Source organism: Passer montanus, unplaced genomic scaffold (assembly GCF_014805655.1).
Source record: "Passer montanus isolate IOZ18808 unplaced genomic scaffold, ASM1480565v1 scaffold138, whole genome shotgun sequence".
NCBI lineage: Eukaryota > Metazoa > Chordata > Aves > Passeriformes > Passeridae > Passer > Passer montanus.
The window spans coordinates 850,592-994,770 of record NW_024360719.1 but is presented as its reverse complement, the minus strand read 5'-3'; the positions used below and the strand labels follow the sequence as shown (position 1 = coordinate 994,770).

The 144,179-nt window shown below is 41.7% G+C and overlaps 1 protein-coding gene across 2 annotated transcripts; it reads right to left on the bottom strand.

Annotated features, from left to right (window-relative positions):
• Positions 1-32,732: 32,732 nt before the first annotated feature.
• CDH11 (cadherin 11) lies at positions 32,733-112,883 on the bottom strand. 2 transcript variants are annotated; one of them, XM_039699704.1, is made up of 14 exons: positions 112,378-112,883; positions 73,190-73,311; positions 52,351-52,381; positions 51,986-52,263; positions 49,827-50,121; positions 48,948-49,067; positions 48,395-48,562; positions 46,014-46,201; positions 44,289-44,542; positions 42,957-43,093; positions 42,637-42,758; positions 41,498-41,615; positions 35,368-35,619; positions 32,733-34,043 (listed from the first exon to the last, which is right to left on the bottom strand). In XM_039699704.1, the coding sequence occupies exons 4-14, from the start codon at positions 52,211-52,213 to the stop codon at positions 33,547-33,549; spliced, it is 2,379 nt and encodes a 792-aa protein (XP_039555638.1). In that variant the 5' UTR covers positions 52,214-52,263; positions 52,351-52,381; positions 73,190-73,311; positions 112,378-112,883; the 3' UTR covers positions 32,733-33,546. The 2 variants fall into 2 exon arrangements, with proteins under 2 accessions (XP_039555638.1, XP_039555637.1); XM_039699703.1 differs by lacking the exon at positions 112,378-112,883 and adding an exon at positions 100,273-100,539 and having other exon boundaries at positions 51,986-52,381.
• Between the last annotated feature and the right edge of the window lie 31,296 nt (positions 112,884-144,179).

The window sequence follows — 144,179 nt, the reverse complement described above, 5'->3', positions numbered from 1 at the left end:
GTGGCTTTTCACCTGATCGTTGGGAGAAACTTCTGGGCTTCTTTCCTTTTTTGGGGGACAAAGGCTAGCTTTGCCACTCTGTCATTAGGGGGCACTCTCCTACATTCCTGCACACACCCATCAGTGACACACCCTCAGTGACACCTCTCCCTGACACACCCTGAGTGACACACCCTTCAGTGTCACACCCAGCAGTGACACACCCTCAGTGAAACCTCTCTGTGACACACCCATCAGTGACACACTCTGAGTGACACACCCATCAGTGACACACCCTCAGTGGCACACCCTCAGTGACACACCCATCAGTAACACACCCATCAGTGACACACCCTAAGTGACACACCCATAAGTGACACACCCATCAGTGACACACCCATCAGTGACTGACACCTCTCCCTGACACACCCTGAGTGACACACCCTTCAGTGTCACACCCAGCAGTGACACACCCTCAGTGAAACCTCTCTGTGACACACCCATCAGTGACACACTCTGAGTGACACACCCATCAGTGACACACCCTCAGTGGCACACCCTCAGTGACACACCCATCAGTAACACACCCATCAGTGACACACCCTAAGTGCCACACCCATAAGTGACACACCCATCAGTGACACACCCATCAGTGACACACCCTCAGTGGCACACCCTCAGTGACACACCCATCAGTAACACACCCATCAGTGACACACCCTAAGTGACACACCCATAAGTGACACACCCATCAGTGACACACCCATCAGTGACACACCCCTCAGTAATGTCCCTCCGTGACACACCCTCTGTGATGTCCCTCAGTGCCTGCTGCGTGCTCAGGGCTGGGCTTGGGTCACAGCTCATCAGGACACAGCACAGGCTGCTTGGTGACAATGTTTCCCCTGCTCAGGTCCTGGTCACCTCTTGTGCTTTCTCAGGACTTAAGGGCAGGCTGGGGCGCAGGACGAAAAGGTTTTCTGTTCTTTCACAGCACATTTTGGCAGAGTCTTGGTAAAACTGGCTGAGCTGGAGCTGCACAGTTCCCATGGCACACGGTGTCCCTGCCAGGCCAAGCTGCCCAAGCACCTACAGGTCTGTTCAGCTTTCCCCACACAACAGCACCTCCCCTATCAACAAAACACAACATCTCAGAGCACAACCAAAACAAAACAGTTCTCCACTAATGACCTCTGAACTTTGGTTTTGGCTCGGCCTTGCCAGAGATCATGGAATCGTGGAGTGGTTTGTCTTGGAAAGGATCTCAAAGACCTTCTCATTCCCCGGCCCTTCCATGGGCAGGGACACCTTCCACTATTCCAGGCTGCCCCAAGCCTTGGGCACTGTCGGGGATCCAGGGCAGCCACAGCTTCTCTGCCCACGCTCCCAGGGTGGGATATTATTCTTCATTATATCTAATCCAATATAATATTCTTCATAATATCTAATCCAAACCTATAGCTGCACTCCTTCAGCTGGGATGGAGTTACCTTGTCTTAGGAAACGACGGTGTCCTGCCAAAGCTTGGCATGCAGGAAGAAAATATTCTCCCCCTCTTTTTCTGTCTGAAAGTGTTTGAATAATGTTTCTGTCCTGGGATGGATATGTGTGGTACCTGGCTTTCTGAAAGCTACAACATATTTTGGAATTAGTTGTTTTCATTGTGGTTTTCTTCTGACTAATTTATTCTTTGGGTTTGCTGTTGGTTTTGCTTATTAAAATGAGGTTTGATAGCAATTGTGCTCATTTTAATGAGTTAATTCTTATTATAGAAGACAGGCAGGAGTTTTGGCTGTGAAGCAGAAATACTATGACCTGTCAGGTACAGAATTCCACTTCTGTAAAAACTTTTCCTTCCCTACTGCTAATTCATCACAGATAAACCTAGCTGATAATGCACTTTGATACTGTAAAAATAGACATTGTCTTCCTTCAGCTTCTGAGGAGAAAAACCTCAATAACTAACCCATCAGAAAACCTCAAAAAGTAAGCCAGGTTTGCAAGACACAGGAATATGTTTACAAGTCTGTTATCAATAATTTAAGCCTCACTTGTCAGAACAGAAGATGGATCTATATAAGCTGCTGTGCATTTTCCTTATGTATTTGCTAATCCACCGCCAGCCTGCCAAACAGATTTAAAAGATATTTCCATTTCTGAAGGAAAGTTGCCTCCAACTTTCAAGGTCCATAGATTTTGTGAGCGTGTCAGTGTTAACTTCTGCTGAACAGCACACTGACAGGGAGCCTGGAGTGTGCATTGTTTCTCGATGGCTGCAGTCGACTCTGCTGTTGTTTTCCTGATGCCTGGAAGCACCTGCGAGCAGACAGAAGTGGATCTGTGGCAGCAAGAGCTCTCCCTGTACTTTTCAATCTGACTCTGGAGAATGCTCCCAGAAAAAGTTCTCTGCAGGTTGCTTTTGAGCTCTGCATCTTTTTTGAGCAGATTCCAATGAAGTCACTTTGTTAAGGAAACTTCAAGGGATGTGTTGTGGCTGCTCTGTACACAGCAATTAGGAGTCAGAGGTGATGTGTCTGTCAGAGTCACGGGAACAGCACAGGCTCTGCTCACTCAGCTCTGCAGGATGCATGGCCATGTAGGAATGAGGGGGACATTGCAGAAGGTGTGATTTTAGGCATTATTTTCAATAAATCTGCAAATTAAATTCCTGCTCCCCGATGTGTACTGATGTCTGATCCAAGGGGACTGCATGGCTGGAAACTACCACAGCTCATTTCTGCAGTGCCCAGTGCTGTCCCCAACAGATCTATTTCTGCTTTAAAGTCAATAAAAATGGATTTCAACCCTTATTTTTCCCCTTCTATTGCTACAGGAGAGAGAAATCCTTCATATGGCAAGCTCAGAAGATGTTACCATCATCACTAATGAAGACATGGCACATTCCTGGTACATCCTCTTCTTATTCACATCTAATGCAGCATTACCTCCCTGGCAGGGTGGGCAGGCCCTGGCACAGGGTGCCCAGAGCAGCTGTGGCTGCCCCTGGATCCCTGGAAGTATCCAAGCCAGGCTGGACATTGGGGCGTGGAGCAGCTTGGGACAGTGGAAGGTGTCCCTGCCATGGCAGGGCATGAGACTGGATGGGCTTTGAGGTGCCAAACCATTCTGGGATTCTGTGATTTATGATTCTCTGTTAATTATGTAAAGAAGGAAAAAGTAGGTGGATCATAAAGCCATCCTTTGTTTCCTGCACTTGAGCCAGTAATAGTTTAGCAGAGGGAGCTCTGAGAGAGCTCCAAGGATTAAATACAAAGGCAATTTCAGCTTCTCTCTGTTTCTGTCCCTTCAAGCATGCTCTGTGTATTTCCAGGCTATAGAAACTATTCTAGTTTATCATCAAAGAGGCAAACAGACCACAAGCTCTCCCTTTTTTTTCTTTTTTTTTTTTTTTCCTCCCCTGACTGAGTATTCTGCTTGTCCCGGACAAGGCTCCCAGGTAATCCAGGACTGGGATGAGCAGTGGTTCCTTACTGAGAAGCACCTAGCCTTTGCTCCAGTATCCCAGGGACCCAAGGGTAAGAGAAGCAAGGTGTGTTGTGCTGAGGGCAGAGCAAGGGGAACACTCCTTTTTCCAGGGAGCAGCCTGTATCCCAGCCGGGCAGATCTCCTGTCATTTACAGATCTCTCTGCCCTAGCTTTGACCCTGTCTTTGAGCAGTTGCAGATGAACATTAATTGCCCAAATGACTCCAAGCTCAGAATATTAGCTGAATTGAAGCAGCCAGCCATCTGACAGAGAGATTTCCATCAATATTCCCAGTCCTTGGAGTGCAACAGAGCAGATCTACAATGTGATCCTGAGCTCACTCTGGCAGAGATGGGCCCACATCTCACGAGAAGACTGCACTCCAGCCAGGAGTTCTGTCCCAGCACAAGGATGCACATGCATATACAGCCCAGCCTTGGGGAGGGTGCAGACAGTTGTCACATTTCCCTCTCCGTGGAAGGGGAAAACACCATAATGCTCTTTGCTTGCCTTTTAGAATAGAGATAAAATTTCAAAGCAAAGGGTTTTTCCAGCCCAGGTTGGCATCTGTAATTTTAAAGGAAAGTCTTTTGCATGTCTAAATTTGATCAGTACATTACAAGGTAAAAGAGAAGCATGAATTGATGAATTGATGATTGTTCAATCATGGAATCACAGAATGACATGGCTTAGAGTGACCTTAAAGCTCACCCAATGCCACCCCTGCCATGGCAGGAACATCTTCCACTGTCCCAGGCTGCTCCCAGCCCCAGTGTCCAACCTGGCCTTGGGCACTGCCAGGGATCCAGGGGCAGCCACAGCTGCTCTGGGCACCCTGTGCCAGGGCCTGCCCACCCTGCCAGGAAACAATTCCTAATTCCCAATATCCCATCTAAACTGACTCTCTGTCAGTGGGGATCCATTCCCCTTTATCTTGTCACACAGACTCCTTCAAAAAGACCCATCTCCATCTTCCTTGTGTGTCTTTTTAACCTTAAGGCTATTGGAGATCCCTTCTTTCAAACAAATAATGATGAAGAAAGCGGTCTAAAAAGATATCAAATGATGGCTGACCATTGGAAATCAAGTGGCATGAACAAAAAAAACCCATGCACAGTCAGTCTGGTACCTACCTCAGAGCAATAACCTCAACAAAACTCTGATGCCCACCAAGACAGCAGAAAAAGCAAGCAGGGAAAGGGATTTGGTAGAATTATTTTCTCTCTTTTCCCCCATACTTTTAAATATTTACATTTGCATTGCTTTTGAATTGCTCTGTGTTACTTTGGATCCAGCTAAACTGACTCCATTTCCTTTACGAATGAGGCAATATTCCCAGACTGTTTAATGTTCCTGAGGTGGATTTCTCCAGGATGTAACACACTTACTGGTGGTCTCAACTGAGCCTTCAGCATATCTGAATCATTTAAGGGTTCACCCTCATCTAGTTAAAAATCAGTGTTTGAATATCTATCAGTATGCAAAACACTCATTTGCTACCAGAGTTAGAGCTCCTTATTATACCAGGAAGAATTTAAGTTTTAATTAGCATTTCCTCTGGTGTACTAAACCCACTGAGACTACTAGACTTCTAAAATTTAATTAACTTGACAAAAGATCCTAATTGTTTTCATGCCACTAGTCCTTAGTGGGACTAAAAATAATACCCTTCAAATTAAGTGTCTGCAACCCACCTTCCTTTTGGATGTCCTACATACATCAAATTGGTTGGCCTACATATAATTATAGTTGGTGGGAAGCCTTGCCCACTCTGGAATCAAGATTGTTTGCTCAAAAATGGGGGTTTTTATGGCAATGCACAGTGATGAAAACTTATTATTCAAAAGGCCTCACCTAATATTAACTATTTCCACCATCTTACTAAGTTTTGAAGGTTTATTGATTTATCTTGATGCACAAACTAATCAATAAGATGTAGCATTCATTTAAATCAATATAGAAGCCTGATATTGGCAAGAGAAAAGAAAGGTTAATGTATTGGTGGTGCAACTATGATAAAGGGTATATACCTATATGAAGTGTAATGTGAAATTTGGAATTAAAATAAAAATACTTCCTGCTCAGGATGCTTCTCATATTTTTATCTCTTTCCCAATTGAGCTGCTCATATCATTCCAAAGCTTTGTTCACTTTGAGACACTAATTGTGAAAAAAATGTGAGTGTGGAAAGCATTAGGACACAGCCTCAGGAGCACTGGGGACAGCTCAGTTACAGGAGTTTGCATGCAGACCAGAGGAACTGCAATCCAAGGAATGCTTTGGCTATGGGTGTCTGAAGCACATGTTTTAAGAAGGTTTTTTTTTTTTAAGGTTTTAAGGATCAAGGAAAAGTACCCAAACTCTTTTGCCAAGATAAGGATTTCTTTGCGAGCGTGCCTACATTACAGGAATCAGATCTGTTTGTCTATTACCTCCAAAATTTAAAGAATTAATCAGCTTGGAAATTAAATCAAATCCATAATTTGTTATTCTTCTGCTGAACTTTGTTGGGACAGAATGTCCCTGAAGTGCTTAAAAATCACTGTTCCTGCAGGTGTGGGTTTGGCAATGTAACCCATTATGTGGATGTTCTTTGAAGAAATTGTGGTTTTGGGAAGGCTCAAACTCCACCCTCTCCTGCAATAACACAGCTCAGGCCGAGGCTGCACCACTGTGAATGCAAGAGAATATCAAATATCTGCATTGTTACATCCTCTCGGCACTCGGAGGGAGAAACCTGTAAATCTCTGCATCCACAGCCTTCGGCTCCTTTTTCTGCTCAAACATCTGTCTGCTTTCGCACTTTCTCTCATCTGAATACTAAGGAGATTATCTTGGCTGATGAACCACCTAGACTGGTTGTTAAACACCTCTTTTCCACTTTCCTTGCCAAGTTCCTCCTTTGTTTCCTTCCCTCTCAATTGGAACCACAAGGTACTCTCCAGGCCCCAATTTCCATCCAGATTTATTGATGTGAGCTCAAGGTACCCAAGTACAATTGCATTGTACTGCAATTATTAGAATCTCCTGAATATACGTACATAAAATATTTTAATGAACAACACCATAGAGTTCACATTCATAACTTCTGCTCTCATAAATAAAGCCTTTTTGTGAGCCTTTCATTAAAAAAACACCAGATGTCTTTATGTGTTTATTGAAGACAAATATTTAAAATTAAACTCTCATTAACTTTTTTCTGCATGTATAAAAATACTGAACTCTAAAGACTTTCAGAGGCATAAGTTTGGTACGTAAAATTTAAAGAAAACCAGGTACACAGTCAATAACATGGGACTACAGGCTACCAAATATTCACTGCAGAAGCCTTTATGCATTTGGAAGAAATTAAGTCCATGTTTGTAGGGAAATATTCATCTTTGTCCTGTAGATAACATCTTATAAACAATAAAAATTTAAAGAAAACTTTGTTCCTCTTCCCATCTCTGCCTTGTATTTGATTTTTTTCCTGTGGCTATGAATCATTGGCAACTTCAGATAAAACAGAGGGATTTTTATCTCCCGGGTTGTAACGGTTGTGAGGAGCAGCTTGGAATCCTCTCACATATTTATCATCACCTCTTAAAATGCACTGACCTTTAAAAAAGCTGCTTTCAGCAGTTTCTCGTGGCCTGACCTCCTGTTCACCTTGAGCATTCAGACACATAATATCTCTAATGAAAGAGAAGGTATTTTATAAAACAATTCATTATGATCCAGTTTTCTGATCCAGCATTTTTGCACACCTTTGGAGCTTTACATTTGACTAGAACAATTTATGCATTTAGAAAATTGAAGCGTAATTGAAAATTATAATGTGCAAAAGCAGTTGTGATTAACATAATGTGGAGACAGGTAATAGGAATGAAAAAGACTCAGAAAAAAAAAATAAAGTACTTCAAGACTCTGAAGTTTTAAGTGTCTTTATCCAAATATAAGCCATCAATAACACAGTGATTTGTGAAAATGCTGAGAACACTTACAAAATCATGTCCTCATTATCTTTCACTGAGAGCACTGATAATTTCATTTGGATGTAGTCTTGCTCTGTTCTAACGTCTTTCTTTTCTTATGCAGATGTATAGTTTTTAAATGGTGTATTTTTGATATTTTATTTTAAAATTGCTTGTCCACTGTAAAGTAAAAAACTGGTACTAGATTCAGAAGGAACATTTAGAGAGAAATCCTTTAAAAAGAGAACACATGCTCAGTTTTAAATGAGTCTGAGTGTCTTAAGTACACTGCAGTTTCTCCCTTTCTATAGCAAATTAAGATTTAACTTTGTCTGGTTCAAGCAAAAGAATAATTAATTATGGACTAATTTATCAGGATTTTATTTCTTTTTTCTGCCAATAGCTGATGGAAGGATAGGTATAGTACAGTTCCCTTAAATGGAAAACTGTGATACAAAAGCAAATCGAGGTTTGGATTTGGATTGGATTTAGGAGAGATAAAAAAAATATTATTGGGATGAATTCTGGTATTCCATAAAAAAACCTTTGTACAACGTCTCTTAACTAATTTAAATATCAGTATAATGAATATTCATTTCCTGCTGCTTAAAAAAATAAAAAAAAATAAAAAAACTCTGAAGAAGGTAAAGCCTAGTAAGTATTAACATCTTTCTCTTGAAATCAGTTAAGATTTACACTTCAGGCCTGAACAACAAAAATCATACATTTTTATAAAGAAAAGCAGTTTATACTTTAATTATCAAATCCCTTTGCAATTCCACAGTGACAGTTTTCTGGGAATGAAACAGCATCAGGCTGGAAGAACATTGGTGCCATGAGGAAGGAATAGCTGCTTCATAAAGGTTTCCCAGCCCTAAGCATGAGATACAAAATTGAAAAGAAAAGTTAATATTTTGGTAGGAAAAATCCCAAACTGATGCAAAAACATCTGCTCCATTTAGAAACTAATGGAAAATATCAGTGCAATAAAAAGGAATAGTGCAATTAAAAGATAGGGAATTGCTGAGGAAATACAGTTGGTGGAAAATGTTTATCAACTTTGAACGTCTATGAGGATTGTGTAGGCATTCCTCTTCAATCACCAGAAACATAAGTAATGCCTCAGTACATGCAAATAGTGATTTTTAAAGCAGATCTCACCCAATTTAACATTAAGTCAGAGAAACCTTCACAGTCTCAATGTTAGAGGACTTTTCCTCCTGGATTTTTCAGTAAATGGAAGAGGCAGACCCTGTTAACAGGGGGAATGAGCACATTGTTCTTATTCAAGAAAAGATCCTCATGTTCTCGGAACCTAAAAAAAAAAGTAATAATAATTTGTCTTCATATCTGCCACAAACACAAAGCCATGATATTTTCTGAGTATATTGGCCAAAAATCACAGGGTTCTCTTTCAAACTTTGCAGAATTCAGGAAGTTTTGTGTGCATGCACAGTCTGGTTTTCATTACAGTAGGATATAGGACGGGAGAGAACTCATCCCACTCTTGACTGCATTACCCTTAATTCAGCCACAACTCCCCAGACTTCATGGAACAGAGGCTGCAGAGCTGGAATACAAATATGAGCTGAGGAAAACCCAATTAGAAATGGATCTGAGCATTAACCCCACAGTAGCTGTAATTAGATTGGAAGGCAGAGCCTGCAGCAGAGGGTTAAGGCTGCATTTAAGCCCCCAGTCTTGTTTCAGACTGAAAGTGCCCAGGACTGTGGTCATCCACTGGTCTGGACCCAACATTGCTCTGAGCTCCACCATGGGACCTCTCTGGAGAGAAGAACCCAGTTCCTGATTTAGGATGCAGGGTGAATATCAAAACTCTCAGCTAAAAGCTTATACAGCTCGATGTTCTCAGTACACTTGGGGTCCTAAACCCAGAACATCTTAATTCTCATGGGTTTAAGACTTGACTTGATTCAAGTCACTCTTCAGTGACAAAACTGATGTTTGTGACTTAAAACCTGACCCTGGCTGCTTCAAAGCAGGATTTGAAAATCAGCTGCAGAGGTTATTGAACTCCCCTTAATCTCATCTCTGATTGGGTTCTATAGGAAATAGCAAGCACACAGAACCCCACAATTTTCTAATAGATGTAATTCAAGGCACATACCTGAATTTATGAATCCTGTAGTAAATAGCTAAATATTTTGAGAATGATAATATTAAGTGAGAATATTTGAACTTGACAGGAAATTTTAGCTGGAATTTTCTTCTAAATTAATGTGACATCAGGTACCCTATTCAACCTTTGAATGTACTAGATAAGCATATTCATTACCATTTCTGATTGAAGAATTTGCTCAGTTAGCCATCTATTCTTTATTTGTAAGACTTAATTAGAAGTATTGATGTATGATTGACCACAAATCAGAAAATCTCTAATTTGTGCTCATACTCTTTTTTTGGTCTTGGTTTTGAAAAATTGATTGTAGTAGGAAATAGAAAAAAAAAGGACACATGCTGACCACCTAGAAATATTGATTGGAAAATGCTGAGATCTGTAGACCTCAACATGACTTGATGGACAGGAGTATTGTGAATATATGCAACCTGAATTATTATTTTAATATAGCTTATTTTCAGAGCTGGAAGAGCTCTGTCCTTGTCACCTACTGATGTGTGATCCTGTGCATGTCCCTTTGCACCTTAGATTTCCCAATACCAGCCAAAGTCCTGCATTCTCTCTCGTCTCCATTTCCCTCTGCTTCTGCCAGCTCTGGAGGATGGCTCCATTGTGGATCTCAACCAGACACAAAGAGGGGGGTCTGACTCCTGATACTGGGCTACCAGGGAGATGGGTCACAATTCTCTAGTCCCAGGCCCAGGCCCATAAAATACGATGCTCAAATTCCAGTTTTAAATGCCATACTGACTGTCTAACCATGGAACCTGACTGTGTTCACATGATGATAAATCTGGGGCTGCTCTCCTGATTGTTGTTATGTTTATCATGTTATCTATCTGCCTGTATTAAAACCAGACTTCCCTGATGGAATGTTGATGTAAAAAAAATGAGCTCACCCAAACCAGGAATAGCTTAGATAATGCTCTCCTTACTTGTCATGGTTAAGCTGGTCCTACTATTTACCTTCCTGAAAAGATGGGGATCTCTCAAGGAGCTGCTGCTGGTGCCTGATGGGCAGATCATTCTGTAGATAAGCAAGTGCTTTGGAAGCCTTCTTCCAAAACAATGTCTGAAAAGCTGGAAAGGAGAGCTCCACTGACCAGGAATTAGACCCAGTAGGCCCTGCAGGGATACTGGGGATGGAGAACTCAGAACTGCAAAATGATTTCTTGGTTATGCAGAAAGCCTGTTCAGATTTCTTTTATGGGAAGATCACAGGCTGTGGAGGGAAATGCAGTTTGAACCCGATAGAAGGGAGTGTGCTGCATTCAAAGCAACCATGCTCTGGACTTCTTAATTTATAATTAATGGCTCAGTTGTACATTGTCTTTTCACAGGTCCCAGGTGCCATCAGACCTAAGTTCAGACACTGCTGTTTTGTTTCTTGAGTTCACTTTTTGAAGTTTAATCTCAGATCAAGAAAGGGGTGGACAAGAATATTGTTAGTACCAATGGAAGCAATCAATTCATATGCTCAGTATTTTGGGTCTAAATTCATAATTGTAGGTGAAATGAGCCTTTCTGAAAAGCCGTCAGGAGCACTCATATAGGGCACAGGCTTTATGCTAGCTGGCACAGAAGAAAATTTGTATTTTCAATAGTGTTTTCTAGTTTGATTTATGTAGATCATGCAGCCAGAGACTCTGTATTTTTAGCTGACATGAAAAGACTTTCTCAATACAGTGTGGTTTAGAAAAATCTATTCAGCCAGGAAAAAAGGTTGTGATGACCCATTAAGGAAACATTCCTTAAGCCCCAGCAGTTTAATTTAAAAACATCTTGTTTCTTCAGTCTATTAATCCTAAACAATTCCTGGACATTTTTAAACTATGCAACTAATCCTGAGAATGCTCACCCATGCAAATTGTTGCTTAGAATGGGAATAAAAAATTATGCTGTCAGGTTTCATATCTGGGATAGAGAGGACTTCACATTTTAGATTATAGAAATGCCACTAATCTTCTGGGTGAATGAAACACACTTTAACCTTGCTCAAGTACTTCTTTGCTGTCATTAAGGTAAACAGAATGAATATTAATAGGAGAGTTTGGCCTGTTAAGGATGGAAGGCAGTATCTGCACCAAAATGCAGTTCAGAACACTGAAATCGGCCTACTTGGCTGAAGATCCTAAAATGCATTGACATCCCAAATGCCATAAGGAGCTGATGGGAGTTTTTAAAGGTATGAGAATAAAACTTCCTCCAGCATGTTCAACACTTGCACAGTAAAGGATGCCTGCTGATGGAAGGGAGCAGGATTGATTTGCTAATGGATGTTCGTCCATTTACATCTGTGGATCTGCCAGCCACAAGGTAGCAGACATGGTGAGAACTTTCATTTGTTGTGGGAAGATTAGGAGAGCATGAGATCATAGCCCTGGATAATATGGCCAAAGTAAATCATTCATTATTGTGATGTATATATAGTCCCTGCCCTGGGTTACCTTCAGCAATGTGAAACATGACAGGTTGTTTCTTTATTTCTAATGATTAAATAGGCAAAATGCATAAGACATGTTCTGTCTACTATTTCTCCTTTTTTGGATTTTTATCTACCATTGTTTTCAGCTTTCTGAGGGTGTTCTTTATTTAAAATAATGAAAGAATGGGGAAGAAAGGAAGGAAAAAGGAAGGAAACGGCAGAGAATGGAGACAGAACTCCTTCTCCAACCACTGCTTGAAGCTTCTGACATGCCTTGACATTGCTCTTTTCATACAGGTTTAAAATATGTATTTCAAAACTTCCCCATGCCCCTAAGCCATAAATATTTAATTCTCAGTAATACCATCAATCAGCTTAGAGGATCTATGAAAGATATTGGTGGTAAAAGCTTCTTGTGCTGTTTGATGCAGACCTCCAAAAGCACTCCAGTTACTCAGAGAGCTTCTGAGGAGCTTCTGGCATGGGGGGGGGTGTTGATTATTGCTCCCTGGGGCCCTCTGACACCTATGCCTGGATCAGAGAGATGAGAGACAGCCCAAGAGCAGCACTTTGTGCAAGACAGGCAAAGGTTGGCAGCATGCAGAAATTCCTGCAAGGAGCAGGAGGAAGGCAGCAGCGCCCTCTGGGGCAGGATAATGGGCTGCAAAGGGGAGCCAGAGAGTGAAGGAGCATTTTGTAGTACTCAGGCAAAAACAAGAGACAAGACAGGTGATGTGAAAGGGTTACAAAAAAAGCAATAACAAGAATCCACAGAGAAATTAAGTTTAAAGTGCATCAAGGTTTGGGTTTTTTATAAAGTATAATTTAATTTATCATCCATAATGGAGAGCTCATATCAGGACGGGTTTGTTTATTTATTATTTTTGCTATTAAAATACACTGTACGTTGGACAGCAGGTGAGGGAGGGGATCCTCCCTCTTTACTCTGCTATCCTGAGACTCCACCTGTGCTGGGGTGGTACCACCTGTGAACAGTTCTGGTGCCCCAACATAAAAAGAACATGAAACTGTTGGAGGGAGTCCAGAGGAGGCCATGGAGGTGCTGAGGGGACTGGAGCACCTCCCCTGTGGAGCCAGGCTGGGAGAGCTGGGGCTGCTCAGCCTGGACAGGAGAAGGTTGTGAGGAGAGCTCACAGCTCCTTCCAGGGTCTGAGGGGATGCAGGGAACCCAGAGAGGGACAATTCCTCAGGAACTGCAGTGACAGGACAGGGAATGGCTTCAAACTGAAAGAGGGGAAATTTAGGTCATATGTTTGGAAGGAATTGTTCCCTGTGAGGGTGGGCAGGCCCTGGCACAGGGTGCCCAGAGCAGCTGTGGCTGCCCCTGGATCCCTGGCAGTGCCCAAGGCCAGGTTGGACACTGGGGCTAGGAGCAGCCTGGGACAGTGGAAGGTGTCCCTGCCATGGCAGGTGGTGGAATGAGGTGAGTTTTAAGTCCCTTCCAACCCAACCCATTCTATGATTCTATAATTTGCCATTCTCAAAGGTCATTTGAACAAAGCTCATTTGAACGAAGCTCATTTCTCTATCGCAGCAGTGTCACCAATACATCCAGTACATCTAACAGTATTTAGTTAAAATAAATGTTCACACAGCAGGGATACAGGAAAATTTAGACAGGTTGGTTAGGGTAGTTTGTTCTGCAAATGTGAGCTACTTGTGATAACTGGCACAAAACATCTACTGTAACCAGGCAGTTTACGTGTCCCAGGGACATTTCTACCATGTAAAGCAGAACAGAGTGCAGGAATTTGCATTGCTCACTTATCCATTTATCCCAGTACCATGCCATGTGAAGAGTCCAGAAACACATGCTCCACAAAACTGAAAAATTGCATTTTAGAGTAACTTTATCTTTTCCACAGACTGTGCTTGGAATTCCTGGTACAGAGCAAGTAGGGCTTGTTGGTTTTTTTTCAGTCAGTTTCCAGTTGAAGTCATTGGAATACTTTTCTGGAGTAAAATGCCATCCCACAGGTTGCCTTCCTGACCAGGTAGGGAGCTTTGTTATTTACAGATGTAAGTATCTATAAAGCCCTGCATAGAAATAAAGGTGGCTTTACTTTGTTTGCAAGGCAAGGCATGAGGCAGCCTTGGGAGAATTCTGTAAACAGGGCTTGATTCACAGAACCTGGGAGTCATTGGAGGGGAAAAGTAAATTTGCTTTAATGAGCTTCGACTTAGTATTCAAAGCAGGAAATTTTGACACGTTTGGGAGTACTTTGCATTAGTGTGAATGAACCAGGAGCCCAAATCCTTGGAATGGGAATTATTTCATAATGATCGTAAGCTGACATCACTGAATGGGTTTAACTGCATCATTGTTAGTGGGAAAAGTAAGGGGGAAAGGTCCTTCAGGGCATTACAGTATAAAGTTGTGCTTGGCATGGAGTCTGGAGAGGGGAATACCTACAACATCTCCCAGATGTGGGTGGGCAATGCCTAAAATCCCAGGGGTGCTTTCTTCCATAGGAGCCTCTATTAACTGAGGGCCATGGAGGGAGAACTGCAGGAAAATGGCAAAAATGTCAGAGATCTCCTGCTTAATATCCTGGAGGTATGGCCAAGTGATAGTCACCTTCAGGAACTCAAGGAAAAATCATTCCTTTGGGTCAGGAAGAAGGATTTAGAAAGGTCCTTAAGGAGCTTTTATTGGAAGAGTCATGCGGAGTGATGTTTTGAGGCTACAAGGACACACCATCCACTTCTTACAAGTGTGTTATTCCTGAGAGATCTCACACCACCCCTGTGTGCAGTACTCGTTTCCTAAATGACAACAGCAAAACATAAACTTGGGAAGCAGCACAGTTACATATGGAGTTGGTCTTTCTGGTGAGGATTAGTTACTTCTACTTGGAGACAAGAGGCAAACGAAGTGAAGTGTTTGCTGTCTAAAGCAGCAAAAATAAAAATATTGCATTTTTTCACTGTAAGAAAAGAATTTTTAACATTTTGGTGTCAAAATATGTGCAGAGGGTAGTGCCCACTTATGCTGATGGGCATAAGTGGGTGCTAAAATTTGTGCCATGCTCACTTCTGAGAGGCAGTATTCTAATCCAAAATCACATGATTTTGAAAGAGGCATCAAAGAGATATTTTTATTGGGCAAGTGGGCATTTTGGTGCCTATAGGTATTTTTAAAAATCCCACTAAACGCCCTACAACAGTGAAGTAGCTTAAAAATGAAGGTTTGTAATTCCTCAGGGAAGAGAAGGCACCACCTTCACCCCCAGGTCTGTGGGATCTGGCCATGCCTTTCTCATGACTTGGGCCTTTAATGTCAAGGTTGTTATACCTTGACATTAAAGAAAAAGAAAAGCAACTCTGTAAGGGGACTTTGCTAGTTTAAAAATCTTAAAAGTACCATCTCACTAGGGAAGAGGTTTAGAAATAAAGGGATAAGCTAATTATTTATAATTAGGTCAGACTGAGTAGGCTGATTGCCATAATTAACACAGCCTAATGACTGGCCGAGGGGATTGTACTTGGCTGTACTGGGTGAAATCTGGTCAAAGGGATCTCGGCTGTGCTGGTGTGACAGCATCCCCATCCCCAGGCAGGCTGGGAGCAGGGAGTGCGTGGCTGAGGGAAATGGGTGCGGGTGACTGTGCTGGAGGGCTGAGCTGGGATGGCAGGGTGCTCCGGGGAGGGTTGGTGGGCTGGGACAATGCTCCGAGCGAGCAGCAAGGGGCTGGGTGAAGGTTTAGAGAGCTGTGCGCCAAAGCAAACAGCAGCACTCGACTGAAAAGAGATCGCTGGAAACCAGAGGAGTGTTCCTGCGGCTCAGAGAACCGAGGACATCCCAGACTGAGCTAACCAGGGTAAATCCTGCACAGACAGGATGAGCCAGGAACATTCCCAGTCCCACAGCCACTTGCAGGGGAGGCTCAGAGAGCTCTGTGGGATGCACAGCGAGCTGTGCTGGTGGCTGTGTGTGACATCCTACAGCACAGCCTTCCCTGCTGCAGGAGTGCTCACTTCCCTTGGCCGGCTGCTTCAATCCTCTCCACAACATTGAAAATTAGTCTGAACAACAGCCAAGTTCATTCCAGAAAGAACTGATAATACAGCAAAGAGAATAGAAAACAACCAGAGGTTGTTTGAACAGCTTCCAGGCCGCTTCAGGAGAGCATCATACACACCTTGGAAGATAGAGAGCGTGAGCAAAAACCTTGGTGTGGCCCCATGTAGCTTTCCAAATCCAAAACTGCCTCAGAACTCCAGGCTGCATCCAGGCCTTCACAAACAGTGTCAATTCATTGCTGGAATTGATGCAAAGTTTAAAAGTTTCTTAAGTAACTTTAGTCAGTTTTGCTCATGTGTATGCCATGGGAAGGGAATTGAGGTTTCTTTTCAGGGGACTGTTCCATCAGGCAAGACCTGATGACCTGAACATCTCATGCAGCAAAAGAAAACAACCATCAACGACCATCAGCTCCAAACATTGCTGACACAGTCGAAAAAGAGAGAGAAGAATGGTCTGGGAAACAGCGAGAAGAAAGAGGACCTAATTAGCATCAGAGGATCCGTATGCAATAGGAAACCAAATACAGAGAACTGTGCAACTTGGGACCAATGAACATTGAGCCAATGAATTTCTATGGGTTTTGACTGTAAAAAATATGTGAAAAATCTGGTAAAAATAATGTATCATGGAATTATTTTTTCTGCATAATGCAGGCTATGTGTGGATGAAATTATTTCTGTTGCATGTCCTGGCCAGAACAACATCCTGGCCAGAATAAAGTAATGCCTAACACTAAAAATGTTTTGATTTTCTGACTCTAAAAATGTTGTTGGAGAGTTTTCATTTTTCCTACAGTTTTGGTGACACCATCAGGCCTCATTGTAGCACAGGAACACACTTGCTCTGGTGCTTTGCTCAGCAAATAGAAGTTGCCTGAGAAGAGAAGACATAAAAATGAAGGGTACAAATAATTTCATAGATATTAGGTGACAAGACAGAGACCTTCCTGAGGTCTTGCGTAGCTCAATAAAAAGATTATTTTCCATCTTTACTGACCTCAGGTCCAAATGTTTTAAGATCTCCAGGTCTTTCATAGGTATTTGGTAGGATAAAGAGGGAAAATAAATAGTCTCAAGTCCATTGCTCTGATCTGAATAATGTTGGTGCCTCTCTGATGCCCCTTTGGAAATGTAGCTGGGTGTGGGGGTCTGTACTCAGAGTTGAAGCGGCTGTCTGAGGAAACAAAATTGCTTAGAGGATCTGCAAGACCCACACCTGTCAGATACACAACCAAAACACAGATTACTGGAGCTGTGTGACAGACTCTTGATATTGATGGCCATTTTCCCATCACATATTGCTTTCATCAAAGTATTCATGGCTCCCCAAAAAGCCAAGCACAATGCTTTAAAAAAATCAAAACATTTATTTTTGTCAGATTTTAAACATATCTCCCTGCTCCTATTTGCATAATATTTCATTTGGAAGTTTATTTCAAACTCAGATAAACTTTCTCTTTGAACTGTACAAAAGTGTTGTTAAAATACTGAAATACAAAATGAAGTGTTAAGTGCAGATCAAAGTAAAGGCTTCAAATACATACTTGTCCACCCCCCAAACTTTAAAAATATTCTTCTTACAAATCTACCTTTTTTTTCTTTTTTTTTTCCTTTTTTTTTTTAATTAATGGAAAGCAAGGCAAAAACTTAATCTGGAGGTGACATGGACAACCTCTGGATCAAACAGCCAGAAGCTCCCAGTGCCACAGCACTGTATGAGCATCTCTCACAAGAGTGACTGTTAAAAATTACCTTGGAAATGCAAATTTTGGTAACTTAGGCGCTCAGAGGGCAGTTTTCCCTCTTGCTTCTCTGATGGTCGCTCTCCCCAGGCTACACCAGTGCCTCATTTGTCAAAACTCCAGTTATCCAATGTGTTCAACATTCCCATTCCTGCAGGACTGTGGGATGCAGAGCTTTGGCATGACCCAGTACCCCAGGAACAATAATGCTGCACTGTCTTACATCCACAGAGTGTTTTAGAGAGGGGCGTTGTACCCTGCAACCCCCAGGTTATGTCAGTCTGGAAATGGCCCTTGGAGCAGGTACAGTGGAACTGGGAACGCAGAGAGAGACACTGGAACTGGTGCTGGAAGAAAAGTGCTTGTAATCAAGAATGTTCATTATATATATATATGTTTAGGCACGGTGTAATTACAACACCAGTGGGAACCCATATGTCAGCAAGCTTTCAAATGGAAAGGTTGTGCCTACAAAATGAAGCCATATATTCCCATTAATTGAAGCAGTTGATTTCCAGTTACACAATATGAGTTTTAATGGTGGGACTCACAGAAAGTCCATGAATTTTTTTCTTTTTTCTATTGCTCTGTGGTGTTAAGGTGGCATAATTTAAACTCAGCTGAATGAGACTGGTGCCAGCAGGGTTGTGAATATAAGTGACTTTCAGGATGCTTGCCTGTGAGGTGGCATCAGAATAACCTTGGAGGATTGGTCTGTCAGCACTGCCTGCACAGCAGAGCAGAGAGGATTAGCAAGAGAAATTTTGATGAGGGTATTTACTACTAATGACTGCCTTCAAAATTGCCTTTTATCTACATCTTTTCAAAGAATTTTCCATTCATTAAGCCTTATAAAACCTTTGTAAAATTGGTAGAAGATATAGAAATGCAGATATCTCTGTGCCAAAGCACACAGAAATACTTTGACAGAAAAGGGCAGCGGTACACACTGAACATTATTTAAAATAGGAATTGCACAATGTTACAATGATGCTATCACTCTGTTAATTAGAGTTGGACCAGAACAGGGGAACAGTCCTTCTCTTATGAAAAATGGTGTGGAAGGATCAGTAAATAGTCCTCGGGGCTTCTGTTTTGTGTAGTAGCTAGCAGTGAGACAGATGTATGTTATGCAGTGATATAAAAAAAAAGTTAAGAATCTGAATGGCACCTGTTCTTTTATTGTAATGAAATCTGCTTCCCAAACTGCCAAGAGATAAAAGCAGTGAGTCAGACCTACTAAAATGCTGAGCTGAAAACCCTGAGATTTAAAAAATTATAAATGTAGGGGATTTTTAAAGAGCCTTTAGAGTCAGTTTTCCTTTTCTCTGTAGCCTCGAAAGGAGAAAGAAAGAAAGAAAGAAAGAAAGAAAGAAAGAAAGAAAGAAAGAAAGAAAGAAAGAAAGAAAGAAAGAAAGAAAGAAAGAAAGAAAAAGCTGAAGACACATCCACAAAGATGTTCAGTCTGGTGGTGTTCAAGAGAGGCCAGAACCAGTTATGCAGCTGCTTCAGAATGTGAGGGCTGGGAAGAAAAATTGGTATTTGGAGACTCTGTTATGGCAGTCATGATCAACAAAGATTTAGTTAGCAGGTTTTTTTGTAAGCCTTCCTTCCTTCCTTCCTCCCTCCCTCCCTCCCTCCCTCCTTTTCTCTCTCTTTCTCTCCACACAAATTCAAACTTTAACAGGTTAGTTCTCACTGTTGATGTTTAAATTCATCTTTCCTTGGAGTACCCCAAAAATTCAGCAGTTGCTATAGGAGCAATGTTTAAGGGCTCTCAATACCATTAGTCTATCCTATAAAAACACAACCAGTTTAATAGTTGAAGGTTGCCAAAAGATACAGTAATCTGTTGGAAAACTGAAGTTCTGTGCACGTGTGTCAGAGTGAGTCAATGTACATTAAATAAAAGAAAAAGAAAAGCAAGTTTTTTACTTGGAAATGACTTGTGGAAGCAGCCTCAGAAAATCTCTGAATATTTTTAAAGGGAAAGACGTAACAGATAATGCACAGGATGACTTGCAGATCCAGCCATGCCTGCTCTGAGGGCCACAGCAATTCTGTGCATCTCTGAGTGCCAGCTCCTCCCTGTGGGGCTCAGAAGACGTGGTAAGAATGAAGGGTCATCATCACAGTGAGTAAAATGTTGGATCCAGCTTGGGCAGCTTCCAGGAAATTCGTTTATTTAGTTCATTTGCTTATTGCTTTACCACTTCTGCTCATTAGACCAGCCAGTGTGAAACTCAATTTACAAATAAATTAATTAATTGATAAATATTCGGTGATGCAGAAGAAGGCTGGATAAGGAGTGGCACATTGAGAGCTGAGGAGGAGGGTGCAAGAAGGCTCTTTGCAGCCCTCCCCTATAGCTTTTCTAATGGTTGGTAGAGGGAACCAATAGAAATTTGCTCTTTGATTCTTGAACAGTGTGAAAATCCACACTAAACTTGTGTAAAGGCCTGACTGTGTTCATAATGGTTGCAATAAGACTGCAATAAAAAAAAAATCACTGAAGCATCTTCTGGGTAAGTCAGTCTGTAAGCTTAGGAAGAAGTCAGATTTATTTTTTTGTTTGTTTCTCATGGCTGTAAAGCTGCAGAATTGTTGATTAAGGAATCACTTGGTGTGTGAGAAGCACCCTCATTCCTGAGTGCAGTTCAGTTTGGTTATCCTCATTAAAAAGTTCCCATGCTGCAGTGTTAAAATACTATTATATAGTTTATATAAATATATATAAAAATTAATACTATTAATAGTTAAACTACTATTAAAGAATAGCCTGGCCTTTGGCCATTGATTGGAATTCACAGTAGGATTTTTTTTCACCCAGTTTATTTCACAGCATTTTGGATAACTTTGACAGAAAACAAATAACCAAACAAATACAAAATTGCTTTGTTCCACAAGAAGATGGAAACTTTCAGAAAGGTTCATGGAGCACAGATCCTTGTACAGGGAGGATCTTGTGAAGTGCTTTGGGAAAAAAGGACACCATATTTAGGGTCTTTTGAAGCCTCCACTAGACACCAAAGAGCTTTGAAGTCTTTAAAATGTTTTTTCATAAGCCATTGGCACCAAGCTCAGTTAAAGCACTCAGTTAATTTTTGATCAGATATATGAAAAAACCAAATAAGAATGTGGATTTCTTTTCTGAGGCTTGTTGGTTATCAGAGTAGTGCTGGAAAAAAGGCAGCTCCATTTCTGTGCTTAATGTGCCTTAATACTGCATGACCACAAACCATTAGGTTCTTCATCTCATAGGTGATTAATTTCCAGGGAACATATGTTAAGAGAATAAAGTCTATCCCCAGATTTCCTCCCCAAAAGGTTCTCACAAGGCAATGTCAGTGTTTTGTATTTATTGACACAAAAAATGAAAAAAAGAAAAAAAACCCCAGAGAGATGAAAAATCAGAAGAATTTTTTTTTTCAGCAAAACTAGTTTTAGTCATGAGGGAAAATAAAATATTTCCCAAAGCTCTGTAAAGCAATATGGTGGTGATGAGAAAAAAAAATATTGCAGCTAACTTAATGTGAGCATGAAATGCATCATCACTGTTCCCTGACTTCTAAAACTGGGTAATGCAAGTTCATAAAATGACTATAACTTCTTAGGCAAAACCCCTATTTAATCTCCTTCCAAATAAGCAGAAATGTCATTATGTTGCCCCTGTCCTGCTCTAAGCAGACAGCTCAGTGCTCAGGCCTTTTGTGGGGGCTGATGCTGAGCCTGGGGAGGATGGGAAAATTGTCTGCCCAGACTCCTGAGAGAATTTGGCTACCAAGTGCTAACAGGTCTTCACTGACTATCTGTAAAATGAGTTTTATTCCCCTCCTCCCCATCCAGGCTTAGGCATCTTCCACACTGGGATGGGTTTTCTTAGGGCAGTGATGAATGGACATGGTTATCCAGGATCCTGCCAGCCCCCACAGGTCAGCCCCTGAGCAATACTGACATTCCATAACAAAACTATTGCCAGTGTTCTCTTCATCTGAGCTCTACTTCTTCACTGAAATTTTTCACCTGCTTTATTTCTCCAAAACTTTATGTTCTTTGAACAAAACCATGAAAAATAGTCTAAATAGTTTATATTTGACAAATTATGGATGGTTTTTTGTATGTGTGTCCATCCACGGCAGATCTTAGTGTGAGGTTTCACACCTCACACTGTCCTGTGTAAGGACAGCCCAACAGGGTTTTCAAGTTATGTCAGTGTAATTGTTTGAAAAATTATGTACAGCTAAATCTGTCTTTAAAACTCCCTATTTATTGTGTAAGCTTTCAACAGATGGACCTAAATATCAGTATTGAAGTCATCTATTTCACCTGTCTCATTAGAGAATTATATGTAAGAGCCATAAGCATATAAGGGTTATATAAAATTGCATTCACTATTTATGTATTATTGTCTCCAACACATATGTCCTTTCCATATGGGATGTTCTCACTGTACAGAACATGGTCGCTTCCAAGTATAACTCAACAGAAGCGCTCAACCTTTGATTTTAAAACTGTGATCATCCCCACTTCGACAGCCCACGTTGGGAGGAGATTCCAGATTGTGGGGGGGAAATGGCTGCCAATCTGAATGAGGAGGAATGTCGTCAGATGGCAGGGAAGTATTTGTACGAGTTGTATTAACAGAAACACTGACCTTTACACACTGCAAAACAAGCCAGATGGGCCTTGGATCACAACACCCATTTGTCGAGTAGAACTCCTGAATCATCTCAGGCAGTGTTCAAATACAGCCAGGAGAAGCCTGAACACAAAATCTCCCCTAAAATATAGCCCTGATGCGGCGAAGGCGCACCAGGTTTTGAGGTAAATGCTATTCAAACCTTCAAATCCTAGGCAGTATTTTGTTGTGTAAATTTTGGCCTATTCATTGTCTGGGATGGAAAACAGATGGGTTGCAGTTTAGCTTTGCAGCTAGAATCCAAATTCAGTTCTCTGGCTTGTTGTTAAGAGAGTTAATGCAAGTTGAATAATATGCACTGGCAGCCCCTAAAACTCTCAGTGGTTTTCTTTCTCTTTTCCTTGGCAGGGTGAGACCATTCTGCATTAAATTTGCATGTGGCCACCTTTCTCCCTAGAGTAATGCCAGTGGTTCATCTGACCATATTTCTGGTGGGTAAGGGCCCTAAACTTCAGGAACTGTGTCCTCACAGACAATCCCCATGCTCATTGCAGCTCCTGCAAGTGAACCAGAGGGACCTGCAGAAGTGAGCAATGATTTCGCATTTCCCCTGTTTATTCATTAAACTGGTGAGGGTGATATTCTGCTCCTCTATGACAACACTCATCTTTAAATGAAACAAATTAAACTTTCTTAAGGGAGAAAATACACTGTGTTGTGGATGTTTATGGCAGGGATATTAATAGAGTGCTCAGGGTGACAGAACACATTTTAAATGGAATCTAAAAGAGATCAAGGAAGAAAACACCATCTTTCAGGGAAACAACAACAGCAAAAAAACCCCCAGACTAATTGAGCTTGTAACCTTTGTTGTGATTAGTGTGAGTAGAGCAACAAAAATACATTGGGTTTTGCTTGGAGAATCTGGAGGAGAGGAAGAGCTCATGTGTCAGAACTCAGAGCTAAGAAAACATCACAAATGTTGCAGTCTTCTGAGTTTAAGTGATGATGGGATTCAACCTGACAGACTAATTTTGAAGTTTCTGAGAGAGATGGAAACTCTTTGCCCGATAAATAACTCTGAATTTGGCCAATTAGGAACAAGAGCCTTCTTCTGGCTGGACACTGCTTTCCCTGCCATTCCACTGTGGGCACAGCTTTCCTGAAGGAAGGACTGGAAAGATTTACCCTGCTTTTGGTTTTCTGACCTGCCTGACTCTGCTCAGACAGCAGTGATGTGCTGAGCCCATGGGGAGCCACGGAGCACGGGAGGGTTGGGAAGGAACACAGCAGAGAGGGGATGATAGTTTTCAGGGGTCTGTCACTCTTAAAGATCAATAGGCTCACGAGAGAAAGGGATTTTAAGAGCTGCAAAGTAACATTTGAAGTCAGCAGGGATCTGGATTCTTTCAAATGTTGCACCCTCAACAGACCTGCAGGGCCTGTTAATGGAGCTGGTCCCACTCACCAGGGTGTAGAGCAGCCCTTCCCTGTGGCACAGAAACCAACCTGCTACTCATGGTTGTGTGTCCCCTGGGCTGTGCTCTGGAGCAGGGTCTCCATCATGGCCATGCAATCAAAGTGGTGGCTGAGGTGAGCATTAAGGCCTGAGTCCCTCTCACTCCCTCACACACTCGGATTATCTCCTGTGCCTTGTTGGCTTTGATTTCTTTGATTTCTTTGACCAAAAGCACTTTGCCTGAATCTTTTCTTCTCCCGCTCTTCTGTGAGGTTTCAAGACAAGGAGTAAATCTCAGGGAGACCAGGATGGTTGAAGGTGAGTTCCTCCTACTTCCCCTGCTGTCTTGGTGTTTCCAGGCAGGCTCCCTTCCTTAGAAATGCTTCTATCCCTCTGTTTCTTGACTCTCCAGATGAAAAGATGTTTTTTCCGGCTGCAGGGTGGTGGTTTTGGTGGTGTTGTCACATCACATTCTCTTGGAGGATGCAGCTCTGCATTGGCTCACCTCCACTGCCGCAGGGCAGCCCAGGGGTCCCATCCACTGGGCAGGGAGCCCTGCATCTCTCATCCATTAGTGGCTATTCCAGCTTGCGACTCCCAGGGATATTTCATAACTGTTGCCCTCAGAGTGTGCAGCCAGCACAAACTGGGAGCAGAGGATGATGACACCTGCAGGGTGTAAGGGACATCACAGGAAAGTAAATCGCCTGGGCTGCTGGGGATTGCAACAACCCCCACAGCACCAACAAACAGAGCAGCCACTGCTCCTGGGTCTGGCTCACCTCTGGAACGTGTGGTGGGAAGGGGCCATGTCTGCAGTGAATTACTGGCATTGGCTTCCTACATTGCATGGGAAGGGTTGGTTTAGGCTCTGAGTTTTATAGTTTATAGGTACACTGGGAGTCTAATGCTCTTTTATTAGCACGACTCCATGCTGACCTCCATGCTAAAAAAAGCAGGGACTTTCATTTCATCTCGTAATCCACCAAGGGCAAATAAACAGTCAGAAATTCTACTATTTCTTTTTCCCCAACTCTCATTAAAACTGTGGTCTCTGTTATTACCATGCAGACATTTTGCACTAGTTTTTTGTTACAGTCAAGTACAGATGCCCTTTTTATTTTGAGCCAGAGTTAATAGCAAAGGGGTTTTTTGCTAAAGTTTCTGATTATCTGCTATGGTTGAGAGCACTTTGCCAGCAATAATCTCCTTGGAATATTCAGGGTTATGCACAGCTTTTAATCCTTTAAAGAGTTTGTCAGTAAATAGCTTGTGAACACTGTGATCTCACTTGAAAAGCAGCCAGCAGACTTCTGAACGTGCTTGTCCAATCCTCCCTCACCCAGCCACTGGTCCAGCATCAGGAACCTGAAGCTGCTGATGCAAAAGGCACATAATGGATTTAATTGATAGGATTTTACAATGAACCATTGGTCACAGCGCAAGCCATGTCTGTGTCCATTCTTTTGGTGGTGCTGCTGCAGCTGTATGCTCTGTAGGATATCTCTGTGTTCTGTAGGATATCTCTGTGCACTATAGGATGGCTTTGTGTCTTGTGGGAGGGTGCTGGCCTTGCTGCTCTCACTTGGAGGCAGCATAGGAAAGGGGAGGCGAGGCCAGCAAGGAAGAAAAAGAGATCCTGTTTTGATCTGTGTGCTGGAAGTGCCCAATGCCAGGCTGGGCAGGGGCTATGAGCCCTGGTCTAGTGAAATGTGTCCCTGGCCACGACATGGGCTGGAAATGAGATCAAGGCCCCTTCAACACAAGTCATTCTGTGATGCTTTGATACAGTGGCTGGACAGTCAATGCTGAACTTGCTGGGGATTTACAGTGTCTCTCAATACAACTAATTTCTGCTGGTTTTTTCTTTCTTTTTCAAAATATCAAAAAGCAACTCCTATGTCTTTATTGTTTTTTTTGTTTTTACTCTTACTACAGTTGTGTATTTCTACTTACTTGAGTGAAACAGTTCTCCTTAGGTGGCCATGAGAAAAAATTTGCCTTTTTACCTGTTCTTAGTGGGGGACTTAGGTGTTATTGGAGGAATTTTCCTCATGAAAGGAATGGTTTGTGACACCAGGCACTCCAGAGTAGTCTGTAGTGCAGTGGCGGCCTGGGTGGGCAAACAGAGTGTCCATATTGCTTCTGTTTATGAAGTTGAAACACAGTGTGACACAGCAGCCTCCAGGAGTGTGGGAGCACTTGGATTCCAGCAGTGCTAGCTCATTACACTGACTGTCCTGAGCACTACCATTTACTCACAGTAGTAAACACTGTGCTAGAGCACGTACACAGGATCCAGGCTCTACAAAATTATACAATTTTGAGAACTGAACAATCCTGAGAGGCTGTGCTTAGTGAAAAACATTTGCTGGAGCATTGTGTAAAGCCACAGAAATGGGCAGTTTTTGGATGTCAGGAGACTTTCCAAAAGTTTTTACCCAGATGAAACTCTGATAGAAATTGTTAGGGATATAGTTAGTAATTTGTGTCGATAAAATATAGACTTCTATAAAGTATATGAATCAAACTGGCTGTACAAAGGGGGGATAGGGATTTCATTCTCAGGATGGTGAAACCGTGGCAGACTAGCAAGGGAATACCATGACATTTACATATGGAGGAAACCTCGGCTGCATAGGAGATGGGCATTCATAGAAACATGTGTCCAGCGACGCCCAAAAGATGATGGCCCACAAATATACCCATCTGAGATAACCAGAGCCATCAACACCTGCCACCTGAATACAGGATTCCAGGGAATCGGGGAGAAGCATTAATCAATTCCCGGACAAAGGCTTTCTGCAGCCCGGACTGAAGAAAAGAACTAACTTAAACATGAAGAACTCTAAAAAGAGACAAAGGGACTCTGCCGCGGGTGAAATAAAGAGTATAAAACCTGTCCCCTTGGAGCAGCCAGTGTGAACAAAGGGGGATTTGGTGCGATAGAGGCCAGATCTACATCCACCCAGCCTATCTCCCGGGGGTGTTGCGCTGTCAGTTTGATTGTTGGCTGTCGGGACTGTATCACGGTCGCGAATAAATTCTTTTTGTTTTCTATTAGAATTGGACATATTTCATTTTTACCTATAACAGAAATTAAATGTCTGAAATTACTATGATTCATTAGTGAACAAAACTGCAGAACATGGGGGCCATTCGGTACCTGAGCTCAGCTAAGACTCTTAGGAAGGGTGAAGGATGGCTGGATGAGGACAGCTTTTGAAGTGTAGATTTCTGCTAAATCAATGGACAAGATCAAATTTCCAGTCATTTCCCATAGCTTCTGCCAGCCCTCACAAACAGCTATTCTTTCATTCATTCTGTGTTAGAGACATATAACAGGAGAGCAAATAATGTTCTCTGGGGTTTACACTTTAAGGCATCCAACTTTCCATTTTAGAAAGCAAAGAATGTAAACAATGGTTTTGTTTCTATGTCTGGCCAACATACAGCAGCTCTAGAATCAATAACAGAAAATGTTCCTGAAAGGCCCAGCAGACCTCAAAGAGATAATGTGAATTGTCCATTAACAGTAAGTCATTATGGAACTTATTAAGTGAAGCCTTGGGACTGTCATAGAACCTAAAGGTTGACATAAATTTTTCATACACATTGAACTTTGCTAAATGTGCTTGCATTTGATTAATGATGACTTTCTCCAGTGCGCTAATAAGGAGGAAAATGTGAGCTGGGGCTGCAGCAGGGAGAATGGGCTCCTGCAAGGAAGGGCAGTGTTGGCAGCAGGAGAACAATAGGGCTTTTAGAGATACCCCGCCAAGCAGGAAGGAGTTTATTACTCCCTGAAAAACAGCTCCTTACCACCCAGAGACAGGGCACTGAGCACAGCATGAAAGCCAATTTTGTAATTGTGGAAGTAAAAGCATCATAGGTCCAAAACGCTGGTGGAAAAATCCACCTCCCAGCCCCCTAAAGCACTCATATATCACAAAGAACCCCAACCTCAGCCCCTAAAGCCCTCCATACATCACAAAGGACAACCAAAACCCCACCCCTCATATATCACACAGAACAATACAGAAGAGCTTCATATTCAGCAAGAGAGAGGAGTGGTGTGTCTGTAACTCCTGCTGGAGACAGAACTGCAGGAAATTTGCCTTGGCAGCCAACGCAGTGAGTCACAGACTCATGGAATGATTTAGGTTGGAAAAGAGGACAACAACAAAACAAAGCCTTCACTTGCAGCTAGGTCTGGACAGCAGCATATGGATTTGTTCAGTTAAAATAAACATGTTTTTTTCCTCTTATTTGGAAGTAGAACAAAAAGGGAAAGCAATCAGCAACCTCAGTCCAAAGGAGTCACAAAGTCCAAGACTCTTTCACTAACCACCAAAAATGCATGGCATGCCCTAAAATTCAATTAAAATTGAATTCTTAAAAAAATACAGGGTAAGTTTTTTTGGGATTATTTTTAACTTTCTAGTTTTAAAGTTGCTAAAGGCCAAACTTTTGAGCTTTTATTTTCTTTTCTTTTAAAAGCGCACCCCTTTGAACAAGAGTCTGCCAAACAGCCGTAGCAAAGAGGACTCAAGACAAGTCCTCTCCTAGCTTAAATTGGTGAGCAATCAGGTATTGGTCCTGATTTTAAAAACACAAAAGGAAGAAGAAATGCAGAAAACAAGAGATGTGGCAGGCTATTCCATCTCCTGGCAGCACGGGGTAGAAGACAATAATTGTTTCCCCATCACCACCAGCTATAAATTTGCCACTCTGGAGCAGTTTTCCCCCAGCCATGAAATGCTTTACCCACAAACCTGGTTGGTGTCTCAGCTGTTGTTTGAGATGTTATGAACTACTTGATGCAGTTATGAACTACTGCAAATGCACTAAACAAGTACAGAAAACAAATGTGATGCGGCTGGGGGAAGTATCAGGTTTTGAGTTTGGCAGTTAAGAGAACTCACAAGGACTTTGAAAATCGCAGGTTCAATTCCCTGCCCCAGATAATATTTATTTATAAAGCACACACCAGCTTCCCTGGGAAGTCTGAAAGACTCTTGAGAAAGACCTTTGCCTGACCTGGGAGGAGTTCTGACAGTCACTCACAGTCCAAGCAAGTCTCTCCCTCTTTCTCTTTCTTGTTTTTTTTCCACACAGAAGCATGAAGTGGTCCACACCCTCTGCAGACCACTGCCCCAGCCATGGATCAGGAGTTGTCCCTAAGATGCACATCCCCCCAGCAGGAGAAGGAGATCTGGGGTATCAGCAGAGTCCCCTGTGTGTGCACACACATGAAGTTCCCTTGGCAGAGCTACTGCAGCTTCTGCCTCTGCTCTGCAGGACAGGGCAGGACAGCCACTGGGGATGTGGGATTTGCAGCTCATTAAGGGAGAGAGTAACAGAGATCTAGAGTTGGTGAGCAGGCAAGGCCCAAGATTTCATGCAGAAATACAAGAAAAAAGTTTTTCAAATTACTATGAATCTATGAATTTGAGTGGGCTAAAATTGTTCTGTGGCTTGGGTAATTGTAGCCAGTCCAGCTCAGTCAGGTTTGAAAGGGTCTCTCTTATCAAACACAGAGATCAGTGATAATAAATAATGGAAAACTTGGGCACTTGCACACAGGGAATGGTATAGGGTCATGGTTGATGGTTGATACCCAGTCTCAGGCTATAAGAGTGAAACAATAATAAAGCTCCAGAGACCTGCAGCTCACTCCCTGAAAAGCTCACTCAGTCCTTTTTTCTTTTTCTTTTTCTTTTTCTTTTTCTTTTTCTTTTTCTTTTTCTTTTTCTTTTTCTTTTTCTTTTTCTTTTTCTTTTTCTTTTTTTCTTTTTCTTTTTTCCCTTTGATACAGAACATGATTCTGATGGCGATTAATCAGTTTTGGTTACAGTAGCTCAGTGTTTAGAGCAAAGGCCAAAGGGAAAACTTGCACAAGTCCTGCCTGGATTTTTGCTTACTGACCCTTCTTTTACAAAAGTAATTCTGACAATGCAGCTAGATGGGGAAGACATACAAGGATTCGATGCTTTTGGGTCCCTAAGATTGTCCCTTTGTGAGCCTTATTTAAAGTCCTACTGTTCTCTTTACCTCTGAGCTTACCACCAGCAACACAGTAAACTTCAGCATTTTATTTTGCCAGACAGTCAACAACATGGAGCCAACCTGCTCCTGCAAGAACCTGCAAGATCTTTAAAAGGCTTTTCTGATCTGAGTTGTAGCAGTCTCTGAGTTGGTATCTTGCCTGCGATCACAGAAATGCTGGTGGTGAGCTTGCAAGCTTGTACCCCTTAACATGGTATTAAAGACTGCTTGACATCATGGCAGGAACACGGCAGAGGAGATCTGAGAATTCCAAAAGAAACCCTCCTCTTCCCTATCAGTGCAAGTTAGGAGAGCTCCCTTAGCAACCAGCCCTGCACTTGCTTCCCTAATTGCTTCTTGCTAGGAGGAGGAGCAGCGTTCCAAAGCACTGCAGAGACACCATGGCACCTTGGCCTCCTGCTTGCCTGTTGACACCCAGCTAGACCAGGAGATGAGCAGTTCTGCCAGCTGCAGCTCAGGATTTGCTCAGCTCACTAAAAAATCTCTCTGGTAAGGTCAGGTTGTCTGTTACTGATGGTGTTTGGAGGGGCGCTGTTGTAGCCCCTCAAATGATCCTCAGGTGAGACTTGCAAGAGGCAAAACTGGCCAAAGCACCACCTTCACTTGCCACCATCCCCTGCCTTACCTGGCTCAGCCGTGGTGATCCTCCTTGTGGTTAGGGTTTTCTCCAGACCCACTGAGGTTGTAGTTAACCTTTCCGTTGTCTTCCATGGATGTGAGGCTCTGTCCTTGGGGAAGGCAGTGCCACTGTGCTAAAGTAGCTGGAGCGGGTGAATTCCTTCCCAGGTGGCTCAGATCTTTGGGAATGCTGCAACAACCTAGGGCCCACAGCATTCTTGGGTGTCGGGACTAACCCAGAGCTGCCGTGCTGGGCTGGGTTTTGCCAAGCTCAGATTAAAGACCTGAGGCTCCTGTGAGTGCTGCGGTGAAGTTCAGCACAAAGCAATGTCCTTTTGTGGTGCCAGAACGTGCTGCTTGTCCAAGGTGCTGCTGACAGTCCGGAGTGAAGGTAATTCCCAGCATATTTCAAGGATGGCCTTGGCTGAGATTAGCAAGCCTAACTTTAAAAAACACTATCATAATTGCATGTTCACTGGGAAGGGGAAAAATAATCAAATGAAAAAGGACAAAACCAGCAGGGAAAGAAAATTTATTTCCAATAATCTACGAGAGTGCTACAATAGAGACTAAAACTCAAAGCATTTGAAACTATTAAAAATGTAGTTGACAATGTCCTTCTTAAAAATTAAACATAAAAATGTAGAAAATGCAGTTATTAATTCTAAAACTTGCTCAAAAGTGAAATAAATCCAGATAGCATCAATGAGGATGGAGTCCTACAAATTACCTTTTTGTTTTTTTACTTTATTTCAATCTGTTAATTTTCAAAGTGATACTCATTTCTTTTCTCTTTTTTTTAATGTTTATTTAAATTTATAATGGTGAAATGTGCAAATCTAGCAAAATATTCTTTGGATTATAAACAGAGAAAAATCAACAACCAAAGAAATTTAAACCAAGTTAATAATAAACTATAGAATGCATACAGCTATAATAAAGTGAAATATTACAATAAACATTGTAGAGCAAATCTGCTAATTTAGCAAACTCTGCCTTATAAAACATAGGGATATCATGGGACAAGTGAATATGTTACGGATATAGAGCTGAAACATCAGTCATCATTTTAAGGAGTTAAATTTTAATCTAACTACATATATGGGGGGTCTTCAGAAAAGCAACACACCAACAAATCAGATTTCCTCTCAGTTTGGTACCTGACTGCAAATGAAGGACAGGGTCTGTAAACGAATGTAGGAAAATGTAGATAATTTTTATTTATTGCCTCTTCCCATATTGCAGCTGCTGATCTCTGACCCCAAACATCCAACTATATTAAATTCAGCAGAGGTACAGTTGTACACAGATGCAGGAAATGTTGATGTGCAGAACATATCCAAATCCCTTCCTCCTTCTGAACTAATGCTTAAAAGCAAAAAAAAAAAAAAAGTTATAGATCCCTTTTTGGATTAGAAACATGCACTACAAAGAACAATTCTGAAAGCACTCTGTATTTCTGTAGTCACAAATTAAAATGTCTTCCTATCTGCAGATGATGCTACTCTATTGGAAATTAGAAGATTAAAAAAAAAGAAATCCCAAACAATCCCCCCACTCAAAAAAAAGAAAAAAAAAAAAAAGAAAAAAAAAGAAAAATAGGAGTTAAGTACCAGAATCTTAATTACTACTCAGGTAAAGGTAATTGTCAGGTAAAACAGTCCTTAGGGAAGTCACAGCTAAACTGGGTCAGATTTCAGTCTCTAGAACCTGCAGAAGCTCAGCACAGATACAGAAACTCACAAGGCTGGAGTAAAGTGTAAGCACCATGTACTTCTGTCCACCCACAAAGTCACTCCTGAAGCCTCGGGAATCTCTAAGATATAAGATAAATGCATATTACATGGGAAATATTGAAAAGTATTACACTTAATTTAATTCAGAAAACACAGTAGGACTATATGATGATTCTTACTGTGTTCTGGGAGCAGCCACAAGCTGTAGATAGAGAGGGTACAAAATGTTCACCAGACATTACATTTGTTTTAATCTAAAAAACATTTGTAAAATGTACTTGATTTTTAAATAATCACTTAACAAGGCAACAAACCAACTACAAACACATAATAAATAAGGTTATTAAAAGGTCACAATTGTAGTAAATTAGTCAGAACTATAAATGGGACATTAGAAACACTATGTTTTTCCTTATATGCTTAATAACCAGAACAAGAATTAAAAAAGAATCAGTTTATTTCAAAGTCTGCTTCTTATATTGAAGCACATATTAAAGCAACAGTACAATGTTCATAAAATATAAGTGTGATGCTGTAACATTTCTTACATGTCAGAATACTGATATTTGTATGTATACTAAAATAAGAATTTTTAAATTGTACAAATAGATACATTAAAAATGACATAGAAATAGGGCGCCTCCCACCGAACAAGACAGAGTTTTTATATCTGGCACGTATTAGTTTAAGATGAAAGAATAAGCAAAAAGATTTACAAGAATCAGCAGTAACAAGTTTGATGCTCAAGAGACATAATAATTGTACATTGTACTGTACATACATCATATGGGTTTAAGCTGGCTGAATATTATATATTTCAAGTTTAAAAATGCACTACCATATAGAGTGTCCATAGTTTAAGGCGAAATTACAGCTCAGAACTGTTATCTTTTCTAATTTGTGGAAGCTTCTTTGAAATAAAAGATTTAGATGTTCATAACACATAAAAGATTTCCCTTATTTGTAGGTTTGCTTTTAGCATTTTCCTTCATTTAAATATTTCGCATTTCTTAAGTGGGTTTTTTCCTTCAGTGAGGCTGGCAGCCAACTTCCAGATTTGCCTTTTGTAGGAAAAGGTACTTCACAGTATTTACCACTTTCATGTCCTTTTTTAATCAAAGGAATCCTCTCTGTCAAACTTAAATGTTTAAATGAGATTTTTCTTGATTTTTAAAAAAATACCTGCTTACATTTCCTCTGGATTCTTCAGAACTTCAGACACAGTTCTTAAGGCCAAATCTTAAACTTTATTGTTAAGAATCATCATCAAAAGTGTCTTTGGAGCCATACAAGTCTGCAAGTTTCTTAAATCGAGGTCCCCAGTTTTGTAGATAGTCGTAGTCCAAGTCAGAATCTGTTGTTGCTGACTCCAAGGAGCTGAGGGACCCAGCCACGGACCCCCTGCCCTCATAGCCATAGATCTGGATGGAGTCATAGGGAGGGGCAGTGGGGTCGTTGTCAGCCTCCTGTATCCTGGTGTTGATGAAATCATCCACGTCCACGCTGTTGGGCGCGGGCCGCAGCCCCGGCCTGGGCAGGTACTGGTACTCGGGCTTGATGTCCTTGCGGGGCATGAAGCCGTTGATGCCGTCGGGGTTCTGCAGCGTGGCGATGTCAAACGCCTCTGTGTCCTCCTCGCCTCCGCCCTCGTCATCGTATGTGATGATGTTCTCCCGCACGTCTTCCTCCTCAAACACGATCAGGGGCTCTTTCTTCTGCCTCTTCAGGGTTACAAACAGCACCACAATGACTGGGGAAAACAAAACACAGTTTAGACTGCACTGTCAAACAGCAGAGCCTTTGTAAGTAATTATTGCATACCCGAGCTCTCAGCTTTTCTGCTGGATTGTTGCAAACTTCTGCATTTTTAGTGCTCCTTGCTAGGTAAAATCAGAGATGTTTGTACACAGAACCAAACACACAGATCTGAGGCTTTCTGTCTGAGCTGCATGCCAATGCTCTTACTAATTGCTCATTACTGCAAAACTAATTCAAGGGAAGTGTTTGTGGGGCCCCAAGTGCTGCAGAACACTGTGACGCTGCCTTTGAGCAGCCCAAGCACATGAATATCTGCAACAAAACAAAGATGAATCTTTATCATCTCCTGTATGCCCTAAGCTTAACTCTAATTCCAGAGTGTCATTTCCATTAAAATTGAATTTTTTTTAAGCAACACTTCCAAAGATGTATTTGTTCTGCATTCTCACTTCAAATTTCTATAAAATAAAGTATATTAACAAAGAAACACTATAAAATATTACAGGGAAATTAGAAAATATTGTGTATTTTTTTCCCAAATAATCAGGAAACATTTTGCAGCACTTTCTTAAAAGTAGGTCTTCCTGCCACCCGAGCCACTCCTCTGGTTTCAACACAAGATAGGTTTGAGAGAAATAGCTGGCAGTGGCCATTAATCCTGGTTGACCTCAATAAGGAACTTGTTATCCAGGGAAGATCACAAAACTTAGAACTGTATGTCATTACCTCCTTTAAGCAGTGTCCCTGATTAGCTGGCATTAAGCCACAGGAAGACATTCTCCAAGCACATCTACACAAATTCTCTGTTGTTTGCTATTGAAGATATCACAGAAGCCCAGAATGATTTAGGATGGAAGAGACCATAAAGTTCTTCTAGTGCCACCCTCTGCCAAGGGCCTTCCACTGTCCTAGGCTGCTCCCAGCCCCAGTGTCCAACCTGGCCTTGGGCACTGCCAGGGATCCAGGGGCAGCCACAGCTGCTCTGGGCACCCTGTGCCAGGGCCTGCCCACCCTGCCAGGGAACAATTCCTTCCCAAGACCCCATCCAGGCCTGCCTTCTGGCACTGGGAGCCATTCCCTGTGTCCTGTCCCTCCAGCCCTTGTCAATTGTCTCTCTCCATCTTTCCTGCAGCTCCTTCAGGCCCTGCAAGATCACACTGAGCTCACCCCAAAGCCTTTCACTGCCAAGCAGGCTAGCACTCCCTATAAAAATAAAAGCTAAAAAATTCAGATTCATTTCTCCATCTTGGAGCTGAGGGCAGGATTACTTTTCTAACACAAGCCCAGAGGAGCAGCAAGGAAGGAGCATTTTTCACCTAAGAGAATGACGATGCAGGCCAGGATGGCGATGAGGGCGCCGGTGCTGAGCCCCGCGTTGAGGACGTAGGCCTCGGCATTGCAGGACAGCAGGGAGCCGCTGCCGTCGCAGCCGCACACGCGGATGGTCAGCGTGTTGGTGCTGCTCAGCGGGGGCACGCCGCCGTCACTGATGACGATGGGGAGGAGGTACAAATCCTGCTTCTGGCGACTAAACCCTTCCCGTCTGACCAGCACACTCGCTGTATTATCTGGTTGAAGAAGAGAGAGAGTCATCGTTAATTCTTCCACAGAACTGTCCTCTTAGCCAATATTGAAAAGGAAATTATCTCTCTGCAAAGGCTCTCAATTTTCTGGGGCTTTAGCGTTATTTCTACAATAAACCTGTAGAAAGAGACGCCTTTGTAACAACCCAAGAGCAATTACAGACTTGTATTTAACTCATATAGCACCACACTCAGTTTTAATTCTTTAATTAACTCAAGCAACACAGATAATCTCTGTCTGATAGCACCTTTTAGTATCTGTAACTTTCTGAAGAAATTTACAATATTTTTTCAACTACCCAAATGGCTGGACCTTCTTACTGCTGTCTGATCTGGTTTTAGTGTCTCTCCAGAATTAAAGCTTTCAATGGAGGGGTAAAACCCATATCGTCCTTCTTGGAGTCACATCTAAAAGCATGGTAGATGCTGTTCCCAAATGGGCTCTGATAATGACTCCCACTATAACAAAAGCCAATATTTGCCATGTATGAGCAAATTTGAGCCTTGCTGTTTCAGTAAGAAATGCTGAAGGTAACAGCGTTTTATCAGAATCTGGTTTTCACACAAACTTCCAAAGCCAGAATTAGAGAGCTTGATCATATATGCACAGTATGTCTGGGCACATTTTGAATCATGTGGATGTGAGAAAGAATTAAATCACGGAATCAAACATGCCCTGAGTTGGAAGGGACCCACAGGGACACATGACTCCAAGTCCTGGCAGTATTTCTGTAACTCTGTTCCCATTGTCCTCATGAGAGGTGACGTGCCATGGTGCAGGGGACAAAAAATGAGCTACCATCTCAGCACAGGACATTTTGGATGGTCCCGCATACTTCCTCGGGGTAGAGCCTTGGAAAGGGGACAGTGTGAGATGACACCCTGGGCTGAGGCAGCCCGTGCTTCCTGCTCTCAGGTGAACGCCAACAGGGGTCCCTTGTTGTGTCCCTCCTCTCTCTCTCAGCTCAGCCTAAACCAAAGTTTTTAACAGTTGTAAACATCCCAAAGTAAAGAAAGTGAAGCAATCATATTCATGGTTTTCAGACTTTTAAAAGCCAGTTTATATTGAAGATTTATTCTATACAACCATTCACGGCTTGCTATGTTTTTTATTTTTCATTGTATAACAGAAAGGTGGCGGGGAGGGGAGGGGGAAGAGCAGTTCTTTTATCTGTTGAGGGAGGGCTGTTCACTCAAAGGTACCCACTGTACTGCTGCCTCAGGCTTCTGCAGACTAATCGTTTTCCTGTTGAAGAGTCAGCATTAATTCCCAGAATTTAATAATGCAAACCATAAAACCTCTCCTAATGATCTAATCACTGTGTTTTCCATGGAAATCTGTGAATAAATTATATGCAAAGAGAAGTGTTCTTGCCTTGAATTAACCACCCTTGCAGGCAGTGCCCCTGATGTAGGACAAGGTCTGAAACTGCCCTCAAATTTTGACAATCTATGGGATGAGGAGGATGCTTGCACCACTTGACTCTCCCAGGAACTTCGCCAGAAAGGATGACTATTTAAGGCAGGAGCTGTTTGTTACACACCAAATGAATCCATCCCCCATTTCTGCTCCTGTCCTGCCAGCCCACACCCCTGGTGCCCTGAATGGCCACCTGGGCTTGGCACAACTGCTGCTTTTTAGTGTTGACTCTCACAAAAACAACAACAGGGTAGAAAGGAGCTTGTTAACTTCTCCTTTGCACAATGTCACATTTACTAAGGACAGAGACACTGATAAAGATCGGATTGCTTATTACTTGTGGCTCTTGGAGGTGTCTTTTGTCTCCCTTAGAGTCCTCCAAATCTCCATGAATGTTTACATGTACCATCTAAACTTTGATGCACAATTTTTTACAGGACCTTGGTGATATCAATGTCTACATGACAGAAGCCTTATTTTAGGACTTTAATGGGCTTGTAACAATTTGGTACAAGTAGGAATGCAACATCTAATATCTATTAACCTATCAGCTAACAAACTAATATATTGATCCAGAATAAAATATTCTCCAGAGTCTTCTAAAATGCACTAAATAATTCATTTCCTCAATGGGAGAACCAAGACCGGCTCCATTAAATAAAAAAGCACAACAGGGCAGATTATTCTTGTGGCAAAAATTATGAACATTAACAGGGGACTAAGCTACAGCTGCCTTGAGGCTGTAAAGACAATATGTAAGGAATGACAATACCATATATTAGTATATATAGTCTTTGGCTATGCATTTTTTATCTTTTCTTTTTTTTTTTGCCTTTTGTCAGCTGAAATAGCATTCCTAATTTAAAATAAGAAAAGGATGGAAAATTATTCAGCTGTTATAGAGACTGGCCTGGTCCACTGCAGTCACTTACATGAAACAAAACTGATTTTGATCCAATGGCTGATTTATCTGTATTAATGGGAAATGATTTTTTGTTTAACATAGATTTTTAAAAAGAAAAATCCAATCAACATGCCTGGCTAAAGTTTAAAAAGGACTACAATGCATCAAACCTAAAAGGTCATTTTTTAAACTTTTCCTTTTACTGTTTATGTTCACTTCTCACATTTAGAAGAAACATAATATCCATAAGAGGAAAAAAACCCCTTTTTTACCTAGATAAAAGATAACATCTAATCCTAGCTAATATTCTCATCCTTGCTTTTTTATTATTTTCAAGGCCCAGGAGTAGAACTATAATCCTGGTAAAATGGCATTTTTTAAGCCAACAGAAGTTAAATGTCAATACCAGCTTAAAACTATTACTTAACACATATGGGAGCTACTTGACTGTCAGTTCTAATGAACACAATGGGGGTTAACACAAAAAGGAAAAGAACAGTCATCTCAAGGCCATTCCCAAAATATCACATTTTTCCAGCTATTATTGCCTTGGCTATCCAATATCCAAAGATGTTGCAAGTGAAGATTCCCTGTGCTCTCCATGAAATATTCTCAATTAGAAACTAAAATTGCATTATTTCTTGGTGATACTTATACTGATCTCCGGGACCATTGATTTTTGTCCTTTTCTCTGGTGATCTTATTGATGATTTCCAATTTCTCCTGTGTGCATAGGCAAACGTAACTGAGTTTTTGGGGGCTTGTTAGCACATAGATTGTGTAAGGAGGATTCTAGATTATAGGAGCTGACTGCAGTGTGAACTTTATCACCTATATCAGGTGTGAATGCTGATTCAGCCAGAAAATGAAGCCATTTCAGGGGCCCAGCTGTCTAAAATCCTTACCTTACCAGGAGTGACAATCGTGGATAATCCATGGCAAAATCCTGTAACTTGATTGTTTTTGTGTTTCAAAATTTTCTCGTTGAAAAAGTGTAAAGCACATGTTTGAATTTAAAAAGTAGACTTTAGTCACTAATTTTTGGGAGCTCACAAGTTTAATTTCAAGCTCTGTAAAGCTCTACCTTGTGAATTTGGGACTGCAGCCGTTCCAGTAATGCCTTGCTGAGGGAGCCCAAGGAAAGGGCATCTCAGCACAGGACCCAGCAGGGTTAAAAGCAGGAAATCCATTTACTCAAAATCTGCCTCTCTGCTGTGAAGTGCCACAAGCTTCTGCTGCTGTTTTGAAGGCCTGACTTCAGTGGGAGTGGAACTGAGCAGAGCCTGGGCAGACAGTGCTGTTTGTTTATGAGTTATAATATAGGGAAACAGTGCAAAAGTAATTCTGTGTTTTATCCCAGCGTGGGCTAAGCCATTATCTCATGTTTTCTATGGGAGATGGGCTCAGCTGAAGACTTGGTAACACAGTGGGCTATTAATAGGATGTAGAATGTGATTATGCTTTTCTGGATTACTGCAATATGTGATTACTTTCAGGAGCTGGTAAAAAGAAACTCTATTAAATGATAATTATGGGACTGTATTCACTTTAAAGTTCTGTAATAGGCCCAAACACTGGAGTTTTCATTAACTGTTCTCCACAGTTAATAAAGCCATTTTTCTCTGAAAGTAGCAATTCCCTCTGAGAGTTGTGGCATGGCTTTATAGAATACTCAGACTTACAACTGAAAAAAAAACAACTTTGAATGACTATGGACATTATTTGACTTGCAAATGGTAACACACTCTCCCTACGTTTTTTTTTATATGGCAGCACACAGAATTTTAAGTTTTTAAATTTGTTCTAGTATAACTTACTTTAAAAAACTCACAAGAATATGTAAATTAATAACATAATTACACTGAGGATTGAACAAAATGAGGGAAAGAAAGGATGGAAATGAATGAATTTCCTCAGACTATTATTACCCAGAAAGAATATTATATGGGAAGATTCAATCCCTTAGTACTATCTTCTTGATATAACCTTTTGCATTATTGTCAGGTAGAAACCTTACATTAAACTGACATCATAATTTCAACTACAACACATTTTTATCTGGGTTACTTTTGTAAGTAACAAATTTGCTGCATGTGGAAATGAAGGATGAGTGGGATTGGCTGGAGTCAGGAACCATAATGGCACTCGGAGTATCTTCAGTCTGAGCTGCGCTTCCTCTGCTAGATTGTAAAAGCTAATCTATTTTCAATGTGATGTGGTGACCATAAAATGTATTTTATAGCAAAACTTGGCCTCCGGGTCTCAAGCAAAGAATACATGCTTACTTACTTCTTTCTAAAAATACACCCATGAATTTTTCAAAACTTGTGTTTTACTACTTTAAAGAGAATAAATATATGCCCTGCACTGGCTCCTTTATGAATTGCTTATGTATGTACAAGTGTCAAGCACCAGGCAACAGCATTACTTTGATCAGTCAGGAATAACAGAGATTTTGTTTGGGAACTCTGATAATAATTACCCTCCCTTCAGATGTGGAGAGAGATATAAACTGTGCCTCAACAGAACAGTTTTTACAGAAATCATGTATCTGGATTGTGTTGCCTTTTGTACTTCTGGCACTCTTGGATTCATTATTTAAGCCAGTTCAACCAAGTTTTACTTTTCAGAAAACAGTCAAGTTTCCTTCAAACATTAAAGCTTGCTAATCAAAACTAATTCCTTAAAAGCTGAAACAGTTTTTGCCCTGTGAAGGGAAATAAAAAATGAACACTGAATCAGAATATAATTAATAAATTGAATAAATATGTGTAATGGCCAAATCGGTCTTTTTTTTTCTTTCAGTTTGCCCACTTATCTGACTCCCTCAGCTTCTGGCAAGTTCAGATCACTGATCTTATTATGTTGTGATCAATTGAATTTTGACACTCACCCAGGCCTGAGGATTTTTGCTTGCAATTTTTTTACATCTTGCCATCAATCTGAATGCAAAGCTCTGCTTTATTTTGTGAATACAAAGCTGGCAAAGGGATCAGGATATTCAGATCCTGAGACAGCCAGTGCAGGTAAGTTCCACAGCACAAATCCCCGTTTCATTTCCTGCACTGGGCAGTGATTTGATTCCATTGGGAATCTAGCCCACGTCTTTTGTGATCCATAATTTACAAAAGCTGGCAGGCACAGTGGTGAACAAATACAAGCAGCGTAATAATTTATGCTGTCTCAGCTAATTTTAGGTTTGTCTAATTCAAGGAGATCTGCCAATTCCATTTACTGAATGTTTGGCAGTGGTTTTATCCCCTTCCTGGGAGATAAAATGGCAGTATATTCTTCCTGTTGGGTATTATTATGTAATTTAAAATATGCATTCAAGAAAATTCAAGTGAGTTAACAAACATCCCACTTTCCCAAGAACATCCTTGCATCTCAGCTGTATGCTTTTGCCTTCCTCCACTATATCTTGGAGAAAGACATTCTGCCAAAGTTAATGACAATGCTGTGGCATGACATTACATTGGCCATTAGTTCTACTTTGTCATTTCTTTGGATTCTGGTAGAGTGGGAATCTTCACACAAACCTCTGTTGTCTCTGAGTGTAAAATTTGGATTATGAATAATTTCAGGTGGTAAACTGAAGATAAATCTTGGTCCATTGGCCGAGTCATCCTTGTCATCAGCACTAATTGTAATAAATTGCTGTAAAAGAAAAGCACTCTGTAAACAAACAGCTTCTTCTCTGGGTAAATCACATACAGGCAGCATTCTGAGACAGCCCTTGAGTAAGAATTGTAAAATAGCAGAAACCCCCTCAAATACAAATATAAACAATTAGAAACAAGAGCCGACTCCAAACTACAACAGGCAATCTTTAATTACTATTGCATTAACCATCCCAGAATTACAGCTGTAAAAGCATACATCTTCAACATTCTTATACACAAATATGTGTTAATGATAACATAACAAATTAAATAAAATTCTGCAGAAAACTCAGCAGCTGAGAAAGTCTCTTTTAAACTGATATGCTGACTGCAAAGGCACAGATCATGTGCAGAACTGTATTTCACTATGTTTCTAATTCCTCTTCCTCACAGATTGCCAGGAATAAATCTGTTAGCTAGACTCTACAAGCACTGCACTGGGATTCTTCCCATAAGACACTGAGTATTTCTGTAATATCCAAACCAGTTTCACAACTGGGAAAGCTGCCCCTAGCTCCATTGTCCCTGTGCTGGTGGGTACTCCCAGCCAACACCAATCCCACTCCATGCACAAAGCACTGGATAACTGCTGATAGCAGTTCAGAAATAAGGCGCCTTTCTGCGTGCTCAAGGCTTTCTGGTGAAAACCTCAAAACAATTGTTCTTTTTTTCCCTCTCATTGGAGCTGACAGGACAAACCTCAGGTAATGCCCTGAGGGAAGAGCTGTGTGTGTAGGCAGGTGGGGGGAACAGGGAAGGTGGTGGAAAAAGGGAAGGTGGTAGGTATGGAGGAAGTGGTGGGAACAGGGATGTGCTGGGAACAAGGAAGGTGGTAGGAACAGGAAGGTAGTTGGAACAGGAAGATGGTGGGCACAAAGTGGTGGACAGAGGATGGTGGTGGGCATAGGGAAGATGGTGGGCACAGGGAAGATGGTGGGCACAGGGAAGGTGGGGCAGGGGGAGGTGATGGGCAGAGGGAGGTGGTGAGAACAAGGAAGGTGCTGGGGAGGCCATACCTGGTTGCTTCGGGCATTCTCACACACAAAGGCTTCATAGGCAGCTGCAAACCTGGGAGCGTTGTCATTGACGTCAACGACCTTGATTGCAACGGGAACTTTGGCTTCCTGGTGCTGTTTGTCTGCGGGAGAGGCAACACTCAGATAAGACAGAAGCAGGAAAACCCCTCAAAACAAACAAATTCCCAGCTGCATCCAAGAAAAGATCAAATATGCTGATGTATTTCTGCTGAGATTTCTTGCAGTTTATCAAACTGAGACAATTGGAGGACTACAGGATTCGTACCACTGATTCTCAAACACCTCAGTGAAATACTCACGGACTTCAACTGCAAAGACAGAGATATTATGCCAAGCCATTTCTTCCCTATCCAAAGCCTTTATTGTCTTGATATTGCCATCTTCTGCATTAATAACAAAATATCTTTCAAGGTCGGTGTGTCGATCAATTGAATATCTAAAGAAGATTGAAAGTCAGTAATTAGAGAAAAGAAGGACTTAGAAGTTTCATGCATCCAGATTTGTTCTATATAATTATTATTTCTAAATAATTGTAAGTAGTACACCTATTGTTGTCCTCAACATCATTGTCAAAAGGACGATATGTGTTTTTTTTAAAAGGAGAATCACCTGGTTGATTTCTACATTTAGAAAAACAGTACATCAGAATGTTTGTAATAAGTGAAAATACTGGTCTTTGAAGTCTCTATATCAAAGCCATAATATATTCTTTATTTTCTCCTCTTATAAAACATGATAAAAATATCTACTGAGATATTTTTTCTCTTCTGTTTCATATTAATCTTGGTGATCTTTTAAGTCTTCCAGTCTTTGGTTTACTTGGAATATTAATTGATCATACCAATTTATCAGCTATTATCCACTCTGCACATTTATACAGCTTTATACAGCTCTGACTTTCATAACTGCACATTGAAATTCTTTGAAATGTTAAGTATACACACAAAAGAGGTCTTCATAATTTAAGTTATATTGAGAACATAACAAATAACATTAAACTAATAGAAGGCTATCATAATATAATAATTCTTTACTATGAGGGTGGGGAGGCCCTGTCACAGGGTGCCTTGAGAAGTTGTGGCTGCTCCTGACAGTGTCCAAGGCCAAGATGAACGCTGGGGCTTGGAGCAGCCTGGGACAGTGGAAGGTGTCCCTGCCCATGGCAGGGGGTGGGAATGGGTGAACCTTAAGGTCCTTCCAGCCCAAACCATTAAATAAGTCTGTGATTCCAAGACCATCCTACATAACTGCAGAAAGCAGGGGGGCAGTGTGGGCTTCTCTTTAACAATTAACACTTAACAATTACCCAGCCCAATCCCCAATTTACATCTTAGACTTTGATACGTTGAGAAAAATCCATGCTGTGATAAAAGCACAAGATATTTGTGGAAAATTTAATTTGGAATAGAGTCTACCAATGATGCACTTAAGTATATTTTAATTAGACATAACTATAGTATGTATGATACAGGCTTTGAGAATCTGGCAGCTTGTGGAACAGGCACAAAAACAATGCTGGATGGTTAAACTTTCAATAATCTGGGTTTCTGTAGATCTGTCACACTGTCTTCAGAACTTGCCTAACAATTCCACAAGCTAATGCTCAAAAGGAAATAGGAAATCCAGCAAACCTTATAGCACTGTTGGCAGCATCCGGGTCTTTGGCATGTACTTTTCCAACTACAGTACCAGATGCTGCATTTTCCTGTACTTCAAAAATGTAACTTGGCTTCAAAAACACTGGTGGCTCATCAGCATCTTCCACCGCTATTTTCACTGTCACCGTGTCCTTGAAGGGCCCGTTGCTGATGAACTTGGGGTCAATGTGGACATTGGCTGCCTCCACCTTCAGGCTGTAGGACTTTTTGGTTTCATAGTCTAAGGTCTGTGAGAAACAAGAGGACAGTGCGTTCCAGAGTCAGGGAAACCAGGCTGTAAGAGCAGCAGGCAGTGCCCTAGTGTTCAATGACATCAAACAAAGGTGAGCGTCTGTCAACGAGCTTGGATTGAAATGTGTGTATTTAAAAACATAAAGACTCAAATTGAAGGAGCTACATTCTATGTATGGAGCAGCATAGGAAGGCACTCAAAATATCACCACAGAGTCCTGGTCTTGTTGTTTGCTTGCTGTATCACTGAGGAAATCATATGTACTGGAAATACAAATTTTGTCTCCATCCAGCCTTCCAGGCAGCCCAAAAGTGCAAGGGATGGGAAAGGGGCTCCCACAAGAGGCCTGGCTTTATCCACGTTGGCAGGTATTCCACATGGATGTGGTTTGAAATGCTCCTGGGTGCACCATGAGATAGCACACTGATAAGTTAAATTATTTAGGTAGGTAATATACAAAGATGGTTTGGAGTGCTTTCATTCCTGCAGTTCTTTCCAACCACAGAACTCATAACGCTTTCCAAAGGGGAGATGGAATAATGCCCCATGGGACAAGTCCTTTTGGGAGCCTGATCAAAGCCACAGCACCTCTGTATCTGCATTGGCATGAAGTGGCTGTGGGGTTGCACCTCAAAATGATCACTCAGGTGCCAACCACAATTCCCAAAGTATCTTAACACCAGTGGAATGGAGTGACAGCTCACCCACATTTCAAAACACACAAAAAATCCACCCCCACCTCTAGAACAGAGACAGAAATCAAATCAGGATAGTTTTGAGCAGAGGACACCTCTGGGTCCCTTCCTGCTGGTCTGCCCCATAGGGCAGGGCAGGGTTGACCAGTAGTTGACCAGGCCTTCTCCTTTGAGTTCTGATTATCTTCTAGAGAGATAAATAGCTCAAAGATACAAAGGGCAAAATGATAATGCTTCCATAATAATAAGATATATGTTCTTTAATTTGCAATTTAAAATTAATTTGATAACACTTTCAAAGCTCCTGCTGACGGGTTGTGTGTGAAATCCCCTCTGCTGCTTTTTCCATAGCTTGTAACTCCTTCAGAACACTATTGTGGACAATGCACAGCTGAAGAATTCAAACTATAGGGCATGAGGCTTTTCAGACTGAACATAAAGCAACAGTGAATGTCTGCTACTTATCAGCACTAGGCAAAACTTCATTAACAATGAAGCTGATGGCATCGTATTTTACCGTGACTTTTTATTATGAATTCATTTAGTTTGTGCAATTAATCCACTGTACAGTATTTATGTAACTCTTCTTGGTTATTTTCTTCCATTCCAATTCAGCTAATGGGGAAATGGAATATTAAGAGTTAATCACACCTTGAGAAATTAATTAAGTGAAATTTGCATTTACTAATATTTTAGCTTAGGTGGTAATCCATTATTACCAAATATTCTGTCAGCAACAAAAAGCACAACATAGCAGTAGGCATCACTTACCTTCTTAAGCTTCACAACCCCTTCCTGAGTCTCGTAATCTGTGGTGATTTCAAACATGTCCATGCCATCTCCATCGATGATGCTGTAAGCCACCAAGCCGTTCTCCCCAATGTCAGGATCTTTGGCCTTCACTCTCCCCACTTCCTCTCCTGGGACAGCTGCTTCCGACACTGACATCTGGTACACACCTGGGCCAGGGAGAACAGGTGTGTGCCCCAAGTCAGCAAGCTGCTCCCTACTTGTGTGTTTCCTCTTTGAACTTAAGAGTTCCAATAAACAGCAATTTTTGGCATTTTCAGCCCCCTGAAGGAATAGTGTGTTCTGTTCTGTTCTGTTCTGTTCTGAAGAGCTTTGAGCATCGAGTCAGCTGTGAAAGCTTAACCCACATGGATAATGTGTAGATCATGACTTCCTCCCTGTTACCCCTCTGCTCAGGGAGGGACTTAAAAGGACAACCAACCATCCAGTATGCAGCAATTGTTGTGGCATCAAGGTTACCATTGATAGCAGAGATGTTATTACAAAAATGGAAGGAAAACTCTCTCTCACATGACTCATGGTAAAACCTTCACCTCTGTTTCTCATTTCTGCCCATTCATTCAAAAGCCATAAATTAAATACAATTACTGGATAAATCCTGTCTACTCTGCTGGCTAAAGTATAAATCTCCTGCTTTCTATGGCTTGAATTTGGAGTGTGAATGTAGAGCAACAATGATTATTAAAATTTCACACCACAGAGAGTATGTACCAATTTCAGTGTGATTTCATGCAAAACAAGAAATGGCTTTCCCATGGCAAGCTCCAGTAGGAAAACCATCCCCAAACATCCCACAGGTGTTTCCCTGGGTATTCAGGGACTTCAGAGGACAGCAACATTGTTCCTGGATAAACATCTCTCCAACAGTTGTCCTTTAGGCACTACTGATTCCAGAACTTTACTATCCACTTCCAGAGTTCAGATAACATAACCTGATCCTAAATAGATAAATCTATGTCAGCTTTTTCTGCCGCATCATCAGCAGTAATAAATTGGGGAGGGAAAAAAGGGGGTTGATAAAATAAAATAATCTAATTTATTCCTCTTTGTAATTGCTCTTTTTTGCTCCATGGGCAGCCTAGGAACATTAGGAGACTTACACCAGGCAGAGACTTGGCTCATTACCCATAAAAACAATTGCCACATGTCATTGAAATAGGTCATTAACTTCAGTCACAAACCCAAAACTTGAGCATATAAAATGTAAGCAAAATCTAGGAATTTAAGCATATAACTCATTAAAAGCTTGAGCAATGAACATTGAAAACAAAACAAAAAAAGAAATTAAAAAAAAGGAAAATAAGAATGAAAATATCAGTCATTTGGCTGTTTATACAGACAGCTAAACTCTGGTTTTGAGTTACAAAGCATTCCCAAATCAGATTTAACCTGGGAGTGAATAATTAAGTAAAGGAACTGCTTTTGGGTATTTCTCCTAATTTAACATGTTCCTGCAAAATACTCCGTGAAGGAGCTTGGATTCACAGAAAAAAATCCATAATTTGATGAATTAACAAAATACTGTATCCTGCTGTCCCAGGTTACGATGTGGAGGGAAAAGGCTTGTTTGTAAGGTACATAAAACTTTATTTTTTATGATTTAACCCTTTTCTGTTTGAAGAGTAAATAATGCTGACACAGATTTTTGCATTCAGCTCTTGCATGAGAAGCCAGGAAACTGCAGCACTGGAAGAAGAGCTGTTAGAGGGATGGCCACGACCAGGACACGTCAGGGTCAGAAGTGCTGCTCAGAGGAGAAACATGGTGGGCTGAGACAGCTTTGAGTGACTCTGCACTGCACTCAAAAAACCCAAAACCCATGCAGAGATGAGCTGCAGAACAGATGTGTGGGCCCATTAATGTACTTCCACCCAGCTGTGAAGGCTGAGTCTGGTAATGTCAGCCCTGATTAATTTTATATGTGAAAAGTAAATTGCTCAGGTATAAAAAAATTGCTGTATTTGACCTCCATTAATACACGATAACAATTAAAAAGTGCCATTGTGCTAAATTTAGTTTGTTTTGCTATGGTAGATATGAGTCTTGAAGAATATATACATATGTCTCTCTGCTCATATGAGCTATACAGCATGGCCCAGTAGCATCAAAAATGAAGTGTACGGTCAGGAATCTTTGCAATTTAATGCCTAAAAATGTCTCACTTTGCAACACAAAGCAAATAATCCAGACACTGAAGTTCTGTATGTTACCAGCCACGACATCTATATTGACATGTGGTGCAATAATCCATCAGTTATTGCCTCTTCAAGCCTTGGGTGTGTCTGATACTTCACAAACATGGGTCCTGGTAGAAGATGGGAAAAGATTTTGTTGGTACTCACTCTGTGGGAACTTTGGTGGGTTGTCATTGACATCTGTAAGTGTAATTGTCACTTTGGTTGTCCCTGAGAGGCCTCCCATGTGTCCTCCCATGTCCTTGGCCTGTATCACCACATGGTACTCCTCCTTGGCTTCTCTGTCCATGTTGGGAAGGGCAGTTCGGATGATTCCTGCAGGCACCAGGGAAGGTGGCAAACACAGATTTAATGAAAACCTGGCTGCTGCATTTGGAGTGCATTAAACACAGCAATATTTGCAGTGATGGTGGAGGTTCTGCTTTCCCTGAGCATTGCTGTGAGGAAAGCAGCCCTAATATTCCACACAGAGGACAGGCCTGCAGAATTACAGCTGAGCACAGAAACAGCCTTTCAATCACCACAGCATACAGAACACACAGCAACAGCATCAGCTTTCTGGTGCAGAAGCTCCAGCAAATGCCAGACCAACCTGCAGCAGAGCAGGAAGTTTGCTCAGACACAGCAGCAGCTGAGCCAGTCAGTACATTCAGTTCACTCTGGTCATGAGATGCCAATCAAAGAAACTGTTTAACAATACCTGTTTGAGCCTCCACCGAGAAGTAGGGCTGACCTTCAAGGATACTGTAAACCAATTTGGCACTGTTCCCATAGGTAGGGTCATCAGCATCTGAAGCTGTTACCTGAATAACTGATGTACCTGAAAATGGAGAACAAACACAGGAGGGAGACTCAGAGGTAAACACGTCTGGGAGGACCATGCAGAGATGCTTTCAGTCACACAGCAGAGCTATTCCTAAAATTTTTTTATTTCCATGTTTGGTAAATGAAAATCAAAATTACTTGACAATTTCTATATGACAAAATACACTTGTATGATCCAAAAAGATCTGTCACCAGCTGTGATGTGGATTAATGTTCTAACCAGTGAAGATATAAAAGTCAGCAGTCACCCTGCACCGTAATGATTTTTCCCCTCGGTAGTTTAAGCCTTATATTGCTTTTGTTGTTAGACAGCCAAACAATAGAGTTTTCCTTTACATTTTTCTCAGTAAGTTTCAGACAAATCATTCCTGTAGAAATCTCTGAGACAGACACAAGCTCAAACAGGAGATGAAAATGGAATAGCTGGTGAGGCAGTAACTTCCCAGCTTTATTACACAGCTCTGCCAAAGGAACGATCTCTGTGTTTACCCCAGAGGATTCGCACTCCATAAATTCCAGGGGACTCTTCTGCTCCTTCCTAGGAGGAAAAATAGTTCTATTCTAGGAATGTCGCCCAGTTAGGAGCTGTGCAGGGTTTAATTTGGGCCGCAGATTAAATACATCAAGTGAATCACTGGCTAAACTCAAAAGTAAATTTTACTTCCCCAAATTCTTGACAATAAGAATGAAATAAAGCCAAGATGTCCTGACAGTGAAGCACCTTGCAAAGGGCAGTGTCCTTCTGAGTACTCACCTACATTTGATCTCTCGGGCACATTGGCATGGTAGTTTTCATGGAGAAACTCGGGCGGGTTGTCATTTATGTCTTGAACTTTGACAATGAATTCAGAAGGGGGTTCCAAAGGTCTGTTTGTGTTCCTGTCCACAGCCTGAGCTGTCAGGGTGTACTGAGCTCTCTCCTCCCGATCCAGTGTCTTGGTTGCATGGATGTTCCCTGATTTGTCATCAATAACAAAAATGATTCCTGCTCCTTCACCTGAGAGTATGTATTTAATGTTTCCATCTCCAGAATCAATATCTGAATGAAGCTACAAAAGGAGAAACAAACACACCTTAACAAGGGGACACACATTTCCTGAATGTGTTTATAAAAAAAAAAGAAATCCAGAATTGCTATCATTTCACAGTTTTCAACAACTGTGGCTTCCATCAGGCAATAATCCACACTCAGGGACATGCTGTGACCACAGGTACCTGGCATCCAGGGCAGTGCCAGCCTAGACATGCCTCCTGCCACATGCAGGGCTCTGCTAAACCCAAAATTTCAGATTTAAGGGAGAAAATACACAAAAGATGCTTATAGTAGGTTCTTTATTCACATGAAGTTGGTAGGAAGAGTAATTTCCACAAAGATTTTGTACACTTCAGTGAACCATGTTCTACTGGGTTTCACGTAAAATGGTGTTAAATAAAAAACGGGTTGAGTTAAATAAATGAGTCCAGCTGCACCCAGGTGTGCAAGAAGAGCAAGGGCACTCTGGCTTGTAGCCAGTACAATGTGGCCAGCAGAACCAGGGCAGTGACTGTCCCCTGTGCTGGGGACACTGCTGAGGCCACACCTCGGGGCTGTGTCCAGTTCTGGGCCTCCCCGTTCAGGAAGGGCTGGCATGTCCAGAGAAGGGAACAGAGCTGGGAGCCCCAGGAGCAGCTGAGGGAGCTGGGAAGGGGCTCAGCCTGGAGCAAAGGAGGCTCAGGGGGCCCTTGTGGCTCTGCACAGCTCCTGACAGGAGGGGACAGCCGGGGGTCAGGCTGTGCTCCCAGGAACAGGCACAGGAGCAGAGGGAACGGCCTCAGGCTGGGCCAGGGCAGCTCAGGGTGGGCTCCAGCAGGAATTTCCCCATGGAAAGGCTGCTCAGGCCTTGGCAGGGGCTGCCCAGGGAGCTTTGCAGTGCCCATCCCTGGAGGTGTCCCAGGAAGGGCTGGAGGTGGCACTGAGTGCTCTGGGCTGGGGACAGGGTGGGCATTGGGCACAGCTGGGACTCCATGGGCTGGGAGAGCTTTTCCAGCCTAAAAGATTCTGTGATTCTGTGGGATTCTGTGATTGCCAACTAGTTTTTAATTACACCCTCTCTAATATAAAAGAGGTAACAAAGGCTTACTTAATTCAAAAACTAGTGAACATTTTAGTTTGATGAATGAGGGAAACACTGAGCCAAATTACAGATTTATTGGTTTCATATTGACAGCTACAAGTTGCACCATTTTAAACCAGAATACCCAGCATGGTATTTGCTGACATTGATCCTGTTTCTCCACTCCTTTTGTGCTGGGGTTAAGTCAACACCATTCTGGTGCTTATTTAGAAACTGGCAAATATACTGGTTTATTTACCTGTTTATATTTTACTAGTGTTAGACAGCAGCAGAATTAAAAACCAGTCCAAGATGGGTATACATACACACGTGCACACAGATATTTGCCTTCCTCTATACATGGCCCTCAATATATTTAATTTTACTGATAATTTGAAGATGAGAGGATAAAAAGATACCTATTTTACTGAGCTGCCGGGTTAGATATTCAATTTTGAATTGCTGTTTTTAAAGACCTGAGGATTATATTCTTGAGACATATTTTTGCTTAAGTTGTTGGTGTGGTTTTTGCTGTTTTGCTGAGTAACAGCCTGCATACCTTCATTCAAGGACTGCTGAGGTCAAGGGAAATATTTGTATTGACTTAGGTAGTATTTTGCTTAGCCTTAGCATCTAAACTGAGCTACCAGAAAATGAAGAGGCAGCTTGTACAGCACAAAGGCAACAGCAGAAGAAGAAAAAAAGAAAAAGAAAAAAGAAAAGAAAAGCCCAAAAACCACCAAAAAACCCCACAAAACGACCTCAAAATAATAAAAATTAAGAATATTAATCAATGGCTGAAAAAGGAATTCTTTCTTACCCTTCCTACAAGCACAGGATCTGGTCCCGTGTACTCCTCTATAACAAAGAACTGGTTCCACACCCAGCCTCTTTTGGAGCGGTGCAGGACTTGTCCCTCCTTGCCCTTCTCGTGGTGCGCGTGCAGCGAGGGCCGGGCGCGGCTGAGGCGCTCCGTGGTCAGCCCGTGGCTGTAGCACAGCACCCCCAGGCAGAGCAGAGCGGCGTGTAAACAATGCTCCTCCTTCATTTTTGGTTAGTGTGTAGGCACAGGAGTATCCGAGATTCTACCCCTTCCACCTTGGAAGTCAGAAAGTCTGGCGTCACTGAGGAGTTTCAGACCAACCCTTGTGCACATAGGATGCCACCACGCATTAAACACATCACCTTAATGCTCTGCAGCTTCCCAACTCAGTTCCTGGAAGAAGGAAAAATTGAAAAAATCATCAATTCTTTGAGGATCTAGTAGGGTTTTTTATTTAGCAAAACAAAACTAGGACTTCCTTGGTAAATATCAAGATAAGAAGATTAAAATAAATACATCCATGCTGATGAAGTCCTGAGTAATGAGCAGATTTGATGTTTTGCTACATGCAGCTGCCACCTTGCAGAACCTCTTGGCTGGCTGGTTTGGCCACTCAGTGGCTGGAAGTCAAAAGATAGATAGGGAATCATATTTTCTCATGATCTTTTCAAATATATTTAGCCCAAGATGCAAGGTAACTGTAGAAATATCTAATTTAGACCTAATCTCTCTTTGGAGCTTAGATATAAGTCTTAGATATAAGCTGCTAAGGCAGAGGTCCAGATATAAGGGAGATGCCAAGACTTATCAGGACTGCAATAATTCCACCAGCCCTTGCATGATCAACACATCCTTTTGCTGAACATAAACACCCCTGTTTTTTTTTGGGCAGGAGCAGGGGCTAGCTGAACTCCAAGAAACTCCAGTTTGGATTTAGATCCTGGAAGCACCTCTGAGGATCAAGGCACTATCAGCACTGATTGCTGTGTGATACATTCAGATATTTTTGATAGTATAACAACTGACTTAACTATTTATTTTTACTTTCCCTGCATGTCAAATTACCAGGATTACATTGATCTACTTTCTAATATGTCTTAAAACACTAGGTTAGATGTAATATTTGAGGGAGAAATTGCATTATACAGTGAAACCTGAACTAAGCAGCCCCCAAACCAAAGGCCACTTTCACTTATCCCTGGGGTTTCCAACATATTATCCACAAATATTTACACAGCAACAAATTTTACAAGGTCCCTAAAATGCTTGGTTTAGTTTTTGGTGTGATTCACTTTACTCTTCTGCAAGATACTGATAAAAATCTTGATGTTATATTTTTACAGGCAATTGTATAAATATGTGCCACCATCAACTGTAAAACAGAATGATTTTTAAATGTGAAGTAAGGAGATCTTAATGGCATTTTCAGCAGAGAAAATGTGAATATAGACAAAAGCTTGAAGCTAAGTGCATTCTGTAACTCCAGCCACAGACAAACATCTCACTAGTCCCAAACCCACTCATTTGGGGTTGTCTTTCTCACATCCTAAGCAGTCATGTTCTCCTTCCACATTCCTTTTACAGTTACATGAAAATATATTGGCTGACAAGGGCTCTTGAATAAGGAATGAAATATATTGGTTTATTTGCTCAAAAAAGATCAACTTTCAGTTTTATTTTACTGAAAACTGAAATCACCTCAATTACTAGGTCCAGCATAATGAGTGAAATTACGTTCTCACACATAGATACAAATATAGTCTGGCTTTCCCAAGCATATTTATTAAAAAGACTTGGTGTCTCCATTTGAATTTTTCCTATTATGTGATAACACATTACAGATTACTCACACCAGCATGGAAGACATAAAAAGGAAAACAATCCCTATGATTTTGTTCAGGAAAATGCTTCCATTTTGACACAATGTATGTGTGTGAAGTGTGGAGCATTAGATCTGGGGTTTCTATTTCATGTCTCCATCTTGCTGAGGGGTAAAAACAACAAAAGGCTTAAATGGAGTGAAAATTGAGATTTCATCTAATTTGGACACTTGTTTTGCACCCAGCTTTGCCTAGGATAAAGAAAAGGATGGGATTTGTGCTGTAGGGATCACTCATGTGCAGTAGTTAGAGGGGATTGGGTTCCTGAAATGTTATAAAGAACCTATATGCTCCAAACATGGAACAGGAAGATATTGCTGGACAGCTGTGCATTTCTAAACCTGCTGTGGAAAAAAACAACCCAAAAAACAAAAATCCAACCTAAAAGCTGTAAATAAACTTCTTATGTTAATAGACTTGTGGTGCATTTGAAAATTAAACTCATTGATAGTCTTTTATCATTAGAATCACAGAATTATGTCAGCTACAGAGATAAGTAAACAAATCCCCCCTCTCTTCCCCAACTCCTCAATACTGTTATGTAAACCAATAAACACTTTTTAAAGCTGCTTAACCAGATTGGTAGAGCCAAACTGACATACATACTGTTTATTATCAGCTATTCAAGTGTGAAGTGCTGGAAACAAAATGTTAATCACAGATCCATACTTATTTACTAACAAGGATTTAAAGCAAAAATTCTTTATTATCTTTTGTTTTATCCTCTACATGTACACAGATGAAGCAGTAAGGCTCCATGTCTTCCAGTTAAGGAAAACTATTCTCTCTCAACCACCATTTCAGAGAATCCCAGAATGGTTTGGGTTTGAAGGGACCTTAAAGCCCATCCAGTGTCACCTCTGCCATGGGCAGGGACACCTTGCAGCAGAATCCCCTCCCCTGCTGCCCACGCTGGGCTCAGCCCAGGGCAGGGGGGTTCTGGCTGGGCCAGGTCCCTCTTGGGCTAAAAACAAGTCCCTCATGCTGTTTGTAGCAATTGCTTCTGTTTTGGGTTATAAAGGCAAAGGGCCCTGTGTTAGTAGCAGTTCCAGGCTGGCTCTGTAGGCAGTGACCCCAGGTAAGACAGGCTGCCAGGAAAGCTGGAGCTGCAATAACGTGTCCCTGGCCTCCTCATGCCCCTTCTCCCCTCCTGGAGTTCATGCTCTGCTCACTCACATCGTGTTCACTGCAGCACTAAAACCTCTGACTCTTATCCTCAGAAAACCTAAAATAGCATAAATCAACAGGCTCCCACTGAAGGCTGTGAAATTACTGACATTCAAACCAGCTGCAGTCTGGATTTTCATAAACTACTTGTATTCTAAAAGATGAGGTGCACAAGATGCTCTTAAGTTAAAGCTAAAATAAACTTAATTCAAAAATTTAGCAGTAGTTTTTACAAAAAAAAAAAACCAACCCAAAAAACCAAAAAAAACCCAACCCCAAATCTCTTTTTTCCTTCCTTTATTTTCCAAACAATCTACTTAAAACATTTCAAACATTTCAACATTAACTCAGCTGCTGAAAGCCTACAGTTTCCTTCTACTTCAAGCAGACAACATGGAAAAACAGCTAAACAATTTGTAAAGCAATTCCTTTTTCTCTTGAGGAAAAATATCTCATAATCCCGAGACTTTGGAATACAGATGTGAGGAGGGCAATTGTTGCAGCTGCTGGGCATCTAAAAGTTCTGTGTGCAGCACTTTGATTCAGGCATTGCACAGATTTATCAGACAGATTTGCCATGAATGGTTGCAGCCTTTTTTAAAAGTCACAATCTTTGAGGCCTTTGGGTATCTCTGCCCATAGGTTTATTATCCTCAACTGCAGCAAAGCCAGTCTCAGTGGGAAGTTGACCAAACTGCAACACCGCTGCTTTTAGCTGGGATAGAGTTAACCTTCCTCCTGGTAGCTGCTCCAGTGGTGTGTTTTGGATTTAGGAGGAGAACAATGCTGATGACACACTGAAGTTGGAGTTGGTGCTGAGCAGTGCACTACGCTGAGTCAAGGACATTTCAGCTTTCAGCAGGCTGCATGGGAGGCACCAAGAGCAGGGAGTGGACACAGCTGGCATAACTGACCCAGCCTGGCCAGAGGGATATTCCAGACTGTTGAGGATTTTTTGCAGGTTGAGGAGTTTTTGCAAAACAATGGGTATATTCAGCCAATGCACAATCCAGCCTGCTGGTAATAATGGATAATGGACAATCAATAATGGACATATTCAGAAATGGGGTCTGTATATCCTTGAAAAAGATACAAGAAGAGCCATCAAGTTTCAGCAAGTTTGTCAGCAAGTTTCAGAAAGTGAGAATAAAGAAGCAAAGGGTGAGCCAGACAACCACAGTAAAGTGCATGAAAAATCAGACTATCCAATCAGCATTCTAATTTAGATGCATGAACAGCTAGGATTAACCAATCATGTATTAGCTACAGATGTGTGAACAGTAGAAACTTATTATAAATATAGCCTTTTTGGGGGTAATAAATTTAGCTTCACTAGATCATATTGATAATGGCATGATGTCCCATTCCTGATCCTCCACACTGCACCAGACCATTCCACTGTGCTCAACACAAAAACTGGGGGGAGCTGGCCAGGTCTCTCTGAGGAGCTGGCTCGGCAGAAGTCTGTGAGTGGTGGGCAACTGCAACATGCATCACTTGCACAGTATATTCAAATTATTTCCTTGATGTTATCATGATTTCCTTCCTTTTCTGTCCTATTAAAGTGTCTTTATCTCAGCTCATGAGTGTTCTCACTTTTACTCTCCCAAATCTCCATCCCATCCCAGGAGAGCAGTGCCTCTGTGGTGCTCCATTGCTGGCTGAGGTTAATCGACAAACATCCTGATTTTTTTTTTTTTTTACATTATTGTTTAGAACTGCACAAGGTATCATTTTGAAATCACAAATTTTCCTAACAAATCTGTCAGAAAAGCTGTTTCCCACTTCCTTGAGCATAGTGGATCCCAAGCTTCATAGAAACACTGTCCCTGGCCCAGAGCAGAGCTCGGGACTGCCCCAGGGGAGGAAGACTCAGACTGCTCTGGCTGAACCAAGATGGACTTGTACTCAAAAGCATGAATTCCATTAATATTTTTTAACTGTACACAGACAAATGTTGGCAATTTTGGTATTGAATAACAGTGTTATCAGAACTAAACAAGAGTTAGTCAGCCACCACACAAGGTCTGATCTCAGTAGCAATGCACATGAGTGCCGTGAAATCCCTGAATATCATTGGATGCATGCAGGACAGAGAAATATTTTAAAAGTCTAGTCCACACTCTGAAAAACAACCTGCATGGGGAGGTGTATACTGAAATGTCTGCATGGAAATAAAATGTGTCCCTAAACAATTGTGAGAACAGGCCTGCTGGGCATTTCTAGCTGCACAGACAGCATGGCTGTGCTGTGTGCTTGTAGTCGTTAATGCAAACCTCACCAATTTCAATATTAACATAAGAAAAGTCTGTTCTTTGACTGTTAGAAAATAACACCCATCAATATTCCTAATGGAAATATGCTGTTCATTTAAGAATTCAATCAAGAACACAACACCTGAAAAATAATATAGCCATGTCCACATGGAAACCATATTGCAAGCAGCCACTCTGCAAAGTCAGCGTGCTCCACACAGCTTCACACAGATCTGAATGACTGCTCCAAGATACCAACAGTGAAAAATGAAGAGGCAGCGGAGATATTTCAATGACAAGAGCAGTGGCGGAAGTGAAGTCTAGCCAACTTTAAATTCCTTTCATTATTTTTATAGCAACAATAATCCCCAGCGTTCATGATGATTTCCTATGTGCTATTAAATGACCATATGCCAAATTATAATAGACTAAACAATTTTTTCTGATTTGTCTAGGCCATAACTTCTGGATGATGCATTAAAATAGCAATTGTTCTCAGGAATACACTTGGCAGAAGGCAGCCAAGATCACAGTGTTGCAATATAATAATGGATGATTATGTTCTGAAATGTTTTGCAAAAGTATCAAGTAAATATAGCAAACTCCCAGTCTAAATGAGATTTTAGCTGTAATTAGAATTAGCTGAAATGATGAAGGATTTATTCTACCATAATTTTATCATCAGACAAGGAAATGAATAGCTTTTTAATGACAGAATAAATATTGGATCATATTAGTTCTGGAGTTAAGAGTGCCTGAGTTTTGGGCAGAGAGGTGGGGCTCAGCTGGAAGAGCCCTGGGAGGCAGGGAGGGGCCTGCAGTGTCCAAGTGCTGTCCCCAGCTGGGCAGGGACCTCTCCCCATGGGGTCAGGCACTGCAAAGCTCCCCAGAAGCTTTGCAGATTCCTGCCTCTGGCAGTGGGGCCGTTCTGAGCAGCCCCAGGGCTCGCACTGCACGGTTTAACCTCAGTGCCCTGCATGGAGCGTGTCCCTGCCCTGGACACTGCCATTTCCCTGGGCCCATGGAAAACGAGCAGCTCCCATGGAAAGCAGGTGGGAACTGCTCATCTGTGTACAGATCTCCACATCCAATAATCAGTTGAGTCACACTGATTAATCTTTAGGGCATATCACAAAGGTAACTTTGGGAGTTTTTAACGAAACACAGGAGGTGAGGGATGTGGAAGAGTTCTGTGCACAAGGGTTTCATTCCTCCTGTGCATTGATGAGTGTGTGAGGAGTCCAGCCTGCCACAGGTCTTTATCCTCCTGCAGACTGCTCCATGCAAGCTCTTGATGCCTACCAATTTTCAAGAAATTTGGTGCATATTAATAAGAAAAGATTTTTGAAGCATAAAAGTTATTGTTGCAGAAAGGTATTCAGCCCTAATCAGTCAGTGTCTCATATTTAACATTTAATTTGATTTTTTTCCTCTTTAACAAAATGTTGTTCTCTTCCTTGAGTCATTTCAAGAAAATGACACGATAAAGTAAATTGATAGCCTATTCCTTATTGTTTGTGGAACAAGAAAAACCACCAGGAATCAGTACCTTGCATATTTAACTTAATTCTCTGCATTAATTTTTGATAATCTGCATTATCAGACCAATCTTTGAATAGTTTTTAGCTTGGACTTCATGACAAACTTGTGTAAAAGAGAGCCTCTTATTTTATTTACACAAAATAATGTTATGATATCAAGATCTGCTTTGCAGTACCTTCAGTTGCATAACACATATGGCAAAGCCAGTTCTTCAAATAAACCCTTTAGTCCTGAAAACAGCTGAAATTTAAAATTCTAGGTGCTAAATTTGGACAAAACTCAAATGAGGATTACTGAATTTTTCCACTGCAACTAGAAACCAGGCTGAATTTACCCTTAAGCAGAATTAAGGGAGGTGCAACACTGCTGTGTCAAAATTTGTAAGGCCTCCTTTAAAAGGATAGCTGAACTGGGAAATGAGACAACATCAGCTTTCAGCTGTACCCCAGTAGTTTAGGGCTTCCTGTGTATTTCCAGTCAGGAAATCATCCCATTGGGAGATGGAGTTTTGCTTCCTCAAATGAACCCCTTCTCCAGGGCAGCACTGGGACACAGCACCAGCACAGTTGCCTCTCAGTGCCAGCACCATGGGCCTCACTCATCATGTGTGAAACAGGAGAATTAAAAACTGAAGGACTCCCTCTGCATCAAACAGACTCCATGCCTGTGAGCAGCCCCAGGGTCTGGTCATGTAAATCTGTGTGTGCTGGGAATCAGGCACAAGGAGCATGACAGGACACTGATAGAGAGAAGATTTAGAGCAGATATTAGGGGAAAAAAACCTGTTCCTTGGCAGGGTGGGCAGGCCCTGGCACAGGGTGCCCAGAGCAGCTGTGGCTGCCCCTGGATCCCTGGCAGTGCCCAAGGCCAGGCTGGACACTGGGGCTGGGAGCAGCCTGGGACAGTGCAAGGTGTCCCTGCCATGGCAGGGGGGGCACTGGATGGGATTTAAGGTCCCTTTCAGCTGAAACAATCCTGGAATTTTTTAATAAAAGCCAATGTGCACTGGTCTCATGTAAAATATTTTGTTCAGATGACAAGAGCTCTGATCTCTATACATTCCTGCTGTATATGTAGCTGGTAAATTTAATTTTTCCCAGTGTGCGATTCCAAAGCAGACCAGCAGGCAATAACTCCCTGTGAGCCCCTCTGGGTCCCTCTTGCTGGAGCATATTCCAGGCCTCACTGGAGTGAACAGCAAAAACCCCTCAACTGAATGCAAATTAATATGAAGTTTTCTGTGCCATTCACAAAACATAATTAGTCTTATGAGACAAAAGTATTTAGTCCAGAAAAGGAAATTCTTCATATTTAAAGATACTTGGGGGAAAAAAATTTTCTTCGTTATTGCACTGAATAATGAGAACCTCACCCTCCCCCACAGTTCATGTTCTGTGTTTTGCATGGGAGGTCTTTACATTGCAATGTAAAGGATTAGAATTTAACGCTGCAGTTCTACACAGATAAGTGTATATATAACTTTATATTTGGTGAGCAAACAGCCAAGATTCTAGAGGTATTCCACTACAGAGGAATTCTAGGCCATGGCAAGATTTGTATGTACTAGATACAGAAATGAAATCTTTACAGGACTGGTGATTTGCATCTTGACAATAGAAGTTGCTTCAAAAATGCTAAGCAAATTTTGTAGACTCCTATTCTGAGTTTTGTAGAATCCTATGAAAGGAAATCTTAATCCTTTGTATTTTTAAATTATGTTTTATCGCACTGTATTGGATTACTGAGATGTTTAAAGCCAATAATCCCCAGCTGCTCCAAAGAAGAGTTTTTGAAATGTAGCCACATTTTCCTGTAGCAGCATTGAGACTCAACATTACAAAACCGTAGACAAAGCCAGAAAATGATGGCCCTTTGAAAACAGAAGTCATTGTGCAGGGAAGAGGAAGAGAAATAACCCCCTGAACAGTGTGATGTGCTATCTGTCAGCATCCACCTCTGAATTCATCATGGAAGGAGGGCATTTTCCCCAAGCTTTGATTTAATTTGTGCTTGTTGGGGAAGGGTGAGATTGCCTCTCGCTGCACCTCATATAAAACAGGGGAAAGCAGGAAGACAACTTAGTACATTATGGAGTGAATGACACAGAAATAAGCCTGAGAGTGATATTAAAAGGCTTGGGAAATGAAAAATGGCTGTAAACAGAGTTTTACATTTACTTGCTGCCCTGGGGAGATCCACTTAAGATAAATGTGACAGAGGCTGTCTGGTTTTAAGCATAAACTCTACAGGAACACAACCAGCATAAGAAAGGCAGTCTTACTAAAGAACATGGTGATTGATAGAGTCATTTCAAGTAATGACTAAGCTTTTGGTAGAGTTTATTTTAAATAGTAATTGTGTTCTTGTGCTTCTCAGACAAACTAGAATTCTCATAATTCCCTGGATGCTCCAAGGCCAGCGAGGCTGCAGCCAAGCCCATGCTAGTCTCAGGCATGTTGTTATTATGTAAGTGGCTATCAATGACAGCCTGAGGAGGACACAAATGACAGCTAAAGTCAACTTACTTGCAACTACTAATGCTGTATTTACATGCTAAGCCAACCCTGAATATTTTTCCCCCTAAGAATTGTTATGTATGCATATCTGAATAACATTTGTGCTGTGACTGATAGTCTCTTTGGTTTGTGCCAGAAATGAGACAGAAAGTCAAGACTAAAGGGTGAAAACCTATCAAAAACTAATGACTTCAGGCAGGTCTATTGAGCTCCCAAACCAAGGCAGACAGAAATCCAGCCAGCAATCCATTTCTGCTCAGATCCATAGCCTTTTGCTGAAGGGCTGGCTGCCCCCTCAGGAGCAGAAATCTAAATTCAGTCTGTGGTTCTGCACTTACAGCTTCATTTCCAGAGGCAGCTTCAGCAGTGCTGCCCAAAAGCCAGACTACTAAAGCATCCTGGGTGGTCTTTGTGTGGCCAGTGTGTTCCTCTACAAAACATTCTTCCACTTTTAATTTAATCCTACCGGACTCCTCAATCCCCTTGGCCCCTTCAGTTTGGTCTCCCTCATGCAGGAAAGTTCCTGATGAAAGACTTCCCCATGGTGACTCATTTAGAAAGGTTCACATTACAGGCCCTGGAACATTTATCTTTATAAAACTCGACAAGTTAGGGAGTTACTGAGAGTTCCCTTTATAAATACATTTGCTAAAAAGAGAAAGGTGAGAGCGAAATTACCAATCAAAAGCCTTCTCCTTTCCCCAGCTTTCTTGGAGCTGTGGAAGGAAGAGCTCAGATCCTTTAGCCATGCCCATGGAAGGTTCTTCTTTTGAGAGCTTGCTAAACTGTTCCAGTTTAGTGCAGATTTCTTCCATAAAGAGCATAAAAGCCACTTTGAGATTTCTGAATGAAAAATTGAATCAATAATTAATTTTTGCCTAGGCAGAGATTGTCTGTGAGGAGACCAATTTTGGCTCAAAAGTATGAGATAACAACCTCAGAATATTCAAACACATTCCCAAAGCAGCGTCAGTGGCACTAATAAAGGAGACCATCATTGTTTAAATACCTAATGGGAAGATACAGCTGAAAAGACCAAATATTCACATTTCTATTATTATTTGCAACCTATTAAATCACAAGATTATAACTAAAACAATGTTTGCATGAGTCTTTTCTGAGATGCCTTTCTGTAATTAGTCACCATTGAATATTTTCATTTAACCTAAAAAAACCCAAGTACACAAACACAAAGAAAACACCATCTTCATTAAAACAACTTCTTTTTGGCTTCCTGATCCGCTCTGAGCACAAGTCAGAGGAATTATACGGATTTTTAGTGTTCATAGGCTGTAAGGACTAAGGCATAATTCCCAACTTTTCATTGCAAACCCAAAAATCCAGCAACAGGTGCTAGGATGGTCCTGGGTGGCCCCATCTCATGCAATGAGATGCTAAGCACACAAATAAACACAATAGTAGCACAAGAAAGACAGGCACAAAAAATAACACAAAAATGACAGACTGGTGTCAGCTTGCAATTAAAATTTGGTTTTCATTCAACTGATCAATTTTTTAAAAAGGGCAAATGATTCAGCATATTTTTCATAAGCATAACTCATTTTGAGTTAATCCTATTCATCACATCTTTCTAACTGATCACATAAAGCACAAACACATCCCGGACCTGGCTTGGCACTGTTTCTGACCTGTAATTACAGATGATAGTGGAAAACCATTTTATTTCTGTTCCTGTGACAGGAGCAGCAACAACGACAGATTTAAGGCAGTGCCTTGGTTTAGCTGGAATGATGTTTGGGGTCATTGTTACCATGCAGAAAAGGCAAATTTTAAATACCTGAACTGATATTTCACAGAGTTTGTCATGGGAAATTGGCCAAAAATGGGCATTTAAAAAATTAGATTAGTGATATTCATAGCTAAATCTATGAATCAACTTTATTAGATGTATTTTGGAAATGCATTAGTGGTTTTGAAGCTATAAATACCTTTTGCCTCCTTTACTCTGGTGCCAAGGGTGAGCCTTGGCCTTAAGAGTGCAATAACCAGGTCTGGTGGGGTGTATCTGCAGATCCTGGAACACCAACCTCATTTCTGCACCTTGCACCAACAATGTCTTCTTTAACCAACAGGAGATTATGAAAATACTGGAGTGGGAATGAACCTATGTCCAGTCAGGTAAAGCTTCACCTTCCACATCAATAACAATTTTCTCATTAATGAAAATCCCTGAAGTGCCCTTCAAAATGCATTTAGGGAAAAGAAACCTAACGTTTGATAGGACTGCTGGATCAAGAACAGTTTTATTTTTTGGTGAAATTACCTCAATATGAGGCAAGTAGAAGGGAAAAATTTACATTTCTAGAAGTGAAGTAAATTAAAAAAACCTATAATTAAAAAAATGCCATGCATGTGCAAATATACACATAAAAATACTGAAAGCTTCATTCACCAGAACAGGATTAGGCTTTTTTTTTCTCCACATTAAACATGCCCTTACATTCAGCAGATTTTCTACCAAAAATTTTTTTTTTTAAATGTTGCCAGGGTGATATCACTATTTCAATCCAACCAATTTCCTTTGAAGTCTCCCATAACAGTAATTAAATAAATTGCTCTTAGAGTAATTATGAGTTATTTTTTTTTCTGGAAAAGGAACTATTAGGTTAAAGAGAGATGAGAGAGTCTGTCACCAAACATAATCTTTCTAGAAACATTGGTGCTTGCTACAATTATTGGAAGAAGGATGGAATACTTTAAAACTTTGGACCTTTTTACCTTTTTTAAACGAAATGTCAACTTCCCAGCTGAAGTAAGCACCAAGCTAAAATGACTGCTGACAGTCCTGGGAGTGCAGAGAGAAAGAAAATGGAAGTTGTGTCAATAGAAAGCTTTTAAATTCTATGTATTAAGCCCAAGAGGGCTGGTGAGAACTGGAAAGCCAAATTGCAGTGTTAAAGCAAGTGCATGGTGAACAAGATGAAGGGGATGGAGAGCCCAGGACTGATGATCGAGTGGAGGGCACAAAATGGAACAGTCCCTAAATTCATCATGTTGGAGCCCTTGGAGACCGGGCTGCTGCAGTTGGGGAGGTTCTGTGTGTGGCCATCCATCAGTTCCAATGCCTCCCCTCTCTGCTCCGCGAATTTGATCAGCCCTGATAGAGGCAAACGAGGCTTTCACAGCTCCACAGTTCCAAATGTGTAACTTTATGTTCCAGCTGTACTTTGTGTTTGGCTCCAAGTCAGGCTAAAATTGCTAGGTGAAGAATGTTGAGAATCTCATGAGTTTTTGGGTTTGTGTTGTTGAGGGGGTTTTTTTGTTTGTTTTGTTGGTTTTTTTTTTTAATTTTTTTTCCCCCCGGAATAAGGTCTTTTACCTTTGCTAGGGCTTCCCTTTTATTTGTGGGGATTTGACATTCACCTGACAAGCAGCACTGATTTCAGAACAAACTTAGGTAACCCTCACTGTGTTCTCTAGCTTAGTCTGGTACCTCAGACTTCATTGATTTTAAATTCTGGTGCTTGCTAGTATTGTTCACATTGCAAAGAACATGGAGCTTTCAATTTAAAGATTTTCTTTTAATTCCTTGGCTATGTTTTTCTTTATGTGTGATGCTGAAATGCCCATCCTCCTTCTCCTTTAAATCTCTCTGGTATATGAGATAATGTTGCATAAGAATAACCCATGTGGATTAGTATCTGAATTTCATCATGGAGCCTTTACCATATCCCACCCAAGGACAGTGACACAGTGCTTGTCTGCAAGCTAAACCTCTGCTTTCTCACCACTTTGAAGACCCAAAGACAGCGTTTTCAACTTCAAAACTCACAAGGGTGAGCAAAAGGACAATAAAAAATAGCTGCCTGGAAATCCAGTGGTCAAAGGGAATAAAGCACCAGACAGGCACCAGCTGGAGAAACTGGATCTGGGGATTCATCCAAGAACAGGGAACATCTTTCTGAGCAGACAGACATATTTCTTGTTCCAATGGATGGCTGACAGGGTAAACATTGCTATAAAAAACTTAACATGATCTTTTTTTTTTCCTAACTCTTCGTGCAAATTTTGTGAACCCCTTCTGGCTTAAGCTTCAGCAAGTGAGCTTAGAATCAAACCCAAGGAATGGCAAATCCATATTATAAGCAGGAAGAATAATTATGAAGGACATGCACAGGCACTTGTATTATGTTTGTAAGCACAGCTTGAATGAAACCCAACCATGATACGTGACACGAATGATGGTGTAAGAATGAGATTGCCAATAGGACTGTTTGCTAAATGCTTATTTAATAATGGGACTTAAATAAATAGTGTAAAACATAATTTTCCACATGTTAATGTGAACTTGTTAAAATTTCAGTGCCTGGTAAGCCCTTAGGACAGTGTCACCATTGCTTGTGACATGCCCAAGCTGGAGTGAGCTGCCAGCACAGAACGCAGGACCCAGCTGGATTCTCAGGCAGCATCAGCACCACCTTTGGCCTGCCCAGGCCTTGGGTCTGGTTAATTTATTTGGCTGTTAAGAAGCTTTCTAAGGACCAAAGGGCCATTTCCTGATTTGCTTGGGCTTTTTGCTTCACTCAGGATGACTCTGTGCTGTAACACAGTGGGTTTATGTGTATGTTTGAAATGAAAGGGCAAAAATAATAATGTAATAATGCAGTGGTCCATACACAGTGAACTACCTGTGCAGCCAGGAAACAGCACAGGAGGAAAGAGGAGGTCTGAAAATTGGAGGATGGTGAGGCTGGAAACTGCTCCCCAGGGCTCAGCCATGGAACCACTGCAGCCTGGGAGGTACACAATGCTCAGAGACAGCATGGGAGCAGAAGATGCTATTCAACACCCAGAAAATTACCTTTCACAGCAACACAGGCTGCCGTGTGCCCTACAGAGCCGAGGGGAAAGTGCAGCCTGAGGAGCAGGTTTGCAAACTTAACATTGACTCTGAAAAAATAACATGTTAGAAACAGAACAATGGCTCTGGGTCCAGGGAGAAGGTCCATCACTGAGTTCTCTGGGATAAGGTCCCATTCCCATCCTGCCTCAAGACCTCTGCCTGAGGCAGCTGATGGCTTCTTTCCATCAGGAAAAGGCAGGGACTGGGAGGCTCCTGTGCACCACTTTTAACTATACATAACTTGTATAAGAGCTCAGTGTGGCAGAACTGAGCATTCTCTGGTTTGACTCATTAGAATTTAGGCCAACAGAACATTCTTGGCTTTTAATTTCGGTTCTTTTGGATAAGATGAGATGCAGCAGATTAAACTGGTGGAGACTTCAAGGACCCTGCACTGAGACCTGGATGTAATTCCACAACTGCTCAGAGGCAAAGCACTCAGCGGGACAAAGGGCAATGTGTCAGCCTTGTGTGAGCTGTTGCAGAGGAAACAGAGGGAACAGCACATGGGGAGCAGAGGTAAACTGGATAACCCTAACCCAACAGAGCACCAGACCCTGCTTCGGAGAGTGGTTTTGACAGCTGTTAAAAAGTCATTACCATTCTATTCTTTGCTGGCAAGTTTTCCCACTTAAACAATTAATTATCTCTGTATTTGTTAATTATAAAACAAATCAAATGACTACAAACCTACAAGGAGAAAAGTGGTCATTCCATTTGTTGGGCATACAACTTTGGTGTCATTCTGCTGATACTGGGAGCAGCAGAGGGATGATAACCAGTGGGTCAGTGGCTTTACTGGGAGAGAGCACAGCACAGTCTTTGTTGAGCTGTCCTTGGGGTGAGCCTGTTCTCTCCTGGGCCTCACACACAGCAGAGGGGGACAGGAGACACAGATGGCACCTTTGGGCTCATGAACAGGACAGCAGAGCAGTGAAGGCTGCAGCTGGCTCCCAGCCTTGGGATGAACAGCTCATTAGTGAGTGCTAAATGTTTGTGTGAGCATGTTTCCTGGAATAAATAGGGAATATCTTCTACCCATCGTGCTGCAAGTCACACATGCTGCCTGCAGTAAGAAAGCATGAGAACAGCTCAGGAGGTTAAGGCAGAGACTTTGGTTGGTTATTTTTGCTTCAGTGCTGCCCTGGTTCACAAAATATAGCTGATGGCACAAACCCCAGCCAGGACACCTCTGACAGTGGCCAGGCTGTGCAGGTTATGTAATCTGCTTTTCTGTTTTGGAGGGAGAGATGGAAGAGTTGGAGGTCAAAGTTCTCCTGTAAAAGAAGGGATAAAGCTGCTAAAGTACAGGGGTCACACCCCATAACCATGAATATTCAGTATTTTAGGCTGTTGTTTCTAAAAGAAGATCGTGTTCATAAACAGAACCAGAAAATACCCTTCAGGGTCAGTCCTGCTTTTGCTTCCAAATGTTATGCTGGCTCAGACTTCCCCTTTCCTGGCCTCTGCCATTATCCCATTGAATTCATTAGGAGGCTGTGGCTACTGGCCAAAAGAAACGGGTAATGCATCCCAGAGCCCATATTCTTTGAAATATCTTCTGAGACAGGAATTTATAGCATCAATATAATGAAACTCAGATTACAGCATTAAAATCTGAGTCTGTCTGCTTGCCACACATACCAGAATTATGCAGAAAATGTGAGCCACGGAACCCTGAGGAAACTGGGGGAAATGTGCACTCCCATCTAGAGGGAGGCTTTAGGACTTGGTTGCACCCAGTCAGAGAATAAATTAAACCAAGTTTAAGAACAGCTTCAAGCAAGACAGAAATCACATGTGATGCTACACAGGTAGCAGCAGCAGACCTGAAAGAACTGCTATGGAATAACAAACACTTTGGCTTTGACACACTGAATTTAGCAAATTTAGCCTAGATAAGAAATAATAGGATCAAGTCCTGACTCCATTCTCATTCTGTCCCTCCTGACCATGACCAGCCGTGAGAGGGTTACTTTTTTGCATTAAGGTATCTGTTTAGTGTGTTGTATTCTATGCCATTCTCTTTGATGTTACGTTTATTATTATGTATTCAATGATTATCAAATGGGTGCTTTTTATCCCAAAAAATCCACATTATTCTCCTGCGGTAATTACAAGTATTGCTTTTATAGACCAGAAACTGGACAGCTTTCTCCTGTAAAGGAACAGGAGAGACTTCACCTAAAACCTTGGAACAAAGCTGCATTTATGAGACAAGGGAATCATTTTTATTCCACTACATGAATTCAGTGGGCTGCCACAGGCCAGTCATAATCTGTTATTGTTTCCCTACAACCTTGTACTATTAATTTTTCTTTTTAATGAACTGTCCAGTCTAGTTTGGCTGTAGAAGCTATGATGGAGCTGCAATAGAAATGGTTTATGTCATGCCTTTGTCAAAAACCTTTCCCCTACAGCAGCAGAATGTAAGTGAAAAGGCATTTTAAAATAAAAGTAACTGAATGCTTGCAAATGCAGGTTGTCAGGAATGGAGAGGGAAAAACCTTTGAATTACATTAGATTTTACCAATCACTACTTGTGTGTCTTTATTAGTGTTTATACAGATGAGGAAAGCCACAGAAACTGCATCTGCTTCATGTTTATATCAGCAAGTGTTCCTGCAAGATACATTTTTAAGAAGTTTTTCTTCAACTGTAACTAATAATGTAGTAATTGGCTCAAAAGAATTAAATACACTAAATTTTGATTCATTTTATGGCATACAGAATATATCAATTTTTGAGACAGCAAACTGACATCTGAGCAGAATTCAAATAGTTTTTATTGCATCTGAAACCTTGAAAGGCTGAGTGCACAGCCCTCTTTTCATATGTAATATATATGTGAAAGGCACACTATTTAGTTTTCTCTTGAGTTTATTTTTCTAGCCCTGGCTATGTATATTTTTTCTTGGAGACACTATAGTATGAATTTTAAATATGCTATTATTCTCCTCCTCACCATCACTATTAAAACACAAAGTGAGCAACTATGTATATACACAGAGATATATGTATATAGGTATACATATTTGTGTATATATACATTATATATTTATGTGTTTATTGTTAAAGTTGACAACAGTTTTATTCACAAATTCCCATTAAAATTGTTTCAGAAAGGCTCTGATCTTTTAGCTTTTAATTCCCACTTTTCACCTTTGAAGTAACTGTGGAACTTTTGCCAGTTCATTTTATCAGAGCACAATTTCCAAGTACTTAAGGTTATTTTGACCCAGAAATTATTGGAGTTTTGAGGAGTTTTTCAGTCAATGGATCAATCTTTTAATGCCCTTTCTCCTCTGCTGGCCAATCTCTGCAGCCTGTGCAGTGCAAATTCCTTAGGGAATCTCATCCTGGAGGGGGGGGAGGATTTCAGGAGTTTCCTGTTCCTTAGCCCAGCCAGACTGCTCCAGATCCTGCTCCAGAGCTTCACCCTGCAGGCCAGACATGGCTGGAATTCCCCAGCAAGCTGGAAAATGCTGGGATGAGTCTCTGATGACTCAGTTGTTTCATGAAACAAACTTTTTTGCCACAAAAACTGAATTTCAGCTCAGGTACATATTCATTGTTTCCAAAAACAAGTAATTCGTTTCAGCACTCTTTTACATTGAGGATTCTTTCAAGGCAACATGGAAATAGTTTTTCTGTTAAAAAGCAGATAGGAAAACCTGAAATGTCCATGTTAGTAAGTACTGAGACCATAAGAAACAGGACAATGTCAGTGTATTTCCCCACTTGATGTCTTTGAAGCCATTGCAATTTCTAACAAAATAATCATTCTTCTTTGGTATCTGTTTGACCAGAATATGTCTTGTAATTATCCTAACAATGTTTCCAAAGGTTTTTCAGCTCAAGCAAGGTCTCGAAGAGAACCAAAAAGGCAGAAGTAATACATTCAGACTCCATCTCATTGCACAGACTATGTGAGTGCACATAGTAAGTGAACTTAACAGTTCACTCTCAGGCATTTCTTTAAGAGCCACCTGGAGATTCCCTGTACTTTGGAGTGTCATCCTACTAAAATCAAAGCTTTTGCCCTCACATGTGAGCCTATTTCATTGAGATTACTAATATCCATCCTAAAATACATTTAATGAGCTAATCCTGCAGGTACACTGAGTGTCTGTTCTGTGGGCTGACACTGAGCATTCATAGTTCAGGTTTTAGAAACCTACAGAAGCAGATATTTGTAGAGAAGTGAAGATGTGAGATAGGGTAAAACAGGCAGCTGGAGGGGGAACACTGTGCTCTGACTTGTAGCTGGGTTCAACATGCAGGACAGGGATTCCAAGAGAAAATTAATTTTCTTTCATGTGCCATCTGTGCAAAAACAAAACTATAGAGGAATTTCATTTCAAGACCTGCTCTGTGCATTGTGAACAGTCTGGTTTTCCCATTATGGTCTTTCTACATAAGAATTAAATATTACATATGAAAGAGGCAAAGTATGCATTATAAGCACTAATTTCTATATTCAGGAAGTGAACTTCAGTTTCTCACCCCATCTGATGAACCCATCATAACCTTCCAGGATCTGAGGGGCTGCAGGGAGCGTGGACAGGGACTCTGCACCAGAAGCTGGAGTGACAGGGGCAAGGGCTTCACACTGACAGAGGAGAAATTCAGTCAGGTATTGGGAAGGAATTGCTCCTTAGGAGGCTGGGCAGGCCCTGGCACAGGGTGCCCAGAGCAGCTGTGGCTGCCCCTGTATCCCTGGCAGTGCCCAAGGCCAGGCTGGACACCGGGGCTGGAGCAGCCTGGGGCATTGCAAGGTGTCCCTGCCATGGCAGGGGTGGCACTGGATGAGCTTTAAGGTCCCTTCCAGCCCAACACATTCTGAGATTCCCTGACTTTATGATTCTATAAGAGTATTCTTTTTTGGGGTCCTGAGGACCCTTTATTCCTGTGGGATGCTTTACAGAATAATATATAATCATAGGAAAGTGTATAATCTGTAGTGCTTACCCTCAGTCTCTCTTGAAATTCAGTATAGAAAATCCAAGCAGCACAGGAAGAAAATGTCCTGTCAGGATATTCCTGTAGCTCCCTGGTCACCTTCTGTAGTGACTGAGCCAAGGCTGTGTCACAGCCCCCAGCAGCTCAGCAGGGCCTTGCTGTCTGCCCCGCTGCTCTTTGTTCCATGAACAATAGTTAAACATGAATATTTTACCTTCTCAACTCTTGTCATTATCCAGATACTGTAACAGGAAATTTGCATTCCTGAATAGGCACAGCTGGAAGTAATTTAAGAAAGATCCTTCAAAAGAAGGGAAGAGAATTTAGGAAGCATATGGAGTCACAGGTTTACATGACAATCAACAAAAGCAGCTCTTGTTCCTCCTCTTTTGCAGGGAGACACTTCACACTCCAAGCAGAGGGAACATCCCACAGTCTCTCTGCAGGAAGCTTTCTTTCACAAATTATTTGCTTTAACTCTGAAATGCAAAGAAGTCTATGAAAAAAAGACAACACTTTGTCAGATAAAATTGCGGTAGGGACCCAGTTAAAATTCACTTATCTCACACACTAGTGAGAGTGATGGGCTGTTTTCCTTTAAGCTTACTCCTCACAATCCTTTAATTTCTAAAAATTAAGTCTGTTTGGAAGTAGCTCTGAAGTCAGGAAGAAGTGGAGTAGAAAGGGGCCTGAACGAAACCATGAACTGAGATATTAGAAAATGCCAAAAGATACAAAACTGTGGTGAGAAAATTCATGTAACTGTGCATGGAACAGAGACATGCAGAACTAATTTCAGATATTTTCTCTATGTCTTCTTGATACCCAGGAATGAATTTGAAACCTAGTGAGGAAGTCTTCAAACCCTCTTTAGAATCATTCTGTTAAGAAACTGGATCTAAACAAGAGCTGAGCACTGTTTGCAAAATATGGCTTTTGTGTTCAGACAGGACCAGAATCTGCCATGCTGAGCTCTGCCATGGCTGAGGAGTTAATTCAACCCAGTGCTGCTGGTGTTACCCAGCCTGGCTGCTGCTGTCCCCTCCCCAAATCTGAGGACACCACACACACATCCCCTAGAGCTGCTCAGAAGGATGTTGAAGAGTTGGTCCATTTGGCTGCCAGAAATAAGATACATGTCATTTAAGGAATTTTCACAGAAATGAAGCACCTGTCAAGCCAGACCTGAGCGAAGTGAATGTATAAACTGTGCATGAATAAGCAAGACAAAGAGCTGGCACTGAACTTTTTATCCCACAAAATTCAGGTGGGCTCATGCCTTTGATTCTGTAAAAATAACATTGTTTAGATATTTATTATCTATTACACCAAATCTGTTTCTGTGTTAAACTTAGAAACAAACAATGGACACTCCTGTAAGTGAGCAGTTCTCACCTCTGTGGAATCGCAGCAACAGCACAACTGAAAAGGATTTGAAAAATTAAAGGCATCAGAGCAGCAGATCCAACTATTTTTACGTCTAGAGTTTCCCAAACTCTGTACTTCCACACTTTCCACCTTCTCTGAAGCCTAAGGATCACCATGAAGTTACTTTCCCAACCCAAGTCTGAGCAGTTATACTGAGCTCAATAGTATTGCACAAAATATCAGAGAGAGAGTCCAAATTTGTAATTAATCACTCACTAGAATAAGCAAAGCATGAACATGTTTGACTGATCACATTCAGCTGTAAACCTAAATATCAGAAATATTATTACATTTCTGTTCTTCAGTGCTCTGCTGCTGTGAATTTTCAAGTGATGTTTAAAACAAGAAATTCAACAAATGGGCTTCAAAACATGTCCCTTATCAAACTGTGCTGCACAGAGGTAGAAGGATGGTCTGTGTCCTAGGGCTGACAGCTATCAGGAGCTCTGGTTAAACTCTCTGAGGGATCAGTGCCTGCAGAAATGTTCCCTATACTGCACAAACATTGTAGACACTGCAGAAACAAGGTCCCAGCCACGGATCCCTGACATCCCCCAGAAGATCACAGGGTTGGATGCAGGACTTACCTTCACCCACTGGAAACCTGCTGCCAGTTGATGTAGCATATTCCACACATCTGAAATGCCACTTCAGGAGCTGTGACACCTGTCAGCTCTCTGCTGCCTCTCAGCCACTACTTCAGCTCTGCCTGCAAAGAAGGAAAAAGGACTTTTGAAATCCAAACTCTTGGTGGGACCATAAAAAAGGAAACAGAAGCATAGTCTATAAACTACCACAGCAGCCTAAAGAGAGTCTGAAGACAAGCAATTAAATACTACTTATAATTAATGAATAGCCTTTTCCTAGAATCACAGAAGGCCAGGTTTGGAAAGGACCGTAAAGATAACCCAGTGCCACCCCTGTCATGGGCAGGGATACCTCCCACCATCCCAGCCCCATCCAACCTGGAATATTTAAGACTCACTTTTGCTACACTGTTCATAACTAAAATGCTTGAGGCCATATCAAAATTCTTTCACAAAAAAAAAAAAAAAAAAATTTTTAAAAAAATCCAAAAAAAAATTTTTTCAAAAAAAAAAAAAAAAAAAAAATCTTTCACAAAATTTTTTACAAAAAATCTGTTCTGGCAACGTTATCCAAGACAAGACACACTGTAGTGAAAAAAGAGAACAGCTGCAGATGCTATTAACCAGCAAGATATGCTTTGAACATTTCTAAGTGCTCTAAAGGCGTATTAGAAAATTAGTGGGTTTATCATTATGATGGAAAAGGAAGAAGATTATTTTAGGAAGTGGAACTGCCACTACAGTAGTGAAAAAAATACATAAGAGAAAACATCTGAAGCAAAAAAACCCAAAAAACAACCAACCAAACAAAACAAAAAAACCAAGAAAACCACAAACCCAAAAATTCCCCAAACAACTAAGAGGTGCCTCTGCCTGTAAGAAGTGCATCTACAGCAGTTTCAGTGGCTACAATTCTTTCATAAATGGGGCAGGAAGTTGAGACAGTCTGGACAAAGGGAGCAGAAACAGAAAGAAACCTGCTGAATCATTTCTCATGACAAGTCTTGAATTTAAATTGGTAAATTAAAGATGGTCACAATTTCCCAGAGCAGTCATCCTCACACCTCATCATTTCACACCTCATCATCCCAGGTGTTTCTGACAATGTCCCCACACAAGTAAAATATAGATAAAATATAATTAATGTGACTGAATGCAAAGGAAATACTCAGTGTGATCTGTTGTTACCTGCAGGTGCAGACACTGCATTCCTGAGGTTCATTTGAGACCTTGATAGACACTTAAACAGCCCTAACTGAATTCTAGCACTAAGATTCATTCCAGCCAAGGAAACTGGGCTAGATTCCCTAGTACCTCCAAATGTATTAACTGAAAATTTCTAGAACTAATTATTTAATTATTAAAAAATAGCTGTGTAATTTGGGCTGATAGATCCAAGTCAATAATTTTCTGCAGTGCTTAATTGTTAAAGATACGTCTTCTGTATCAATCCTTCATTTTATACCCACTTTTCACCCCTGTTAAAGCAATCAAGTTTTAATTGCAAAAAAACCCAGTTCGGCAGCACAGGTTGAATTTCAGAGTTCCCAGCACAAGTGTTGAAAAGGAAACAAGCATTGACTAGCTATTTTATATTCAGTATTGCACAAAGATATTTCACTCTTGCTCCATCGAAGGAAGAAATAAAGTCTTATGGCTTCTGTAGCCCTTCACAACTGCAAATACATTGAGTCCTTTTCAAAAATTTGGTATACACGTGCCATAAAAGCACATTCCTAGACAGTGAGTTTTGCTAAGGTTAAGCTCTGTGGAGCGATGATTTGTGTGATGACCTAGCCACTAATGTAAAAGCACTTGGTTGGTAAAAGTACACACATTCATGCTATGAAGTACCTATGGCACTTGGAAATATATTAATTTTGCAAGTTTTTGGTTTTTTGGTTTTTTTTAAAAGGACCCTTTTGAACTAATTCACAATTCATATGAATGACTGAAACTGAAATAAACTCCCTCATTTTGAGAATTTGTTCAATATCTTTACAGAAAACAACATCTTTATGGATGACTTTGCAGCTCAAGACTCCTTTATGCCCGAGACATTTGAATTTGCTTGGATAAGGACTTCTCAAAATATCCTCTTAAATATCCCTACCATCCAATTTTTTAAGCTCTTCTTTTGTTTTTAAAAGCCTCAGAGATTTGATCAGACACTGCCAGTCCCCACCTGACCTGCAGCTCCATTAACTTCTCCCTGTGCATCCACCTGGCCACCAGCAAAGGCACCAATCATGGAACCACAGAGTGGGCTGGGCTGGAAGCATCTTAAAGAACAATAGATGATAAATGGCAAATGATCATTTCACTGCCAATTGCAGCCTCTATTCTGCAGTCACACTGCATTTCAACAAATATCAGGGGTTACAAAATGATACTTTTTGTAGCATTGACCATTATTAGCAGTAAATAAATCTTCATATTAATATCAAGCAAGGAGAAACCCTTCCAGATATCAATTTTCATAAAAAACATAGTTTGAGACTATTTCCATCCTTGTGACTGTAGACAGAACATTTTGAGTAATTGATATTTAGGTGTCAGATACCTATTTACTTCCTATTACCAGTTCATTTATCAGATGCCTATTACTTTACTGTATAACATTTTAATTTTCCTATTTTCTCTGCATGCCTTTTATTTTCCTATTTCTCTGAATATGCCTTCAGGATTTCTAATAACTTAACAACGCTTACAAAAGGGCGAAAAGCCAAGGCCCCCCAACTGCTGTATTTACAGAAGGCTGTTTCAAAGTCCAACTACAATTACAAGAAAACTTTTAAAAAAATCCATTAAACAGTTCCAACGCTCCAAAGAGATTTGCCACAGTGGCTCTTTAAACCACACGGCCTAACAAGAGGTTTTGGGGCGAAAGAAGCCGCGCTTGAGGGCTGGGCGATGCGAGGTGCCAAGAGGAGCGGGGCAGGAGCCCGGCCCATTGTCACCGTGGTAAAGATTGCACAGCGCCCGATGGGAGACGGGCCCCGGCAGCAGCTGAATCCGGCATTGTCCTCGCACCATAAAAAGATTTGGGAGTCTGAAAAGCAGAGGAACGGAATCTCACAGCTTCTTAGAGTCCCCTCTGAAAGGGCCATTGTAACATCATCATAAATCCTGCGCTCCCCAGGCACTTGACAACTAAAGCAGTGGACAATAGAATTCTTGTGCTGGACAAAACACTCCTTGTCTGCCAAAGCGCTTATCTGCTTCATTTACAAATGTCTTTCATTGTACCCAAATAATTCCCTATTAGAAAAACGATTAGGAACAGCACTAAATAAATATTCACAGCTTTGTGGGCCATTTGGCCAAGTGAATAAACCAACACAATCGAGGTGAGTGCAAAATATGAGATTTATGCTGAGGAAACCCAAAACAACTCCAAACCTCTGCTTATTTTCATTTTCCCTTTTTCTGATGCACCACACACACATTTGTCCCTCTAAAAAACACCCAGGTACATTACTCTTATCAAGAGAGATGAAAAATATTAGAAATCCACAAAGATCTCAAATTGGAGAAAAATTGCATCCATTGTGCCCCTAAAATTAAATATTTCCAGAAGAGCAGTTCCAGAAATAAACTTGGGAGCATATTTGAGAGTTTAATGAAATAGAAACAAATTGCTCACAATCATAAAAGGATTTAAACTGTGGATTTCTGACTACTTACTGAGAAATCCAAAAGCATCAGGGATGAGTTTCTGAAATGAAACGGTGCCAGATTTTTGCAACTCTTTTCAAGCCCAATGAAAATTCTGGTAAATATCACAGAAATGACTGAAAGAGACTAAAATATTCCATAAATATGACACTTCAAAAAGCATTTCCAGCACAGTCAGAACTCCATTGCCTCAGGTTTCCACATAAATAGTTATTTGATTACAATTTGCTGGAGAAGTGCCTATGGAAACACAACTGACACCACACACAATGATTAAAGAAAAACCGTAATAATCTAAATTATTGCTTAAGTAAAGAGTGCTGATCATATTAAAAGTGCCAGAGACATCTGCATGGCTGAATTAAAACCTGGAGAAGTCAAAACTTCTCGGCTGAATTATTGATCATAAACTACTTATTGAAATCCTATACAGGAACAAGGTTTTTACACAGCACAGGCCAATGGACTGAGTGGCTGAAGGGTTTTTCTCCCCCTGTGATTAATTATTACTAGCCTACAAAAAATGCAGGTATTCATAACCTATGAAACAGATTACTCTATTAAATACTCAGAATGTATGCAATAAACAACAACAATAATGGTAAAATTAAAAAAAAAAGAAAAAGGAACCTAATGTAATTTAAAATAACAATTATGCAGGTTTGAGCTCACAATCACAAAGGTTTAGGAATTTGTGAGCTTTCTATGGTACTATCATGAATTTGCAGTCTGGCCCTGCCACACATCACTTAACCTTGGAGCCATTGCTGAAAGTGAGCAAAGGCACACTATAAAACATTTCACCTCTGAAAAATGCACTAGTCCATATAAAACACAGAGGAAAAAGGCTGGAACTCAGAGCTCCCACATGCCAGCTGAGGATCTCTGCTGTTTGGGTGCAGAGCTTCCCCATTTTTTCTCTCACTTCTCTCCTCACTGAATAATTAACTGTTCTAAAGATGTAGGTATAAGTTCTGTCTTAAAATAAAGTTTACACTTGACTTCCCCAATGCTATTTTTGGTGTTTGCTGCTCTGTGCTATGCACTGCCCAAACTCCCCTTTCTCCTGAAGCTGGATCATCTGTATAAATACAATTTGCATGAAGTTATTATGATCATTTTTGCAATTTGCATTTCAGGAACACAGCTTCAACAAAATCTGCTTCCTGTCAGAGTTTTATTCTAGGCCCTACTACACAACACAGCACCGCACCATATTTTTATATACAGTAATCTCTGTTTAGGTGTAAAAAAAAAAATGGATCTGCACTGGGGTTTAAATCTCAGTGTACAACAGGGATTATTTAACACTTCTAGAGAACTCAGATCTGGGGGCCTTGACCAGGGTGAGTGTCCTTGGCTGTGTAAAAATTGCTCCTGTGCTAGCCATCGTCTTAGCAAGTAAATAAACTCATGCTCTGCTTGCAGGAGAAAATGGTTTTCCTTCTGATTCCAAGCAGCTGAGCCAAGCAATGGGAATCTCACAGTCAGCAACTAACAGAGCAGCCCAGGATAATTCAGGTGGGAAGGGGCTCTGGAGGACACCTGGTCTGACTGCACCACTGAAAGCAGCTCCAAATTCAAAGTTCACTTAGGTTATTAAGGCTGTCACTTAATTAATATCCACAGCTGACACCAGCAGCATGATCAATATCTCTGTGTGGACATGGACACGTAAGGGTTCCCATCTTGTGCTGAAAGATGGTCAGGTACAAAGGTATGGAACAAAGCAAAAGGCAAGAACTGCAGCAGAAAGGACAGAAGAGCAATTCGGATAATCTGCCTTCCCCACACACACCCAGTGACAGGTCTGTTGGCAGGCCAGGGTAAATAACTCTGATTTCAGAGCTGGGGGAGTTTTCCCTGCCCTGTGCACTCCCGAGCAGCAGGGACAGGAGCACCACCTGCAGCGCCTGAGAGACTCCTGCTGCCTTCTGCTTCCGAGGCACGGACGAGTTAATGCCTGTGTCCACACACACGGACAGTCCTGGAGGAGCTGTTCTCAACCAAGAAGACTGACATGAAATGAGGATCAAAACCAGCATTTGACTCAAAAAGTTGTACAGTCCTGTACCTTTGTCCAGGAGGAAAGCTCCTCTCCACACAAGGGGGATGCCTTGTGCAGGCCTCACGGGAGAAGGACAAAACGCAAGCGCTGCAGAGAAGGTTTCACACAAACAAGGTTCTGTTCTAAGCAGGTTAACAGTCTGTTTCACTTTCTTATGAACTATTCTGACTTTATACTCTGCCAAACATTTCCCCTGTTGCTCCCATCCCTTGTCCACCCACGCTGCTGTGGCACAGGCAGGCAGCCAGGAGAGCAGAGCAGCTCTGCCAAACCCACCACCCCAACACCCAGCTGGGAGAGCACAAACCAGGCACAAAGGAAGCTCGGATCAGGGTAGCTGTGTGCCCTCATGGGAGACAAAACCACATCTCAGTGCTTTGCAGGATGTTAACAGTCTGCAGACTAAAGCCCAAATCTCACCCATCTGAGGCCAAATTACCCAGCAGGACAGAAAAGGCTCATGTGGGCTCACAAGGAAGAAATTAACCTCCCTCCAAAAGCCCTCTGCGAATCACATAAGTGCCCAGCCCTGTGCTCACCCGTACCATATGACTTTATCAGCTTTTTTTGCTTTTGGGTCACAAGGGCCTGGAGGCAAACGATGGGCCCTGGAGGGTGAAGTCTGTATTAATTATCCTCACGCTGCTGCAGCCCCATCCTACCCAGGTACCAGAAATACGAGTGGATTGGGAGGCCTGCAGGCAGGTGTGTTCTGTCATTTTAAATATCCCAAATCAAGCCCTCTATTTCAATGTTTCCAACTTCCCTGAGCTTCCTCTAAAATCTAAATTTGGATCCACAGCAAGCAGCTACTGGCTTTTTGTGCATACATGTGTATACAGATGCAAATAAATCTATGTGAATTAAAAATTATACTAGTTTTTCATGCTTAAACAAGTATTTCTATGTACCACACTCTATATAATTCAAATTACCTACATGTAGGAAAAGCACTTCATTTGTACTCTAAAACTTGACTTTTCATTTTTGTCGTCTAGCAGATTATCTCAAACCTTGTTCTTGAGCCGCTACCAGTAAAAGGCTCGTATATGTTCTCTCTTGGAAAAGCAATTTCTACATGCAGAGCATACCAAATCAGTTCCTGCCAGTGCAGCAGGCACACAGAGCTGCTCTGAAGCCTTCTGAGTCACACTGGAGCTCAGCTTCCACTGGCAGCAGATGTCAGACACCACGGATTGGGAGCTTGTCAGCACTGAAAGATTTTTATGGCAAATTTTCCCTACAGTTTGGGATTTTTTTTTTTTTTCTGGTTTACATCCTCCACTTGCCATTTTCCTATTCTTTGGTGCTTTTCTTCCACTAAACATGAATGGCCAGATCCTTCCTCTAGAGCAAATCCATAGCAGAGGCTGTGCATTTGATGCGCACTAGCATTTGGTGCTCTATTTTTACTATCTTTCAGAAGGCTGTTCTCTATTTCTTTCCTCTGGCTTTCTTCTGCTCTCTTTTATCAATCTCTTCTAGTGACCTGAAAAAAAACCCTAAAAATTGAGAGCCACTGAAGTATATGCTGAATGTCTCCATTACTCAAGCTGTAGGGGACACTCAGCACAGAAAATAAATTCAACTAACCTTTGGAAGAATCTTTATATAAATGTTCTACAAAATCATCCTGCTGGTTCCAGGTCCACTGGAGACACCCAAGGAAGAATAATTCTGGGACATCAGAGATACCATAAAGGAGAATAGCTCAGAGTCTGTCCAAGAGACTCAAGAGAGACAGAATTCTTTGGTCTCAGGGACATTTTTTCCTACCTTCTTCCTTTTATTAATAAATAAAGAAAAGAGGAGTTGTTCAAAGCCACCCCAGAGATTTGATGTTTCTGAATTTCTGTGAGCCTCATTCAACTCACTGAATATCTCTGTCAGCCCAGGAAGATCCATTATTCATTCTGGGGACCTATTGCAAACCCTGCAATGACTCTTCAAACATTTGTAAGGCTTTTAAAAAAGTTTCATTCAGTTTTATTTCTGGACCAAATATATCCCTTTGCCTATTCCTATTCCATTCTCCTCCCAGAGGTCACAGCTTGTCTAGATCTAGGGAGGGTGACAGGAAGGGAAAATGGATTGTAAATTCATTTTAGGTCACCCAGAAGCCATTCTGTCTCTGTCCTTCCTCACTGGCTTTTCCTCATTTCCTTTTGTGTTTCCTCAAAGGACATTACACACTTGGCTTCTCAATCAAGGACAAGGCAATGTCAAACACATTAATTTGTCCATGAAGCAGTCTTTAAATGTGGACAAAAGATAGCCTAAAGAAGTGCAGATAGACAAGATAATCATTACTGATTCAAAAAGGAAAACAATCCCAAATCCTCTTTAACTGGTAATTTCATTTTTCAGGACTGAACAATACTGAGCAACTGATATTTTGAGACTGTCATAATATAATATATTTGTGTATATATAATATATACACACACATATATTTTTATGTATATTATATAGATATATGTAATTTATAAGAAATATCCATTAAAACAGAGCTAAATATCAGTGAGTAAGAACTTGGGAGATGAGAAAGGACTAGGAGTATTTCTTGATACTTGCTGTGCAGTTCATACTCACAACTAATAGAGTTTTGCAGAATTTCAGCAATATTTATAGCAAGGATGACACGATTTTCCACCACCTATAATTTCAGGATATCACTCCAAAAATTACAATACACTAATATTTTTTATGGAGTTACTTTGTCATTTGCTAACCTGCCTTCCCATCTGTTCATGGAGCTGGAACTTGAGCACATATCTGTATGTCAGCTGCAGCAGGTAATGACGTGTTCATAACACCAAAGCTCACAGCCACGATGAACCAGAATAGTTGACAATATTAATATTTAACATTTGTCTGCTCTTCATTATGCTGCCCAAAAAGCACCGAGGCATTAATTTTCTGTGGTGTAATTATAACATGCTACAAGCAAGTGCATTAGGAGGTTTCTTCCAAACAATTGTTGTGAAGTAGAAATACACACAACCAAACAATAACAGAGCAAGTGCTCTGCATATTCCAGAGAAACTGCACAATTAGGGAAAAATTCCTGCTGGTATCTGTCAGTGATATTACCTGGTAGAGATAGTCCTAGGTGCTGTAGGCAGTTCTTTAAATAACAATAAATGAGCTCCAGGGTACCCCTGGCAATCATGTGGTAAACTTATATTCAACCAGCAAGAGGATATATTTAGGAAAATAAAAGGATCATAAAAAACCAAACCAAAACAAAACCAAAAAAACAACAACAAAACCCAAAACAAAACCAACAAAAAACAACACTAATAAAGCAACAAACCCTTGCTGGCCAAATACTGAGAACCTGTCTCCGCTGATTGACCAGATTTCAGAAGCACAGCTCTCCCTAAGTTTCAGTGGCTTTTTTTTGGGACTGAGCAAGGAGTGCCCTGTGTTAACATCCTTAGAGAAAAAGGAAAACTGCATGGAAATAACCTCCCTGGGAGCTGGGAAGGGGCTCAGCCTGGAGCAAAGGAGGCTCAGGGGGCCCTTGTGGCTCTGCACAGCTCCTGACAGGAGGGGACAGCCGGAGGTCGGGCTGTGCTCCAGGGAACAGGGACAGGAGCAGAGGGAACGGCCTCAGGGGAGCCTCAGGGTGGGCACCAGCAGGAATTTCCCCATGGAAAGGGTGCTCAGGCCTTGGCAGGGATTGCCCAGGGAGGTTTGGAGTGCCCATCCCTGGAGGTGTCCCAGAAGGGCTGGAGGTGGCAGTGAGTGCTCTGGGCTGGGGACAGGGTGGGCATTGGGCACAGCTGGGACTCCATGGGCTGGGAGAGCTTTTCCAGCCTAAATATTTTATGATTCCATGATTCTAATTACTAATAAAAGTCAAAAATAACTTTATAATAATGGAGTCACTTTACCAGCTGTGCAGAAATGTGACTCTCCCCAAAAGCACAGAAAAGCCTGTTTGCCAAGGGCTTGTCTAAAACAGATAACTGCAATAATTCTCACACAGCAGTAACATTTTTTCCTTTCAATTGAATTGGACAGGGGTGGAAGAATGTTCCAGGCCATAACTGAAGCCTTCTGGGTGGCCTTGGGCAGCCTTGCTGGCAGATGTGAGCTCTCCCTGCCCGAGCTGCAGGCTGAGCTGAGGCTGCACCAGTGTGCCCAGCCACAGGGGCCTGGGCGAGCGGGGCACAGGGCTGGTGATCAGAGCTGCTCCTGCAGCCCTGGCATGGGACAAGCACGGGGCTGGGCCGGGCTGGGGTCAGCACGGGCTCTGCGCCTCCGCCCCAGGAGCTGGAGACAGCAATTAACGCCTGAATCTGGGAACGCCCGGAAGGGGAGCGGATTTACTCTCACAACCAGTGCTGAGATGCTCTAAACCCAGAATGAGATGGCCATATAATTATTTCTTCAGGGAGCCAACCTTTTTCCATATGTGTGCTGTGGAACTGAGCCAAACTGAGGCTGTCTGCACACTTAATGTTCAATTTGGTGAGCTCTCCACTTGGAGAACATAAACACACACTCGTGTCTGTGCTATCAGCTTCGAGTTCGTGAGACTTATGAGTACCTGACAGCTCAACATGGCCAAACAAATCTGTTATTTCATTTTCAGATAGTGTCAGCCTGAGTTATAGGGAAACAACCCCCCTAAGGAGTTTACCTGAGAGTGTGGAGAACTCAGCTTCAACACCTTGCTGGTTCTCCAGTCACAGAAATTATAATTACACTGCAGTCCTTTCTAACAGACAGCATTCTGCATGTTAAATTGTGGCTGAACACTTCACACAATTAATTTGAGAGGTTTCAAATGCCAATAATAAGCTTTCTCACTCCCTTTCAGAAAAAGAAATCTAGTTATTCATTCTGTCAATCACATGCAAGATGTTCATTGTTTTTATATAATTGTTTTCTTATTACTGTAACGGCAGAGCCCAGAGGAAAAAAAAAAAGCATGAGGAATAAACCACAGAAACTCCACTAAATGTTGGATTTTTTCCATTTATAGTTTGCATTTTATTCAAAGGCTGGGTTTATGTTCTAATCTTTCAGGGCACAGAAACTGCCCCAGCCACGATGGAGAAAACTAACCTTACCAGTCCCCCACATCAAGACAGTATAATTTTATGAGCAATTACATAAATTACCTTCCAAAATACTTTTTGAAGAAATATCTTGTGGTATTGAGACACCCACTGCTGTAACTCAAAAGGTCAAGGTTTCAGGGTTTAAAGTACTGCACATCCACAAATCCGGTTCAATGGACTAATACAAAAGTGACCAAAAGTCACAACTTGCAGAGCAAGATCTGATGTTTCATGAGAGAAAGAAATCTGGATGAGTACCCAAGGCACAGTCACTGCCCTTCCTTCTCTATGTGATAATCTACAAATTTCACCCAGCTGGTCTGGAGCAGCCTCTGAGACACAAAAACCTGCAGAGCTGGACTTATGGACACAGATGTTCCCACATGCCTTAGGAATAGGGAGGGAAATGTACATTATCAGGAAGATGAAGCACAGGCAGCTGGAAGTTGAGCTGTGGAGCTGGTTTTTACCCTTCTGGTTGCTTTGTGCCGTGGAGATTTCCAGGATTGGAGTTACTTCAGTACAGCACAGGAATATTTCAATTAATTAAAAATAATAATTGGAAGAAAGGACATTTATAGGGAAGAAGAAAAGTGATCTAAGGCATCAAAGATTTTTTTGAGCACAAATTCTATTGGAAGTCTAATGCCTTTGTACAATTAAATCATTTTGACTTGGAAAAAACTTGAGATCCTGTACATTTGAAGATCTTCCCCCATATCAGCGAACTCAAACCCTACAGTTAAGTAGCAATAAAACCACATCTGCAATGAAAGTTAAGTGCAACTATTCAGCGCTGTTCAGCAAATGTAATTTATTTTAATTGTCAAAAGCAGAGCCAGCACTGGGTTAATGCTGTACAGAAAAAACCTTCCCAGCTACCCAAGCTCCTGTGTGTACAGAGCTGCCTGAATATCCTTTGGGACATCCCCAGCTCGGAGCCACCACATCTCACCCTCCCTGGATTTCCCCATCTGCCACTTTTAGGAACAACCTGTGGGCTCTCCCATGGCACAGCAGGGGCTGCACAGACCCCAGGCATCCCAAACTCAGCTCTGAGCAGAACAGAGCAACTCACCAAACAGAGAGACAAGTTTAGCTGTCTTGAGGAATTAAAAAAAAAAAAAAAAAAGGATCCTTAAAAATGAAGCCAGCAATCTTGGAAGAGCCAGCAGGCTCCCATGTCAGCCATATGCCTTCATATGTCTGTTCTGGGGGAGTGTTACAGCTCCTGCTGTTCCATTCTTCACTTTTTAAAGGAAATGTTACAAGGCCACAAGGACTCACAAACATTTGTTGACATTTCTTCTGGGTCAGCCTTAGGAGGCCTGCAAGAATTTAAACATATGGCAGTATTTAGCTGCGTGAGGGAATGGGTTGTTTCAGAGAAAAGCAGTATTTAGTTGCAAAACAGTTTAATCCACCATAAAGGTTTTAAATTTTTTGGCCCAAATCCAAACTTTTTCTCATTATAGTTTTCACATTATATTTTTAAAGCAACAGTAGCTTACCCACTGTGTTGGTATTGAGAAATACTAAGATACTTCACAATGTTTTGTGAATGTGCCTTCCACACAAATAATATCTTGATCCAGCGTTGCAGATCAAACAGATTTGATATGTGTTTAGATTTAAAGAGGGGGAGAAAAGAAGAGATAATTTGGGCACAGAAATAAAGGCAATTGCCCACACTGAAAGGACACGGAACCTTGCTATTTTGAACCACATGATGAAATTAACTGTGTTTTTAGCATGTTTCAGTGGCAGTACATATGCATTTGCAAGGCAGAAAAATGGGATTTGCAAGGCTTTGTGTTATTCTTCAGCTCCCATTGCTGTCAGCCAGCTGCTAGCAAAGGCCCAGCCGCTCCCTGGCTGACACTCGTTAGGTCTTGCTGGTAAAAGAAATACATTGCACATCAGGAGCTGAGATGAGGCTCGTCTCAAATAATGTAAAAAGGGCAGCGCAATATTAAACTTCCTCAAAACCACACTGGGAGCACATCTGACCCAGCTGCAGGGCAGGGAAGGACCAAGGCAAGGTGCAGCCTCTTTTTCCTTCACTGCTGGTTTCCTGCAACACAAAACTCAAGGAGGGCAGGGTTAGAGCAGATATGAAAGAGGAATTCTTCCCTTCCTCCCTGGGAGGGTGGGCAGGCCCTGGCACAGGGTGCCCAGAACAGCTGTGGCTGCCCCTGGATCCCTGGCAGTGCCCAAGGCCAGGCTGGACACTGGGGCTGGGAGCAGCCTGGGACAGTGGAAGGTGTCCCTGCCATGGCAGGGGAGCAGGGGTGGCACTGGATGGGCTTTATGATCCCAACCCAACCCATTCTGGTATTCTGTGATTGCAGCTTACAGCCAAAAGAGCTCCTGCCACTCTTTTCCCTTCCACAGTCTTGTCTGTTAATTATATAGCACAATATTTAAAATGAGTACTTTAAGCAGCTGAAATGGAAGATCTTGCACGGGAAATAAGGATGCAAGAGCCAATCTTTGATTATTTTTTTCCCCCAGTTGTAGAGCGAAGAGTGAATCCAGAAATTATGCTATTATAAAATATTCTGTTTATTAACATCTACTCTAGCACTTGAACTAACATGAACCAGGAGGAGACCAATGCCTCTGGTTTTGAACAACATTTTGGAGCCTCAGAAGGAACCCAAGATTACTTTGCTAGAAACATTTGTAAGAAAATCATGTGTGAATGACTGAGATGGATACAGAAATTTTATAGGAATTATGAGAGAACAGCAAAATTTTCTAATTTTAACAAGTGAATTGCACAAATAAATTAAACCTCTGGATGAGGAAGTTCAAAAGAGAGAGGCAGAATTTCCTTGGGGGTTCATCAGCTGGCAGCAGGCAGGGTCTAGGTGCATCATCTGTGCTGTCAGTCAGATGAAGGGAAGTTCCTTATAGGTCTTATTTTAACTCAATTATAGGCTGGAAAATCATCAAACATTCTGGAATTTAAAATAAGTCAGAGGACAAACTTCCATCATTACAAATTTGTGTGGACATAAAAATGATGTGAATAAAACTTCAAGGGCTAGTTACTTTTATCCAACTTCCATAGTCTCAACCAAATTATCAACCCAAATTTAGTTAGAGGGATCACTGTCCAAAATGCTGGAGATTGGACAGCCCTTAAGAAACAGAGCACGTCCCATCTTCTAAAGCTTTGCAAAAAAAAAGTTTTTATAATCTTGCTAAAATTAAGTTGACATTTCCTGAAAGTTACCCTCTTACTTTTAACCTTTATCCAAAATTACCTTTTATTCTAAACTCTTTAATAATAAAATGCATGAGGCATTAAGGGAAGGTAAAAGCTGAATTTCAGAATCCAGTTATCAGCAGTGATCACAACCAGGAAAATTAAAGTTACTCCAAGAAAGTTCCAGTAACTCCAGAGAAAAGAAAATCAGAAACCCACTGATTTTTGGTTACCACATAACAAATATAAAAACTTAGGAGAGATTTGTACTTAAAAGCTGAATTGGACAATGATGAAAGGATGAAGGTGGAAACAGTCTAAGGCTGCAGTGCTTAATCTTGCAGTTGAATTCCAAGCTTAAGAATTTGTGAGCCAGGTAGATCAAAAGACGTATCAGCAACACAGGAAAAATAACAAAACAATGAATAAAAGGCACCTTATGACTCATTCAGATGTCAGGGAGAAAATGGCATCAGAGACCTGGAAGCATCAGCTTGCAACAAATAAATAAAAGGTTAAAAATAAGTTTTGTGCATTAAAAAACCATCAGGAAGGCTTAGCTGCAAACTTTCTTATGCCTTAATGGCAAGGGTGGACAGCTTTAATCAAAAGCTGGCAATTGTTAGGAAATTTTTATAATGCTTTTTTTTCTACAAGCACTTGGTGTTAAATCCACATGTTCTCAACTTCATGACAGAAGGCAAGACCTACAAGTTTGTTTTCATCTTTGGGCGAGGGAAACAATGTAAGCATTTTAAGTTCCCCAGTGTTATGGAAAAAAAGCTTGTTAGATTGTTGAGTCCATTGACATTTTTTAAGTAGGAAAAAAAAAAAGATTCATTTCTGGATCTGAAGACAACATAAACAAATGTAAAAATAACTGTGAGCAGGGAACAGCGAGGCTGAGTGGGGGACCCTACAGGAGTGGCAGTTTCTGGTGGGGCACTGAGGGTTTTCTCAGAGTGGTGAACATGGTGGTGGTCCTGGTTGAGCTTGATAATCTTAAAGGACTTTTCCAAACTTAATGATTCTATGATTTTATGACCTAAAGCAGGGCTGTGGATTTTGCTGCTCTGCCTTACAGAGATGAGCAGCTGTGGCTTGGGCTTCTGGATATCACTTCAGCCATCAGCTGTGATGAGAACCTCACTCCAACACCCTGAGAGCAAGGTTTGTCTCTGTTTAGCTGCCTGCCCCAAGTAATTAATTATTTTTCCACGGTAAGAAAATGAAAGTAGTCTGATACACCCATGAGCCATTATAAAAGCTGTGGAAATATTGCCAAAGCACTATAAATATTCATTTCAGATTAAAACACTTTGATCAAATTCACACACTTTCAGGTCCTATATCTGCAAATGCTTCCCTGAATCCAGATTATCAAGTGTATTTGCTGAAACAACATATTTTGTGTAACTATTCACAGCAGTCTTTCAAATTGCCATTGCTAATATTCCTGTCAGGATTCAAACTCCAAGAACTACATATCCATTTAGGAAACTGAAGGTTATCACACATCACTTGCACATCACATCGATCCAGCTCAAAATGCACCAAACGGCCCACAAAAAAACCCCAAATAAACACAATTCCACCAACAAGGTATGTCAGTGACCTTGTGCAAATAGTCAAGTGAGGTGAGAAAAGTTGATCACATACATGAGTCTTTGCTGAGATTAACTAATTTTCAATTACTATATTAGTATGTAATTATTGCATGAACATACTGCAAATGGAAAAGCCGGATGACCTTTATGAAATGAATTCTTGTAATAAATAAGTAATGCTATTAAAATAATCTAAAAAAAATTACTGTATATTCTTAATTACACCAAATCAGCATATTTTTCTTAGAGTCATAGAATCACTGAATGGTTTGGGTTGGAAGGGACATTAAAGCCCACCCAGTGCCACCCCTGCCATGGGCAGGGACACCTTGCACTGTCCCAGGCTGCTCCCAGCCCCAGTGTCCAGCCTGGCCTTGGGCACTGCCAGGGATCCAGGGGCAGCCACAGCTGCTCTGGGCACCCTGTGCCAGGGCCTGCCCACCCTGCCAGGGAACAATTCCTCATTCCCAAGATCCCATCCAGCCCTGCCCTCTGGCACTGGGAGCCATTCCCTGTGTCTTGTTACATCCACCTGTTTAATTTTAACACATAATTTCTGAGGAAAGCAGAACGCATGACCATGATTTTATGGCAAGGTAGGAGCATCTGTTTGGATAAACCATAATAATCACAGTTAGAATTTCTCATTAGCTCCATCCAGTTGAACACCCAACAGTTCTGCAGTCAAATCCAAACTAATTGTATCCCAATTTACAGCAAGAATTAGCTCCAATTAGCAAACATGATGGCTGCCTCAATGACAAACAGATTTTGTACTTCCCCCCACATGGGTTGAAATGCAGGTTTGGTCAAGATTACTTCAATTGATATGAAGCCTAATAAGATATATCAGCTCTAGCATTACTTTTATTATTCAACAATATAAATGGCTTTGCTGCACTGAAACAACACGAACATTATGAGAGGCAACCAGGTGACTTCTGATTTATACTCAGATTTTAGGTCCACAAAATTAGGGAAAAGGAGACAAGCTGAGCACAAGTTCAGCTCATTAGAAGAATTATTAAGAGCTGAAGCCATGCTGGTATATTATTCTGCATTCCTGGTAAGATGTGAGCAGAAGCTCAGGCTCCTATTGGAGCATCTCAGCAGTATTTAGCAAGCACTCCATCCTCCTTCATCACCATTTAGCACCTCTCCAAATAAACAGCACACAGCTAAAGAGTAGATTCTTCCTGTTCTTGGGAAGGAAGAACTGCAATTCAGTAACTTGATGTTAACTTTTTTCCTGCCTTGCATTAAATATGTTTTCAGTACCAGTTTCAGGTCAGATTTTTAGCTGGAGATAAAACACCCTGTAACTGCTCCCTGTTTAAGCAAGGCTCAGGATGAACCAGCTCCAGCTGGAGGGAAGGCAGAATGGGGCTCAGTGTCTTTAGGAAGAGCACAGCTTTTTCTGGATGGCCAAAATGCCATTGCCAGGATCTCATTAGTACAGCTGCTGTGCCAAGGCATCACCTGCCTTTCATCCCAAACTCAGCAAGTTTTAAATGCCTTAAAATTTTCATGTTCTTTTAATTTTTTAATTTTCACAGCCTTAAGTATCTTCAGTGCATCCGCACTAGTAACTCTTTTGCGTTGGCCTAACTCACTTCCTAAGTCCTAAATCCCAAAACCAAAGAACATGTTTTGCTTAATTCACAGGGCAGTAAAGAAAATGGAATATAAAACATTGAGTCTGAACTCTCTCCCATATTCACAAAGCAGAAACCAAAACTGCAGCCCATTTTCAATAAATGTAACTTTTAGAGAAAGAAGAACAAACAAACAGAACAGAAAATCATGGTAAAGGCAATATTGCCAAAAGAGTATATATTACTATGTATACTATACAGTAAAATATACAGTATATGAGGATATAAATTCTGTGTTTATCAAGCACTTTTCTCAACCTACCAGCAAAGAAATGATCAGGTGCCAGCTGATCCTCACCCTGTATTTGTACTCCTTCCCCCCGGTATAAACTCACAATTTCATTGCTTATAAACCAAAAATGCTGAAAGGGAAATAGCCCCACAAAGACTCCCATGGAAAGGAATGCTCCTGACATTTGTATCTCCCATCCCTTGTTTCTTTTCTCCCCTTGAACTCTGCCTTGGTGTCTCATCTCTGCTCAGCAGCTTGAACCTGTCCTAACCCTCAGCACCAGTCACAGCGCTGACCTAAAGAAAAGCCGGACAGCTGAGTCTGAAAGAAGCCTGGCAGATCCCTCAGCTATCAGCAATAATGAAGAGCTTTCTGCACAGCTGAGAGAGGCTCTAGAGCCATGTTTGCTGCTGGGAAATTTCTTGGTGGGCAAGAAGAAAGAGGGTGTAGCAGTGTCCTCATGTAATTGCTGTGGGCAGACCTAGACACACACCTGGGAGACAAGGTGTGAGAGAAAGAAACTACAGAAAGGTTTGAGAGCTTTCTGTAGTTATTTTTGTCCTACCTTTCCATAAACAGTCCTATTTTCAGAAAAACAGACCTGGAGAAAATACCTTCTGCACTTATGAGCTTATACAGAGGAAAATGGAAATGGTGCTTTGCACTGAGGATTGTATCACATTGTGCATGAATGACACACTGTTCACCAGCAATTAGCAGCATTTCCAAGCCACTAAGTGCTTAATTTTGCTAATTTAATAATGATGGAGCTAGTGAGCTACACCTCGTGAAGGTTCTGAACTGAAGGACACTGCTGGTCACTGTTCCATCCACAGGTTTTTGGGTAAGCACACAGCTTTTATGTAAGAAAATCTTAATCTATTTTTGATTACTTAGACTGGAAACTTCCTGCCTTGACAGAAGGACCTATCTCCCTAAAGCCTCTTGATTTCTAAAACCATGTGCAAACCTATTCCAAGAGATGGGCACAGCCACCTGGGATGGTGTGAAGAGATGAATGGTCTGGATAAAGGCCATAAAACAAGTCAGTAAAAGAATCCACAGTGGTAGGAAAAGAACACGTTTTTTACTCAGATGTCTCTAGATTAGCAAATGTGACATTAACCATATAGTCTATCAATCTTTTCTGTCAGTTTCTACAAGACCTTAAATCCCTTTTCACTGACACCTCTCTGTGTTGGTGATAACAGTGTTTCTTTAAAATTGTGACTCTAGAAATAATATCTAAAAAATAGCAGAAACTTTAGACATGTCTAAATTAGCAATGTCTCACTTTCTCTGGCTCTCTGAAAATTGGGTTCAGCCTACATCCGAGATGCCTCAGCCCCTCCTGACAGTGTAAGACAAAAACCTAAGAAGTTTTTCATCTGGCAGAACCCGAGTCCTTTCTGCCATATGAGTTTTATCCATGAGCAGATAAAAGCATTTCTTTGCCAGCACACGCTGTGCTTAAAATAAGGAGTGTTGTTGATATAGCTATCCTGGCAGAACTCTATCAGCAAACACTTTCTGCTGCAGTACAGGACCCAAAACATATCTTCTACATGAGATTTTTTTTTCTTTTTAAAAAAAACTCCAGACTTGGAGGAGACTATTTGGTGAGAGTTTAAGAAATAACAGTTCCATTTGAAGAAAATTTTGATTCCTGCCACTGTCCTGACCTAAAACTAATTACAAATAGTAATGTTAAAACCAGGAATCATCTCACACCTCTGACCTGTGAAGTCCACCTCTATTCCACAGCTCCATGACTCTGTGCTAGTGGATTTTCCCTGTTCCCATACCACTGAACAGAGCTACTATTGCTGTTACACAAAGCAAAGACTCTCCCACCAACTGCACGCACATTTCCATGCTCCGTGCGCCTTCCAAGATATCCACATATTCTCCTACAGAGAAACAAGAGGCAGACAAAGAAATAAATTTGGCAAGTAGTGTCAACTGAGTCCAACTGACACCATGTGGGCGTCAGCAGTTCCTCTGAAGTTCAGTCTTGTGTCTTACCCGAAGACAGATTTGCTGGTGCCTGAAAACTGTTACATGAGTCATTTACTAAGAATACTAAGGGATGGAATTAATTTTCTTCTGAATTAAAAATTCAAGTTTTTTTTTTTTCCAGGAAATAAGTAGCTAAAATTACAGCAAGTCTGTCGCTTTATGATTTTTGCCTGTTTTAGCATCTGAGGAACCATCACTTTGAGGTAGTAAATGTCCTTTCTTTTCTGCATAAAGGATGCAACTAATGGATTTATGAGCAAAATACATACCTGACAACATTATCCTAAAAGAACCTGGAGAAAATAATAACAGCTCAGGAATAAGAAAATAAATATTGCAATTCTATACTATAGTATCTGAAGAAAATACTTGAAAGAAATTACTACCCTGTATTAATGTTCTTTCTTTTGAAAACCTTAACAGTTCCTTGAGATGTTATTACAGAGTTTTATCTGAATTTTGTCTCATTCCATGTTACTCTCACATCTCCTTAAGGAACATTTTACTACGGGAATCAAATTGTTACATTTCCTCTATTTAAAATGAAGAAACAAGTAATCAGAACTGAAATAGTCGTATTGAAGTAGTCAGAAAAAAACAAATGAAATACAGGGAACATCTTGTGAACTGATACACTTTGAGGAATTTTTACAACTTTTATCCTTAAACTGTAAGGACAAGACTATGGATTTCACTAGAGGTCCATTAATCCGATATACACACCTTGGTTTTCCCAGGCTCTGTGGGAATTTAACAAACATGTAATATTTAATTTGAAAGAGCACAACAGATATTTTATACAGAAAAAACACTGCAAATAGAATTTGCCTTCTCTGATCTGAAAGATGGCAAATAAATCTGAACAGGTTGATTATAAAAAACAAATTCCACTCTTTATTTTCATTGATCAGAATCTTTTAAGACAAGTTTCGGTATTCCTTCACTAAAAGGTCCCCATTCCAGTGGTGTTTCCTCCAAGTGACTTTACAAGGAACAACTGACTCAGGATGTTGTTTGGGATGGGGCTCAGGACAACCTGGTTTGGAGGGGTCAGTGCAGGTTCAGGCAATGAAAGCTTGTGCAGCTGTGGCAGCTATATTTTGATCATTTCTCAGGAGAAACTCCTCTGAGGAGCACTTGGGCTCGTGGGGCAGCAGAAATCCAGCACTCCTCACTCACTGCCTTGGACAATCCACGGCCTCTTCAAAAGCCTGCTGGCCGTGTTGGTTCTGAGGATTTAAACTGGCTGGTTTAGTGTTTTGCACAACATTTAGTACTCTCAAAATGTTGAAGCATGTAAACATGCTTGAAATAATTAGAATTACAGTTTAAAAAAATAAAAGTAAAGAAAAGAAATGCATACCCAACAACAAAAGGAGGATCCCTGCAGTAAGTGTGCTGGAAACCCTGAACTGAGGTTGAGAATCCACTGTATGTGGCACTGTGAACACTCAGACCTCAGCCAGCTCAGCAGGAAGAATCTCATGGAGCTGAAGGAGATCAAGAATGTGAAAGGGAAATCCATGGTATGAGGATATTGAAAAACAGGCAGTAGAAACATAGGATAAAAGATCCAGGCACTGAAAAGGTGAAAGATGAAGCAACGTTGGGATGAAAATTTATAAACAAGAATGAATTTTATATTTGTCTTTCATCTGAGACAGGCCATATGGAGCAAAAAGGACCCATCTTCTTCTTGCCTCTGGCGCTGCTCAGTCTATTTTACATTTCAACTCTTATGATGGAGCCCATAAAGAGCTTCCTGCAGAGTCAAACTTCACATGAAACAAAGACGTTAGGTACAACACCTCCATGATCTCTGCCTTTGCCTGCAGGTTAATATTTAGCCCTATTAACCATCCTCAAAAGTTCTGATGCCTTCCACACAAATATGTGCTGGGATTCCTTTGATATCCAATAATATACAAAGTTGCTTATGATCCCCTATCCCAGTGCTCTAACCTTCCCAAAATTCATTGAAAGCATTTCAGAAAAAAGAAACTGGTATTGGTAATACCCCTGCATGAATCATATATGGAGTGAAGGTTCCTTTTCCCCTCAAATCACAAGAAATTCTTGGGAAATTTCTGGAAGGAGCAGTGATGCACACGCTGTGCTCAGTGCCACAGAGCAGAGCCCAGAGATAATTACCCTGGGCACGGAGTCAGAGCAGTGTAAAAAAGGTGCCAAAAATCCCAATGCTGTCATTAACAGCTGCTGGCTGCTTGTCAGCTGCGAGGGGAGCACAGCCCTGCGCTGCTGATGGGCAGATGAGAACACACCTGAACACGGCAGGATATTTATAAAATCTAATCAGGCAGGGGAAAAAATACAGCCATTGCCTCACAAAGACTTGTAGCACTTATTTCAGGTACAAGACATGTCATTTTTCCTCTCGAGCGGACAGTGTCATATTGCTGATCTTTTCCTGATTTAAAACTAAGTTTCCAAAAACCTATTAAATAGGTTTTAATAGGTCTAAGCCCACTGGGTTTTTTGTATAGTCCCTGGATTTAAACAGGATCAAGGAGAGAAAGAACCATTAGTGGAATATTTTGTCTATTTCCACCAGATCTATTTCCTTTGAAAGCTATCAACGCCAATATTTTTAAGAGTTTCAAAGCACCCTATAAATAATGGCACTTAAGGGGTTTCTACTTTCACTTCTATATTATCATGTAAATTATCAAAGAAATTGCCTCTATGCACTAGTGAATAAAAAAGGAACACCAGGAATTTCTAGACTTTGACTCAGGTAGGCAAAGAAGGACATTGAAAAGGTGCAGTTCCTGAAACACCATCACAGGTAAGCAGCATACAGGTTTGAGTATAGGAAGCTCCAGATGTGCACTAAAAGATGGAAAACCTAAAGTGCCATAAGAATAGAGCTTGAGAAATCAAGCACAGATTCTGGAAGAGGAACACATTTGCAATGTAAAAGCCCTGGATGATACTATTAAAAAAAACAACCATCCCATTCCATGTTCCAAAAGGAGAAGAGTACAAACCCCAGTGAGTGACCCAAGCCTGCCTAAGTCTTGTCCAAACGACAACATCCAAGTCAAAGGTGAAGCATCCCCTTGCTCTCCTGCCTGGCTGCCAAACTGTGCCCCTGGGTTAGAAAGGAGGTGCAGTTGGTGCTTTAATTACCCTAATCTAGACACTTTTCTGATTGGATTAGCTATAGCCTTTTACAAAAATAAAAGTGGTCCTGTTTAATTGCACATAGCAGCATTTGCAACAAACAGCTGCTATTTCAACTGATTCATGTACATTTTGTTTTAGTGGCTGCCCAAGTTCTGTAGCCATTTCAAGAGACAACTCGCTAAACTTGTAAAACACTTTAACTTTATCTGATTTGGCTTTCATCTCTCACACTGAGTTGTAAAACACATTTTTCTTATTCACTAAGAGTGCCACAGACAGAGATTTGGGTTGAAGCCTGATCTACATGACAGCTGCTGAAGCCATGGACAAGAAAAACTGTATCTGAAATTGCAGGGAGCGGGCTGGGAGCGATAGCACCTGCAGCAGCCAGGAGCTGCTGAGCTGGGTTAAGATATATTGCCCTGACTATTGCATTTTATTCTCATGGCAGGAGCAGGCTGAGTGCACTGTTCAGACTTCAGCAGCTCTGATTCCCCTAGAAAGAGGACAGAGCCAGTTCAGAGATGCTGCTGCAGACTGAGATTACCCAAACGGACCCACCTGGTTTAATTCACTGTGTTAATACAAATGCAGGGCTGCTCGTGGTTCCCCCAGGTTTAATTCCCCGTCTTAATACAAATACAGAGCTGCTCCTGGTTCCCCCAGCCTCCAGCTACAGCTCCCCAGAGAGGGCATGTCCTCAGATGGGATGAACTGGTATTGTCCCTAATATATGCCCCTTCCCATATTTCAACTTTTCCCTGGTTTTCCTTGGCCTTTTGGGAACAGCAATTGTCACCTGGACAGGCTGGCTCCCTGCCGGTGGCCAGCAGGAGCTCTGGGGACATTCCCATTTTTGGGTGTTTTTTCAGCTGGTGCTTAATCACCAGCAATATTTGCTGACGCTTGAGCAGATTCCAGAACCTGGTGTGGTTCAAGAGAGATTTCAATTTGACAAGAATATTCTGCAAGGCTCTCAAGATCAGTCTGGGGTCCCTGCAGCTGCACACAATGGGTGGGGGGGCAGGGGGAGCAATTAAAAAAACTGTACACATTCCCTCACTGCCACCTCTGAAACTCATCCAGCAGCACTCTACGGATGTGAATCCTAAGCACCCATCGTTTATCCCTGACAATGAACGGGGCAAAGAGAAGCCCAAGACTGACTTGCCCTTTCTATGTATCTCTCTCTGTAAACCTTGGAAGAACCTTTCAGATTTTTCAACAGCATTTAATAGACGTGGAGATATGGTAGGAAAATAAGCAAGCAAGTAAAAAGTAGGCAAGAGAGGTCTTGCCAGAGGAGCTGGAGAGCAGAGATGGTATTTTCAAAGACTGTGCAGCACATGCAGCAACTTCTGTGAAAAGCTAGGAAAAAAAGTGACCACTGTTAGGGCTTGAGAGTATTACAGTTTAATCACCTTAATAGGACCTTTTAGTGATGAACCCAGTGCAAAATGAGCCTCCCCTTTCCAGGGATTTTCTTTCTCTCAAAGGCTAAGTGGTTTTCCGTTTGTCTTTTGCACCTCTCTTAACCAACTGAGCAACCTCTCTCTAGGCATTATTCTTAAAACTTTGGCAATGTGAACTCAGAGTGCTCCCTCTCCTTTTTCCTGTCTGCAGTTGTTGCATCCACAGTGACAGAACTCTGTTTAAAAGCCTCTTGGCAGACTTTGGGTGCCAACAGTCTTGTCAAAGTTTCACTCCAGTTTCAAGCAGAGATTGAAAGATTCATGATTCAAATGTCAGATCTGTGTCTGCTCCTCTCCTTACATAACTTGCAAACACAAGTCATCATGCATGTATTACACCCACAGCCCCTTTTCTTAGCTAAAATAATACAATGCACTTTGAGAGTTTTAAACTCTTCACCTCAGATGAGGGATTTAAGGATGTGTTAACAAAATTATCTGTATGAATGCTTCCTAAAAAGACTGAAACACCTGTCCATGTATTCTCTTACAAAGAGTGTGGCTGTCAACATCTAAAGATGTTCTGCATTTCTGTCAGGAGCTTTGCTTTGATCAAAGGTAGATAAATCTTGTACTACCTGAATTTCTGCACATGTTAGTACATAGAAGATATTGCTTATACTGTTGGATTGTAAGATAGCTGGATAAAATAGAAATCAGTGTAAATTCCTACATTTTAGTCTGACTATCCTCAGGCAGCAAAAGAGAGAATGAAAATGTGCCACATCCAAAACTCACCAACTGAAGATGTAAATGGGAGCTCTTGTGCTCTGAGATGCTCCGTGAAGAGCCTGGGTATCCAAACCAAAGGATGCATTACATCCCTCATTTAGATAATATTTTTAGCTCCTACTTTTTTTTTTTTTCTCTAGTACTAAAATATAATAATCTTCTATTTAAAAAAATTAAATTGTGCTAAGCACTTCATTTTCATAAAGCAAATGTTGGCCTTGGCAGAGAGTAGTCTATGATGGAAGCTTTCATTTACAACACCTTAATAGCTTAATGGCTTTTTAGTCCCTAACTTAGACCTGAAATTTTCATAGGAAGGAGTCTGTGTAGGAGTTGCCACTAAGCAAACATAAAAGGCACCTTTCTATTCATCCTCTAAATATTAATCTTCATTCTACAGTAACAATGGGTTTATATCAGCTTTCTCCCCAAATCACGAAACACAACCCAGTTTTCAAGGATTTCCCTTAGCCCTTGTCATCTTTCAGTACGATATTTTAGCCACTTTTTAATTTTTATAGAGGTACTCATCCCCATCAAATATTCCAAGGGACTCAAAGTCTTGTGTAATTCAATTACCAGGTTTATAGAAAATCAGTTATAGACAAAATTGCCAAGGTGGGTGTGGGGAAAGAAGGAACATTTCAGCAAGATGTGGCCCATTATGTAAATTTGTCACCACATGCCATACATAATGAATAAACCTTGTGCTCTTAACACTTTGATTATAGACTATACAGACAATGCAAATTAAAATTCCTGCTGCTCCATAAATGAAATGAGAGGAAATTATGTAAATTCTAACACATTAGATTGATTTGGTTGAAACAAAACCTGATCCACTTGATGTTTTAGGGGAAGAACCTCAATTACAATGATTGAGAAAGTGCAATGTTAATGAAGTGTGTTATTGCTAATCAATTCCTCCTCCTCTGGTAATGGCATGACCATGAGCTCTGCTTTGCCACTGCCTCATCCACTGCCCAGGGAGCCCCTGAGCTCTGGAGCTCACAGGAGCTCTGTGACTGACACCCAGGAGGGGTGCGTGTTCTCAAACACAATCATGGAATGCTTTGGGGTGGAAAGGGTCCTAAAAATCACCCCCTGCCACGGGCAGGGACACCTTCCACAAGATCAGGTTGCGCCAAACCCCATCCAGCCTGGCCTGGAAAACTTTTTGGCAATCCTGCCTGGCTGTCTTGGATGCTACTGGAAATCCTAAGGAAGCAAATTCCCCTTGAGCGAAATAACCACCTTTCTGTGGTTGACTTGTCAGAAAATAAGGAATAGGATTTTCACCTGGTAATAAACTGATCATGTTTACTTCATGGAAATGAAAAGCAAGGTATTTTAGGCTTAAAAGTTCCCTGTCCAAATTAAAGAAACTGAAAAATGGGACCCAATGGTTTTAAAAGTTTCAAATTAAACATTATTCCAATAACAATTTCCTGGGTTTTGTTGTAGGAATTTGGAATGTCACTAAAATAGAGCTCAGTTGATTAAACTCTGTGATCTGTAGGGAACTCATATGCACAGAGCTGATAAAGCTGTTCTACAGTTAATCAATAGGTGAAGGTTACACCTTTACACCAAGTAGAGGAACATCTCTCCAAGCATCCTCTCACCATTTCGTACAAAATTCTCTGTAGAGCTCCTCACCACTGAGCTGCAGGATACTGCATTGCTATCTTAATTATTCACTGTGTTGAATAAAATAATTAAGCAGTTTATTTATAATATGTTGCATTTTGCAGTCCTTCCTCTAAAATATTTCCATTGCATTTTTAAAGAAAAAAAAAATTCATTTGCAAAAGGATCTGCATCATTAGAAATTTGTGTCTCTTATGTCACAGGTAAATACAAACAGGTAGAATGAGCCACTGTTTTATTTTCTATTTAGATAACTTTTATATCATTCTCAGAAACGTTTGTCACTGCACATAGTGACTGCATTTGTTTCCTCTCTCTGCTGATTTGTCTCCCACTAATTTATTTTGGCTCCTGCTGAGACATGAGGAAGCACAGAGACATCTCACTGCCTTCAGCAGCAGCTTCACACACAGGACTGGTGCAGGTTGTGAATAAAGCACACCCAAACCCAGGGCAGCACAGGCAAGGAGGGAGCTTTTATGCAGAAATGACGTAGCACATCAACACAACACACACACCGAGGCTGGCACTTACCAGAAGAAATTCTAGCATTTTATGTTTGCTCCATGAACAAGGAAACAACAGGGGTCAGGCCCCAGCCGCGAAAAAAGATGTGGCAGACCGAGAAAAGAGAATGCTAAAATGAAAAGAGAAGGGAAAGATACAAAGGAGTTCCTCTCCCCCAGAAATAAAGCGACATTTAGTTTTGCGGGCGGAGGATCCATTCTGGTGGCAGCACAGGCTTCCCTGCCGCGGCTGGGGTTTAAAAATGCCAGTCCCCTTTCTCCTCACGGATTGCGAGCCATCGCTGCCGCCCCGAGAGGCTGCGGGAGCCCGGGCTGGGCTGCGCTCCCTCCCGAATTTATTTATCCCGGCTTTTGGCCGGCGTGCCGCGGGAGCCGCCCCCGCACAGGGGTGCCCGGGCTAATTGCGACGTGCTAATTAGAATCTCAAAGCGTGACGTGGTCAGAGAGCCGCTCAGAGCTTGGCACAGAGAGATTTGCAACCCAAAATGCGAAACATCGCCCAAAACTGAGGAACAGGGAAAACGGCGGCAACTGAGGAGCGGGAGCTGAGCATTCCAGCGTGGGACAGATGTTTTCTTACATAAAACAGACACAAAGAAGCACAGTGGTAAATATCTCACCCCACTGGAATCATCTTAATTTCCAGCTTACAAAGACCTTAGAAAACTGAGTCTCTCCACATTAGCTTTTACTTGAATTTTTTGGCTTCCCACTGCTTTGTTTATAGGAACGGGCTCTCTTTGATGTTGGAACATTAGAAGGAGTGCAACAATAAATTTCCCATATTCTAATATCCAGGCATCCCGAGCTTGTTCAAGGACCCCTTGATTCATGAAGGCAAATAATTCAATTACCTGAGCTTTGATCAAGGAGTCGCTGCAGTCCCTTTTTGATGTCGGCTGAGGCTGTTTGCAGCTCCGCACAGACAACTGGCCCACACGGGTTTAACCCGTTTGGCACCAGCAGCAGACTGCAGGCAGCCTTCTGGCATTGCCGAGTGAGCCCCACAGCATCATTGGGAATGCTGCTCCAGAAGGAGCACAGGAGGCATGGCAGGTCAGGAGGCTCCCTGTACCAGCCTGGATGGGATGTTCCTGGAAAGGCTGAACCTCTTTCTTCTAAACAAGCTGAAATTATTTCCCAGTCAAATCAACCTCTCTTAAAAGCATTTTTTGGGAGCTGCTCTTTGGATGGCATGGCACTGAGACAAAAAAATGCTGCTGAGAAGCAAAGGGGTTTGCCTTGCTTGTACAAGAGATTTCATCACATCCATGCTTCCCAACAATTCCCCCCAAAAGAAATGGGAGTGGGCACAGACCCCTCTAGTCAGGTAAAAGAACACTCCTCAAACAGGAAAATCAAGTACCTGGATGAATTAATCTGTTCCATGACCAAGTCAAAGCTCTGGTCATGCTGCCTGCAGAAAAACAGAAACTAGTCAATGCAGACACTGTGCTCTCAGCTGATTTGCCATTCTGAATATGATTACTGAGATAATTCCTCCACATAAATGAGGAATTAGGCTCCCCTTCATTCATTCTAAGATTCTTTCGGGACATGAGGAGGTTACTAAAAGGACATAATTAGAAGGCATAATTAATATATAGCAATCTCTCACTCGGTTTCCTACACAGCTCCAACAAAGCAGCCATGGATACATCCCTAATTTTAGCAGCAGTTGCATGGATGATGGAAATGACCCCACCAGACTACTGAGATGTGGCAAAAACAGTTCTGCAACAGGAGTTTTCTGGTCTTTCACGGCAGAAAGGCATCTGTCCTTTACAGCACAGCTAGGGAAAGGATCCCTGTCATGCAGAGTGACATCTCAATTCACAGGATACAGGCTGTGAAAAGCATAACGAGCATGCCTGCCTTCCCCTAGATAACAGGCAAATTATTTTGAGGCATGAGTGTGTAGATGGAAATTCATGTATTTACATTAAAATGCTTAATAAGTTCTTAAAAACTTCTTGTGAAGTTTCTGATTTGTTGGAAACTAAAACTTGGGGCCTTCTGTAAAGCCCGGAGGGGAAATGTGTATAATGAATTAGTAAGAATGAGAAAAGGAGTCAATGCACGCACAATTTTATACATTTTCCATAAAGCCAAAGGAGCTGCACATATAACTAACTTGAGAAATGGGAAACCTTCTTCTTTGAGCCAACACTCCTGGTAACACCCGTGAAAAGCGTTAAAGGATGAGCTGCTGATCTCCAATTCAACAGGCAATTAGCATTCATTAGCTCAGAGTAATAAAATACCCAAGGAAATTATGGGTTAAATATAGTATGCTTTAAAGAACATGGAAACAGTTAAAACACAACTTTATTCCAGTTTATTTTGAATTATTTCATTTCTAGTAAAAATTGATGTGATTTCCAGATGGGAGATGCCTCTCAGCAAAAACATTCTCTTTCTCCCCTCCAGCAGGCAAAATTATTAAATACCAATGGAACAGTCTTTTGTAGACATAATTAATTTAATTTACTTTGTTTTCTTAATAAAGTATCAATGACCTTCTGTAAATTTTGGGCAGAAAAAAGTAAATAGAAGTTAAAAGTCCTGAGTTTTGGTAGCTCTCCTATAATGCACAGCTTCCAATAAATGACTTCTGGTTACTCATTTCTGAAGGGAAATACCATAAAGGCTGAGCTGTTCCCCAGACTGTTTGTGGGGATAGTTACAAGCAGGGTTTCACAGCTCTGTGATCAAAATACAGAATTGCATCCAGCCCCTCAGTGATGGGGGACACTGCACAGTCTGGTAGGAGCCCTCAGGATGTCTGGAAGGCAGAAATTCCAGGAGCACCCTCCCTGACCTGCAGCTCATCCTGAAAAAGCCAAGGTCATTACAAAGAGCAACGTTGCGCCATGGTAAATCTTGGTAAATCTTGGTAAATCTGAGAGCTGGCACTTCCTCTGCAGAATTGATTATTTCAGCCCAACTCATTTCAACTTGATTGGATAATTAAACATGTACTAGTGCAATTTCATCCATTTGATGGAGTATTGAGAGCATTCCTAACACTGGTAGGACCAAAACCTGGCTGAGCCCTGGGATGCACAACTCCATCTAAACTCAAACACAAACTCAGTGTAACCACCAAAAGTCCCTGAAATGTCACATTAAGGGATGCTGCTCAATAATCCCACTGTCAGTGATTAACCCCATGGACTCCAGCACCACTTTCCTGCTTTAGAACAGATTCACCCATCTGAATTTAACGGGAGGGGCAGACATCTGATAAACAGCTTAAACTCAACCACTCGTTAAAATAATTTTAAAAGGCTACTAGCCACAATTACAAAGTTCTGAGCATGTATTAACCAAGGTGGATATTCCCAGTGCCTTCCAAAAGTACAAATCCACACTGAAGGACACAATAAGGTGGAACTCAATGTCAAGTCCATGCCATGAGGAAAAAAAATCAGCATTTGACTTTTAGTTTTCCTCACGTGTTTTGACTGGTCCTTTAAAGCCCAAGCCAGCAGCCATTTGGTAATTTGTGATGCTCCAGAATGACAGCCCTTCACTGCAGCCTGGAGTGAATCCTTGTGCTACCTTTTCCAATGAGTTCATCATGTCCTAGTTCCATGTGACAGCTGCATATTGCACTTCTCTAGTGAGGCAGCAGGGCTGGTTCCCACTTCCTCTCAGGAGAATGCTCAGGTATTTCTCAGATCACACTCTTGCCTCATTTCAATGTGGAGTTTTCTTTGTCATTAAGTAAATAATTATTGAAGTCATTGAATGTACCAAGACTTAATTTTAGCTGCCCCCAGCACTTTGACATCTACTGAGATAAATACACAGACAAATAAGCTTTTGCTGTTGGATCCAAAAAGGGAAATAATGTCAGCAGAAGGTCACTGGACATCAGCTCCAAGCTCGTACTGAGGGTGTGACTGTCCTGCAGGCTGGACGTGGAAACCTTGCTTAATTCAGGCAGTAGGAAGAGTCAGAGAAGGCAAATGCTGGATAAGCCTGACCTAAGGAAGCTGAGAAGAATGTCTCCACTTTTGAACACAAGTGGAGCGGGCTGAGTCAAGGAGAAATATGAAAATTAAAAAAAGAAAGGTCAGAAGAGGCTGCTGTACCTGCTAAAGGTGAGGTTATGGCAGGACAGAGCAAAGTTTGCAATGCAAAGTGGGAAAGTCTGGGGGTGAAATGTTCACTGAATATTAGATTTGGAACTGCACAGGGAGAGCAGGATCTGACAAACTGAGGGGCAAGGAACCTCATGCACACCTCAGCAAGGTGAGTGAACTCCAGCTGAAGGTGCAGGAACCTGAGAGACCCCAAGCCAAGGCCAGGAGCACAGGCAGGACTCCAAAGGCACAGAGACATCAGCCTCAGCTGCTGTGCGTGGTTGTTGTGAGCCAGGGCATGCAGATGCCCCAATTAGCTCTGAATGCTCCAAATCAGCTTTGTTTGTCCAGGGCAGTGGACTGTGACCTGCAGCACTGGATTGGGAAGCACTGAGCAAGGGATCAGCTAAAACCAGTTTCACTTACAGGGCTGCAGCCAAAGCACCACAGAACACGAGAGATCTCCAAGAGGATTTGTAACTCAGTACTTGAAACATGAACATAATGAATTTATAATTTTTTCATATAAATATTACAAAATTAATAATTTTAAGGACAGAAAAAGCAATTATGACCTACAGGCTGTCTGACCTACAGCCACATGTATTGCTACCTAATCAGCCCTTTTGTATGTAAATGACAAATTGTTTGCATGCAAATGCCACTGCCTGCTCTGTTTTTTTCTTCCTTTAGAAAGAGAAATGCTATGGAAATTGCCACCGTGCTAAAAAGAATTGAAATGCATACTAATCAGCCATATTCTCCCAGCTATTCCAGCTATAATTGAACAGTAACAAATAAAAAGGCAACAATCAGCACTGGACAAAATTTTCTATTTGACTCAGAGACCCAAGTAAAATTATTATTCGGCTGCTTTTCAAAATTTTGGAACCTCTTACATCTGGAGAAATTGGTTTGAAACTGTGAATGAACAGTGACTTTTCACTAATGTGAAATATTGAAGATCTCTGGAATTTCAATTGCAAGAAAAATATCCTGAAAGAGAATGGGAAGGGGCCATTATCATAAAAAATGTCTGTTCTCTGTGTGCACTGGATAAATGTTGGAGTGGTTCTCAATTCCACCAAGCTGCTGATCCCTGTGGCTCATGCAATATGGGACGGGAGGGTTTGATCAGTGCTCTAGATGTGCTGAATTAACCTGGCAGCATTCAGCTGCTCAAATATTGCTCCTTCCTGGAAAACAGCTCACAGCCATTCCTGCCTGAACAGGAAGTGCCCTGAAAGCAAAAAATGCACTAAAACCTTGTCTTGAGTGGTCTACCATGAGCTGAGTGATGCTGAGAAATTTTTAACTGTACCAGTGTGTGGTCAGGTCTCTGAAGGGAGCACTGCTCTGAGGAGGGTGAGATTGAATCCAACATTTCAACTGTGTTTTCTATTCTAATGAGACATTTCTTAATTTCTAAATGCCATTCAAAGTCCTGTATTTGCCTCAGGACTCTCTTTATCAAATTAAACTGTGTCAAAAATTAGGGATAAACTTTTTGAATGGCATTTTCCTTGAGCAATATGAAAATGGCAATTTTTACCTGTTACCTCCATCAAAGTTTTCCAGTCACTTCTATAAATGTGTCAAATGCTAGCCAACTTTGCACAAGCTCTATTTCTTTTATTTGCCATGCAATGTCTACATACACACACACACAAAAAAACCAACCCAACCCAAAAAACACCAAAAACAAAACCAAAAAAACCTTGGTTGATAAAAGATGAAAGGAGTAACAGAGTTATTCATTCAGCAGCCAAGATCAGTGAGATAATTACTTTAAATCAAGAAGGGGCAGACAATTTAAATTTATAACTTAATGCTGACACATGCATGTATTAATAAAACAGTTAGCATTAATGGAAATAGGGTTTAGTCTCCTGATTCCAATAGAGCCATCATTTCTGCTTTCCACTGAACTAATGACTTTGCCTTGGCAGAATGATATGTATGCATGTATTTAACTATTTAACTTAACCACTGAGACCAATTAATGTGTTTCTGAAGTTTGATTTTATTTAAAAGTATATAGCAGCAACCTCACTGGGATCAAAATTATGTTGAACCAGAGTTTATATGGCAGCAGTTTAACCTTAAGAGTGACTCTCTCCCTTGGAATACCTCATGTGAAAGGAGGAACACTAAAATGTGGGGCAGAAGAAGCAGCCCTTCAATGGGATTTGGCTTCCCAGGCTAGCACAGACTGTGTGATTAGGGGGTCATGTGGGAGGGAGTGGGGCTGTGAGAAGGCACAGCACTGACTTTCTGCCTGTCTGGGTTTGGAGGACAGGATCCAGGGACAAACCTGACCCAGCCAGGCTGAGCTCCAGCTGAGCTTGCTCATAGGGCACAAAAACCTGCACCAGGTGCACCACACAAAGACAGGGGAGTTAAATGCTCGGTGCTGTGCAGCTCACAAACACAAGAACTCTGTTTTCAAGGGTTTTTGAATAAAATTCCTCCTGCTCATCTCTCCAGTGTTTCCCAGCAGGGGCTGGTGTCCTCACAGTATCACTGGGGGCTCACGGCAACAGTGTCAGTCTACACCAACACCATTTCATGAAACCTTAATTGCAATTACTGTCTAGACAGGCATTTCCTACAGCTGACATTCACATAGCAAAGTTCTGTCTAGTTTTGTCTGCATTATTATGCTCCATGATCCACAATTTCTGTTAGTTTATCTATAATGTGGCTAAAGTCTACCTGTTGATGAACAATCAAACATCATTATAATAATGAATTATATTTGGAAACCTCTTGCTGAACTGTTCACCAATCACTCTGGAAAATTGTGGCTCCTTTTTTACATTTGGTTACTTGGTCCTTTTCTTTTAATCCATTTACATTGATTTCTCCTACTCCAACTCTGCCTGCCATTGCATTCCAATTAAGAATTCTGATGAACTCTTGCTGATTCAGAAGGGAGAGGGGTCTCACTCACTGCCAAACTTTGGAGGGAAAAAACCAACCAACCACACACACAAAACCCCCTTAGAATTTGCTTAAGCCAGCACTTCAAAACCGAGGAGCTAAATTATGGCTTGTGGAGCCAGCAGAGCTTGGTGGGACAGGGATGCCTGGGAGCCATCACACCACCCAAGCCATGAGGGAAGGAGCCCCGATGCCTTTGGCAGGCAGAAAGAGCCCGAATGTCACCTTCCCAGCACGGCTGCTGGCTCCACACACTTATCTCTGAATTCCTGTTAGCTAGGGAAGCACCTCTGCTGCTCCTGCTGCTGCCCCTGTGCTGTCCCTGCTGCTGCCCCTGTGCTGTCCCTGCTGCTGCCCCTGCTGATATTCCTGCTGCTGCCCCTGTGCAGTCCCTGCTGCTGCCCCTGCCATGCGGGATCTCCTCGGGAGGGCCTTGAGCAGCCCTGGCAGCTCGAGGTTTCCTTCCCAGCCCGAGCACAGGGAGCAGCTGTTCCCTGCCGTGCAGCACAGAGGATGGGCACTGACAGTACTCCTGCGCAGGAAATGTGCCCTCCTCTGCAGGAGCCACTGACACTCTCACCAAGGGTTGTTTCTCCAAGATAATGAATAGTCTCTCTCAGGCCATTGACAGAAAACTGTACAGCTGTCATGGCACTGTGCTGCCTGGCTTTGTTGTAGGCAAGAACTTGGATTAGGCGCATTAATGAACTTCTGTGGCTGCACCCACTGGATGTTCTGCAATTTTGTGGAGTTCTGTACTGTTATTATGGTATATCCTTCTTAAACAAAGCAATGTGGTTGGTCTGAGTAAAATCAAAGGTCCAGTTTGTAGGAACACCTCAAAGGGAATGACTAGAAGAACATCAGAAGAAGGCAGCTGGAATAAGCCTCCTTCCATGCCTGCAACTATTCCAAATGTAGATAATCATATATGTCCTTGCTGGTTAGCATCCAGCATGGATGGGCTCTGGAGCAACCGGGGATAATGGAAGGTGTCCCCGCCTATGGCAGAGGGTAAAAGGAAATGAACTTTAATTCCCCTTCCAACCCAAACCATTCCGTGATTCTGTGGGTAGTAACAACATATTTTGTATTCTAAGGTGCTGCAGGATATATGGAAGTGATTTGGTCCAATTTGCTTTTCTCAGTCCTTCAACTGTAAGCTCCACTGACCTGAATGTGAACAGATAAAACTTGTCCAATTTGGCTTAATATGTCTTTTTTTTCCTTTTCTTTTTTTTTTTTTTTTTTCCTCCTATCAAGGATGTCTTTCTAAGTTCTCTCAAACTCGATAACATCTCTGAAAGAAATACATTTTGTTTCGCTGTATCATTTTTTCCACCTTTGAACTCTTGGCATGGCGTGAACCGACTCTGCTTTTGAAAAGGAACGAGAGAGCGAGCAAAAACCTCCCGAGAGGGGCCCGCGCTCTTATTCCACGCCCAACCTCCAGCTGTAGAGTCAGCTTGTCTGCAGACAATCCGCACTTCCAGCGCCCCAAAACTCCTCCGCCAGAGCCAAGACGGGGCCGCGCGGCCGCAGGTGAGGCGGTCAGCGGCTGGAGGGCTGCAAAACCCCGGGGGGAGCGGACGTGATCCCGCGGGATGCTCCCGGCGCGGGAACAGAAGCGGGAACGGTTCCGGGAACAGGCGGAGGGTCTATCCCGCATCCCGCGGGATGCTCCCGGCGCGGGAACAGAAGCGGGAACGGTTCCGGGAACAGGCGGAGGGTCTATCCCGCATCCCGCGGGATGCTCCCGGCGCGGGAACAGAAGCGGGAACGGTTCCGGGAACAGGCGGAGGGTCTATCCCGCATCCCGCGGGATGCTCCCGGCGCGGGAACAGAAGCGGGAGCGCTCCGGGAAGGCGCGGGGCAGCACTGCCCCCTGCCGGCCGCCCGCCGCAGCGCGGCCGCGCCAGCCCCGCGGAGCAGCCGCAGCGATGCGAGCGATGCGAGCCCCCCGAGCGATGCGAGCCCCCCGAGCGATGCGAGCCCCCCGAGCGATGCGAGCCGAGCGATCCGAGCCCTCCGAGCCCCCCGAGCGATCCGAGCCCCCCGAGCCCTCCTTCCGCGGGGACAGAGCACCGCGGACCGCCTGCCTCACAGTCTGAGTCCTCAGCGTCAAACCCCGACACGGGGCTGCTACATTCCCCCCTAAATACTATAAAAGGGTTTTACTCCATGTCCAGCTTGTATCAAAGCAGGGGGGTACAGTGCTCCCCGACCGGTAAGGGATAACGCATCTGACGTACAGACATACAGATGGCATAAAATGACCATAAAGTCCTCTTAGATCACCCAGACAAAGCGCCCAACCCAATCTCCATTTAAATCAATGGCCACTATGTCATTTCTGTCCCCAAGCCTTGCGTTGGCCCCAGCAAAGAAACAATGAAAGCTGAAGTGCCATTAAAAACATAAAAATGGTTATGGCATAGGAAATTGTACAGAGATTTTAGCTTAAAATGCTGGTAGAAAAACTCTCACACACACAAAGTCCAGGAAGTATGTTGCTAAACTGTTTCAAATTAATTGATTCCAGATGAGACCTCTGCTTCTCACATACTGAAGATATTTTGCTAAACATCCAGCTCACAAAATGGCTTCAAAATTCAGTTAGGGGGTTCACCAAAAAGAAGATATACCAATTTTAAGTGTGAGATGATTTGAAATTTTTATGATGTCTGAGCTTCTATTGTGGAATTCACATCACTCAAAGGTTTGTTTGTCAAGTTATGCTGTTATGTTAGAGCAGTTGCAGAAAATAAGAATGCTAGTCTCAGTCTACTGTAACTCTGAACTTCACATATGTTCCTTACACTAAATTAAATATGTCAGATGTTGTCAGAATAGCATATTAATTGAAGCTGAAATCACATTATACACTTTAAAGCATTTTATCAGATAAATCACAGAAATCACTCCAATCTTCGCAGTTTCCCCATATTTTTCTGCAGAAGAAAAATTAATTTAACTGCCCTATCTCTCAATCAACCATTTCTATACATATTTGCCTCTGAAACTGCTGCTAATAAATTGCAATGACTTATCCCCTGGTGTGTCCTGTTGTAGCAGCGTTTCTGCTAATGAAGTAATCTAGTTCATACTGATTTCTTTGGACAGGCAACACTTATAATTGTAGTAAAGTTAAAGTTAATGTGGAGAAGCCTATAAATAGCATTCTCTGTCTATGCTCATTCTCTGATGTGCAAGGCTGAGGTGAAAAAGAAAATCCTATTTCAGGGCCTAAGAACAAGAGCCTGCCAAAGAAAGATGTCCTTTAGGTAAAATTTTCCTAAAGGATTTCCAATTCTTTTACTGAATATCTTGTTCTTAGTTCTACAACTTTGTTTTGTTCTTCTGCAAGAGGCAGGAGAACTGCTTTTGAACTGCAGCCAGGAACTTCTGTTTTCTAGAGCACAGACTTTTCTAGACTCAGAAACCTGCTCCAAGAATGCCTGGTGTGTTGAGGCATGACACTCAGACCAGACCTCCTGCTGCCCATTTCCCCTGCTCTCCCTGCCCCTCTCCTGGCCACAGGAACCGTGCAGCCCTGGCAGGGATCTGCTGCTCCCAAGCAAACATCTGCAGCTCCCCTGCCACAGACTCACACACATCTCTGCTTATAAAGCCAGCCCAAGGGCCGAGCACAAGCATCGATCTGTGTTCCAAACCTAGGCGGACAGACCTGCTGAGGCAGATGTCGCGTTAATTATTGCAGGACTTCTGCACTGAAAGCAATTTATTCATTGGGATCCCTTAGCCAGCATGGAAAAGGAGAACAAAGTGTTTACCTGGAGAATCACACAGACTTTGGAAACACTGAGGCAGATGGAAGAGCAAGGGGGGGAAAGGAGACGGACATCTCCTGAACGCATGCTTATGCTTCCCTGCCCGGCCGTGCCTCTCTTGTTCAACAGTTCCATTATTAAATAATTCAAAACATTGAATTTCGTAATAGAGAGGCACGGAGTCTGTGAAAACCTTATCGTATCACCATCACAAATCAACAGGAAGAAAGTCTTTCCTAGAGATTTGCTAGTAATTGGAATGTGAAAAAAAATGAGCATTCTCCTCATAAAGGGCCAATTTCTGAATTAGTGACCTCATTTGCTAAAGAGGTTCCTTTGTCACAGATATCTGGGTAGGTAAATACTGTGTTACACAGCCACTCTGTCCTTTGTAGCAGTGGTACAAAGAAGCTCTCCCAGCATATACTGGTTCTCTCCTCACCAAATGAATATTTAAAAAGTAGACAATAAAGGGGGACTTCTATAGGAGGTGAAGGCACTTGTATCATGATGTCAGACTGCTGTATGTGCTCCCGAAGGGCTGCACAGGAAGCACTTTTATTCTGAACTTAATGGTATTTATGGGGACCCGCAGCCTGATCTATTTTACCTTCCTTGGGGATGTGCTTATGCATGCATCACCCAGGAGTCTAATGCTTTTTGGACTAGCCCATGTTAGAGACAGATACCATTTTGGTACCTTGTGAATAGTAATGTGTTTGAAAGCCAGCAAAATAATTAAATAAATAAATAAAGGGTGAAGAGGAGAGGGGGGAAAGGGTGTAAATCAAAGTCTTTGCCTTTTTCATTCTGGCTAGAATATCCTTCATTTTATGCACTCCTAATTCCTGCATATCCATTTCGTGCCTGCGAGCTACGGCGCAAGTAAAAGATTTTCAGTTCGGGGCTTTCGGCATCTGCTTCTCCGGAGGAACATTTTAAAACGGAAAAACGCTCGCCCTCCCCCTCCCCGCCCCCGAGCAAGAACTGAAGGGAGGAAAAAAAAAAAAAAAAAAAAAGAAAGGAAAAAAAAAAGAAATAAAGCAGCGTCTGCCAGAGCGTTTTCCTTCTCCCTCCGGAGAGCCGAGCGCGCCCCGGGGCCCCGCGGCCGCCGCAGCGCCCGGCCCCGCTCGGCCCCGCTCGGCTCCGCACACCGGCCCGGCCCCGCCAACTTCGGGGGGCCCGCGAGCATCCCCCCGGTCCCTTCCCTTCCCTTCCTTTCCTTTCCGAGCTGCCGCACGCTCAGCCCCCGCCGCTTCCCTGCCCTCCCGCGGGCTCCCCGCTCACCTGCGCGTCCCGCGGGGCTGGCCGCGTCCCTCGGCCGCCTGCGGAGCGGGGACACCAGGCAAGTCCCATTCACAAGTGGCCGCGGACAGGGCTCGGCAGCATCTTCTGCCTATTACACTCCAGCGGCAGCGGCTGCTGAATGAGGCTCCGAGCTAGTGGCAGGAATTAGAAAGAGGGAGGGAGGGGAAAGGGGAGAGGGAGGGAGAGGGAGCAAGGGGAGTGAAGCAAGATTAGAGGAAGGGAAAAGCTGGAGGCTGTTGCTTCGTCTCGATTTTCCTGTCCCTTCCCCCAGCCCAGGGGGAGCGCAGCCCCCGGCCCTGCCCTCCCGCAGGCCCCGCTCCTGGGCTCCAGCTGGGGCTGGAGGCGCCGAACGAGCGGGGAGGGAGCCCAGGGCAGCCGGGCCCTGGCCCCGTGCCCGGGCAGGGGCGGGTGTCCCTTGCCCACGGTCGTTCCGCACCCTCGCGGTCACGCAGGTACCCACGGGCAGGGCTGCGAGGGGGCCGGGGACCCCCGCCCATGCCGCGGCGCTGGTGCCCTGTCCCTGTGTGTCCCCTCGCTGTCGCCTCTCTGCAGCTGCCCAGGGCCACCCCACGGCCGCCGGAGCTCCGTGCGCGGGGACACGGACACGGGGCTCGGCTGGGCGGCAGGGACAGCGCCAGCATTTTATACTCAATCCAGTCATGTTTCCTGTCAGGAGAAGACATTTGTCCAGGAATAAAAAAAAAAGAAGGAAAAAAAAAGTTCCTAAAGCATTTCTGCATGTGGAAAAATCGTCTCTTACAGCTCAGCCAGAGGCTGAGGACAGGGCTGGATCTGGAGGGGGGACCCTTTCCTTCTCAACTACGCCTGCCCCTCTCCCGTTCTCCTCACCTACGGTGGTTCCCAGGTGTGGCTGAGCTCCGTGAAAGCAGGGAGCAGACTCGGAGCCCGTGCACCCATCCACACCCAGAAGCAGCTCACAGTCTCTCCCACACCCAGACAGGCACAGGTGAGCCTGAAAATCCCCTCTGATCCCCCAGCATCCACCATGCCCCACCTGTGCCAGCCTGTGAGCACAGACTGTGCCATCCATGTGGCTGTGGAACAGGGCAAAGAAGGATGCAACACGTGGCTCCTCCACAATAAGAGTTGCAGTTCACTGCTGGAATGAACCTGGTACCTCTTTGTGAAGACATTCTGCCCATCCTCAGGCAGCCCATCCTCTGCTCGTTCCCCAAGGCAGCACTGGTGCTGCTCTGGGACAGCACCACCCGGCCTGGAGAACAAGGCTTTTATATTCTGTGGTTAATTAGCTCTGCCAATAACTCCAGGCAAAAGCGGGGGGGAAATTGGCACAAAAGCTGCCACTGTACAAACAAAAAATTTGGAAGGAGGAAAGCTGATAAACAATGCATCCTTGGGAGGCTGAGGGACACTGAACATAGCACAGTGGAAAACTAAGTCATAAAATTGTTTAGGTTGGAAAAGCCCTGTAAGATCAAGTCCAACTGCTCTCCCAGCACTGCCAAATCTACTACTAAACCCTGTCCCCAAGTGCCACATCCACAAGTCTTTGAGTGCTTGAGTCACCACGTCCCTGGACAGGCCCTTGACAACAATTTCAGTGAAGAAAATTTCTGTAATAGCCAGTCTAAACCTCCCTTGGTGCATCCTGAGGCCATTCTCCCTTGTCCTGTTTCTTGGTACTTGGGAGCAGAGTCTGACCCTTGCCTGGCTAGGACCTCCTGTCAGGGAATTGTAGAGAGGTCTAAGGAGAGGGAGCCTCCTTTTCTCCAGGCTAAACAACCCAACCTGGCCCATGGCAAAGAGCAAAGGCAAGAGCCTTCTGGCTGCAGAGTTGGGGCTTAGAGAATTAAGTACACAAACTGCTTCAGAGTGTGGTTGAGAGCTGTCATTGGAGCTCAGAAAAGCCCAGGGACATGACTGGGTGTGTCATGAGAGGAGAGGATGGGACTGGAGCACAGACACAGCCCCAGGGCCATGCCTGGGACCTGGGTGGCTGAACAGGGTGAGAAACAAGTGGTTGGGACAGCCCTGAGCAAACCCAGAAACACCCCAGGGACTGAGCTGAAAGCATGAGGTAACAGCACAGCAGAGTGATTAGTACTGAAGGTCTAAGGGCTTAATTTTTGTGGGAATAGGGCTGTGGGACTAAGACAACACATTTTAAGACTGGGTTTTGAGAGAGAATTCAAGGAGTAATAAAGGCCATCAAGAAATGAGACATGCAAAGGATTGTTTGAAAATGTCTTTAGGGAGGTGTGGATAAGGAAGGAGGGTGGTGCACATTAATTTGACAACAATTTCATCAAGAAATTTGTTTTGGACAGAAAATACAAGTATGTCCCAAAATTGATTATAGAGACTCAGTCCAAACATGTTGCCTTCAATGGACACCAGTCAATCTCCTGTGATGGTGAAAGAATTACCATTTGGTTTTGTTATGGATATATGGCAGTACAAGTGAGCTCTGCCATAACTGACACCAAGCTGAGACCTGAGAGCTGGTGCAGGAGCTTTTCCCTTTTCCCCTTCTCTTGCTGACTCCAGCACCATGGCAGAGGGGATGACTTTTGTAATTCCTTTTTTTAAACTGCTGAGATCAGATTTTTTTGAATATAAAGGAAATGTGAAAGCAATTTCAATCTAATTAGGCATATACAATAGGTACCCATAATATTCTCTAGTCAAAGAGCATATTGATCTATAATGAAAGGTTTCATTAATTCCATTCAAGGACGCATGTTAACAAATGAATGCAGTAACATCTGATCTGGAGAGAGCCTTGTATCTTCCCTTCCTTGTGCATTGAAATCTCAACATAAACTAATCAGATTCTGCTATTATTTTTCTCATTTGTTCATCTTCCCTTAGGATCTATGGATGGATGGTCCTTATCTGCAAACAAAATTGAAGCAAAACTCCTGCTGGAAACTGTGTTTGCACCTCTGGCTAAGTCCCAAGGCTGATTACCTGAATAACCACTGTGGAATTAATTTCACCTACCTTAAACCATTTTAAAATGGAATCTCTAACAGGCTGTCTGTAAAAAAAGTCCAGTCAATGTCAATAAACAGTCCCTCAAACTGGGACAGGCCTTTAGCTGGATATGCCTCTTTATACCCCAAAGACAATGGGGTATAAAATGGGGTAAAATCCTACCTACAGCCTTCTGCCAGCCTGAGGAGAAGAGGCAGGACCTGCATTTTCTGTTGGACACAAAAAAAAGAAGTGCTCAAACCAAAATCAGCCCGTGATGCTGATAAATGGCGACATTTGGAATTCCCTTCAGCCACTGCAGTTCCCATTCCAGCAGCTCCAAAGCACCGTGCCATCTTTCCAGGAGAGCATTGCACAGGGAATGACAGCAGGTCACACAAAGGAGGCGTGGGCAGGGAGGAAGGGCAGCCTGGAGCGGCTGCAGAGCTGCCCCACAGATTTCTGCCAGTGTTTGTGAGTTCACAGCCTGCCCAGGCCACACCTTGATATTCCCAGCACACACAGAGCCAGGGAAAAATGGATTTGCCACTCCCCATTTCTGCCTTCGGTGAGTGCCCACCTCCACAGCCCTGGGCTGGTGGTCCCACTAAGAATGGCACATTGAACCAAGCTAAACCCAGTGTCACATTCACTGCTGGGAAATCTTTCTAAATACAATTGTCAGCTCTCTTCACCAAATGTTAGATGCACCCACAAAAACCAGGCTGAGCTCTCCTGCTCCTAGGAAGGCATGGGGAGCAGCAGAGGAGCACACCGAGCCCTGCAGTTAGCATTTCCAGCTGCTTGAAACCTGGAGTCTGAATAAAATCAGTGTCAGACATAAATAAAGGAAGTTTATACATATCTTAAACAGTATTTGTTTTTGCATATCCATATATTTAGGTTAAGAACATCTGTAATAACAAATCTGTGAAACCAGAAAAAAAAAGTTTCTTTTCTACTGTGGGTTTACAGAAACTGATTTTTTTTTTTTTAATTCTGCTTATTGCTGGGTAAGTTAACCCATTTTTTGTTTGAAGGTAAGATGGCTGCTTTGTTTTCTAAGCATCTGAAGGGATACATGCGCTTCTGCCAATTGAATTATTGTTCTAGGAAATTGTAAGTTTATAAATAATGGTAAGAAAGCTGCAAGTTTAAGTTGGGCATTTGCATTGGGGCACATGGAAAAGCTTGAACTGTGAACTTCAGGAACTGAACTGCAAAAAGCCTTTAGCAACTCAAAAGAATTAATCAGTACCCTATTTACTCACCAGCTTGAGCACATTTGCACAGGGAATAGGAAAGGAGAAACTTCTTTCCATCTTTTTGACCCTGTTTTCTGCAGCCCCAGCCCTGTTTAGCTTTGCCAACACATGCTCTTCCCTCTCAGCTCCCTTTAACAGACCTGCAATTTCCTTCACTTTTCTTCTCACCTGGAAAATATTAGAGATTTAAGAGGCACATGAGGAGCATATTGCTATCTGCAGGAGCTAGGAGCACAGGAAGGAGCAGGAGAGGCAGAGGTCTATAGGAAAGGATATTCCACAAAACCAGAACAATGTTTTTTGTTCAAAATGCCCTTCAGTTTCAGTGTCATTTTGCTAATGAATCAAAGTACAATTTGAATCCTATGTGGAAATATGAAAGGTGGCCAGGATTGAAGGAGAGAAAAAAACCTTGTCCTTAATAATGCTGAAAAAAGGAAAAAGTACTTAAAGCCACAATGCCAGCCCAGTGAGAAGACAAGTGTGTAAAAAGAGTATAACTAACAAAAGTGTTTTTCTTGTGGCGAGGAAGCAAAGCTTTTGCACTATAAATAATGAACTGCTCAAAGCAGCTGTTACCTAAAGCCATTTCTTCCAATAACAAATGTCTTCCTTGTTTACTTGAAAAAGGTTAAAACAAAGGCAAAACTATTGAGGTTAAAACAAATATACACAAAACAACTGATACAGAATCTCCACAAAGTTAGCAATGCAAACATTTTCCGGGGGTTAGACTTGAAGCCTTGAAATCTAGAGACAAAAGGAAATTTTGAAGTGGGAAGAGGATCACAGTAAAAAAAACCCTGAACTATGGAAATAGTGCAATCATAGACAGAGGATTTGGGGTGGTTTTAAATTTCAGATGTGCACATGGAGCATCTTGCAAGGCCACAGGCTACACTGATAAACCGTCAGCTGGAAACACCTATCCCAGGTGGAACAGTTATTCCATGGAGATGAAATTCCCTCTTGTCAGGAAAACCCAGGCATCCAGGCCACAGAACCAGCACCTTCCTGCCCACAGAAGACAACAGAATGGAGTCCAGTTTCATTTAGGCTGCAGTAGAAAACAGCTTATTTTCCTCCAGTATTCAGAGACCTTATAAAGCTGGGTCTGTTTGGTTAAGGCTTTGGTGGGAGAGCTTCCCTCATGGCTTTGTTTCATAAAATCTGAGAATGTTTGGCAATGTATGGACACTGAAACATTGCTGTGGCAGCTTTGAGATCATCTTACCCTCATACAATCCTCTGAATCTCTTGACCCCATTTTATTCAGTTTTATGATGTGGTAAGTGACTGTTGTGAATGCAGCAGCATTCTGGCCATCATCCCATTTCTCAGCTCTGCTGGCAGGCAGTGAAGGCCAGGCAGGACTGGGCTGGTCAGCTCTTCTGTCCTGAGGGTCTCTCAAGCCTGGGAGGTTTCCAGAAGCACTGGGACACTTTTGGTTGCCTTGAGTTACAGACTTGGCCCACGCAGGGATCAAGCCCCAGCTGGGTGATTTTGACCACACTGAAGTAGGTTATCACAGAGAACATTATTTGTAAGGACAGTAATTCAAAAATGCTCCATACAAAGGGTCTGCTGACCAATGTAGATTCACAACTGTGAGCTATTTATAGCTTCAACCCAGTATCCAAAAATTACAGCACAAAGAATCCAAGGGGAAAAAAGGCCTTAATGGGTGAGTCAGACCGACCTCATAAACTTTTTAATGTATAAATGTCTTCTGCTAATAAGTTCTTTAGAAATGCAGATACTAAAATTAAATTTCTCATTTAGACAAGGCATTATTTAGCTAGGAACTTGAGGCTCATTTATTTCTGACACTGTGCATTAAAAGAAAGAAATGAATTTTTTTATGTCTATGAACACACAATAAGGGAGAGGCTGGGAATGAGAAGGGGCCTGGGGGTCCTGGTGGATGGCCAGGTGGATCTGAGTCAGCAATAGAGGGACAACTGATCCTTGTGAGTCCTTTCCAACCCAGGATACTCCAAAATTCCATGGTTCCAACCATGTGTAAGGCACTGTCTGCACAGGCTGCCAAGCAGGATAACACCTCTGAATATATTCCTCTAATTTAGTCAACTGATAGCTTATTAATTTATCTTGTTAGAAAACAAGTTAAAAAAAAATCACTGCATCCTCCTAGAGAGCATGCACAGCTTGTATACACATCTGACAGTAAGACATAGCACAGCTAAATAGCTGCTAAAAATCGTGTCTTTTCATTCCAGGTCTGAATGCCAGTTATTTGGTGCAGGATGTGCTGTACAATTAATGATTGATTATTTCTTCCAAAATCTAAGAAAAAATATATAATCTTCACAATGTTTCATTTTTGTCCATTTTCCTGTTTTGTCTGGAGAAATCACATTTGATTTGTTTAGCATGTACTTCTGCTGGGAATATTCTTTCTGTGTGTACTGAGCACACCAACCATCACTTTGTGAACAGCCCTGGCTGTGCTCAGGAAGATTTAAAGGAGAGTGCTGTCCCTGTAATCTCCCTACTCAGCCCCCTGTGCTGATGGACACCAGGCAACCATGCTTATCTAGCACAAAGATCTTTCTTCATTGAATGCCCACAGCTTGAGATAGTCAATCTCACCCAGCGACTGCCTCGAGAATTTTAGATTGTTCCTGGTGATTTCTGTCCATGTCCCCTCACTATTCCAGGCACCAGGAGCTGGGAGCTACTTATCTCTCCACACAAGGCCATAATCAAAGGCATTTTCAGGTCTCTATATGAATAGCCATGATCCAAGAGACCAACCACTCTCGAGTGCAGTAAACAGCTATAAATTGTGCATAGAGTAGCAAAATAATGGCAAAATTATGAAGTTTTATCCATAAATCACATGCTGTCACTCCTTTCACATCTATCTGCTACTGGAAAAAACACGGTGGCTTTAATGGAGTAAAAAAGTTACAAAAAGAAATATGTTCGCTTCACTATTTAAAGTCCCCAAGATTATAATTCTTTATTATTGATTTTATCAGGAGATAAAAATATAACAGACATTGGAGTTTGTCAGATGAGTCACAACTGAAAACATCAGATGATTCACACAATAATCAATCATAAAGGAAGAAAACAATCTTGGCTATTAAACTTGTTAAAAAAAGTGAAATGGCACCTCTTTACTATAAATCTGCCACAGGGTTTAAAATCTCATTGATCACACAGTGCAATCTTTAAAAAATCCTGTGTATAATATGGTATCATTTTGCTTGAGCCCAGATAATTATTTGAAGAGTCTGCTGGGGTTTTTTTTTAATATTTTCCAATAATATAAATGAAATATTGAAGAGCATTTTTAGTTCCATGTACAAGCAAGTCAGGGGTCATAAATCCCACTCAGAGAAGAGCTGCCTGAAAATGACAGGCAGGAAGTTCACCATCTATTTGCCTTTAATTCTCACCTAGATAGATCATCCAACAAGCTTCTGTGGCAAAATATGGTGTCTTTTGGGCATGTATAAGAAATCGTGAGAATGCCTTTCTGTTGCTTAGTCATTTGCTCATTTTGGTTATCTTTTCCCTATATGTGGTGATGTTTTTTAGTTTTTAAGAAAAGAAAACCCAAAAAAACAACCTACAAATCTTCTGTCGATTCCACAGAGGAGATGTGTTGCTGTTTGCCTTCCATTTTTCAAAATCAGGAGGTAGATTAACGCAGATGCTTAATGCATCAAACAATGTCAGGGTTTTTTCCTAGTGAAATATTGCGGGTGCTAAGAAATCATGGAAAACATGCCCAAACTGTTCTGCCACACTGTCAAATGTAACCAGGAGACAAACACATTCCATCTGAGAATTCAATGCACCCTTCCTACTAATTTAATCAACAAAGGAAGCAAACCTATTTAAAAAACAAATGGGAATTTCCACATGGACTAGGCCTCTTCGGCCTCTATTCAGGTTATACAACACAAAGCAATGCTTCACAGAAGCATTTCATATGATTTAACACAGCTGAATGGCTCTTTCCTAGGAGTATTGGAGAAAATTACATATGTTCTGGATCTGCAGAGCCCTTAATCCATGGAAAATGCTTTCATTTCCATAAGACCTACTCAGAGAAAGCCTCATCTTTCTCCATTTTCCACCGCTGCCATGTAGGAATGTGCAAGGAGCCCTCACTAAACTGTTTAGCATCTAGATGAACTCATTTCCATGGAAAGCAGCACCTGCAATGCTCTCCCATGCAGAAACCTCGAAGAGGTTCTCTGCAGTTGCTTCAGCTTTAGGGATGTATTGATTACTGTGACTCTCCCTAGCTTTCCCAAGCATCTTGGACAGAGGTGGCCTCCTGCAGCTTTTCAGGATCAAGTGGATATTCTCTGCCATTGCTGCCTGCTCAATGTTCCACAGCAGACACTGAGACCGCCCCTGAAGGGACCCAGATACTGACCCAATTTTAAGATCATACCCACAAGATGTTAAAATGAGCCAGTGCCTACTTTCCTAAGCTTTTAAAAGTCAGTTATTTCAATGTAGTCCTGTCTGGACTTGTACAATGAAGTCATGGACAGGCCAGGCTGGACACTGGGGCTGGGAGCAGCCTGGGACAGTGCAAGGTGTCCCTGCCATGGCAAGATTGATATTGGATGGGCTTTAAGATCCATTCCAGCCCAAACCATTTTACCACTCTATGTTTTTATGGTGTCATGATAAAGTACACAGAACTATATTATAGTTTTCCTTTTTGGTTTGATAATACAGCTTGGCAATTTTTTTAAGATCTAATTGGACTGCACTATTTGTGATAGAACATAGTATTTGAAAGTTGGACTCAAGAATATCAGAAGCAGAGAATTTAAATACAATATTGATAAATAGCACCCCTGTGTCCCCAGGAGTTACACATGTTTATACATTTAAAGCCTGGATCTGGGGATCTTTTTGACTTTTAATTTTAATATTGAAATTAGTAATAATGATCGTTACAATTGTCCAACAAACCAAGGTTAGAAAAATATACCTGAGTGTTTGAAGCTCCTGATCATGCAGTGTAAAGAGAGATTAGTTTTCTTTCATTGCAGTGATTAATGCAATTAAATTAATACTGTCCCCGTACCATTTCAACATCTGTTCTGTTGAAAAGGTAACTGAAAAAGACTCTATAGAAGAATTGCTAAATAAAGAGGCAAAAGAAATGAGGCAAAGAAGTGAGATGTCCTAGGGTGACTTTGTGATGCTTGTATCCCCATTCGTCTGTTTAGCCCAGAAATAAGTTTTGCTCCTTTAAGACTGGTTCTGAGAGCAAAGGGGGGACAAGAAGGCACACCCCATGAGCTGAGCTGTGGTTCTTCCTGGGTGATCGTGGAGAAAACATGAGGAGATGGGATGGAAAATCTACTGCTGCTCTGGCCCAACGGGCGCATGAATTGAAGGAAGACAGGGCTCAGAGAGGAAGTTACACAAAAGGGAAGCAGCTCCAGTTGCTCATAGCTGATCTGCCAGGTATGATGATGATGATGATGATATCATGTCCGATTCCTTTGAAGGAACCTCCAAGACATGTCTCAGGAAAGGATAACCAGGCTTAGAGGGGCCCTGCTTCTAGCCAGGTAGAGGCTAGGGGAAATCGTGTTTTCTAGACTGTGTGGATTCGTTGGCCTGGCACATCCACAAAAATACAAGGCCTTGGTCGATACTGGTGTGCCGTGCACACTAATCCCATGGAGACGTGCAGAACCTGTTTCTATTGCTGGGGTGACAGTGGGATCTCAGCAATTGACCCTGTTGGAAGCTGAGGTGAGCCTGACTGGAAAAGAGTGGAAAAAACACCCCATTGTGACTGGCCCAGAGGCCCCATGCGGACTAGGCATAGACTTCCTCCAAAGCAGATATTTCAAAGACCCAAAGAAATTCAGGTGGGTGTTTGGGATAGCTGCTGTGGAGACAGAGGGTGTCCAGCAATTGAACACCTTGTCTGGACTGTCAGAAAACCCTGATCTGCAGTAGAACTCCTGAAGGTGGAAGAGCAATGAGCACTGATTTGCACATCAATGGTGCACCACTGACAACACCAAACAAATTGAGATGCTGTGATCCCCTTGAGAAAGGAGAGAAAATCATCCAAATGCCGCTAAAAGCCGGCTTTGCCATCAAGAAGAGCAAAGTCAAGGGACCTGCCCGAGAGATCCAGTTCCTGGGAGTAAAGTGGCAAGACGGACGTTGTCAGATCCTGACAGAGGTAATCAACAAGATCACAGCACCGTCTCCACCTACCAACAAGAAGGAAACACAAGCTTTCCTAGGTGCCATAGGTTTTTGGAGAATGCACATTCCCGAGTACAGCAGATTGTGAGCCCTCTCTACCTGGTCACCCATAAGAAGAACGATTTCCACTGGGGCCCTGAACAGCAACAAGCCTTCAAGATCAAGCAGGAGATCACTCATGCGGTAGCCCTTGGCCCAGTCAGTTGGGACCAGAGGTGAAGAAGGTGCTCTACTCTGTGGCTGAGAACCATGGTCTGTCCTGGAGCCTTTGGCAGAAGGTGCCTGGGGAGACTCGAGGCCGACCACTGGGATTTTGGAGCCAAAGTTACAGAGGGTCCAAAGCCAACTACATGAAATTGGTGCTTCTGCCCAGTTTTGAACTGAAACCACCACATTAGAGAATATGATTCATTACTTATTGATGTCACAAATCTTCAGGTCAAGCTAAAAAAAAGAAAACAAACCTTTTGGCAGATAAAGATGAAGAAACAAGAGAACAGGATTCAGAAACTTTCCCACTTGCTTCCTCAAGGAGCTAAAACATAAGGAAGCCATACCAGATTCTGTTCACATGCCATAAATCCAAACTAACACTATTGGCTTACTTAGATTTTACATTGACTTCAGGAGAGTTACTTTGAATTTACATCACTGTAGGATCAGGATCAAACTGCTGAGAGGATATTAAAAGGAGATTAAACATGATCTTAAACAGTGATTTCCCAGGAGATCCAAGGATTTTCAATTTGCAAGATTTTACAACTGCCTGAGAGTTGGATAAATTTCAAATGCAGTTGTTGATAAGAGCATTTGCAGCTGCCAAAGGAACCTGCTTTAAGGATCTGGAAGTTGGCAGAGGAGCTGAACATCCTGGGAGAGTATAACAGAACAAGGGAGGCTGTGAGGAAAGGGAGATTCGAGAGCATTACTGGGTGTACAGGGGCATTCCTGCATTAATTATACTCAGATATTGGATGGGTTTATGCTCTGGTCACTTATTCAGTAAAACTTTGACTCTAGGTTTAAAGCACAGATATCAGATTTTGATATCATTCAGCTGCCTGTCTTCTGTTTAAGACAGACTCATGCTGAAAGAACTCAGAAAACTTTTAAATACTTTGGTCTGGATTGTTTTGCTTTTTCCCAGGCACAAGACTAATATTCAGCAGTGTTGATTTCAACCTTGATGCCTCATCTAGCTTTTTCTTCTCATTCATTAAACAGGATTTCTACAAAATTTAATGGAAAAACTAATTTTTGTCTGGAACCTGTGCTCTTGGGTCTCTCCAGGTGCAATTTGCATGGAGCTCTCAGAGCATCAGCGAGAGGAGTGCAACAATCCAATCTGTAATTCTTGAAACAGAGGATGAGTTTCATTTCACTCAAATTAATTTCTCATGTACCATGAGGACACCATATCCATCTTCTCATACTTTGAAAGTCATAGGCTCGGTTGATAAATTTTCCTGAATAAATGAGAACCTCAAAGAACTGAAAAACAAAGAATGAAGCCTGGTTTGGTGCTGGTCTTTGGGTAAGAGATATAAGAAGAAATTAATGATCCCCTCTCAAAATATGTGTGCAGTTCTGAGCATCATGTGTCCTTTAAATTTCCTTATACACCCATGTACAAACTGCCTGGAAATCAAGTTGAACACATCTACAGATGCTTTTTGAGCCCAGCTGTAATGGTTCTGTACACCAAAGAATTGAATAAAACACAAACAAAGCAGGCATACAAAATTTTTTGTACCTTTAACCCTGAAAATCAAGCACTGTAAATCATCCTCTTCAGAGATGTGCTGTAGTAACTAAACTATGCAGATTTTTAAGATACCAAGAGAATAATTTAAAATAATCTAAACTACATTACAGACATTAAACGTGGATACATTAAACATGAAACATTATATAATGGGCTAATTTGAAGAAGTCCCTGAATCCTACTGGCCTTAAATTTGGCTGAGGAAAATCCTTAAAGAAAGTATTTTCTCTAATTTACAAGTGATTTTTTCTTACTGTTTGTGTTTTATGATGCAACAGTGACCTAGTTCAAATTTTATACAATTATGTAGGGCTTTTTCTGGAATAAAATGGAGCTGAAATACACATACAAGTAAAATAGCTTAATTTTATTGCCCAGAGCAATTACAGCATGAAATCAGACAAAAAGGGGGCAGACCCTGCTGTAAAAGGTCAAAGAAAGTATTCAGATGCCAATATAACTTAATTCTCTAGAAACAAATCTGCCACTAGGAAATAGGAAATTTTCATTTGTTATAATAAAAATCCCAACAAGAGTATGGCAGGTACTGAAGCATGTCCCACATGATATTCCTGAGTAATCCATTAAATGTCATTATTTCTGCATTACTTCCAGTTATGTCCATGACCTCCATGCATTTCAGCTCCCTGTCCCAAATCAAACAGTCCTCGTGGCACCCAATGTTTCACCTCTCAAAGCATTCTGCACTTCAGCTTTTCCAATTAAAACCCCAATTAACAACAGGGGTGTTTCTTTTCAGCACAAAATATTCAGTGCCTTGTGCAATTTGGGCCTGAATTAGCATGTGCTTTTCTCAGCTTCTGTTTAAATTGTTCATTTTCATAATGGATTTACTTGTTTTCTTTGTTGCTAGTCAAAATATTAAACTGAAATTTTAGCAACAAATTATTGATAAATTGTCATTAGATCCAGTGTGCAAATGGGATTGAGACAGAGAAAGGAAACGTTTTAGACAAGTCAAAGCATTGTTTTAATATATTTTAAACAAAATGTGTGAAAATGTTATTTATAAAGGTAAGCCAAAACGAAATGTAACTAAATTTCTCAAACCTAAATGTTTAAAATTGTTTTTGAGCACATTAGAACATTTAGTTCAACTGTAAATTCATTTTTGAGAGTTTCATTTCAAACAGAAAAAAAATGTTTAAATTGTTTCATTGAGTGACCAAAGTGGAAAAAAAAAGTTCTCAGTTTAAATAAGGTTTATGGGAACACCTATAAATGTTGGTAACAAGTAATATGATAATGACATGCACAGAAATATTCCACTGAACTTGTAAATTATGAAACCCACTGGTCTGATAAAAAAGTATTACCATGACCTTTGTTCCCCAGGATCTTATGGATAAGTTCTCATGTTAATGTACCCAGTATAAATATATTTTTATAATTTGCATACTCCCAGAAATAAAAAAGAACAGCCTATTTTTACCTATCTCTATACATATTAAACAACTAAAAGGCAATGAAATGTGAAAAGGCAGCAGCTAAAATGTGTAAAACCAAACATTTATAAGGATATATCAAGACTGAGCAACAATGTCACCCTATTCATGGTGCAGATTCCAAGGCATCTGAGGACTGATGAAGATGGCAAAGTGAAGTTCTATCAATAGCAGTTCCATGTTCAAGATAATGAGGTCATCACTTCATTGTGCATTTTTGGGATGGAATTAACAGAAAAACTCACTGAGGGTCAAAATGCTGTATTGCCACTCAAGTCCTTGAAAGCAGCTCTTTGAGAACCTGTGCATCCAAATGCCAAAGAGGGGGGTTAGATAATCCATGTTTATAAAATGCTATATAACAAGCAAAGTAGAAAAATGCATAAAAATAAGAGGAAAATTTGAGTATTAAGTGTTGTTCCCAGCTACACAGAATGGTTCTTCCACAGAAAGCAAAACCACTGCATTGGTTTGTAATATCCATGAGCTGCACTCAGAAAAAAAAAGAACTGATTAATTTGTTAAAAATAGAGCTTTCCCCAATGATAGAATTAGAAATTTCCTGGCAAAACCCTGGACAGCCATCAAAGACAGGGCTGACCTGAGTGTGCTGATGGTGGCTGAGATCTGGGAAGAGACAATATCTCAGGGCATGGAAGACAGGCTGAAAGAGAGAAAGTTTAGATGGGATCTTGGGAATTAGGAATTGTTCCCTGGCAGGGTGGGCAGGCCCTGGCACAGGGTGCCCAGAGCAGCTGTGGCTGCCCCTGGATCCCTGGCAGTGCCCAAGGGCAGGTTGGACACTGGGGCTGGGAGCAGCCTGGGACAGTGCAAGATGTCCCTGCCATGGCAGGGGTGGGAATGGATGGGCTTTAAGGTCCCTTCCAACCCAAACCACTCTGTGGTTCTATGACTCTAAGAGTCAGACGTCTTTTTTCTAAAGATGAAGACTTTTTGTCCAGAGAAAGAAATGTTTCCAAAGTATTTTTTGAAATATTTTGGAATACTAGCAGCGGCCAGTGGAAAGAAACCTTGCAAGTCTAATCAGATTCCCAGCCATTTTAATTTGCAGAATGATGATGGACACCAAGGAAAGGGAAGAATGACTAATTTAAATTAAATTTCATCTAATGAATCTACAGGCTTGCCAATGTATTAAAAACTTATGCAGTGCCACGTCAACAAACAAAATGCCATAACTCCATTAAACAAAAATGCTAAAAATTGGCCTCAAAACCAAGGCAGTTCTAATGAGACTTGTCATTCATCCCCTTCACAAGAGGTGTGATTCATCACATTTGTAAAACAGGAATCCCTGTCTCAAAGGAAACTTTGACACCCTGAGATGAAAGGTGCCAAAGCTCCACCATGATGGTCCAGAGGGGTGTCATCATTGCCATGGGACACGGCGCCTCAGGAAAGGGCACCTTCCACAGCAAGTCATTCGGGATTGTAATCCTCACTTAGTCCTGTGGGAAGCTGCTGCTGCCATCAGATCCAAACCTGTCTCCAGGGAGGGAAAACCCTCACTCCCAGCCCCAAGACTGCTAAACAGAGCATTGGATCTGAATTAGACCTTAGCAGGGCGCAGCATCAATTCAGCACCTCCATGGGCAGCAGCTCCAGCTCTGGAGCTCCTCTCCTGCAGGACCCTGGGCAGACATTCCAGAGCTCCTCTCCTGCAGGACACTGAGCAAATCATCTGCCTCTTCTGAGTTCATGCAAATGCTGTTCTAAAGAATACTGCACAAAGAGTGCCAAAATAAAAATATGTGCAAATGCATAATACGCAAAAGGGAAAGTTAATTTCTTTTAAATTTGTTATTATTATATTATCATTTTTATTTTAACATCCCCCTGAATACAGCAATAGTTTAACTTCACAGTTACACTGAATACCTTCAAAATTTCTTCAGTATTAGCTGAGGATTGGGGATTTTTTTTGCCATTCCAGGCAGCAACACAGGCTTACTTTGACATCTGTGTCATTAAAATAACAGGGCTATGCTGCTTTTGAAGGAGAGATTGTGGCTCCCTACATCAACACCAACTCATCCCCTGTGACACAGCAGCAGGATTTCCACAGCCAGCATCTTCCCAGGCAGAGGAATTTGTGGGAAGCTTTGCAGGAGTCCCCACAAGCCCAAGCTCTGCCTTTTGCCACTGCTGTTTCTGCTGATGAAATATTAATGATTCTTTGCAAGGTTCAGCTATGCCATGCTGCTAATCTGTCACTTTTACCCACTTATCTGTAAGTAAGCAAATGACATCAATGGTTAAAAGGTTACATTTTTTACTGATCTTAAGCCACAATCTGACAGATGTTATTTTCTTTCCATAGATGCTGTTTTTGGCAAGACACCTTATCAGAATTGCCCTGAAATTAAATTCCTGCTTTGGTTCATTAGAATATTCAACAAGTGAATACATTTATAATCATAATTAACCTCTCCTTTCTGTTTTGTTTCTCTCTTGAATTGCTTTGCATTTGTTTGTTACAGTTTTGGGGCAGAGAGAAAATATGTCTATTAAAGATTTTGGAAGTCTCCTGGAAAAAAAAGTAACTTTTATTGATTGCTGCTGAAGGAATTTGTTCCTGCTTGGAAAGGATCAAGCTGTCCTTGTTTTCTCCAGTTAAACCCAAACCAGTCTGCAAACTTCTGCAGCTGACCAGTCACATATTGAGTCTGGCCCAAATTCTGGCTGTTCATTCTGCTGTTAACTCACAGAACAGTTTTGAAGTTAATGGAACTGTGCCAGTTTTCATGTGCAGAATATTCTGCCCATTATATCTGACACCACACAATTACAGAGCAGCTCTGCCAGGCTCCTTGTTTTTATCAAGAAACAGTTTATTTAAATCAAGTGTATTTATTATACAACTCTTTATAAAAGGCTTAAAAAGCCAAGGGAGTAGAAAGAGTAGATCACTGTATTATTTACAATAGGAGGGTGGAAGAGCTTAATTTTGATGTAAATTCCTCTAAGGAATGATGGGTTCATTTTGCCTTGATAACGTTCAAGGTGTCAGTAATTCTTTGTGGAAATCTTATATCAGATATACAGAGAAGCTTTCCATAAGAGCACACTGGAAACAAACGTTTATTACTTTTAATAGACCAGCAGAGTAGTTTGGGAGCAGTTTCTTTCCTTTTTTCTTTTTTTCTGATGGCTTGGGAAATAAAGATCAGCATTCTCATGTCTTAGCAGAGGATGGTTTGGGGAAATCAAAGGACATATGAGCCACGAACAAAGGGTGGGGGGCTGCTCTTCCTCCTGACCCTGCCTGGCCAGCAGAGCCAAGTGGCCAGAGCTTCTCGTCATCCTGAGGGATGATCAGCATGGTGCTAATCCTGTCTGCTAAGTGGTGATCACAGTGCTAAACCCCTCAGATGGAGGAAATCAAGGATTGTGCTCCTGGGGTCATTCGGTTCCACACTTCCACACCGCAGATGTGCATCTGTCTGCCATGGTCTGCTGGCCTGCTGAAGGGTCTGCTGACAGAAAAGCAGAGGCTAGAAGCTTTCTAAACATTATTCCCAAAGACAATGCAAAACTTAAACATGCCTCAAATCTATCTATGCCCTGCCTACCTCAAATGAGGGCAAATCAGGGAACAGATCCATCTCCAGCCCTGCAGCGCAAACTCTGCTCCCCTCCCACGAGACCAGGGCACAACCCCTGAGACACACTCAGTGGCTCAGGATCAGAGGACACCACACCTCCACCGTTGGGAAGCTCTGCCAGAGGTGCCAACTGCTTGTAATTCCCATCCTTGTACCCGGGAGTAAGGACCAGCAGTGGCTTCTTGGCTTGCAGACAGCCAGCTCTCTATGGAAGGGCCACAGGGTTCACAGGGAAAATAATGTGATTTAGAGCACCATTTGCTCTCCCTGAGTACTCATTTGGATCATTCCCCTGGTTCAGAAAACAATTTCTCTTCCTGTGCTGTTGTTCAAGTCACCACTTAATTCATTTGCATTTTTGCCTCTGGCAAAGAGAAATGTTCTGGTTTTTTCTATGTTGATCCTTTTCTGTCTCCAGTTCACAACTTGATTATAAAACATCAGTGTAAATAAGTGTTGATCCTCCAATAAAACTTCATCTGAAACATTGTCCCAAGAAAGGAAGACCAAGAAAACAATATGAAGTGAAAGGAAAGGTAGAGGGGGGAGCTGCATACTGCTGCTTCTGTTCAAAGCCCAGACTGCCTGCAAGAATCCAGTGTGAATATAACATTGAAGTGACCTACAGAAACCATAAACACTTGATGTTTGATTCACAAAAGAGAAGAAACCTAGGTAAGACATCAAATACCGTAAAAAACAGCAGAGAATAATAGCTACAAGGCACTGCACAAAGGTGAAAGGAGATATTACAAAAACCCTGAAACAAATAGGTGCTAATTGCCATTCATCTTAAAAGTCGGCAATTTTCCAAGGCACTGTAACTAGCCCTCGTCTTCCTGTTAGATGAAAGAATAATATTTCAGGTAGAACACTTCAAATACAAAGCAAAATCACCCAACTCAAACTCCAAGTAAGAAAAAAATTCCCCCAGAATATTCTGCATAAATTGCACCAAAACTCACTGGATTTGTAAAAGCAAAACATGAGAGCCCAATTCAGTGTTTAATCATTGCAGCATCCTGTCACTAATGACTTAGTGAGCAGGTCAACGTGATTATTTGTACCATTTAGCACAACTCTCTGGAGATACAGAAAATATTGTTTAAGGACTCCCAGGGCCTGTCCTGTTCTGGTTCACCTGACACTATCACTTTGAAACAGAAAAGTTTGCTTTTAAACTAGGGGTTTTATTTACTGTTAAAGTAAACACATCAGAATGCATTTTCTGCTTGATTACTAGGTATCATCCTCACTTAGCCAACAGAAATTTGTCAGGAATATCTATTCCCAGCTGTACACATTGCAGCCATGGAAATATGGAGCATGTGGAAGATTTGGAGCTCTTCTTCTACCTTTAGAGCCCTAATTGAGTGGCTGAAATTGCTCCTTTGTCTCACAAAACACTGGCTAGAGTTCACTCTTGGTAGCTCATTGGAGAAGGTTTTGGGGGCCTGTGGAGCAGGAGTAACTCCACCCCACCAGGCTCTTCCCAGTGGTCACACACTCCAACCTCTTGTGGCAGCAGAAACAGATTCTTTGAACGCGGCAAGAGTACATTTGGATAATGTTTGAAGTCAAACATTCCAATAGGTTAAGGCCAGCAGAATTAATGATCTTCATTAGTAAATCACACAATCATATCTGTACTGGTTTTCTCTATGTGGACAATAAAGGTAATGGGGTGTAGAATGCAGAAATAAACACCAGATCCTTCTAGCATTTTTTTTTTTCTGTTGATGTTTCACAGGATTTTGGGATAAATTCTTACATAGCCATTACTCCTTTTGTTTTAACCTTTACTGAGCTCTCCATAGCAAAAAAGGTGGGGATACTGGGCTCTGTTTTGGCTTTTCCACCTGATCTTCCTGCTTTAAGAATACTGAAGGAAACGATCTTCACCTTAAAATGTCAATCCCATTTCAGCTGAATTACTTATTCCAAACCAGATAAGTTTAAGTCACTTATCCAGGTTTACAGAATTCCATTTTTCCTCCATCCTTTTCGCCAGGCTGTGCTGGGACCGGAATTACACATAGCCTGTGGAGCTGGAAAAGCTGTGCCATGTCCACTTTCCTCCTCTGAATTCTCTTGTATAAAAGAACTCGTTTATGCAAATAAACAGCCCCACAAGTCACAATTCAAACCTTCTACAGCATCTTGAGGGTTTGTACTCGTTAAAGTCTTAGCACAGATTCCCCAGAGGAAGCCAAAAACCTCTCAAACTTTAACAGCACTAAGGGATTTATAAGGACTAAAATATCCACCAGAACACATTCAAACATCCAGTGAAGAAATGTTTGGTTTAGACATTCTGATTAAAATCTCCTGTCAGTTTGACTCCATCTGTGATGCGTTGGTGTTGGCTTGCTCACCACAATGCAGCAGCATGGACCAACCCAACCTAACCCTAAACCCTAACCCTAACCCTAAACCAAACCCCAACCCCAACCCCAACCCCAAACCATCCACACGTTACACACCCAGGACTTCTGCTGGACAGGACACTGCTTCTATCAGGGAAAATTCACTGGGAATAACAGCAATGGAAGTGCTGTGGAAAAATGAAATATTTCCATGTTGTTATGCCTTGAATGAAGACTATGGCAGAGAAATAAGTTGGATTGTATGTTGTAGATGCAGAGCTGGCTGTGAGAGGAGAGAAAAAGCTGTTTCAGTAGCAGGAGATAATTATGGACAATGACAGGATATCTCAGAAAGTCTCCTGGGGAATAAAATTGATCCAGGCTATCAATAAGATAATTCCACTGTATCTTTTCATCTTTGTCTCAGCTTCTTTTCCTTCTTTCTTCATTCCATTTTACTACTACTCTTATTTAACCTTCAGCTCATCATTAAAGTAACCATTGAGCAGCAGCAATAATTTTATCGTGTCGTCTATAATCTTCTTGCTTTTGGTATTAATCTCAGGAGATTTTCTTCTTTTTAACATCACCTCTTAATATTTCCAGCATGATAAGGATATATTCTCTGCTATTTGAGTTGCTTTATATTGGTGCTAATTATTTCCCAGAATTTGAAAAACATTTCAGTGCCAGGCAGTGAGACCTCCAGCTTAATTCCATCTTCCTGCCAAAGACTTATTTTGGATTTCTGCAGAACTCTAGACCTTGTTGCATGACAGCAACCCTTCAGTCCACTGTATCCTTCAACTAATAAATAAGAATTTCATAAAAGTCCTTGGGCTTCTCACTGATGGGTGACACAAATGTACCTGAAAACTGGTGCTGATGTAGCCCTGCCAAAGGGGAGAAACAAGCACAAGCTTAAATTAAAAAATAACACACCTACTGCTCAGTTTTGTTATAATTCTGGCTATCTTATTATATTACCTATTACCAGGGACTTTTATGATTTCAGTTCTGCGGAGCATAAACATCACCTTAACAGAATTAATAACTCTAAATATTATGGCCACTAAGAAAGTACCAGCAAAAATGTCAGAAAGCATTAAAGATATTAACATTCCCATTTAAAACAAATTGTGGAGAAATCAAGATGAAATTAAATAAGAATCTTTCTGCTGGCTCTTCATTTTAAGGAAATCCATGAATTTCACTCACAGGAATGCTATTAGGAAATTAAATTAAACTGATTATGCTTGCTGAAAATGGTGTGAGCCCCAGAAGATGAGACAGCACAAAGAGGTGACTTGGGAAGCTTTACCTGAGCAGCCCCTGCACAAAGACAGGGAAACACTGGAATTTAGGGGTTGGTTTGTAACTAGAACTGCACCAACCAACTGTTCTTCATGTCACAGTGACAACGGGGACTTCCAGTGACAACTGGAGGATGTGACAGGACAAATGCTGTTTTTTACAGTGTAAATTCCCTGGCAAACATGGTGAACTCACATACATAAAACTTTCCTGGGAAAATCCTAAACATACCTGGCATAAACCATGCTGAAATCAGACAAATCCCAACCAGGCATGGGTTTGTGCTGGCTAATTGAACACAGCAGTAATTAAGGAAAGGAACCTTTATCTTCTCCCATCAAGGTGCTGCTCTTGTTCAAGTGCTGTTGCCTCTCTCACATCATGGGCCCAGTGCAGAAAAGGAAAAGAGAGAATTATTGCACATAAAAGGTCAAACAGATAATCTAACGGTTCCAGCCAATCCTGAAATTAAAAACTCTTTTATTTACTTGCTTTCTGAGCATTATACACATGCACATCTTCATAAATGGCTGTGCTGCAGGAGGAATTTCCTTCATGTGGTCACCTTTCTTATCGGTCTCCAATTGATTTTTTTTTCTTTTTTTTTTTAATGGAGAAAAAAATGGATTGCAAAAGAGATCTATATATTAAAAAAAACCCAACATATTACATAGGCTCCCTTATGGCTTTATGGCTGATATTTTCAATATGAATATTCCAGCAAAGGGAGGGGTGAATGGTCTGGAGTAGTCAGTCAGAGGCCATTCACACTGCAGAAGTGAATGCTGCTCAGAGGAAAGGTTTAGTTTATGTACTTTTATGAAAAATAACCCATTTTGACTTCTTTTCAACCCAAAATCACTTTATTTCTGGACAAAAGAATGCACCAGAATGCATTCAAGGTGAGTTCTTAGAATTATTAAAATCAAAATTTATGTGTTGGCTACAGAAATCTCTAAGATGTGACTTGCCAAGATTACCTAATGTGGCATAAATACAAATGAAAAACCGAATCAACAAAACAAAACCCAGAAAAAAACGACTATACCAACAAACCAAATTTCTAAACATCCAGTGAATATTTTTGTACAGAAGAAAAATGCATCAAACAATGCATGGATCCCTTCCACCCCAATTTTTATGGCTGGAAAATTGACAAAAAGGAGTAGGGAAAGGGCTATATTCCCAGCATAAATATATGGAATAGATAATCACCAATACTGTTTTTATGTATAAAAGGTTTGTGCCATCAGAATGTATTTGAGTCTTTTTGTAGCTCTCCACCCAAGCACATGCTGAAAGAATGTCACTATGAGGGCAATAAAAATGTGTTCTAGATTAGAATTGCACATAATGAAGGAAGAATTCCAGTCAAAATAGAAAGATTCTCATGTTACTTTCTTGGGTTCAAGAATCAGATACAGTTTCCCTTTTTTTAAACTTATGAATTTGAAAAGTGTTTCCTCTTTAGGATATAATCAGGAACATGTGTGAGAAAGATCTAAACTGATGATACTCTCACAAAGCACTGAAAGAAACACATTTTCAGAGGCAGGATTCTGATTTGGTAATGTATGTACATAATTGCAACTAGGAAGGTGAAAGCATAAATTGCTACAGGCACCTGCACTCAATCCACTTTGAAAAGCAAATAAAAGAGCTCTAAAATTCCATATTTAAACCCTAAAATGTTTGAGTCCCAATCCTGCAGGGAACAAAATATCTCTAAAATATATCTAAGTAGCTAAATAATCCATAATAACTCACTAAAAAAACCCCAATGGAAACAAAACAAAACAAAAAAAATCTCCACTGGATCTCTGATTCTCTAAAACACAGTTTAAGGATTTTACAACTCTTCCCCTTTAAAATTTAATTTGTGTGGTTTTCATCATTCACACAGTTTATTGTTCTATCTAAAAGGCAATAACCAGAAATGGCCCAGAGCCTATTTGTGGTGAGGACAACACCCAAATTAGTTAGAATATTTTTTAGGAGAATTTGATTTCGCAAGTATTCAAAGAGATCTCTGCTGAGAAATATGGATGTCAGACATAAATTATCCCCCATGTAGCACCTGGAATCTGAGTGGAGCAGGTGAAATGACATCACAGAAGTAAAACACAGACAGGAAATCACGGAACTGAGTAGCTCAACTAATTTCTGTTCATCTCTACCTGCACCCCCTGCATTGAGCCACATTTTGTGGCCAAATATCAGTACTCAGAAGCTCTTTGAGGGAGCTGGAGCCAAGCACAAATACAAATTTCCTTGAAATTTTTCTCCAAGTTCTTCCCTGTGACATAAAAAGCCCCATCTCGGCCATTTTTCTCCTTTTATACACATATTAATGATCATAGTTAATTATAATCTTCCTTATTCTCTTCACTCTTTTTCAACAAACTTGGGGTTTGTAAACAAGTCAAGCAGAAGAGGTGAAAGTATGGATACTGGGAAACTTGGATTTAACTAACTGCACTGAGAACAGGATTTTCCACCCTTCAATTTTTAGGGGATATTTATGAGATACAGCACAAAAACACAGTCATGCATTGGGTAAAGCTTAAAAAAGAATTTAAAAAAAGGCTTCAAAGCAGTTGGCATTAAGTAAGCTGGTACTTTGGTTCTCTCCTTGGCCCAAATATTTCTGGGAGTTTTCTGAGCATAGATAAGACTGCTCTGGTGCAATTGCAAGACAGTAAATCTGAGCTGGATTCCTCCAGCAGAAGATGTGACCTTATAAGATGAACTTGAAAAATCATATAAAAACCAACCCAGACTGAAGGAAGAACACAATTCCAAATGTAACGATACTGATTTAAAAACAAGCAATAGTTCTGTTAGAAACTGGCAGCATTCCCAATAATAATATTTAAACGAGCAAAGACAGAATACAATATGCACAGGCATACTCTAACTATTTTTAACTGACACATTGCTGTATACTTTCTGAGAAAAGTTCAACAGAATTTGTCAAATCACTCAAGGTCTGGCTATTCAAACCTCTCTGCACAGAACAATGGCCTCATTTTGCAGAGCTGCCTTTCTGCATCCCATCAAAAATGTGCTGAGGAGCTCCAGTCCCAGGTGGCACCTGGGTACCAACAGGAACATCACACACATTGTCCTGCCTAGTTTCCTATGACAAAAAGGGGGTTCAGTTACTGATGTGACATTCTGATTTACACACTGTGGACAAGCTGCTTCCTGCCAGCCTATCTTCAGATATTTGGCTCTTCAGGGAGACAATTTTGCTTTCCCTAGGAAAAAAAACACCATCTCTGGTGACAATCCTCTGCTCCAGGATCTGGAAGTTTTCAGGGAAGCTGCTAAAGACTCAGAGCAGTGTGTCCCAACAAAAACTACCAGCAAAACTCTCTGAGGTTTAACCCCTTGACACCCATGGCATAATTGGAAATTTTTAGCTGACACAGATTTTTGAGGTCTGGCTGATACTTAAAGATGTCCAAGAGTTATGGCTCCACCCTAGGCTTTTCAAAGGTTTCTTTATCAGCACATGACCAAGTGGAAGCCATCAGTACAGCCCCATGGATGAGATTAGATATGTTTTTAGGTCGCAAGCTAAAAGCTTGCTAATGCTTCCAGGCATTCCTTGTCTAGGAATGCTTGTTAATTTGAACTCCCCTCCCTTGCTGGGTTTCTTTAATCTCCCAACCAGCTGTCTCCCATAAAAAGATATTTCTGTTTTTAGTTACAAATCTGTTTAGAGATAAACTTGCTCATAAATACACAACTGCATCCATGGTTGGGTTTTTGGTTTGTTTTGGTTTTTTTTTTTGCTGACAGTAAACCAACTCCAGATGAAAAATATTGAACTTTTCTTTGGAATCACAACACGTTTCCTATTTGCTCAGAGCATGGTGCATGTGTAATCGATGCTCTCGGGCTGGCATGACACTGTGAAAGAACTCATTGAAAGAGCCATTTTTGTCACCTTTTCAGATTTAGAGCTCATGAGATGGGATAAATTGAAGCTCTCTCAGAGACTGGCGACTGGCAGTATTTTTACCTGCAGAACACCCAAATGTATGAAATGGACTCAATGTAAGCAACTAATAACCTCCTCCAAGCCCCACAGTTTTTTGCTTTTCTAATAACAGCAAACCCAGGAAATCTCTAACTTGTTTTCACTTCTCTTAATTTCTAGATTTTAACTAAATAAAATGCACTCATTTTTTGTTTGTATATTCACTACAGATATATCAATCCAGAGTTCAGCACTTCTGGGAACAGCTTTGAGCACAATTAAGGGCTATCAGCCACAACCTCTGGTTAAAGCATGTAAGGGGTTTTTAAGTATTTTCACTAGAATGTGATAAGAATTCTTTAATTTACCCATACCATATTCCTCTTAAAGCAACCTCCATCTCCTGAATAATTCCGGTTTCCACTAAAATTATTGCCAGGTATTTTATTAGAGATAAATTGAAATACTTCTCCCTGTAATTCAAGTTAAGTGTAAAAAAGTAATAGAATTCTGGTAATGAATTTTAGTGCTGCAGAAAGTAACATTTCAGTGATACCCCAGCAACATTCTCAAAAATGCTTCTACCCATCACACCTCATACCTACAGGAAAACATTTACTCTTCTAAACCTATCATTCTTCCACTGGTCATCTGCTAATTGAGGCTCTGGAAATTTATCTTGCAGTATTAGTTTAGGATTTAGCCATGAATATTTCTATATATATAATATTTGAGCACATCTTAATAATTAAAATACTATTTCAAGTGTATTTTCATTAATATTTACTCCTGCTGCAGTTCAGCAAACAATTCAGTAGAAAACTGATTAAAAATATAGTTGCATGAAATATGTGAAAATTAAATTCTACTTGTCTCAAAATATCAAGATTTTATAGACAATGTGACAAAACTCTGTGCTATAGAGTATAAATATTTACAATTGGGTTTATATGTTAGCAGTTAAATGCTGTGGGATGTATTCGTTGTCCCAACTGAATTCCCATCGGAGGACACCCTGCAGTTGTCAGTTCATTATTCCACAAAGTTATTTTATCTAGCCTGTCTTCCATGGGCAGCCTGTGTGGTTTAGATCCTGAGGTGATAGCCACCTCAAAAACACCCTGGGCTGATAAAGTTGACTGACAGGAGCTACAAGGAGGCAGAAAACTAAAGATGAAAACATCTTTCCCTACTCTCCACTTCAGCAATGTTTTCCAGGCACAGGAGCTGCCCTTATCTCCTGCCAGGGCTGGATCTTCAGGTGGTTTCATCACAGCTGGGGCTCCAGGGGTTTCCTTCTGTGCAATGGGGACCCAACTCTGAGGGACAGAGCCAGCAACGAGGAACTTCAGCTCTGGAGGAAAGGAAAAATTACCTGAGGATAGGATCACAGAGTGGTTTGGGTTGGAAGGGACCTTAAAGATCATCCCATCCCATCCCCTGCCATGGACAGGGATACCTTCCACTGTCCCAGGCTACTCCCAGCCCCAGGGTCCAACCCGGCCTTGGGCACTGCCAGGGATCCAGGGGCAGCCACAGCTGCTCTGGGCACCCTGTGCCAGGGCCTGCCCACCCTGCCAGGGAACAATTCCGAATTCCCAAGATCCCATCCAGCCCTGCCCTCAGTGTGAACCCATTCCCCCTTGTGCTGTCACTCCACTTCCTGGTGAGAAGTCCCTCTCCAACTTCTTTCTGGAAGGTGCCGAGAGGTCTCCATGCAACCTTCTCTTCTCCAGGCTGAACAGCCCCAAATTGGAAACTGGAAACTGGAAACAGTTTCCCCAAACTGGAACCTTGGAAAGTTTGAAGTCTTCTCACAAGCCACCTTCACACAAACCATGGGATAACTCTGGGATTGCCTTGGCTCCAAGAAGTCTTGAAAGCAACTGGAAGCTGAGCTAGTAGTCAGTAGCAATGACAGAAATTCCACTGGCTCCTACCATCCCTCCAGTCCTGCTGTGCTCACACCTAAACCAGGCCAGAGCCCTGTAACCCTCAGAGCTCCAGCATAACAAGATTTTACCCAGTGTAGACCAAATCCTCCCATGAAAAAAAAACAAACATTGGCAAAATGAAGATCTAACCAAAATTATTTTAAAAGTAATAACAATAATAAGCAGCAACATGGAACACCTCAGTGTCCCATCTATACATTAATTAAAGAACTTGTTAAAGGGAGAATGAAAATCACACCCAGGCCTGTGTGGCACAGCTGAAAAATGATCTGACAAACATGATGCCTCCAGAGGAATGAGCTGGCAGTTAAAGCAGACAGGTTAATACCCTTCCTACAGCCACAAGACACTCACGGCTTCCTTGTAACTGCTGGGCCTTGAGACTAAAAGCTTTAACCAATAAAAACCATTAAACCCAGGCAATAAAACAATGTCAGCTACAACAGACCACATGACTCCGGATCAATACATGGTATTTCCTCTAGAAATCATGGCATAATGGTTTCAGCCTGAAAACATTTAGATGCAGAGGGGGAAAAATAAAAAGGAAATTTAGTAAGAACTGTATCTAAAGAACCCAATCCAGAGGGCAAAAAGTAGAATAGATTCATGATGAAATCACTCCCAAAACACTAAAAATTAAACATGGACAGCTGTGGGGTGGTATGGACATGGATGTCTTTGTAGGGCCAGTGGGCTCACAGCTTCACCCACAGCTACACTGTACCTTTAAATATATATACATAGATATTAAATAACAATCCACAGAGATTCTTCAGTTTGACAGAGCTTCTTCAATTTTTATCTACCATCAGAAAGGTAATCACTAATGAGAGCTGATGCCAGGTAATTCCTCCCCAGGATTCAGGCACTGCACACACAGAATCACTAGGCCAGTACTAGGCAAAATCACTTTGCCATGAAGAAAAATTCCCCCAGGAATGGGTGTTCTGGGTTCCCTGTGCTGTCAGCACAGAGCTTTCTCTGCATGTGAGCCCATCCTCATCCCTGCATAGTCCATCAGAAATAGGGATCTTTATCCCTCACCAGATCTCCATCACTGCGGGGATTTGCATGTTCCCTACACATTAACATATTCTGAAAGTATTCTTTATATTTATATACTCAGGTAATACTCTACAAAAGAGAAGAGAGCTCAAGACAAAGGCCAAAGAACATCCAAAGAAGGTTAATTAAAGACTTATTGATTTCCCATTTTCTATCCATCCCCATTCTGCCCTCACCCATGCCTATAACATATAACCAATGATTTTAAACATTCAAACTGAGGATGAACTTGCCCTACTTGTCCTGAGGCCCTTGCCAGACCTCAAGAGGGCTCTGGGGGCAGCTTCCCACCTGTGCTGTGGCTCCTGAGCACCCTGAGCTGCTCTGCAGCATGAGGATGAGCTGTGCTCACCCTCATTTCTGGGGCCTGGCAGAGATAGAGAAGAAGCTGAGCCCCCCACACTGCAGCCCCGTGACTTTCCAGTGCCACCATCCTTCCTGTCCATGCCATTGCTGCAGACTCGGGTCTATCCACACAGGCAGGACTTTTATCTTCCCAAACACTTGAGTCCAGCCAGGCAACACCACGCTTTGCTTCTTTATGACAAATAATAATAAAAAATGATATAAAACCATCATGAAACCTTAATTCTTAATGGAATGACCCTTTTGACATCAAATTACTCTGATATTTCAATGTCATGGGCCTTAACAGGGCAGCAGCTTTTTTATCTCTCTCATTGTTAAAGGCCTTGGGAAGTAAGATCAGCAATCAAAGTAATAGAAAAAGCAATAAGAACATATATAAAGCTGAGCTGAATATCCTCAAACGTTTCTCAGCATGTTGACTGTTACAAGATTAGGTACCTGGATAGTAAATTACTGGACTTTGATTTGTGTAACAGGTATTTTGTGTGTGGTGTCCAAATTAGCAGAAACAATCCAAAAATTCCCCACAGCTACCAACATCCACGTTCTGTTTTTGAAATGTCATTGCAAGTTTACTTGGGAAGGAGCTTTGAAGGGCAGTTTTCCAGACCCAACTTAAATACATTTTCATGGGTCAATTTCTAAAGAATATTATTGTTTCTATTCTGAATTGTTTGACCTTCATGTTATGAAAATCAAAGTCATGCAAAGCCTTTTTTATATAAACTGAAATTAGGAAAATGTCACATCTTACATTGGAAAGGGAGGTTCAGAGGCACACAAATACACACATACACACTACATTTCAAGTCCCAGCCAATTTTCTGTTCCAGTAAATAGAGCAAAAGGGAAGATTTATGGCAAGAATAGTTTCCATTTCTTTTTCCATTATTTGAAATTTTTTCCTCCCTGTTATCCATGTATCAGAGAAAATATATTCAAGAAAAACAACCATAATAGAAAAAAAGAAGGTGAAGCATTTTTGGGTATAGGCACAAATCATCTGGACCTCCTATCTGCTTTTTATTTTATTTGTAGATAAAGAATGGTGTGGGGGGGGGGGCGGGGGTGTAATTAGAGCACTCTTTTTGGGCACACAGGAGAAAGCGAGGTGAGGAATTTCTCCTGCTGAGAGAAAGCAGCAGGTCAGGAACAGGAAAAGGCATGGGAGGATTTTTTTTTTTTTTTTGAAAAAAAGGGGGGGGGGGGGGGGGGGGGCGGGTGTGTAATTAGAGCACTCATTTTGGGCACACAGGAGAAAGCGAGGTGAGGAATTTCTCCTGCTGAGAGAAAGCAGCAGGTCAGGAACAGGAAAAGGCATGGGAGGAAAAATCCTCCTCCATGCCACCTGACCCCTCCTTGTGGAATCGGAAAGATTTTCTTCTTCCAAGGCTCCAAGTCAATACATGCAAGAACAAAATGACCACATGACCTTAATGAGCAATAGAACACTTGCACTGTTTTTGCTGTCACTAATACCACAAACCCTTCATGCTTTGGTGTCCTCTCCCTCCCTCTGGAACTGCCTATCTTGAAGAGTAACTAAGGTCACCTTTATTAAAGACTGTTTCTGCCTATTTCTAGTTGGAAAATCAGAATTCAGCCACTGCATTAAAAGCTCCCACTGCTGCTGTTTGTTCTGCTCCTACAGCCACAGACAGGTCAAACAGAATGACACAGACAGAGGGAGAGGGGTGCACTAATATCTCGCAAAGCAGAGGTGAAGACAGGCAGGTACATCAGCATGGCACGGGTACCTCACAGTGCATGTGGCTCTATCATTAAACCAGGCAAATGATTCATAACTATGGATTTTAGCCTGTTTTTGAAAGTATTTTAAATTCTTATTGATTTGTAAGGCAGCATGACTGGAAATTGTGCTGACCTTGGAAAGGCAGAAATCTTTGTGTTTCTACCAAATGAGCTGCAATAGCTCCAGGAGCATTCCATGAACCTGGGAGAGTCCCTGCAGGCTTGGATCACCCCAGGAATACAACCCCAAACTCACCATCCCGGAACTGCACAGTGTCCAGGTGCTGGGCCTTGGGGAGGGAGGAGCAAATGGTATATCCAGGGAAAGGGAAGAAGTGTTTAGTGGTGGAGAAGGGAAGGTGGAGAAAGAAGAATTCCTTCTTAGAAGGAGGGTTTTATTTCCATTGGCTTGATTAAAGGCCAAGGCTCAGATACAAGAGTTCAAAAGTGCTCAAAAGACTATAAAATTAAGGGTGAGAAATGCAGAAAATTCCAAACAAGTGCTGGCAAGACTTTTGTACCCTGAACCATCTCATATATTGTAAAAAAAAAAAAAAAAACAAAAAAAGAATTTATTGAAAGATGAAAAGGAGTTTTAAAATAGATTTTTGAGACTATTTTTGCAGCCTGTGCCCACAAGCCCCTGTTCTCCAGTGAGTGCCAAGACTGAGGGCTCAGAGGGAGAGAAAAAAATGTGAACTAATAAATTCAGCTTTGCTTTTGAGAGTAAGGCACCCCCTCCCAACCCCATGTCGATAAACCCTTTCTGCCTCTCTCCCGCATGTTCCTCCTCTCCCTCAATTTTAATTTGAGTTTTTCCCACCTCCTATATAGCATATGCAGAATCCACGATGGTGCTGGGAATAAAGGTTTCATTAGCACTCATTTGGGATGCAGCAGAACTCCCTCCTGACTTCACAACATGGGAGTGAGGGAGCCATTCCAAATACCTCCTGCTGAAACATTTATAATGCAAGCAGTGCTCTCCCACTTCGCCTTTCACTCCCATCCACTCTCCACCCACACACGCTGCCTGCCCCATTGCAAACTCAATTTTCTGTGGTTCTTAAGACCTGAATAAACAGACAACAGCCACCCAAATGTGCATGCAGTCCCTGTGTCTTCATGGAGATTAATACACTTTTAACTCCTCTGCTTTGGTGGGGTTTTGGTGATGGTTTGGGAGAAAATAACTAGAATGACGCTACTTTAAAAAAAATTGATAACCCCCATCTTTATTGAAATACCCTTTTAAATTATTGGGGCTTTGGCTTCTTTTTTCTCACAGAAATCCTGTTGAAAGCTCTTGCAAGAATCTAGTTAACATTTTCTCTTTAAATATCACACACATTCTGAGGAATCTGTATATTAGAAAAAGTTTCCCCTCCAATAAAGCTGAAAAAAACCCCGTAGCTTTTTAGCAAGATGCAGTTGTGGGTCTTTACTTTGCTGGCCATGGAAATGAGAAGGAAATGTGTATTTATTTTAGCTAATGGGTAAGTAAAACTCTCAGGATCACGTCTTTGAATGGATCTGTCATTTTAAAGTTAGGTACTATTCATAGTCCCTAATGGTATTGGGGGAAACTGTGCTGGTATGAAAAGCTATTAGGAAGAGGAGGAAACTTTTGGGTGGAATGCAGTGTTAATGAGAGC

Excerpts from the sequence above, each read along its gene's own strand:
- CDH11 (XM_039699704.1), bottom strand. The coding sequence starts at position 52,213 with ATGAAGGAGGAGCATTGTTTACACGCCGCTCTGCTCTGCCTGGGGGTG. Across the intron at positions 48,563-48,947 it reads CTCGGTGGAGGCTCAAACAG|GAATCATCCGAACTGCCCTT; the intron begins GTATTGTTAAAC and ends TGGTGCCTGCAG. Across the intron at positions 44,543-46,013 it reads GGGTTGTGAAGCTTAAGAAG|ACCTTAGACTATGAAACCAA; the intron begins GTAAGTGATGCC and ends TGTTTCTCACAG.